Consider the following 144,179-nt stretch of genomic DNA (forward strand, 5'->3'; position numbering starts at 1 on the left):
CTTGTTTATTCCTACACCTTTTTCTTTAACTAACTTAAATCCCTTGTCCAAAAATTGCATCGTAAAATTTAAAAACTTGAACATTCCTAAACCAGTGCATTGACCTTTACTTAACCTTACATGACAACTGACTTTAAACTTAAAGAACATTGAATTCCCTTCTTAAAAGAGTGCTTATTGTGTATTAATTGCCTTCATTTTGTGTTTTACTTTCAGAATAGTTCTTCAAAGTGTGACAATCGTGTGTGTGAACTCGTAAATTTCAAACCTCTTAAGCCACGTTTGCATATACCTACTGTTAACTTTATTTCTGCTTAAAACGCCTATCGGGGCTTTCTTAATTACATAAACTACTGTGAAGTGCTATTATACATTTCCAATTTTAAAGACGTACTTTTTGTAAAACCAGTGAGATTGCATGTGCATCTTTTTATTTCGTGAAGAAAACGTTTTGACCACGCATTTACACTCAATTCTTTCGCCATAAGGACCCACACGTGTGTTTTTAAAATTTCACTTAAATTGTAACCCAATACTTTCGCCAACCTAATCAGTTTTCTTTCTAACTTCACCCTGCTTGCATCTTGTTGTGTTCGCATATGCACATATTCGTTTGCACGATTTCAGTGGACAAACCTGTCGAAGTGCGTGCCGCGTGCCACGAATATACCGTGCCACGCACATTCTATCACCACGGGAAAGTTATCCAGTGTCAAAGCCGCATGCTGCTGCTACACACCAAGTGCACCTCTGCGTAGCTGTTGAAGTCAAAATAAGGGGCGTAAGCTGTTTTGCCAATTTTTATTTTCTTACGTGGATGACTTTAAACTTTGATTTAAAATAAAATTTTATTGTTAGACGTGCGCTCAGCTAAAAAACATAATTCAACATGGCTGAAGCTGCAAAAAGGGAAGCTCTTCTGGCAGAACTACGTGTTAAACGTGGCTCAATAAAGGGTCAGGTTTCTAAATTCCGTGGTTACTTAAGTACAATCAAAGATGATGAAGTGTTAACCCGTGTTTAAAGTCAATGAGCTGACCTTAAGATTAAATAAAGTTATAGAGTTATCCACGCGCCTTGACGAGCTGCAAACTTCGATAGAAGTAACTAACTCTGATAATCTTGAAAGTGAACTTTCAGAACGGGACATCAATGAGACCCATATTAACTCGGCTATAGCTACAGCTCAGAGTATACTTGAACGCTCTCAGGCTCTAAAAACATCACCAGAAGCTTCTGTCAAAACCTGTATCTCAGGTGGCTGTAACTCGGAGCATCTCGGCTTCAAGCTTCCTCAAATTAAAATCTCAAAATTTGATGGCTCTTATTATAAATGGATGGAATTCAAAGACCTTTATGAATCTTTAATTCATAATAATGAACATATTAAGCCCATCCATAAATTCCATTATTTGAGTTCCTATCTTGAAGGAGAGGCCTCACGAGTCATAGCAAATTTAGAAGTTTCCACTGACAACTATATGAAGCCTGGAAACTGTGTGTTGTGACAGGTCAGTAACAAAAGGCAACTAATTACTAACCACTTAAATGCTTTATTTAATTAGACCCCATACAAAGAGAATCTGATAAATCTTTAAGATTTTTGAGTGACCATGTTACTAAAAACCTCCGGGCCCTTAAAACATTGGGCCAACCAACGGAACACTGGGATACAATGCTAGTTCATTTGTTATCTGCAAAATTGGATACCAATACTAATTCAAAATGGGAAGAGCATAGAAACACTCTAAAGAATGGCCAACACTTGATGACTTTAGGGAATTTCTAAAGAATCGTGCAGACATTTTAGAAAACCTATACCGCTCAAAGCGGGACAAACAAGCTAACCACAAGCCAGAGCCTGTGGCTATTAAAACTTTATTTAAACATGATAAAAACATAAAAACTTTCATGATTTCAGAAAAACAAAGTGACCACAAGGGTCGGCCGTGCGTCGTGTGCCATGGTGATCACAGGTGTATGACTGCCCAACCTTTAGAAAGATGTCAGTCGACGAGCGCTGGTCACGGGCGTCCAGTCTGAAGCTGTGCCATGTCTGCCTCCGACCGGACCATGAGACCCGTGCATGCAAGTTAAATGGCTGTCGCGTATGTAGAAGACGACACAATACATACTTACACAACACACCAAATAACGCTTCTTCTAGTGGAGCTAGCAAGGAACAGACAGTCCAGGCAACCAATAGTGCTATGGGAGATGTCGCTTGTTCCTCCACTATGCTAACTTCTGACAGTGCAGAGGTGCCAAACACCTTCACTGCTAATACTTTGCTTACCAATAGTGAAGCACTACTTTCGACAGCTCTAATTGAAATAGTTAACCCTTTCAATATAAAAAAGAGACTGTTAAGTGTCTCTTAGATAGCTGTTCGCAATCGAACTATCTTACTGAAGCATTAAGACAACGTTTGCAACTTGATCTTCAGCCTCTAACTGCCTCAAATGTTACAGGAATAGGAAATACCCCTCTGACCTATAAGCCTGTACGTTGTGCAGCCCATATTAAATCTAAATTAAGCGATTTCAATGCTAATCTTGACTTTCTAGTTTTAGACCAAATAACTGATCGCTTCCCACAGAAATATGTTGATGTTAGTCACCTTAACTTACCTGCTTATATACAACTTGCAGATCCAACCTTTAATGTTCCAGCCCAAATTGATATGCTGTGGAGTGGAAATGTTTTGGGCAATAGTAACAGGTGCTGCAAAAACATTGCCAACGAGCAAGCGCACCTACCTAATCCCATCTAAACTTGGGTGGCTTGTAGCTGGCCGGTAGAGGGAGCTACTACGCATATAAACACATCAACCACGCGTAGTCATTTTTGTTTAGCTGATCTGTCGACCCAGATGACAAGTTTTGGGAGGCAGAGGAGCTGCCGCCAGAGGCAGACTCCATCAAAAATGGGATTGAGTTCGACTCTCATCCTATAGAAAAACATTTTGTGGACAATACCTATCGCCAATCTGACGGCAGATTTGTAGTGCGTTTACCTTTAAAAGACACACCAGACTGCTTAGGCAACACATTTAACATAGCTAAGAAGCGCTTACTTAACTTAGAAAAGCGTTTTAGTAAACAACCTGAGCTTAAATCAATGTACGTTGATTTTATAAATGAATATAGAGATTTAGGGCATCTGTCGGAGTCTAGGCAATGTTATACAGCCAACCACCTCCCTCATCACCGGTGATGAAGGAGAGTGAATCTACTCGCTTAAGAACTGTATTCAATGCTAGTTGCCCAACCTCCTCTGGATATTCTATCAATGATATCCAGCTGGTAGGACCTAATATCCAAAACTCTCTGTTCGATATATTGCTTAGATTCCGTCAATACAGGTATGTGCTCTCCGGTGACATAGAAAAACAGTACAGGCAAATTTTAATGAATGAACTAGACAGAAACCTACAAGTGATTCTATGGCGCGAAGACGAGCACTTACCTATACGCTCTCTCACTTTAAATACCGTTACGTATGGCTTTGCTTCATCGAGCTGGTTAGCGGCTCGATGTTTGTGGCAGTTAGGGGCTGAGAGCAAGGATCCTTTGGTTAGGACCATTATACAAAATGACTTTTACTGTGATGACTTATTAACAGGGGCAGACTCTGAATCAGAGCTGCTTCAAATACAAGCTGGCGTCTCCACAGTCTTTAGCCTCTGGTTGCTTTAATCTGCGTAAATACCGTTCAAATTCAAACGCGTTACTAAAGTCAGATTTCATTAATCAAGATGATCATCTAGCTTTGAGTCAAGCCTGTCAGACACTTGGACTAGGGTGGCAACCTAGCCAAGATATATTAAATTTTTCAATTAAAAATGATCACTCTGATGAAAAGGCCACAAAAAGAACAATTTTATCTAAAACCTTCCAAGTATTTGATCCCTTGGGTCTTTTAAGCCTATGTACAGTCAAACCTAAAATATTAATACAAACTTTGTGGAAAGAAGGCAAATCTTGGGACGAACCAGTTTCTCCTGAAATACAGCGAATCTGGTCTCGATTTATTCAAATTTGCATCACATTAAAGCACTCAGTATACCTAGATATGTATTGTGCGAGGCACCCTCCACAATAGAGTTGCATTGCTTTTCTGACGCTGCAGAGACTGCATATGCAGCCTGCATTTATGTAAAAACTATTTCTGACACGGTGAACAACAAGTCCACCTGTTGTGTGCGAGAGACAGAATAGCTCCTATCCGGCGCACAAGCATACCGAAATTAGAATTAGCTGGATGCTTGTTAGCGGCACAAACATATGCAGCCGTAGTAAGAGCCTGGAGGCGTCCTGTCTCTCGCACTATATTCTGGACTGACTCTAGCTGCTGCCTGGCTTGGCTAAAGACAGACAGAGCCAAACTTAAAACGTTTGTAGCAAACAGAGTGGCCGCTATAGCCAGTCTCACGTCCGGAGCCACCTGGAGACATGTGCCTACAAAAGAAAATCCAAGTGATCTTGCAACACGTGGTGTGGATCCACAGCATGTCTCTGGGAAACGCTCTGTGGTGGGGGGGCCCCGAGTTTCTATTAAAGCCTGAAAAGGAATGGCCAGAGCTAAATTCAGTAGAACCGGAGGTCTTGCCTGAACTCAAAGTAACGTCTATGCTAACAAGCATCGACAATGAACCATCTATCATAGATTTTGATAGATTTTCAAAATATAAAAGGCTACAACATACTGTGGCTTATGTGCGCCGTTTCATAAATAATTGTAAGCCTAGCCTGCCCAAACTAACTGGCTCGCTATCGTCACAAGAACTTACAGACTCTTTACATACTTTAGTTAAAATTGCACAACAGCAGTCATTTGCCTCTGAACTTGAAACGATGCGCAAAGGTCACAGGTTGAGTCCTAGATCACACGTTATAACCTTGAACCCATTTATTGACTCACAAGGCCTCTTGAGAGTCGGGGGAAGGCTAGATGCTTCAGATTGTAGTAATGAACAGAAGCATCCCATGTTGTTACATGCTAAACACACACTAACCAAACTCATTTTTACACATGAACACATACGTCTCCTACATGCAGGACCACAGCTATTGCTATGCTCAGTGCGGGACTTGATATGGCCGGTCGGAGGCAGAAACCTCGCGAGAAGCACGGCCCACAATTGTGTCACTTGTAAAAGAATCGCTGGCCAAACTTTAAAAAATATAATGGGCAATTTACCAGCGCAACGCTTAAATGCTGATTTTCCATTCACGTCAACAGCTGTAGACTTAGCCGGTCCTTATTTAATAACAGATCGCCGTGGGCGTGGATGTAAAATCACGAAATGTTATCTGTGTCTATTTATATGTTTAAGATATAAATGTGTTCACTTAGAGGCTGTGAGCGACTTGTCTAAAGATGCATTTGTGCTAGCACTCCGCAGATTTATCGCCAGGCGCGGCAAACCTGCGGAGCTGTTTTGTGATAATGGTAGAAATCTAGTAGCTGCAGCTAAAGAAATAAACGATTTCTTTAAATTGTATGAAAACGATATATCTGAATTTGCAGCTGGTCAAGGTATGAAATTTAAATTTGCACCAGCTTATGCACCTAACTTTAATGGCTACGCTGAGGCCGGCATTAAAAGCGCCAAATTTCACCTCAAACGAATTTTGGGTAACACACATCTCACATTTGAAGAGCTTTCGTCTCTTTTTAGCCAAGTGGAGGCAATTTTGAACAGTAGGCCTCTCTGCCCACTCTCCTCCTCCCCTAATGACTTTTACCCCCTTACTCCCGGGCACTTTCTCATTTGTAGGCCGCTCACGTCGCTGCCGTCGCCGCCCCTGCAGGACCGGAACCCGAACCGCCTGGACCGCTACCTGAGGCTGGAGCAGCTGCGGCAACACTTCTGGAAACGCTGGTCGGCCGAGTTCGTGTCCCTGCAGCAGCAGCGCTACAAGTGGCGCGAGAGGCAGCGCGATCTACGGCTGGGAGAACTCGTACTCATCAAGGAGGAAGGCTTGCCGCCGTTGCTATGGCGCATGGGCAGAGTCGTCAAACTATATAACGGAAAGGATGCAGGGGCGGATTAAGAAGGCGCGGGGCCCTTAGCACAATAGGTCGCGGGGCCCCTGCGGCGGTATCATGGTTCCATTTTTATCACTTGTCACTATGTCCGTCACTTTCGCGCTTACATATTTGTTAGAACGTGACAGGTATGGTGACAAATGATAAAGAGCCGACCATCTTAGCCCAGCAGGTTTGAAAAAACAGATTAAGTGCGAGTCGGACTCGCACCCCTAGGGTTCAGTACCATCACGAAATTTTTACGATGTCTTCATTTTTTTCGACTCGTTCTCGATTAATTTTTAACATGTTATGCAGTGTATTTTTTAGGGTTTCGTAGTCCTAGAAACTCTTATATAAGTAGTTTCGCCATGCCCGTCTGTCAGAGGGTTTGCTCCGTTATATTAAGTGCTAGATAGCTGTCATTTGGCATGGATACATAAATCATGCATTGCGACAGAACGAGTAAAATAAAAACTATAAAAAAAATTGTGTGTACCCTACTCCCATACAAAATGCGTTTAATTTTTTTTTTTTTGCTTTGATGATAGTGTGGCGTATGGTTGGATAAGGTCTTTCAAAACGAATAACGGTCACCAAAAACCTTTTTTTTATAAAGTTATTATTTAAACAAAAAATGTGAACCATGGACCCTAAAAATATGAAAAAAATCGTCAAACAAAAGCTTAATAAATAAATACTTTTAATAAAAACTATACCGAAAATGATCGGTTTAGTCGCTTTTGGGTTGTTGCAAAAATCTTCTCTTCTTACTAAAAAGACGTACAAAGTGCTGCAAAGGATACTCCCTTATGCTTGTAATGTAATGTAAAAAATACTTACTAATAGACCCCGTTTGGCCTTTTTTGACTGAATAGTAATAATAATAAATAAAAAAAAAAAAACCAACGGAGCCTCTACACAAGAGATGTTTTTTTTTGTCTGTAGTTCGTGTCATCTACGAAGATGCGCCCCACTCCTCCTCCCAATCGCCTATAGTACTTACAAGTGTGGGGTGCACCCTTTTACTAGTATAGTACTCTGTCTATACACATTAATTAGTAGACATAACTACTACATTGCCAAAAAGTGGCAGATTTGTACTATAAGCGATTAGGAAGAAGAGCGGGGCACGTCTATGTGGATGACAGGAATATGACGTCATTTAAAATCCGAATTATTTTCCTTATTTATTTATTTTAAGAAATTCCGATTTATTTGATTATATTTTTTTTTATTTAGCCATTTTAAAAGAGCCTAATTTTGATGAAGTTGTGTTATTTTATCACAGTTCCTTTCTTCTATATAGGTTTCCTCCTTACCTTCGGTGTTCATGATCAGATGTGGTCGATTTTGGCAAATTTTGACAAATGGTAAAAAAAATAGTTTGCAGATGGTTTGCAGATTTTGAAAACAACTTACAAGTATTGCAAGTTAAATAAAAGTATGTAGGGATACTGTTCAACAACATCAGTTTAATAAAAGCTTGTAAAAATAGGTGAAAAGTGAGTCGGACCTAAGAAGTGGGAACTAATGGCTAAGTGAGTCAAAAAACAAGCCCAAAGGCTGAGCCCCACTAGCTGAATATCCGGACCACCCGATTTCGTAGTCTTCCCGTGCGAAGCTGAAGGCCAAGCTGCAGGAAAGCAGAGCCTAGAATGAAACCAATGCCATAGTGTGAACGAGGCCGTAGGCCGAGCTCCGTATAAGGGCGGAGGCCCAGAGCGTTCTATCGCGGCGCGCCACCATGCAAAGGCTGAAATTGACTGAATTGTAGGAGAACAGAGTTTGGAATTGAACCATGTGGTCTCGGCTCGCCTGATGCTCGGAATTACTTCTTGCTCGAAAGTGCGACTTGCTGGTATGCTTTGGGTATCGGGCCCTATGTAGGACTTTACATCCGGCCTATGCGAATGCAAAGCCCTGCATAGGGGCCCCGCTGTTTTCTTTTTATAACATTTTGACAACTAGATCATATGTATCAGGGCTTTGCAGCAACTCTGCATATTTTGGGCGCCCGGCATGCCGTAGAGGAGCGCGTCCTTTGGCCTACTAAGTACGGGCTCAAAGTTGATCATATTAGGCATTAGCTGTAAGGTGCAATTTGTTATTTGAAATAATAATTAATAAATAAATCATCCTTCCCTGCTTTTCACTAATATCTTTTTAAACACAGTATCTTCTTTTGTTCGTTTCCGAGCTCTGTTTCCTGCAGCTTAGCCATGCATAAAAGTTTTGAGACACTACACCTACGGTTTAATGCTAATAAACTCTGTTCTTGGTCTTTGCGTAAGCCTAAAAATTCTTTAAATTTGGTATCGTCATAAATAAAAACAGACAGGAATTGATCGATTGATTGTTACTGACATACTAAAAAAATACATTGTAAATAAAATGTGGTAGTACAGGATCCGTGGAGTGCGAGTTCTACTTGAACTTGGCCGGTTCCGTGTGCCGAAATCGCATGGTCAGGGTCGGAGCGCGGGGCCCCCCTAGGCGCGGGGCCCTTAGCATATGCTTTTTCTGCTGTTCGGTTAATCCGCCACTGAAAGGATGGCGTGCCACGCGTTGCAGACATCAATACCGCTAGAGGGATAGTCAAGCGAGCGCTCAACCGAATGTGCCCGCTGCCTGTACAACAGAGAGAGTCCTGAAAGATGGATCTTTCAGCGCCCCGGAGTATGTTAGCGCTGTGGCAACACCGCTAGTTTTTCTACAACCAATGATTGATGGAGATGCGGCTCCAATCTGCCAACATAGACGACAGAACGGCGGCCAACCAGAGAGCGCGATGCCAGCGCCGAAGTTTCGCATATGAGACGCATCGACGTGCACCGCGACCCGAGCATCGACCTCTTGCATCTTAACCACTGAACTGAACGCGCGTGTCCTAGACAAAGAACCTGTAGTAACTTCTTGTAATACACCATTAAAATAATGGTACTTCTTTAAACACTTGTCTTTTATTTAAATAGCGTAATAACGCGCTAACATTTGGCGACCGCGGACAGGACACGCGTGGAATATTATAAGCATTTTTTCCAGTGCCTGAGCAAAAGCCGCCATATTGGGACGCTGTGGGCCTGGAGCCGACGCCGACGCCGACGCAAATCGCCAACGACCATCACCGCCAGCCATCGCCGCCAGAAGTACAGCCCGAAGACCAAAGAGGGACGGCAGCGGCGACTGGGACCGGATCGGAATAACGACGAACGACGGCGCCTAGCAACAAGGCGGCAGCGCGTGGCGGCCGGCGAAACGAGGGAAGTGCCGTGAGGGGTGCCCGTTCCTTTCCTGTTTCTTTCCTTGTTTATTCCTACACCTTTTTCTTTAACTTAACTTAAATCCCTTGTCCAAAAATTGCATCGTAAATTTAAAAACTTGAACATTCCTAAACTCAGTGCATTGACCTTTACTTAACCTTACATGACAACTGACTTTAAACTTAAAGAACATTGAATTCCCTTCTTAAAAGAGTGCTTATTGTGTATTAATTGCCTTCATTTGTGTTTTACTTTCAGAATAGTTCTTCAAAGTGTGACAATCGTGTGTGAACTCGTAAATTTCTAACCTCTTAAGCCACGTTTGCATATACCTACTGTTAACTTTATTTCTGCTTAAAACGCCTATCGGGGCTTTCTTAATTACATAAACTGCTGTGAAGTGCTATTATACATTCCAATTTTAAAGACGTACTTTTTTGTAAAACCAGTGAGATTGCATGTGCATCTTTTTATTTCGTGAAGAAAACGTTTTGACCACGCATTTACGCTCAATTCTTTTGCACTTAAGGACCCACACGTGTGTTCTTTTAAAATTTCACTTAAATTGTAACCCAATTACTTTCGCCAACCTAATCAGTTTTCTTTCTAACTTCACCCCTGCTTGCATCTTGGTTGTGTTCGCATATGCACATATTCGTTTGCACGATTTCAGTGGACAACCTGTCGAAGTGCGTGCCGCGTGCCACGAATATACCGTGCCACGCACACTTCTATCACCACGTGGCAAGTTATCCAGTGTCAAAGCCGCATGCTGCTGCTACACACCAAGTGCACCTCTGCGTAGCTGTTGAAGTCAAATAAGGGGCGTAAGCTGTTTTGCCAATTTTTATTTTCTTACGTGGATGACTTTAAACTTTGATTTAAAATAAAATTTTATTGTTAGACGTGCTAGCTCAGCTAAAAACATAATTCAACATGGCTGAAGCTGCAAAAAGGGAAGCTCTTCTGGCAGAACTACGTGTTAAACGTGGCTCAATAAAGGGTCAGGTTTCTAAATTCCGTGGTTACTTAAGTACAATCAAAGATGATGAAGTGTTAACCGGTGTTAAAGTCAATGAGCTGACCTTAAGATTAAATAAAGTTATAGAGTTATCCACGCGCCTTGACGAGCTGCAAACTTCGATAGAAGTAACTAACTCTGATAATCTTGAAAGTGAACTTTCAGAACGGGACATCAATGAGACCCATATTAACTCGGCTATAGCTACAGCTCAGAGTATACTTGAACGCTCTCAGGCTCTAAAAACATCACCAGAAGCTTCTGTCAAAACCTGTATCTCAGGTGGCTGTAACTCGGAGCATCTCGGCTTCAAGCTTCCTCAAATTAAAATCTCAAAATTTGATGGCTCTTATTATAAATGGATGGAATTCAAAGACCTTTATGAATCTTTAATTCATAATAATGAACATATTAAGCCCATCCATAAATTCCATTATTTGAGTTCCTATCTTGAAGGAGAGGCCTCACGAGTCATAGCAAATTTAGAAGTTTCCACTGACAACTATAATGAAGCTTGGAAACTGTTGTGTGACAGGTTCAGTAACAAAAGGCAACTAATTACTAACCACTTAAATGCTTTATTTAATTTAGACCCCATACAAAGAGAATCTGATAAATCTTTAAGATTTTTGAGTGACCAGGTTACTAAAAACCTCCGGGCCCTTAAAACATTGGGCCAACCAACTGAACACTGGGATACAATGCTAGTTCATTTGTTATCTGCAAAATTGGATACCAATACTAATTCAAAATGGGAAGAGCATAGAAACACTCTTAAAGAATGGCCAACACTTGATGATTTTAGGGAATTTCTAAAGAATCGTGCAGACATTTTAGAAAACCTATACCGCTCAAAGCGGGACAAACAAGCTAACCACAAGCCAGAGCCTGTGGCTATTAAAACTTTATTTAAACATGATAAAAACATAAAAACTTTCATGATTTCAGAAAAACAAAGTGACCACAAGGGTCGGCCGTGCGTCGTGTGCCATGGTGATCACAGGGTGTATGACTGCCCAACCTTTAGAAAGATGTCAGTCGACGAGCGCTGGTCACGGGCGTCCAGTCTGAAGCTGTGCCATGTCTGCCTCCGACCGGACCATGAGACCCGTGCATGCAAGTTAAATGGCTGTCGCGTATGTAGAAGACGACACAATACATACTTACACAACACACCAAATAACACTTCTTCTAGTGGAGCTAGCAAGGAACAGACAGTTCAGGCAACCAATAGTGCTATGGGAGATGTCGCTTGCTCCTCCACTATGCTAACTTCTGACAGTGCAGAGGTGCCAAACACCTTCACTGCTAATACTTTGCTTACCAATAGTGAAGCACTACTTTCGACAGCTCTAATTGAAATAGTTAACCCTTTCAATAATAAAAAAGAGACTGTTAAGTGTCTCTTAGATAGCTGTTCGCAATCGAACTATCTTACTGAAGCATTAAGACAACGTTTGCAACTTGATCTTCAGCCTCTAACTGCTTCAAATGTTACAGGAATAGGAAATACCCCTCTGACCTATAAGCCTGTACGTTGTGCAGCCCATATTAAATCTAAATTAAGCGATTTCAATGCTAATCTTGACTTTCTAGTTTTAGACCAAATAACTGATCGCTTCCCACAGAAATATGTTGATGTTAGTCACCTTAACTTACCTGCTCATATACAACTTGCAGATCCAACCTTTAATGTTCCAGCCCAAATTGATATGCTGTTGGGAGTGGAAATGTTTTGGGCAATAGTAACAGGTGCTGCAAAAACATTGCCAACGAGCAAGCGCACCTACCTAATCCCATCTAAACTTGGGTGGCTTGTAGCTGGCCCGGTAGAGGGAGCTACTACGCATATAAACACATCAACCACGCGTAGTCATTTTTGTTTAGCTGATCTGTCGACCCAGATGACAAAGTTTTGGGAGACAGAGGAGCTGCCGCCAGAGGCAGACTCCATCAAAAATGGGATTGAGTTCGACTCTCATCCTATAGAAAAACATTTTGTGGACAATACCTATCGCCAATCTGACGGCAGATTTGTAGTGCGTTTACCTTTAAAAGACACACCAGACTGCTTAGGCAACACATTTAACATAGCTAAGAAGCGCTTACTTAACTTAGAAAAGCGTTTTAGTAAACAACCTGAGCTTAAATCAATGTACGTTGATTTTATAAATGAATATAGAGATTTAGGGCATCTGTCGGAGTCTAGGCAATGTTATACAGCCAACCACCTCCCTCATCACCCGGTGATGAAGGAGAGTGAATCTACTCGCTTAAGAACTGTATTCAATGCTAGTTGCCCAACCTCCTCTGGATATTCTATCAATGATATCCAGCTGGTAGGACCTAATATCCAAAACTCTCTGTTCGATATATTGCTTAGATTCCGTCAATACAGGTATGTGCTCTCCGGTGACATAGAAAAACAGTACAGGCAAATTTTAATGAATGAACTAGACAGAAACCTACAAGTGATTCTATGGCGCGAAGACGAGCACTTACCTATACGCTCTCTCACTTTAAATACCGTTACGTATGGCTTTGCTTCATCGAGCTGGTTAGCGGCTCGATGTTTGTGGCAGTTAGGGGCTGAGAGCAAGGATCCTTTGGTTAGGACCATTATACAAAATGACTTTTACTGTGATGACTTATTAACAGGGGCAGACTCTGAATCAGAGCTGCTTCAAATACAAGCTGGCGTCTCACAGTCTTTAGCCTCTGGTTGCTTTAATCTGCGTAAATACCGTTCAAATTCAAACGCGTTACTAAAGTCAGATTTCATTAATCAAGATGATCATCTAGCTTTGAGTCAAGCCTGTCAGACACTTGGACTAGGGTGGCAACCTAGCCAAGATATATTAAATTTTTCAATTAAAAATGATCACTCAGATGAAAAGGCCACAAAAAGAACAATTTTATCTAAAACCTTCCAAGTATTTGATCCCTTGGGTCTTTTAAGCCTATGTACAGTCAAACCTAAAATATTAATACAAACTTTGTGGAAAGAAGGCAAATCTTGGGACGAACCAGTTTCTCCTGAAATACAGCGAATCTGGTCTCGATTTATTAAAAATTTGCATCACATTAAAGCACTCAGTATACCTAGATATGTATTGTGCGAGACACCCTCCACAATAGAGTTGCATTGCTTTTCTGACGCTGCAGAGACTGCATATGCAGCCTGCATTTATGTAAAAACTATTTCTGACACGGGTGAACAACAAGTCCACCTGTTGTGTGCGAGAGACAGAATAGCTCCTATCCGGCGCACAAGCATACCGAAATTAGAATTAGCTGGATGCTTGTTAGCGGCACAAACATATGCAGCCGTAGTAAGAGCCTGGAGGCGTCCTGTCTCTCGCACTATATTCTGGACTGACTCTAGCTGCTGCCTGGCTTGGCTAAAGACTTAAAACTTAAAACGTTTGTAGCAAACAGAGTGGCCGCTATAGCCAGTCTCACGTCCGGAGCCACCTGGAGACATGTGCCTACAAAAGAAAATCCAAGTGATCTTGCAACACGTGGTGTGTTGCACACAGCATGTCTCTGGGAACGCTCTGTGGTGGGGGGGGCCCGAGTTTCTATTAAAGCCTGAAAAGGAATGGCCAGAGCTAAATTCAGTAGAACCGGAGGTCTTGCCTGACAATGAACCATCTATCATAGATTTTGATAGATTTTCAAAATATAAAAGGCTACAACATGCTGTGGCTTATGTGCGCCGTTTCATAAATAATTGTAAGCCTAGCCTGCCCAAACTAACTGGCTCGCTATCGTCACAAGAACTTACAGACTCTTTACATACTTTAGTTAAAATTGCACAACCATTTGCCTCTGAACTTGAAACGATGCGCAAAGGTCACAGGTTGAATCCTAGATCACACGTTATAACCTTGAACCCATTTATTGACTCACAAGGCCTCTTGAGAGTCGGGGGAAGGCTAGATGCTTCAGATTGTAGTTATGAACAGAAGCATCCCATGTTGTTACATGCTAAACACACACTAACCAAACTCATTTTTACACATGAACACATACGTCTCCTACATGCAGGACCACAGCTATTGCTATGCTCAGTGCGGGACTTGATATGGCCGGTCGGAGGCAGAAACCTCGCGAGAAGCACGGCCCACAATTGTGTCACTTGTAAAAGAATCGCTGGCCAAACTTTAAAAAATATAATGGGCAATTTACCAGCGCAACGCTTAAATGCTGATTTTCCATTCACGTCAACAGCTGTAGACTTAGCCGGTCCTTATTTAATAACAGATCGCCGGGGGCGTGGATGTAAAATCACGAAATGTTATCTGTGTCTATTTATATGTTTAAGATATAAATGTGTTCACTTAGAGGCTGTGAGCGACTTGTCTAAAGATGCATTTGTGCTAGCACTCCGCAGATTTATCGCCAGGCGCGGCAAACCTGCGGAGCTGTTTTGTGATAATGGTAGAAATCTAGTAGCTGCAGCTAAAGAAATAAACGATTTCATACAATTTAAAGAATTGTATGAAAACGATATATCTGAATTTGCAGCTGGTCAAGGTATGAAATTTAAATTTGCACCAGCTTATGCACCTAACTTTAATGGCTACGCTGAGGCCGGCATTAAAAGCGCCAAATTTCACCTCAAACGAATTTTGGGTAACACACATCTCACATTTGAAGAGCTTTCGTCTCTTTTTAGCCAAGTGGAGGCAATTTTGAACAGTAGGCCTCTCTGCCCACTCTCCTCCTCCCCTAATGACTTTTACCCCCTTACTCCCGGGCACTTTCTCATTTGTAGGCCGCTCACGTCGCTGCCGTCGCCGCCCCTGCAGGACCGGAACCCGAACCGCCTGGACCGCTACCTGAGGCTGGAGCAGCTGCGGCAACACTTCTGGAAACCCTGGTCGGCCGAGTTCGTGTCCCTGCAGCAGCAGCGCTACAAGTGGCGCGAGAGGCAGCGCGATCTACGGCTGGGAGAACTCGTACTCATCAAGGAGGAAGGCTTGCCGCCGTTGCTATGGCGCATGGGCAGAGTCGTCAAACTATATAACGGAAAGGATGGCGTGCCACGCGTTGCAGACATCAATACCGCTAGAGGGATAGTCAAGCGAGCGCTCAACCGAATGTGCCCGCTGCCTGTACAACAGAGAGAGTCCTGAAAGATGGATCTTTCAGCGCCCCGGAGTATGTTAGCGCTGTGGCAACACCGCTAGTTTTTCTACAACCAATGATTGATGGAGATGCGGCTCCAATCTGCCAACATAGACGACAGAACGGCGGCCAACCAGAGAGCGCGATGCCAGCGCCGAAGTTTCGCATATGAGACGCATCGACGTGCACCGCGACCCGAGCATCGACCTCTTGCATCTTAACCACTGAACTGAACGCGCGTGTCCTAGACAAAGAACCTGTAGTAACTTCTTGTAATACACCATTAAAATAATGGTACTTCTTTAAACACTTGTCTTTTATTTAAATAGCGTAATAACGCGCTAACACTTAGTTTTACCCTCTGGGTTGGAAGGTCAGATGGCAATGGCAGTGGCTTTCGTAAAAACTAGTGCCTACGCCCAATCTTGGGATTAGTTGTCAAAGCGGACCCCAAGCTCCATTGAGCCGTGGCAATATGCTGGGACAACGCTAGGAAGAAAGAAAGAAATCGAGTAACAGAACTTAGTAACCAACTAGGTATAATAGTTATGATGTAAATGTCCATGTCATGTTGGAGTCATATATGTATTAGCCAACTAATTATTCAAGATCAATACACTTAGCTCCCTTAGGTATTCGCCTAAGTACAATCTCGGGCAAAATTGAGTTTTATAAAAGTGAACTAGTTTCTAGGTCATATTTTCTATGAATTGGTCATTTAGTACGGTCAAATTAACTCAAATTTCACTAAAGTCAGGAACTAATTCTAAGGACTAATAAAATCACTACGGATTGTTTTGTATGGGCTAAAAATCGAACTTTATACAATCGTTACTAAATTCACCCCCCCGGAACGGGGTGAAATCGGCTGAAAATAATGTAATGGTTATAACTAAGAAGAGAAAAAAGGTGTACTCGGTGTAATTTGGCGTACGTTTTACAACACTTATATCTAAATTCGCACGTGTTATTTATGTTAATTTAAGCTACGGAACAGGTAAAAAAAAAACAACATTAAAAAAAATCTATTTTGGTCATTGCGGGTCTGGGGAAAGTAGGTAATGTACTCGGTGCAAATTTAGTACGGTCGCCAAATCTCAAAAGCCCTCTAAAAACACGATTTAATTGACTCGGCTCGGCCTTACCCACAACCGGTATCAATGTGTTCGGACAGTTCTCCTGATCACCGTACATGCGGTAGTAAAGCGGAAAAATGGTGGAGGGGATAGTAATGACGTCACAAAGATGGCGGCCGGACCTATTCTTTTTGGCGGTGTATCTCGAAAACCACTTAATCGATTGTATTCATCAAGGTGTCAACTAATAGCTTATATTATTGAGATTATTTCCCTTTTACAAACATTTACGTGAAACCTATAGGAAAATAATAATCACAAAAAACATTTCTTTTTATATATTTGGTTGGTAGGTTTGTCTTATGTTTTAAAGCAGTAAAATCTTTCAAGTCGAAACACAGTATAAATATATATTTTGTTGTCTAATCTAAAAGTATGATGTTCATTGTTTAAGACTGATTAGTGATTCCTGAATTAAATAACATGCTATTTGTTATTTTTGTTTTATTTTTTAAATCAGGTATTAATTTATTCACTATGTATCACTATACAGGCAAAATGTGTATCATAGTTGGTCTGTAAGTACTTACTACTTGTGTCGAATATAGGTATAAGATGAAATTTTAACCACCAGCCATACTCTGCGCAGTGACTTTACAGGTCATACTGAACAACTTTTATTATGGGACCAATGCCGAATCACGCAAGAAAATTTGGATCTGGAATGACACCCACTGGCTGTGCCCTACCACACAAAGCGAGATGACATTCACAATGCCCATACCTCTCTTTTGGACGTAGTTTAAGGACGTACCCGGGTCCATGACGCATGCTCGCCACACCGCTGCTTAAAATAAGCTGACGCACCGTAAATTGAACTGCGTAAAAATCGCAAAAAATATTACACGGAGATCTTATGGCAGACACCGTACCGGTGACGTAAAAGACGCAACTGTTTTGCGAAAAAAAAGATTCGCGTGAAGCACGTCACTGCGATTCCGTACCGTCACCGTTTTTTAAACAGCGGTGTGGGGAGCATGCGTTAAAAACGGTACGCATACGACGCGTCACTGCGATTCCGTATCGTGACCGTTTTTTTAAGCTGCGGTCTGGTCGCACCTTGTATTGTATTGTATTGTATTGTATTCGGGCGATTTTTCCGCAACTCGACGACTTGCGCCTATTTTGCGTGATATGTTGGGGGTGGGCTAGTCCTGCCAGCCCAGCTCCTCGAGGAATCTTATCAAACCTTTGATGTTGAGTAGGACCTCGGGGAGGTCTCTCGGAGATCCGAGATGTTTAGCCCTGTATGGAGTCACTCCGCTGCATTCCAGCACCACGTGAGAGGCTGTTTCTTCTGTCTCCATGCAACCTCGGCACAGGGGACTGTCTGTGACACCTGTTGTGAAAAGATGTTTGTTAAATAGTCCATGACCTGTTATGACACTGGTTACCATACTCAGTCGGACCTTCCCTAGTTGCAGGAGCGCCCTTGTGAGTTTTCCGTTGATGCCAGGCATGGCTTCTTTTGCCTGTCTGCATCCAGTCTGGTTCAGCCAGTGTTCTGTGTGTAGTTTCCCTGTACGTGCCAGCAGCATTGAGCGTACCTTGCTAAATGGTATCGGAAGAATCGGTTCCGGACCAATCGCCCCCGCATTCGATCCTTGCCTGGCAAGCTCGTCCGCAGCATCGTTACCTCGGGATCCACTGTGTCCCTTGATCCATTGTAGGGTGATCTTGTTATTATGACATACCTCCATTAGTCGTTCGTGGCATTCGTGTATAAGTTTGGATGTAACTATATGGCTATTTAGAGCCATTAAGACTGCTCTACTGTCGAAGAGTATGCGGATGGAGGATCCTACTACCTTCCTTGCAGTGATGGCAGCCGCCGCGTTTATGATGCCCATGCACTCAGCTTGGAATACCGAGTTATGGGCTCCTAGCGGAGTGGTGATCGACATGTTCAGGTCTTCTGAGAAGGTTCCAGAGCCCGATCCGCTGTCTGTTTTGGACCCATCAGTGAAGATTCTCAGCTCCCGGGGATTGAGTCCTTCATGATTGTCGTCCTCATATAACTGTATTTTGTACCTTTTATCGAAGATAGCTTGTTTGTGAATCCGGTCCGTGCCTGACCTAAGCACTGGAAATTCGTCATACACCTTTTCCAGGCATTTTGTGTGAAGAGCTCCTGTGATGTTAGACCATATCTTGAGGGTTCGCAACCTTACCGCTGAGAGACTGGCCTCTTGCTGTATGTGTAGGTGCAGCGGTGGAAGGTTTAGCATGACCTCCATGGCTGCAGTCGGGGTAGACCTCGTGCAGCCAGTGGTGGCCGCGCATGCGAGCCTTTGAAGTCTTTGTAGTTTGTCTCGTACGTTGCCTAGGTTTGTTCTTGGCCACCAAACCAGAGCACCGTAACAGAGTAAGGGGTGGATTATCGTCTTATAGAGCCAGAGGGTAATTTTCGGGTTGAGTCCCCACCTCTTACCAATCATCCTTCTGCACTGCCAGAAGACAACTCCCGCCTTGTCTATCCGTTTGTTGATGTGGTTGTTCCAATTGAGTTTATTGTCGAGAGTTAGTCCTAAGTACTTAACTTCATCGGACAGCTGTAGCTCAGTTTGGAAAAGTGTTGGTCTGGTAAAGTTGGTCGCACCTTTATATGGGACAGTCAAAATTTTTTTTCGCGATTTCGGAATTGGTCCCATAGTAAAAGTTGTTAAGTATGACCTATAAAGTCGCTGCGCAGAGTATGACTGGTGGTTAAAAGTTCACCCTGTATAAAATTTTTAAGTAAAAAGAAATATGTACCTACCTATGATTAAGACGAAAAAAGAGACTAAACGTCGAAGTAAGGTAACATTATTGTGTCTGGTTTTTATAATTTTAATTATAATTTCAGTAATTAAAACCGATACTCTATAAATTCCATTCAATACGTATCGTAACAGTCACCACAGTTTCGACCGGTAAAAGCCAGTTATCGTTACCCATGCGCAAAATAAATGAGTGTAGCTTCATTGTTTATTACTCGATCTGTATGTTTTAAGGCTCATTATATTCCTTGATAATGAAGCAATATGTTTTATATTAAATAAAATTTGCGAAATGCTAATATTTACGGAGATTTTTACAAAATAAAAAATAATAATTTTATAAAAAAACTGTTTTTTGTGATTATTTTTTTTCCTATAGGTTTCACGTAAATGTTTGTAGAAAAGGAAATAATCTCCATAATATAAGCTATTATTTGACACCTCGATGATTAAAATCGGTTAAGTGGTTTTCGAGATACACCGCCAAAAAGAATAGGTCCGGCCGCCATCTTTGTGACGTCATTACTATCCCCTCCACCATTTTTCCGCTTTACTACCGCATGTACGGTGATCAGGAGAACTGTCCGAACACATTGATACCGGTTGTGGGTAAGGCCGAGCTGAGTCAATTAAATCTGGCCTCGGAGCGGCTTGGCGACCGTACTAATTGAGTAAATAATTAGAAAAAATATCTAAATCCAATGTCAAATTCGCACCATGGTGCGACACCCGGAAAGTAGTTTTTCATGTTTTACTGTCGTTGTACTTCGGGGGAAATTTTAATACTATTGGAAATTGATGCAATCATATTCATTTGATTTTGTTTACATTCGCACCCCATAAAAAATTGGCATTTTTATACGGAACATGCAGTTTTGTAATCAAGTACCAAAAACGTAGAGCAATAAATACACAGAAGCGACAAGCGCGTGATTAGTGGCAAGAGAAGGAACGCGCGTAGATGCACCGACGAAGCACGGCTCTTGAGGCACGAGTAGTGGCATGTACTGCAAAAATAGTAGGTTTTCTGAGTATGCAGACAGACAGTCAACAAATTAAATACAGGTACGCTCAATGTTTGTTAAATTCGAAAAATCGCGTTTTTCCATATACTTACGAAAACGCTAGACTACTTAGTTCGCTCAATGATTGTTTAAAACAATAGTTCCGTTTTAATGCCAGAAGAAAGATTTGTGCTCGTTGCCCGTCAAAGTGTCAAACAAACTGTCTCGGAACAATCGCTGCGCGTAGGGTTTGAGATCCGGATATCCGGATATCGGGTCATAAGATCCGGATATACGGATCCGTTAAATATGGTTATTGACCTATAACCGGAACAATTTTCTAATGAAATTTATGAATAATTTCATACCATTTTGTCATTTAAATATAGTTTTTTCATATATTTAATCAATTCAAATACTAACAGCACATCAATTTTGATAGGTACATCATGTCACGCAGTAACTTTATACAATGAATGCGAATGTTGCTTAATGCAAACATTAGATCATTGGATATCCTGATGACTTGGGGCTATAGGCTCAAAACAAAAGCAACCTGAAGGCCAAGGCTAGGATAGTAGAGTAGGAAGGAGAGAAAATTGGTCTGATAATCAACCACTAGAATATCACCAAATGAATAGGGCTAAGATGGTCGGCTCTTTATCATTTGTCATGAAGGGCATAGTGACAAGTGATAAAAATAGAACCATGCTGCCACCGCAGATCGAAAAGAAAAGACCTACCTAAAGTAATCGGGAAGAGGAGATAGATGTTCGAATCCAAAATGCCCTAAGATGCTCAGCAGCGCTTCGCCGAGTTCTAGTGTCCAAGCTGATCAGTAGACTGCCCATGATTCAAGTCTATAAGACAATAATTAGATTTTGATGAATGACATCGGTAAGTATTACACTTGGACTCTGAATCAGAAAAAAAAGAACAAGTTCTTAGTGAAGTAGACGAAATTCTGGCGGAATATTCTGGGACCTATCAGAGATGAAGATAGAGAAGATGAAAGCGTAGGAAAAATAGGGAGCTAGAGTAGCTAGTTGCGGCACCCAATATAATTAGCGAGATTATAGCCGCACGACTTCGCAGGCTTGGTCACTTGGAGTGGACGGGAGAGAATCGGGCTGTGATAAGATATACCGCAGGAGCGATGTAGCCCTAAAACGCCCTCGGAGTATCCAACTAGCGTGGAGTGGTGCAGAATAGAGCAGAGTGACGTTGTTCTTGTGTCAAAGGCCAAGATTCTTTTTGGGTCACTTCATAGTTAGTATTTCATGACGAATGAACACGAGGTGAGGCATTGGATGTATTTCCAACTATGCACCAGCTAATCCAGATATACCCTCCTTATTAAGTACGGTTTTTGAGATAACATTATGTTAGCTATTATAGTAATCAAGTAATCATTTAAAATTAGTTGGGGTGATATCATTGTATTAAAACATAGTTAAAAACGTTATTTCTGTGTTATCTAAATCAGTTTATTCGGATATTTATTTTGGTGGATATTCGAATAATTAGAATATCACAATATTCTAATTGCAAACCCTACATATAACTTCCCAGTAGGGACACAAATAGGTAATGTAAATACTGCGAGGAGGATCTTGTTTAGGAAAAACCAGAGCGATCGAGTATATTCCTTCAACAGGATGCTCTCCTACAGCATATAAAAAGGGCTTAACAGACCCACATTGGGACCAATTTACCTGAATAGCGACCCACAAATGCTAGATTCTTGCTACTAGGCTTGGCGAAAGAAAAATGATGGACCAGCGTACACCTCTGCAAGGAGCTATTGTCTTGCAAGTGCAAAGAACGCTGTACAGGGTGTGGGTGAGTAAAACACGGATTTAAATACACTATGTTTTGCGCATGCGAAGGTGCATGCTCTGGGACAAAATAATACGTAAAAAAATAAATATTTTTGTTTAATTAGTGTGTAACTTTAATTAGCTAGATCCGGAGTAAACTACAATAAAACGATCTCGGTATTCTTAATTTTGATAATAATACTTTTATCGAAAATATTACTTTACTATAAATATCGTTCAGCAAGTTACCTTTACTTAAACATCATTTGCCTTGCAAATTGTATTGAAACAGCCATCCGACTCTTGGTGGTGTCATCCGGTATGGAACAAAAATAGTGTAATTTGCTTGTTTATAAACCGATTTTCAAAAGTTTAATGGAATTTTATAGCTTATTAATGTAGCATTAATATCTTGATACAATGTCTTCCTGTAAAGTTACTAGTAAAGTTGATGAAAACAAAAAACGGATTTTTTTTCGGGAAAATTTAAATAAAACTTAAAATTTCTCACAAATTATGGTATTTACAAGGTTAAATGTATAAACGATATTGTAGCGCATTTAATTTTGCTTTTTATGACACCCCACACAAGCTAGCATGTGATATACTTGCTGTGTTATACGCAATATTCTGAACACGGCACCGGCCATTTTGATGACGTCATAACTGGTGACTTAACCACGTTAGAAACTGTCTCCCGATGGTTTTTTAGTCAGAATAACATGCTTAACAGCATACTAAAATATGATGCTGGTTTCATCAAAGGCACCTTTTGGGCCCTATATGACCATAAGGGAAGCGCCTTCATACCTACTCGTATAACATTTTTTTATACAATCAAACACATTTGAATAAGTAGTCGATAAAGCAGTCAAACACCGATAGATTATTAATATGTTGTAACATGACATCACTATTTTTGATCTCACATAGACAATTTACGCACAAACTTGCATTTCATTTTTGGTCGCACTTTTGAAGTTTGACAGTCGTTCTTGATATCCTATTTCTATGTATCCGGATCCGAAAAATTGTCGGATATTGCAAACCCTAGCTGCGCGCTGCGCTATCTCCCCGCCCCGCGCGCCCCGCGCCGCGTGCTGCCAACCACCTTCGCTTGCAGTTCGTTGCGATTAATTCTATTTACTTTTTGACAAACTTCCGGTAATAAAAATCTATTTTTTATTTAGTGCAAATGTAGTGTCTTTAGATAAGTACCGTTTTTAAAATTTTCACGTCTCTCTTAATTTCTCCCGAAGCACAATGTACAAAATAATTAAAAATACATGTTCCATAATTTGCCCAGGCGTGCAAAGTTAACTGAATGTTTATAATGCTTTAAAAAGCTTAACTTGAGATTGCACCAACCGACTGACTTATCCTCGAGCCGCAATCGAAAAAAAAAATTTTTTTAGGGTATCATACATTGCACATCTATTTAATTAAGATATACTATGCACCAAGGTATTCTCTATACACTACTTAGCTTGAACCTAATAGCTTTTAATTTACTCCAAAATTACGGCACTTTATAGTTTATACCTAAAATTTAACGGTCTTCCATACATAATAGAAACGGTGCAACTCGGGGGAAACAATCTAGTTGCGCCATCTAACAAATCCAAAAAAAGCACGACTACACGACTTACTTCCATACTTTTTCTTAACTTGACTATACTAATTTTTGTAGACTCCAATTACAGTTACACTTATCCTGGTTTTTCGCGGACCAGAATATCGATGATTGTTGTAACTTGATTTAGACGTTGCTATCATTTTCAATCCAAAAACACATAAAATCACAATTCAGAACATGCGGCGGCGTTGTTTTCTATCAAGTACCTGAAGCACCAGGGCGGCTATCGGGAAAATCGAAATTCGTCAATTTCGGGCATTTTTCTCTGTCACTCTAATTACGTCTTAGTGAGAGTAAAAGAGAAAGATCCCCGCAATTTGCGAATTTAGGTTTTCGCGGTAGGCCCAGGTCCTGTCAAGTTTCAGCAGTGTTGCCAGGTGAGCGGAAGAGAATTATCGTACTTGAGTGTCAATATTATTGTACCGTTGAAAAAAATATCGTACGCCAATCAAAAAGGCAGCCCCTAAAATGTCTAGCAAAATAAGCTTAAATTTCCAATTAATAATAAAAAAAGACAATTTTCGTCTAAATTGCGCAAAAAATCGGTTTATGTTTGTGTATTTTTGGGATAGACTCAAACGGTATACAGGAAATTGTGACATTTTAAACTTTAAACTTACACCAAGGAGCCGAACACCCAAAAGATACTAATTTTAGCCTATTTCTGAGAGAAAGTGTCATATTTTGCTTCAAATTACTAGACTTTTAAGGTGGCATCATCCAAGGGTTGAAATTATAGTACTTTAGTGTACGATAATGCTCTTTGGAACATTTCGTCATACCGGGGCCCAAATTATCGTACATGTACGACAATTATCGTACGCCTGGTCACACTGAGTGTCAGTGTCGACAGAGTCAGCTAAAAACGCGTCAAACATCGCAACGTCGCGCCGATGGCCGTCCGAGGCGGGGTGGCAACGCCGCAATGTATTTGTACACGACATTTGTCACACACACATGAGTAAAATTTATAAAAATATAACGTTGATTATTGCATGATTTCTGTATGAAACAAAGTTTTTCTATTAATTTAGCGCAAATGAATATTCGAAAGTAGATAGATGCGCAACTATTTATGTAATAATATTGTGTAATGAATTAATAAATAGCGATTGTTTTTTGTATGAAAATCGAACCACCTTAAAAAAAAATATTTTTATGGCTTTGTGACATGTGCTTTTATTCCATACATGAATACTTTGATTATGAAATTGAACAGTTATAGAAATTTAAAATTGTAATAAATCGCTGCATGATTTTTCTAATGTTAATAATTAATCTGACATGTTATTTTTAATATTTTCATGTTATTTTATGTTATAGTGCGACTATATCTACCTTAAATTTGCATGCTACACTAAGCAGAGTATGGTTGGACTAAAATATATTATTGTACACCTTTGTAAACCCATATTCAGCAAATAAATAAATACAAATACAAATACAAAAAATCCAAGAATTCAAAATCAATAAACAGATCTATAAAACCTTTTACTCTTTCTTTAATATTTTTTACATAGCAATCACTATTAAGAAATGCAATTGTCGTTTCTTGTATTTCTTGAAAACAAGCTATTAGGCATTCGGAAGGATAACATAGCCACTTCTTATTTGTCGTATATTCTTTAGCACGTATATATTTATACAGCCCTTTGTCAGGGTTGCCTAGTAGCTTATTTTTACATTTTTCGCAACCTTTAACAACTTTTTGTAAACTTTTAGTCAAGGCCCATCCGCAAACGTAAGTTCTTTGATCATCCCCTTCTTTTTCGTTTACAATATTCGTGTAATTTCGCATGATATTCAAAGGTTGATCAATGACTACATTTTGTGATTGAGATGAAGCAGAGGTTTTATTTTTGTTTTGAATAAAAAACGTCAATGATTGTAAACACTCATTGGAATCTTCCTCACAATTGGAGTTTATAGAGTGATTACTATTAAAATTGTTTAATAGCAACGTTTTAAATGCTGCTTCAAAACCCACGCAGTTTGGTGTCACATTTCTTGCACCTAAACTACGAACACTTCCAAAAAAATTTTCAAGTGGGTCCTGATTAAAATTACGCGTCAGCATTGCGGTAATTAAATACTTTTGAGACAACAATTTCCATATTGATTTAAATCCTTCAATTGTCCTGATTAAATTATTTATAGTTGGCACAGATTTTACAATATTATTAACCGTAAATTTAACGGTTTTTAACATTTTAAGCGCTTTTTCCCATAACTCGAAATGGGGAGAGTTTCTTTTTACGGCAACTCTATATTGTTTTCCACTGGGTGGTGAAAAGCTTGATGCGTTAAGCGAGTCAAATAATTTGTCAACTAATAAAACAAATGGTATCAGATCCCGACATTCTGAAGGTACATCTCCTCTTGCAGTAAAGCTATCAGTAGCCAACGCCATACTGTGGCTTAGCACCTGAGCTGCATTTTTTACCCGCATTTTCCTTATTTTGCCGGGATCGATGTGTTCATTAGTTAATTTGGGCAAATGTACTAATTCACCGTGCATTTTGTCTGCTGCATAAACTCTCTGAAAATGTTCCCACTTAATAACCTTTATGTTGCCTTCGTGCATATAGTGCATATCTTTATTTATTAGGTTATTCCTAATGCCTTTTAATAAGTGGGGAACATCAAACAGCGGGAATACTTCCGTGTTGTCGATACATATTATCTCATCCCTCCATTCTTTCCCCGCTCGTATAAAGTTTGCTCTGGTGTCGGAAATTAAACTCTTTATTGCGCTCACGTTTGTCGAGCTTTGGTCGCAAACTGTCGCCACTATACGCAAACCAGTAGCTTGCAAATGACGTATAACATCAATTAAAATTTGTTTGAGTTGCAACGTTTTTAAAGAATTCGTAAAATAATATGCCACTGGTTGCTTAAATTTTTTTATAATACCTTTAACCATAAAAACTAATGCGTGATTTGCAAACTCAGGTTTTTTTTCATTACCGTAGTTTACAAAACCAACAAGATCGTCTGTATAAACATTGTATTGTACTTGTGGAGAAATGGACATTTCATCAAATACTAACGTACACAGACGATCTTGCGGCAACATCTTTGAAACTGTCTCTTTTAATTGATCAAAAATTACACTATTGATTCCTGTTGTTAGTTTGATTTGTGCTAGCAATGATTTCAAAACCTTCTTAGATGGTAAAGTAAAATGCTTACACATTAGTTTGTATTCTTTAGGGCTTTTCTTAAAAATTGACAGAGATAATATTTTTTCCTCCATGGAGAATCTACGCCCATGTTTTTTTTTTCCCCCTTCAAAAATCTGCATTCTTGTGAATAATTTTGATGACTCCGACATGTGCTGAGCAAATTTCTCAAATTCTCTGCTAGCGGCAGCTTTCCGTATTTGTAAAAGATGTAACTTCGTTTTTAGAACCTTTTGCCGCAATCGTCTTATTTCGTTTTCTTTCTGCCGTAGTTTTCGAGAGCACCTTGCTTCAGTTTTAGATTGTAAATACTCGAAGGTTTGGTCTGAAAAAAAAAATAGGTTAGAATATTTTGTTATACTTAAACAGGGTTTCAACACTGTCAGCTGGTCATATATATTGTCAATATGGATTTGAAAGTCTGAAATAAAAAAAAAAATCGAGTGAGCCAACTTCTGGCTGAAGGGAGTTTCGGAGGTTCCTGGTCAAACTGCCGAATGCCACACAAGAGCACACGATTCAACGGAGCCACGCCGTTCTATAGCCAAAATAGTGTTTAGTTAGTACATATATGAAACTTATATGTATGTTAGTCTGTATTTGTATGTTGTTGTCTGAATCAAATTTCAAAATATATATACAAATACAGTACCGAACCCGGGAATTCCCGGTTCTCGCTGTTCATACTCAGTTCCGGGAGCAATCCCTAGTAGGTAGGTAGAAATCGCAAAAGTAACAACTTGTAAGTATTATAAAACATTTATTACCTGCATCAAATTTTGTGTGTGATCTTCGAGTATACTTTTCGCTTGACACTGTTATGCAAGTAGTTGAAGTAGATCCAGAAGGTATTGGATGTATGGCAGAGTCAACTGATGGCCCAGGCAAGTTTGTTATATCAACCAAAGGTCTTGACTGCAATGGTCCTCTTCGTGGTTGGCAGTAACTGTGATCATTCTCCACAAAAGTAGCAATAGTTTGCCGGAGCCCTGTAATTGATTAAAACAGTATTCTTAGAAAAGCAAACTAGAGAATTGCAGAAATAGTATTGTCTACCACAACGCAGAGTTTAATACCATCTCAAACCTTCGAGCAACACAGGGAAGGGAGATGGCTTTCATACTATTTCCCCTCTGCCAAAGCATAGGCACAACTGTGCCTATGGCGGTGCATGTTGTGACTCGTCCGTACACAAAAAGAGATTGAGGTGTGCAAGATTTGTCTTTGACGTGTGTCATTTTCTATGTATTTGTGTCGTCATTACAGATTGGATTTTGTATTTAGTGAGTGAGAAGTGCGACTGTGTACAGTGTGCACGTTTCCCCCCGCAAAAAATGGCAGAATTATTTGTTCTGTAAGATATCGCTTAGGCTCCTTCCTTCTGACGTGCCGAAAGCCGGTGTTGCTCTAAGTCTCAAACTGAAAGTCCCCACAGTATGAGATTAGAAAAAATATCAGAGCAAATAGATACATAATTACCCAGCCCAGGCGAGATCCGCCTTTGCCAAGTTACTATTAATAGTTACAAATCACAAACAGAACTGCATATATGTATGCGCTGTTCGAGCTGATCTGCCGAACTAGCTCAAATCAAAATGCTTGAGTAATTAAATACAAATTTTAAGTTGTTTTCTTATGTTTTCTGGTAGGTACCTATAGCTTGAACAAATAAAGTAGCGATCTTTATACGCCGGAAGATCGCACATGGACTGTACTTCGTAATTTGATGATTACCACCCAGGTCTGCCAACATGCGAAAAGAATTTAACTATGAAAGTAGTGAGCTAACTTTCAGAATTGTCAAGTGTCACGTCGCGCAATACACTCGCATATTAACGTAAAACGTATCGTCAGTAGTTTGCTCGATTAACTTTTTACATGACAAGTGTCAAACTGAATGTCATCCGAGTCTGGTTACTTTGGAATAATCGTATCTCACCCAATTGTGACATTTTTTTCTTCATAATCAACGTTCTTAAAGAGGTTTTATCTTCATCGTCTTTGGTGATGTTTTGATTCGATGTTCATTTGAATATCAACCTTAATACTTTATCAGTTAGGTCAATATTAATTTGTGTTGTATTTCTATCATTTTTAATGCGAGGGCTTGTAAACATTTTAACATGTTTATGATACTACTGCTTACTGCTGATGATGGCTCCACAACGAGTAGTAGATAGGAAAAATCAATGATAGGGTAAAGGCACCAGTAGTCAGCCTTATAACGCATTTTTAAAGTTTGTACTCTCGACGTTTCTACAGGATTAGTCGGATAAATAAACGCATGACATGGTTAGATCAAGTGTTTATTATAGTTTTGAAATAAAGTATGTCAAAAAATAACAATCCTCTTTATAATATCTATAATTAAGATTAAACAAAAAATGGCACTTTTCTCCAGTAGTCAGCCTCTAAAATCCAGTAAGCAGCCTTTGTGTACCCAGTACTCAGCCTTTATAAACTATTAATAACAATGAAATAAAAAACACTATTATTTGTATTAAAGTTAACGATATTATAATATTTATCATTCCTAGGTAGGAAGCTAGAGTATAGGTAGGTCTAAGTACCTATACTCTTATAAGTACAATTCTCATGCCACGAAATTTGTAAGCCATAGGTACTTCAAATTCTTCTTGCAAACTAATAAACACTGTATTTATCTTCTTATTTTTTATTAATGAATCTGTTTATTGAATATAATTCATTATTTTTAAATGCTGGTTGTAGGTGACGGTCGCCTACAGGAACATCTACGATAGCTCAAAAATAAAAAAGGGTCTGATTTTACAAATGGATCTTATTAATAGGTTCTCACAAGTTATAGTTTTACGATCAACTTAAGCACTTAGGTTTACGTTCACTTATTTCGGGTCCGGAATGGCGACTGACTGGCTTGCATGAGTGATCTGTCGATACCCCCCGTCAGGGGGGTATGAGGGGCCGCTACCGCACAATGGCTGCGGCGGCTGTCGCGGGTCGCTTCCCCACCGACTGGTGGGGTGGTCTGTTGGCCGTCATTTTGGGGACGGTGTGGGCAGCTGACTGACTGGCTTTTTCCAGTCCACCCATATTTGTATGTTTTAGCGGCATAAATTTGGGCCAATCACAGGCAAGGATTAGCGGCTCTCATGATGGTAATGCCGCTCGAACGGAATTGTTATAACTTTGTCACATTAACTAACGCGAGCGGTTTAGCGTCTGTGATTGGTCCACGTTGCTGCGTAAAAATGCACAAGTTTAGACGTATTTTCCTACATTTTGTCTTTCCATTTGGTAATTATCTAGGCTTCCTACTTCGAGCTAAATCGTGGGGTTATATAACTATATGTTTTTAGACGAGTCTAATTAAGTTCTATAAGCTTGCAATAGTTTAAACGAGCGCATGATTACGGTTTAGCTACAAAGTCCAGATTTAATGAGCCAAATCTGTCAGTTCGGCACGTGTTATGCATATTATCTCATCCTACGGTTCAAGGAGAGAGGTGAAAGTCTAGATTTTACCTAGATCATAACCGTTACCTTTTTCCACAATGATACCCATACGTACTTTTACCCGCAGGTTCAGGCTTGAAGTAGGTATGAGTACCAAAGATTTTCCCCAATTATTTTGGGGAAATTTACCATTCCTATGTATTACCTGTTTAGCTCACATTCTCTCGCTCTAACCACGTAATATAAAGTATAGGCATAATCGGGCTCATTATTTCATGACTGGGATCAAGAAAGGTTCTAGGGCTTATTCTGAATTAACGGTTCAGTTTAGGTCTTAATTTACATTACAACTTAGACATAATACATAGTCTACCTAGGTCTTAGGCTACCTACGTTGATAAAGATCTTTATTTTTGCTATTACAACTTAAGTAAGGAATTTATAACTTAGGGTTATATACGGAATAATAACATACATTCGATTGCGTGTCGGCTGTCGCCCACACTCCCCTCGTCGACTTGCTACGTCGACTCTGGATCGACCGGCAAGACAGCCAGCCTGGTCGTGGGTCTTTTGAAGGTGCCGCCCTTGGTCCGCACCTCCGCGCTGCGAATGCCACCGTCTGGGCCCGGGTAAACTCGTTCAACCACGCCTCGTGGCCATACGTTGCGTGGGTAATGAGGGGTCGACGACGATGACTAGGTCGCCGCCCGCCAGTGGTCGCTCGCCCGTCGCTGAAGATCGTCGCGGGGCGAGGGTAGGTAAGATCTCGCGCACCCAGCGACGCCAAAAGGAGTCGGCGAGTGCCTGGCTGACTTTCCAGGCTCGTCGGTTGACCTCGCCACAGGGGCCAGTGAGAGGAGTCCCCGTGGGGCCGTTGAGCAGGAAATGGTTCGGTGTCAGTGCCTCGGGATCGCGTGGATCGACCGAGACATGTGTGAGAGGCCGAGCGTTAACGCACGCCTCGGCCTCGGCCAGTAGAGTCGCAAGCACCTCTTCCTTGGGCGCTCGCGAGTGTAGCGTCGCCATGAGAGCAGTCTTCACAGAGCGGACCATCCGCTCCCAGGCGCCGCCTTGGTTCGGGGCTCCGGGGGGAATGAATCGCCAGTCCAAGCGATACTGCAGGCCGTACTGCTGCAGTGCGGGCAGCCATTCTTCATAGGCAGCCCGTAGCTCAGCCGTAGCGCCACGGAAATTGGTTCCGTTGTCGCTCCACATAGTGCGGGGCCAGCCCCGTCGCGCGGCCATGCGACGAAGTGACATGATGGCGGAGTCAGTGCTGAGGGAATGCACCAGCTCCAGATGCACCGCCCGGGTCGTCAGGCAGGTGTAGAGCGCCACCCAGCGCTTCTCGTGTCTCCTCCCGATGGTAACTGTAATATGACCGAATAGATCTACACCAGTGTTTGTAAAGGGTCTACAAAATGGCTCTATGCGCGACAGCGGCAAATCTCCCATAGGCGGGGCGCGTGGAGTCGCTTTTCTAATGCGGCAGAGTTGACAAGTGCTTGCGATTGCACGCACAGTCGGTCTTAGGCGCAATATCCAATATTCTTGTCTAACATCGTTTACAACGCGTTCATTATTAGCGTGCGCCGCTCTTCTATGCATTCTAAATATAATAAGTCTGGCCAACCGGTTGCGTCCATGTAGAATGGCCGGACTCTTGTTGATAGGCACGGGTGCGGCGTCGATGCGCCCCCGCATGCGGAGCACGTTGTCAGCTGCGAGCTCGGGGTCCAGTTCGAAGAGCGCGCTGCCTTTGGTTAGAGGCTCGCCGCGGCGGAGGCTCCGTAGCTCGTCAGCGAAGTCCTCCTTCTGCGCTCTCTGCAATAATAAACGTTCAGCGGCCAGAATATGTTTGGTTTGTAAATTCATCGTAGCTTTGGATTTTATAATGTCTATAAATTGCAACATTCTTGCAGTGGTACCCAGTAGACGGTCGTAGCTTGAAAATCGGCTCACATCAGGCAACGGTGGCGAGGCAACCTCGCGACTCACAAAGCACTGCTTGACCTCCAGTACTTGTAGCTCTGGTTCTGGCTGGTTCAATGGTTCTTGTGGCCATTCTGTTGTCGGTAGCCGTAGGAAAGCGGGTCCTTGGAACCATCTGTGTGTTATGTCAAACTCACGTGTGCTGTCCGCTCGGGTGGCGTCGTCTGCGACGTTCTGGCGTGTCGGCACCCATCGCCACTGTTCTGGTTCCGTGAGCTCAGCGATCTCGCCCAGGCGGTGCGAGACATAGGCGCTGTAACGGCGTGCATTTTCCCGTACCCAATGGAGTGTTGTTCGGCTGTCGGACCATATTACGACTTCCGCTACCTCGTACCTGTGTTGCTCTAGGATAGTTTTCTTCAGTCGAGCTCCGATCAAGGCCGACTGTAGCTTCGCTCGTGGAATCGAAATAGAGCGCGTTGGTCCCACTTTAGCCTTTGCCACGATCAGGCTGACGTAGACCTCCCCTCGTCTTTCGATACGCCAATAAGCGACCGCTGCATATGCTTGTGAGGAGGCATCAACGAAAATATGGAGGGTTCGTCTCACCATTTCCATAGGTCCGTAGTGGCGGGGAATGCGCAGTCTACCGACGTGTTCTAGCGCTCGCAGCCATGTCTGGAACTCCTCACACTCGTCTGGTGGCAGCGGAGCGTTCCAATCCAAACCCAGGCTCCAGAGTCGCTGAAGCTGGATCTTTACTGTAATTGAGAAATAAGAGATTATTCCTAACGGATCATATATACTCATTACTGCGCTGAGAGTCTCTCTTTTCGTTGGAGCCCTTTTACGTTCCTTAACTTCGCTTGGGACTCGGATCATGGTAGTGTTGAAGCCGAGATGGTCTGTCCTCGCATCCCAGGTTAGACCCAATACCTTTTGTTCCTTATCGCCAATCGGTGCGGGTGTGTCGGCTCGTAGTTCCTCTGGAATCCGTTCTATGAGAAGTGGCGAGTTACTAGACCACCCGCGGAGATGAAATCCAGCGTGCGCATGGCAAGCGGATACCTCTTCGGCGTACGCGATAGCGTCTGCTTCGTTTTCATAGCTTGAAACGTAGTCGTCCATATAGTGGTTTCTAACTATGTCTTCAAGGGCCCTCGGGTAGCGGTTCTCATAAGCATAAGCATTATAATTTCTTACCGAATGTGCAAGGAATGGGGAGCTCGCGATTCCAAACACCATTGACCTCATCCGGTACACGTCAGGGACGCCGCTTCTACGCGCCGCTCGCCACAGGAACATCTGCGAGTTTCTGTCCTCTTCACGGATCTGGATTCTCAAGAACATCTCTTCTACGTCTGCAGTCACAGCAAACGCACCATCTCGTTCGCTTGCTTGTGAGAGATGCAGCACTCGTTCAGCTCGTCGCGGGGTCTGCGGCGCGCGTCCATATATTAACCAGCCAAGATCTATCCTAACTGCAGCGGGTTCTCTCCTTGTTCCGATACGAGCCTCAAGTGGAAATATCATATGCCAGTTGTCTGACCCGATGAGTACCCGAGGCGTGGCGGTGTCATATGTGGCCTCCTGCAGGCCTCTCAGGTGCTCGTACTGCTTAACTAATGTTCTTGGCACTTGTTGAGAGTTAATGCCTAGGTTCTTTACCGTTCTAAGTCTGACGAGATGGGTATGTCCTCCGGTCAGCCCGCGTATTTGTACCGTCACGCGTCGGCTGGGCTCGATTGTTGACATGGGACCAATCCCATTGATGTGTAGTGGCGCTTCCACGCCCACAGCACCCACGGCGTCGGCTATCGAATCCTCGCACAGACTAATAGTCGAGCCATCGTCACAGAGCGCGTAGCATTTGATCTCGCCTGTCGGTCCAGATAAAAGTATAGGTATTACCTTAAGCAAAACGTCTGACGGCTCTTGGTGCTCTGTGTTCAGCACGAAGTGGTGAGCCGGTAGTGCCCCCTCTCTTTCCGCCGTCGTCAACGTGTGCTCTCTCTGTGCGCGCTCGGGCTCGATGGGCGCGCTGGCAGGCGTAGCTGAGGCCGCTTCGTCACGCCGTGAAGATTGTAGTTCCCTTCGTAGGAGTATAGATTCATCATGCAGCAGCGGGTGATGCGGGTGCTGGCATCCTCGCTCTCCGCATACACCCGCCTTGCAGTTGCCACGCCTGTGTCTCCTGTTAAGACATTTAAAACAAATCTTATTATCTTTCGCCCATTCCCATCGAGCCGCAACACTCATATCTAATACACGTTTACAATTTGTAGCAGTGTGCACGCCACCACAGCAAAGGCAAGGTTCTAATTTGTCAGTGGTATACGTTTGCACACGACTTGAGTTATACTTGCGGATCGCTCCACCATTTGACGGCTGAGGGTTTGACGCTGAGGTTCTCCGGCCTACGCGTATGTCCTCACGCATAGGCGCTGGCGCGCTGCGACGATTGACGCTTCCGCGCGCATGGCTGTACTGCAATTCCTTGTCGCTGATGTCGAGCAGAAAGTTGACCATGAGCGTGAGCTCGCTCTCAGCCTGCTCGAGCTTTTCTTCTGCATACTGGCACCAGCGCGATCGGACGTGGGGTGACAGGCGTTCTGTAATTTCACGTATAAGAAACGGATTACCTGCATACGCACGTCGGTCTAAACTTGCAAGTGTCGTCACAATGTTCACTACTTTAATGGCAAAATCATTCAAATCCACTGCACTAGGCCCTAGGTTAGGCAATTTACGTAGTTCGTTTAGGGCTTTATCTATCTTTAGGTAATGCGTGTTTTGGTATCGAGGGAAATACTCCTTAAAGATAGATCTTGATCGTCGAAGATTATTTTATTCGTGAAAGCTTAACTAGACTAGAGGCAACACTATTTTGCTCTACTAGCGTAACGATACTCAGGAGGTTGACGTTTACCGAACGAGTGCGTGCGAGGGAATGACGCGTATAACCGTATCCTTGGTCCTTTTGAGGTAACATTACTATCTCCTGATAACGGTGTAACGGTACCGAAAGTTTCCCACGCAACTAAAACTACGCTTAATTATACACAATAAAATGGACAATACTTCTTTGACTCTGCCGAAATTCTGCGGAGGTGAACCCTAATAAACAAATATAATACAATAACGTTACGGAACTTAATGAGTGAACATTGAACAATAGTCGACCGTAACGGTTTCAGGTTATACAATAACATAGTGCAACCTTACGGGGTCCGGCTTACGAGAACTAACTGTTATTTTATTACGTTGCTACGAAAATGGATTTACGTATTCTATTTTCTAGTTATAAAACTATTTCTATTTCTAATTATTAATAAGCTATTCTATATCTACATGCTAAACGATGTTGTAGTGGACGGACACGTCGGCTACATGGCTCCCTCCTCAGCGAAGCGTACGGGTAGACGAACGATGCGTCCGCTGCGGGTCATCCGTGATTGTCGTGAATCCGTAGGAATCAATACTGAGTTCTTATTTGTAGAAGATGTTGCAGGGCCTCTCCTTGCACAGGCCGGTGGTGTCGGTGTCGGCAGCATCGGCGTCGGCGGCGTCGGTGTCAGCGTCGGCGGCGTCGGTGTCAGCGTCGGCGGCGATTGTGTGGACGGCGGCGATAAAAGCGTCGTCGCTGGACTTGGTGTGTAGGTGATCACAGGTCCTTGTCTCTGCACCGAATTGGGCTCTGCATTTTCTGTTATGGTGTATGCAGGCTTAAGACGATCGATTGAAATTTTTGCCTCTCGTGTAGGTAACTGAATAGTGAAAACCTTGTCGGTTCGATTCAGTACTTTGTAGGGACCGTCGTATGGCGCCTGCAGTGGCTTTCTAACTGCGTCGACTCGAATAAACACGTAATCGCACGTAGTTAGATCGCGGTGAATGAAGATAGATCTTTTGTTGCTATGCGGTTGACTCGGTACTGGTTTCAGTTGTCGGATGGTTTCTCTCAGTTGTTCGACGTAGGAGCTGTCCATTATGACGTTGTTGCTTGTTGCGTTTGTTAGAAACTCCCCGGGTAGACGAATGTTGCATCCGTATGTAAGTTGCGCTGCACTTACGTTTGTGTCGGCGCGGAGCGCCGCACGGACACCTAGAAGCACTGTAGGTAGCTCGTTAATCCAACTTTTAGCGGATAAGAGTCTAGCTTTTAGTGCTGTCTTAATCGTTCGATGCCATCGTTCAAGGACACCGTTGCATATCGGATGGTACGGCGTTGTGCGCGTTTTTGCGATACCAAGCAGCTGTGTTAGGTGCGCAAATATTCGACTTTCGAACTGTCGACCTTGATCCGTTGTTATTGTAGCTGGGCATCCGAATCTTGACATCCATCCTTCGTAGACAGCTTTGGCGACTTCTTCAGCGGCGACTTCTTTTAGCGGGATCGCTTCGGGCCATCGAGTTGCGCGGTCAATGATTGTTAGGCAGTAACGGTAACCGTCGGACGTTGTTGGCATTGGACCGATGATGTCACAATGTACGTGTTCGAAACGGGCTGTAGGTTGGAACGTTGATAAAGTACTTGTAGTATGTTGCTGTATCTTTGTTCGTTGGCATGCGATGCATGCTTTTGCCCATGTTCCGATGTCCTTATTCATTGAAGGCCAGAAGTATTTGCTTGCAATCATCTTGCGCGTGGTGCGAGTGCCAGGATGACTAATGTTGTGCATATAGTCAAATACAGTGCGTCGGTAATCCGCAGGTAGGTACGGACGATCGTTGCCTGTAGTAGTTTCGCAGTATATGTTAAAGTCAGTTCCGGGAATCTTGATTTTTTTCAGTGATATATTTTCTTGTTGCTGCAGGCATTGAATGTCGCTATCCCTTTCTTGCGCTGCGGCTAACTCTTTGAAGTCGATCGGCGTTGGGCAGGTAATCGCGTCGATGCGCGAAAGTGCGTCCGCTACAGCGTTTTCCTTCCCACTTACATAGCGAATATCGGTCGTGAATTCGCTTATGAAAAGTAGGTGTCGAGTGCGTCGCGGTGATTCGCCGTCGTTTGATGATTTCGTAAATGCGAATGTGAGCGGCTTGTGGTCTGTGAATATTGTTAGCGGTCTTCCTTCAAACATTTTTCTAAAATGTTTTAACGATAAATATATTGACAGGAGTTCTCGATCGAACGTGCTGTATTTTTTTTGAGCTTCTGTGAACTTGCGCGAGAAATATCCGAGTGGCTGCCATTTTTTGTTAGTGAACTGTTGTAAAACAGCGCCAGCCACGGTGTTTGAGGCGTCACAAAATATCGCGAGTCGAGCTTCGTGCTGAGGGTGTGCGAGTAGGGCGGCGTTTTGTATGCTCGTTTTACACGCTTCGTAGGCTTGCGTAGCTTCTTCAGTCCATTCGATTTGCGACTTGTCTCTTTTCTTCGCGTTGTGTAGATACTTGCAGAGTGGAGATTGAATTATTGCGGCGTCTTTGATATTTTCTCGATAAAAGTTTATCATACCGAGAAAACGTCGTAATTCTTCGATTGTTTTAGGTTTTGGGTAATCGGCGATTGCTTGTACTTTTTCTCTCGGTGGTTGGATACCGTCTTTGTTCACTTCGTAGCCGAGAAACTTCACCGTAGGTTGACCAAAAACACATTTTGCGGGGTTTATTGTGATTCCGTATTCATCGAGACGTTGTAAGATAACGCGTAAATGTGCTCGGTGTTCCTCCTCGGTGGTTGAAGCTACTAGTAGGTCGTCGACGAACGGGAAAACGTAATCCAGCCCTCTGAGTACTTCGTGTATGAACCTTTGAAATGTTTGACCGCAGTTCCTTAAGCCTGGGCACATACGCGGGAATTCAAACAATCCGAACGGCGTAATGATCGCCGATTTTTCAATATCTCGCTCGCTGATCGGAAGTTGCTGGTAGGCACGATTGAGGTCGATCGTAGAAAAAATTGTTTTCCCGGCGAGTTGATACGTAAAGTCGCGTATGCGTGGTATAGGGTAGCGATCGGGTATCGTGATGGCGTTGAGTCTTCGGTAGTCACCACATACACGTAGATCTCCATTTTTCTTAGGCACTACGTGCAACGGTGAGGACCATTGGCTCTTACTAGGACGACATAAGCCTTGTTCTATCATGTTTTGAAATTCTTTTTTGACCTGTTCGTAGCGATGAGGTGCGATTGGTCTCGCTCGGCAGTGAACAGGTTGACCAATTGTTTCAATGACATGCTCGACTGTGTGCTTCGGACTGAGTTTCATTGATGTAAGTCTTGTAATTCCAGGGAACTCAGCAAGTATGTCGTGATAGGTTTGTCCTACGCGGATGCTCCGAACTGTAGGTATGTTCGTTTTACAAATTTGTGCGTTTGTAGTGAGCAATGTCTTTCCGTCGATCAATCTTCGGTTCGTCACGTCGACTATTAACTCGTGATGATTCAGAAAATCTGCTCCGAGGATTGGTTTCGACACGGCGGCAACAATAAACTTCCATTTGAACGGACGGCGCAGGTTAAGGTCGAGTTCGTATGTTTTTTCGCCATACGTAGGTATAGTCGTGTTGTTGGCAGCGTATAGTTGAAACGATAGAGGAGATTCAGGTGCGCCTTTCGCTCTCGGTATTTATGGCATATGTCGTCGGTAGTTGGGATTTATACCCCTACCCTCAGGCTGTCTGTAATTATAGATTAAACTGTTAACGTGAGCTCCGTGTTTCAATATCGTTTCCTAGCCTAAATACCACAAATTGGCGACGATTTAGTAATTCACGCGTGTGTTTAGTGTTTAGTGGATATAGGTAAATGAAATCAAGCGATAAGAAGCAATTATGGCGAGTCACGGGAACATGTTTGGTGGCAGTCTCACTTTCGACCATCGAACACAGGAATGGGCGATATTTAAGAGTCGTTTAGGCCAGTTTTGCACGGCAAACGATATTACCGATGATTCGGATAAATCTGGAGCCAAACGAAAGGCAATCCTGTTGACGGCGTTGGTGGAAGACACGTACCGTGTTGCAAGGAGTTTGTTGTTTCCGACGGAGCTCGATAATGTCGAATATAAGACGCTTATACAGCATTTTGACGCTCATTTCGAATCAAAGAAAAGTTCTTTTGCCGAGCGTTATAAGTTTTATAAGGCGGAGCAGCGCATCGGGGAAGATTTAGCCGAATGGGCAACGCGAGTGCGTAATTTAGCAGAGCATTGTGGGTTTAAAACGGAACTCGACACTATGCTTCGTGATCGGTTCGTCCTCGGATTGGAGGATATTAAGGAGAAGGAGAAGTTATTCGCGCAAAACTTGGAGAGTTTGACGTTCAACCGGGCGCTGGAATTAGCGCAAAGTGTCCGCTGTGCGCGCCAGGCGCTACGCGCCGCCGGGCCCGCGCCCGCGCCCGCCGCGGCGGCGCCGGCGCCCGTGTACGCCGTGCGGACCGGCAGCGGAGCGGCGCGATCTGCCGTCATGCTAGACTCTCGTTGTGAAGTGTGTGGTTATAAAAGTCATTCGAAAGATCAGTGTCGTTTTATAAATTTCACGTGCACTAAATGTAAGGTCAAAGGTCATTTGAAGCGTATGTGTACGGGTAAGGCGAAATACAGGAGCAACCATTTCCTGACTGCGGATGACGACGACACCATCACAGGTAGTTTCGATCTTTTTAATATAAAATGCACTAATGAGAAACCTATGCTCGAGACGGTGTCTTTAGCGGGCGAAAACATTTTATGTGAGATAGATACCGGTAGTGCAATTTCAATTCTTCCTTACTCATTGTACATGAATGTTTTCGCCGCGTACGAGTTGCAGCCGTCGTTAGAAGTTTTTAATTGCTATAATGAAAGTAAGCTTATTCCAAAAGGATGCGTTACGTTGCCGGTGATTTACGAAGGTCGCACAAAACAGATTAAAATGTTCGTCTCGGAAAATAAATCCAAGAAACCCGTTTTATTAGGACGAAATTTCATATGTGCGTTTGACTTGCAACTAAGTACCAATTACTGTAATAATTTACAAAATCTCGATTTGGGAGATCAATTTAAAAACAAATATGCCAAATTATTTTCAGACGAATTAGGTGAATTTAACAAATATAAAATAACCTTAAAAATTAAACCCGATAGTACATTGAAATTTTTTAAACCACGTCCGGTGCCCTTAGCTCTTAAACCAAAAGTGGAGGCAGAGTTGCAGCGATTAGTCGAGTTAGGTATACTGGAGAAAATAGATCATTCCGATGTAGCTACTCCTATCGTCCCCGTATTGCGACCCGATGGAAATATACGCATTTGTGGCGATTTTTCGGTCACGCTTAATAAAGTTTTGTACTTAGATAATTATCCATTACCGAGAATAGAGGATTTATTTGCGAGGCTACACGGGGGAGTGGAATTCTCTAAACTGGACTTATCGCGCGCATACTCTCAGTTGGTTCTGGACGAGTCAAAACGCTTAACGTGTATAAACACTCATAAAGGATTATTTTGTTACAATAGGTTAGTTTTTGGTTTGTCAAATGCCCCGTTTATATTTCAACGAACAATGGAACAACTATTATCGGGAATAGAGGGAACGTGTATTTTTCTTGATGATATTTTAATTACGGGTCCTAACCGAGAAACGCATTTACAACGTTTAGAGCAAGTTCTGAGTAGGTTACAGGATGCGGGGTTGCGACTCAAACAGAGTAAGTGCGAACTATTTAAAGATTCCGTCGAATATTTAGGGTTCCGTATCGATAAAAATGGGTTGCATAAATCAGATAAAAAAGTGAAAGCCATTCTTAATTGTGAGTGTCCTAAGAATGTGAGCGAACTCAAGTCTTTTTTGGGCATGATTGGATTTTATAGATGTTTTGTTCCAAATACGTCCAGTATACTTGACCCCTTACACTTATTACTACAAAAAGGTGAAAAGTGGAAATGGGGCCAAGAGCAACAGGAAGCTTTTAACAAAATCAAGTGCGAATTAGCGTCCGATCGGGTGCTGGCGCACTATGACCCCGACCTGCCGACCGTGGTCACCGCAGACGCGGGCCCGCGCGGGTTGGCCGGCGTGCTAGCACAACGGCAGCGCGACGGCACAGAGCGTGTAGTGGCGTACGCTTCGCGATCACTTTCTAAGGCAGAACGTAACTATGCTCAAGTTCAGAAAGAGGCCGCAGCTCTCGTTTTTTCAATCAAGAAATTTCATCATTATTTATATGGTCGATCGGTTCCATTTACCTTGCGCACGGATCACAAACCGCTTTTGTCAATCTTCGGCAGCAAAAAGGGCGTACCTGAACTAGCGGCTAACCGTTTGCAACGGTATGCGTTGTTCTTATCGGCATATAACTTTAATATAGAATATGTTAAGGGAGAACACAACGTAGCCGATTTTTTGTCGCGTTCAGTCAATTCTGATCAGCGGGATAACCTAGAATCACAAAACGAACATGATAAAGCCATGTACATAAATTTTATATCGGATTCGATTTTAATGCCGCTTAGTGTTGTTGATATTCAAAAAGAAACCGCGAACGATGCAATTCTTAATAAGGTAAAAGATTACATAATTAACGGTTGGCCGGCTAAAATGCCATATGTTGATTTAAAACCATATTTCGCTTGTCGTTTAGAGCTGTCATTGGAAAATGGATGCATTTTAAGAGGCCATAAGGTCGTAATTCCCTCGGTATACAGAGAACAATTGCTGACAGAATTGCATAGCTCCCATTTCGGAATCGTAAAAACTAAAGCGGAAGCCCGAGCGCGAATGTGGTGGCCACATATAGATAGGGATATTGAGGACAAAATAGGTACATGCAATATTTGTCTTGCATTACGCACTACGCAGTGACCCTCCCCGCGCGCCGCTAGCACCGTGGCCCTACCCGGCCCATCCTTGGGAGCGCGTGCATTTAGATTTGTTTTCGTGGCAAGCGAAACAGTTTTTAGTTGCGGTTGACGCTCACTCAAAATGGGTGGAATGTTTTTTGTTAACGGTGACAAATACTAGCGCCATTATAGACAAATTATGCGAAATTTTTAGTAGATATGGTTTGGTGCGAACTTTAGTTACCGATAACGCTAGCAATTTTTGTTCCAGTCAATTTGAAGAATATTGTAAGATAAACGGTATGCAACATGTTACTATCGCGCCATACCATCCAGCATCAAATGGGCAGGCGGAAAATACGGTAAAAACTGTAAAACGGGCCGTTAAAATAATAATGCAGCAGAATAAAAGCCAGCAAGAAATAACACGGAAACTCAACAAATTTTTATTCGACTACAGAAACGCAGTACATTGTACGACCGGTTACGCGCCCGCCCAACTGATGCTGGGTCGCATGCTGCGCTGCCGGCTCGACCTGCTGCGCACGTCGCCGCCCGCAGCCAGCGCCAGCGCCGCTGCCGCCACCGCCGCGGTGTCGTCCTCATCCGCAGCGCCTAATCCGCTGACTAATGTGCGTGCGAAACAGATCTTACACAGTAAACAATATGGTGGATTACGTAAATGTAATTTTAATATGAATGATACTGTATTAGTGAAACACATATTTTCAAATGGGAATAAACATGAGTGGAGAAAAGGGATTATTATTAAGAAACTGGGGTCAAGAATATATGAAGTATTTGTGCCCGACTTGAACGTAACAGTTAAAAAACACATCGATCAGCTGTTGGCATACAAAGGAGCACAGCTTGAAATTGACGTGGAGGATTTGAGCCTATACGGAGATGAAGATGACGGTGACTCAGAGCTCGAAGGAGTCAACGATAATGATTCGTTCTGTTCACTCCCAGATGATGGGCAACCTGCATCATCACAGACCTCAGCAGAAATGCAGGACAGTGCTCAATCTAACAATGAGGTCATTGATGGCCGCCCTGAGGGCCAGTTGACCCGGCCAGAACGGGGCCAGGAGGCCAGCGCGGCCGCGGGAAGCGCCGCGAGCGGGCCGGTACCCGACTCCCCCAAGCCTGCTTCTGGTGGACGGCTTGTGCGATCCACTAGAAATAAGAACGCTATTTATAAGATTTAGTTTATTTTCTTTTTTCTTTATTTTCTTTTTTACTGTTATTTTTGGTAACTATTGGTGGAGGGATTATGGCATATGTCGTCGGTAGTTGGGATTTATACCCCTACCCTCAGGCTGTCTGTAATTATAGATTAAACTGTTAACGTGAGCTCCGTGTTTCAATATCGTTTCCTAGCCTAAATACCACAGTATTACACTGATGTCTGCTCCGGTATCTACCAAGAACGATACTTTCGTCTTCCTGTCGGTTACGAAAAGGCGGTGTGAATGTTCTAGTACGCTGGATTCCGCCGCGGCCAGCGTCTTCTTTAGTTTTCCGAAGGCAAAGTAACGGGTCGGAAAGCACACGGCGGTCTGCATTTTGTTGCTTCCATACCGAAACGTCGGTGGTAGTAGCACCATGGTGATGGCGATTTGCTTCTGTCCTCGGACCTCGAGTTGTTTCGTGAACGGAGATCCGAACGACGTCGACTGTGGGAACGGCTTTGGCGTCGCCTGGCTTGCGGGCATCTGCTTAGCTCCTCGACTCTAATGTTTAATTTTCTGATTTCACTCAGAATGAACTGAGTGTCGGTGGCCGCGTAACTCTGTGCTAGCGGCGGTTGCTGATGTTGATCGTGCGATAACGCAATCGACACTGGCCTCGATATCGCTGAAATCTGTGGTACGTTCGGCGATTCCTCCATCATCTTGTCGGCAAGTCGCGCCATTTCATCGAGCGTTGCCTTCTCACTGAAGGTTTCGCTTACGCAAAGCACCGAGCGTATATATGGTGGCAGTGAGTTCGTCCATATGATTTTTAACATGTTGTCATTAAACTTATTCCTGGCCAGCTCACGCATTCGCCTTAGCAACTGACTGGGCTTTTGCTCGCCGAGCTCCATTTGGGATAGGAGCTTTTTCACTTGCCGGCTGTCAGACTCTTCGTAAACGGCAATGAGACGCTCCTTTACGGTCTTGTAGTACTCAGTTTTAGGAGGGTTGAATAGGATGTCTGTTATTTGCTGGACATCTTGCTTGTCTAACTGAGCTATTACCATGCTTGCTAGCTGGCTGTCACTTCTGTTTAAGTCCCTCGTAGCGTGCTCGAAGCTGGCAAACCAGATGCGCGGCGAGTCACGCCAAAAATCAGGTATCTTCAACGGTGCGCTGACTGTGCTGGCCGATGCAGGTGCGGGTGCAGGCTGTTGTTGAATGAGCGGGTTAGCTGCGTTGTTGCCTGCATCGACGACTTGATTGCTGCTTTCGCTGTTCATGTTGACTCCGTTGCCTTTGTCTGGGTTTGGGCTCATTTTTCTTATCACGTCGGGGTCACCACTTTAGGTAATGCGTGTTTTGGTATCGAGGGAAATACTCCTTAAAGATAGATCTTGATCGTCGAAGATTATTTTATTCGTGAAAGCTTAACTAGACTAGAGGCAACACTATTTTGCTCTACTAGCGTAACGATACTCAGGAGGTTGACGTTTACCGAACGAGTGCGTGCGAGGGAATGACGCGTATAACCGTATCCTTGGTCCTTTTGAGGTAACATTACTATCTCCTGATAACGGTGTAACGGTACCGAAAGTTTCCCACGCAACTAAAACTACGCTTAATTATACACAATAAAATGGACAATACTTCTTTGACTCTGCCGAAATTCTGCGGAGGTGAACCCTAATAAACAAATATAATACAATAACGTTACGGAACTTAATGAGTGAACATTGAACAATAGTCGACCGTAACGGTTTCAGGTTATACAATAACATAGTGCAACCTTACGGGGTCCGGCTTACGAGAACTAACTGTTATTTTATTACGTTGCTACGAAAATGGATTTACGTATTCTATTTTCTAGTTATAAAACTATTTCTATTTCTAATTATTAATAAGCTATTCTATATCTACATGCTAAACGATGTTGTAGTGGACGGACACGTCGGCTACATATCAAAAGGTCCGATCTGCCAAAGTTTTTCTTCAAGACTCTTATTATTAGCTCTGGATCAGCGGATGATGCCAACATATGTAGCACACAGTCTCTAGCTTCGCCTTTAAGACAGTGTCGCAACCGGGATAGGTTCTCCCAGTTAGTAAACTTATATCGAGCAGTGGATTCTATATAAGCAGTGTGAAATGTCGTCCATTCACTCGTGAGTCCAGAAAATCCTGGTAAATCCCATACCTGTTTCGATGACGTTGGTCTACTGTTCAGAGCCACTAACTGTGACATAACTTGCTCCAGACCTGCTGTCACACTCGATGACTGCTCCCGCGAACCACATCTGCAATAATCGGCGCATTGCATTCTATTGTTGCATACTTCGTACTGACGACGTTCGGACGTACGCGCGCGCACAGCTGGCGGGCTCACGGGCGGCGTGTGAACGCGTCGACTGCGCGGGACTGACTGGAGCGGGCAGTGTTGCCAGGGCTCTGGAGTCATAAGTTACGTTTCGTTTCCCTAAAAGTCACATTTTTGCTGCTTAAGTCACATTTTTAGGATTCCGTACCCAAAGGGTAAAAACGTACCGTAAACGTAAAAACTATTACTAATACTCCACTGTCCGTCTATCTGTCTGTCACCAGGCTGCCCACCCTTCGTGGGCGAGTCTGACTTGCACTTAAGCGCCAATTACATTCCTGTTCCCGATTTCGGGTCCGAAATCAGTCCCGATTTCGGGCATGATAATCGTTTTCGTTTCACGGAATATCAGCACATCGTTAACAATATTTGAAATGTTAAAAATAATTTGTCTCTAATTGCCAAAAATGTTCAATGTTTGATATTTTTGCATATGAACCATTTTTTTACATTTCAAATATTGTAAATGATGTGCTGATATTTAGTGAAACGGAAAAATATTTTTTTTCGGGCCCGAAATCGGGTCCTGATAAAGTTTGGATGTAATTGGCACTTTAACCGGTTTTTATAGTATAGTAAACACCCATATAATGGAGGCACCCAGACGGGATGATCAAATCGACCGATTCGATCAGAAAATAACCTGGCATCATACTCCAATGTTAGTTTTATGGTGATATTTGAGCGCTGTAAAACGATACGTGGTGATATTTGAAAAAAAAGCGGCCAAGTGCGAGTCGGACTCGTCCATGAAGGGTTCCCTACCATTTATGATGTATTAAAAAAAACTACTTACTAGATCTCATTTAAACCAATTTGCGGTGGAAGTTTGCATGGTAATGTACATCATATATTTTTTTTAGTTTTATCATTCTCTTATTTTAGAAGTTACAGGGGGGAGACACACATTTTACCAGTTTGGAAGTCTCCCGCGCAAACTATTCAGTTTAGAAAAAAAATGATATTTGAAACTTCAATATCATTTTTGAAGACCTATCCATAGATATCCCCCCCCCCCATGTTTGTTTTGTTTAAATTTTATGACGTTTTTGCCATTTGGCTACGGAACCCTAAAAAGCGCTGGTGGCCTAGCGGCATTAATGTAAGTAAAAGGGGTAGATATGTGACGTTAATAGTTGACAAAACTAAAATCTGGTCCAGCACCCATCATTTGCAAATACTACACACCATTATAATGTACATGTGCACAACGAGCAACAGGGATAACCAAATATAGTTAACAGTGCTGCGCAAGCGAGACCCCTATATTTTGCGTATTCCTCGAGGTGCAACAGAGAAAAACTAATAACATTATACAAATGTGTAGGCGAGACGTACATACTTCTTACATTGTCGTCTTAAAGTGATATTAAGTCATTTCGATTTTTAAAAAATACAATGATTTGATATTACCTAATCTTAGACCGTCTCTCACTTCAAGCAAATATCTGAGCGAGCGAGTTACACTGAGATTAATATCAAATGATTGACTATCATATTTTTAAAGCATGAAATTGACCCTCGTTTTTTACTTCTGAAACCCTGGTCGACTATTCACTATGTTCAACTAACGTGTCGCCTCGAGAAAACCAGTATAACGATATGATCTCAGTTGATAGGGATCTCCTCGAGGTTTCACTTCTGATGGTTTTTCGGAAAAGACAAGTACGCTTGACAAGAGATAATGTAATCACTGGTAATTCGTAGTTACTCCTGGTATTTATATATTCCAATCGTTCACCGAGCGCACGACTCAAGATAACCAATATAAAAGTGTGAACCTTGTTTATTCATAGTTACGATACGTATACGGATTCACTTATATTGGACAAGTTGTAAGTCATGAGAATAAGCGCCTCCAACGGCGGTCTTTATTAGGTAGCGTCAGGAAACAAATATTTAAAAAGGAAAATTATAATGTATGGAGAAAAAAAAATTGTATCAAAAACGAAACCGAGCATCATTTTTAATTTTCACAATTCAATCGCTAGGCATTTCCACAGCTGCAGCTCGTTTTAAAATAGAAATAAGTGAAAGTTTTTTCTCTAAACATCATAGTTTTCATTTTTTTAACGTTAATACTGATTTTGAAGTTATATTTTTTTTTAATCATTCCCTATCGAAGGCGAAATTAGCAATGTCCCACTTTTCTCGATTTGAGACGGCAGCGTGCCCTTACATTAGAATGTTCAATTTAAAGTATTCGTTCTGATTTTCATCGTTTTCATTTTCATCACCTTAGTTGCTCTACAAAGAGGACAAATTAAAACAAATACTCAAACGGTAAATACGTAGTTAGGGAGTTTCGTTCTGTTTATAATCAGCAGTTCCACTACACTAATTGCCAGTTTTTGGATGAAAATGCTTAATTTGTAAACAAAAACCACAAAAATCACTATATGTGTACCCATAAGACTTTAAGTGTTCCCTCAATTCTTCATGGATTCCATCATTAGAACTTTGAACCCGGGACGGGACCATCGGCTTTATAGGCAGGGTCACTGCCCACTAGGCCAGACCAGTCATCATACATTTTACTTGACAAATAGAGATGATTATTATTTATTTCTTTTGTTTATGATTGTTAAGGGGCTATCTTGAATGCCTTAATATGAACTCCAATGTAGTTACTATGATTTTAATATTTAAAAATGTACAAAAATGTAACGGAGCCGAGCCATTGCCGCGGTGGCTAGGAAGTAACGTCCTCACTTCGGCTGCCCCCCGCTGGCACCTCTCCCCGCGGTCGCCCTGCTGGAGTGGTACGCGACATGCCGGCGGACCTTGAAGTGTCGTCTTCAACTGCAGTGTCCACAGGTAAGGGGCAGATCTTGGTGAAGTCTCTGCGTAGCTGCCCAGTGGCAGTTTGAATTTCTGCGACTCGGGTAACACCGTCGCGCCCTGGGAAGACTCGTTGTATTCTCCCTAGGAGCCATTTAATTGGAGGCTTTTGCTTATCTTTAATTACGACGAGGGTTCCAATCTTTAGTTGCCCGTTCGTCGATTGCCTCCATTTAGTTCGGATCTGAAGCTCGCTTATGTACTCCTGTTGCCAACGTGCCCAGAAGTGCTGGCGTAGCTGCTGGGTCTTCTGGTATCTGTCCACTAATCTGGTACGTGAAGTCAGATCTTCCTCTGGGATCGCTGTCATACTTCGCCCGATTATGAAGTGCCCAGGTGTGAGTGGCAATAAGTCATTCTGGTCCGAGCTAAGTGGGGTCAAGGGTCGAGAATTTAAAAGGGCCTCTATATAAGTTAGTGTAGAATACAAATCCTCATAAGTTAGGTTAGCTGAACCTAGTACGCGGCGCAAATGATGTTTTATAGATCGTACACCGGCTTCATGCAGGCCACCGAAGTGTGGCGCGTGTGGAGGCAAAAAATGGAAATTTATTGATTCCGAGGTTATGGTCTCTGAAATATCAGAAGCGTTTTGTGCAACAAAAGATTTGAGCTCGTTAGCCGCGCCCACAAAATTCGAGCCATTGTCGCAAAATATGTCTAAAGGTTTTCCTCTGCGAGCAATAAACCTCTTGAGAGCGGCAATAAAGTTAGCTGTGCTCAGATCACCCACCAGCTCGATATGTATGGCCTTGGTTTTGCAGCACACAAAGATACAAATGTAGGCCTTTATAAGACGACAACCACGCCCCCTACGGTTAGCCATGATTATGGGCCCAGCGTAGTCAACATTGACTTCCAAAAACGGAGAGCCTGGTTGCAGTCTTTGTTTGGGTAGATTGCCCATGATTGGAGTGACGGTACGACCACCAAAACGACGACAAGTTACACATTGGTGTGAAACGGATCTCGCTATACCGCGTCCCCCAATAGGCCAATACCGTTCCCTTATTGAATAAAGCAAGTGCTGAGGACCGGCGTGCATGAGAGTTTTGTGTTGACATTCGAATAACAATTTAGTTATACGATGATTTTTGCTTAATAGAATCGGATGAACCTTGTCATATTCATAATCCGAATTCGACAATCTGCCACCTACCCTAATTAAATTTAAGTCATTAGTGTCTATGTACGGGTTCAGTGACGAAATCGTAGATTTTTTGATGGACGTTCCCGATTTCAACTTAGTATATTCTGTGGGAAACGATTCCTTTTGTGAAATTAATATTAAATGTTTCAATGCATTGTCTAATTCCTCAGCACTAAGTGGGCCACTTCTTTTGTTGGCTCTGAAGCGCGTGTTGTGAATGAATCGTGCAATGTAGGCAAAGGTGCGTTGCATGCGCTTCAGATCTGAGAATTTGTTAAACGGAAATGTCTCATCAGTACTGGAATTGACTGCCAGGCATGTATTTTGAGTTTTAACTTCAGGTAAGTTATTAGTATTTAGTTTAGATTTTAATTGAGGCCATGAGTGCTCTGGCTGGGATAAAAATTGTGGACCGTTCCACCATAACTTGTTGTGCACTATTTCGTTGGCTGTCAATCCACGTGAAATGTGGTCTGCGGGATTTTCGTTGGTTGGAACATGTCTCCAAGTATGGTTAGCACAAGTGGACTGTATTTCGGCAATTCTGTTACGAATGAATGTTTGCAACTTACTTGGATGCATGCTCAACCAACCCAATACAATAGTTGAGTCAGACCACAGAAAGCAACTGTCAAATTGCAGTCTCATGGATGTCAAAATCTTGTCCAGCAACTGAGAACCTAGTAGGGCTGCGCATAATTCCAAACGGGGCGTGGTCAATGGTTTAAGTGGGGCCACTTTCCCCTTTGAGCACAGCAAATTGACAGTCACTTCATTATTTTCGTTTGTTGAACGCACGTATGCACAAGCACCATAGGCTACTTCGGATGCGTCCACGAAGATATGTAATTGTAAATTGACAGGACTGTGACATATTGCGTGTCTAGGGATTTGTACTTCGTTGAGATTGTGCAACGTCAGCACAAACGCTTGCCAAACATCTTTTATGTCATCAGGGACAGCTGAGTCCCACGATAACTGGTGTAACCACAACTTCTGCATCATGACCTTGGCTTCTAAAACAGTTGGTGCGACTAAACCCAAGGGGTCAAATATCTTAGAGATAGTTGAAAGTATGTTTCGTTTAGTGACAGGGCCTTTAAGGTCTATATTGGTTGTGATACACAAGCTATCGGAGATACTGTTCCAGGTAATGCCTAAAACCTTGGAACTATGCTCAGGGCATAGGTCCAGGTTTCCTTCGGCACCTACAACAGTCTTGTCATTGGCTATATTTTGGAGTACTCTAGTGTCGTTTGATCTCCATTTTCTCAGTGGAAAACAAGCACTATTCAAGACTTCTGTAAGTTTGGTGTAGATCCTAGTGGCGCCCTCTGTAGAGGAGCACCCGGAGATAAGGTCATCGACATAGAAGTCCTTAGCTATTATTTCTTTATAATAGGATCATCACACTCAATTGATAGTTGTCGTAAACAGCGGATGGCCAGAAAAGCCGCCGACGACGTACCATAAGTCAAGGTATTTAATTGAAATATTTTTATAGGTTGGGAGGGGTCATCCCTCCACAATATTTGTTGAAAAGGTCGTTGCGGTTCAACGACGCCGCACTGGCGATACATTTTTGCTACATCTGCAGTCAAGGTCACGTCATGTTGTCTAAAACTCATTAAAATTGAAAACAAATCGTCTTGTATAGTCGGGCCGACTTGCTGCAAATCATTGAACGAGTAGCCAGATGAGGATTTAGCTGAACAGTCAAAAACGACCCTTAATTTGCTAGTAATACTGTCACTTAACACAGCATGATGTGGCGCAAAATAGGTAATTTGCGACCTATCGTTATGTGATTCACTCATGTGACCTAATTGTATATATTCATGAATGAACTTCGTATAGGATTCTTTTAAGCTAGGGTTTTTTTGTAGTTTATTTTCTAAGGAAAGAAACCTTTGTTTTGCTAAGCGATAGCTATCACCTAATAAGCTAGGCGATTCTTTGAGTGGAATGGTGAGTAAAAATCGACCGTCAGGTAAACGTGTCGTGTTTCGTACAAAGCTTTGTTCACATTCCATCTCCTCTACACTCAAAGACGTAGAATCATTTGTTATAGAATCTAGTTCCCAAAACCTTGCTAATTGTTTTTGTATTGTGCAATTTTCTAAGTTATTTTTATTTTGTATTTGTGCATTTGTGATATTTTGTGCATGGGCGAACCCGCATATGTCCGTCATGCCTGGTACCGAGCCTCCTAGAACCCAACCGAATTTTGTTTCATGCAAAATTAAATTTGTACTATCTAAGTCGACTTGCTCTGAGCCCAATAAACCCCAAAATACCTTGTTCCCTAGTAGGATGTCAATATTGGACCTTTCATAAAAAGTTGGATCAGCCAATTTGACGTTTTTGGGTATATTGAATGCTTCAATATTCATTGGCTCACATGGCCACGGCCTAGTTATGACAGGTATGACAGTACAGCTTATTTCAATGGAATAATCACTGTATTTTGATTTTAAATTAACCGAACAAGTTTTATTTAGGATTGATTCGTGTTCGTTTATTCCCGTTATCGAAATTAAAACTTCTTTAGTTTCCAGATTTAACTCTGTGCACAACCGCTCAGTTATAAAATTTGTAGTACTACCACAGTCAAGCATAATACGCACAGGATATGCGTTAGTGTTTGCAGCGCGCACGTCAACTATAGCGGTTGACAATACCCCTTCTCGCGGCTCGGCGCAAACCAGGCCAACAGGCGCAGGTGCGGTGGTCGCGCAGTCCGCCCGGCCAGCAGGCGCAGACGCGGCCGGTGCGGCCGGCACGGGCGCAGGCGGCGCGACCGCAACGGGCAGCGCGAGACCGCTGGTGCTAGGTACCGCGGTACTCGGCGCGTTGTTATCACGCGCAGTCGGCTTAGTCGAGTGCAAAATAGTGTTATGTTTTTTCCTGCAAACTCTGCACGGGCTTAAACGACACTTATTGGTAGGATGCCCGTGGCGGAGACAATTAAGACACAGATTTAAACCTAGGGCCCTGTTTTCCCTATCCTTTGCATTCAAATCTAGAAATGTTTTGCAATTGTAAATATTGTGAACGCTCGAATTGCATACAGGACACGATTTGGTATTATTATTAGTACTATTCGTTTTAGTAGGTGAATCGTAAGTGACCAAGGCTCGCGGCTTCTCTTGCCTAACATTTCTTTGCTCGAGAGTTTCTAGTAAATCGGCCCGCATCCTAACAAATTTGACCAAATCGTCAAATGTGTTAGAATCACCTTCTAACGTTAATTTGTATTTTTCCCACTCAAATAATGTTTGGGTGTCGAGCTTGGTACACACAATATATGTCAACAATGTATCCCATTTGTCGACTGGTTCCTTTAATATTTCCAAGGACTTTAGGTTTTTTATAAAAGTATCAATTAACCTACGTAACTGAAAAGCTGTATCTTTTTGTACTGCAAATACGTTAAATAAGGCTTTAACGTGATTAGATATAAGCAAGCGTTTATTATTGTATCTGTCACACACAAGCTCCCATGCAATTTGGTAGTTCGATGCACTAAATTCGATTGATTTAATCACGAGCGATGCACTGCCTTCTAAGTAAGATCGTAAGTAATGAAACTTCGTAATATCGGATAAGCTAGTATCATTATGAATCATAGATTCATACATGTCACGAAACTCCAACCATTGACTGTACGTACCATCAAACTTACTAAGATTTATTTCAGGCAATTTTACCTTTGTGTGCTTCACATCCGCCACCTTCATATCGGCTGGTGATGATTTAGCATTACTGACAGCAGGTCCCTCCGCCTCGCTCAGCAGGAGCTGGGCGCGAGCGATGCTGCTGTAGTACGTTGCCTCGAAAGTGTTCCGCTGGTTGTATTGCTCGGCAGCGTCCTCATGGGCACATTCTATCTGTAATTGTACGTCATGGAAGTCATTAAACACTAATTCCAACCTCGAAATGCGCAGCTCGAGCTCAAATCTTTGATGAGGAGTTAATTTTTCTGGTAATTCACTCAAATAGGTATTGAAATTAGTTAACTGAGCCTTACAAGTACCACGACGTTTAATATTTTCTTTTAAAATGGCTTCAGTCATTTTTCACCTCCAAAACGACACTGCAATGCAAAACAATTAAAAGGAAACGAATGTAAACAACACTTACTCGTAATTAGTAATTTTAGGTTAAGATTATTTGCACTATATTCTTTGTACGTTCTAATTATCTTTGAACACTAGTTGTATTAATTGAAAATATATGTTATATTCTTGTTTTATGCACTAAAAGTTAGGATAACTGCACTTTGATTACAATAGGCAAGAAATTTAGTTAATTTAGTTGTTATTACGATATGCCAGCGACTTAGTACTCACGGCGTAACCATGTGATTTTTTACCGTTAGCTGCAACAAGATAACGATGCTTAAGTAGATATCTATAGTTGCACTTTATGAGGATTTATACTTAATGCACTGTTATGTACGTAAATAAGGTATGATTTACGTTGTAATCTAGTTTTTAGTAATATTTGTGACACTAGTAATTTTGAAATGATACCTAAGTAGGCACTTATAAGAAAGGGAGTGGATTGGGAACTTAGCTGGTTTCTAGTAATCCTGGGCTTCTGGTTCCTTAAATCCGTCCATGTAGGCTTGTAGATCCCTTCTTGAAGTATTTTTGGTGGACTTAGCTTGTTTCTTGCGGCGAACTCGACGTAACTTAGCTTGTAATTTCGAATAGTTAACTGCGCTGTGACAATGGCGGTGCACGGACACGTTGGCTGGACAGTTAATTCGTAGTTACTCGCTGGTTCTTTATTTGTAGGCTCGAAGACCAATGTTAAGGGGCTATCTTGAATGCCTTAATATGAACTCCAATGTAGTTACTATGATTTTAATATTTAAAAATGTACAAAAATGTAACGGAGCCGAGCCATTGCCGCGGTGGCTAGGAAGTAACGTCCTCACTTCGGCTGCCCCCCGCTGGCACCTCTCCCCGCGGTCGCCCTGCTGGAGTGGTACGCGACAATGATAAAAGGTTAAATTTGATTGATCTAATATCTGTTCTAAATATTTTTACACAGTTTTCAACATACATAAATACATCTTAAAACTACACTATAACTCGCATATTAAAATTGTAAATCGAGCTCTCGTTAAAAATGTTGTCCATAGTTTTCCTATTGTTGTACAAGTACTATTTAGTAATTTTTGATGGACTATTCCCGATATTTGGATTTCAAGTTAATGCAAGATATTGTTTTAACAATACTATCAGAAAAACTGAATTTTTGGTTAACAACCGGTTATTCGTATATTAAAATAAAAACCGGTTATTCGTATAAAAAAATAAAAATAGTTTCAAGGAATAGGAGCACATGATTTAAAAAGTTGCATTATTTATAAAAAAAATTGCTGACTCTACAATGCATGAAGTGGGCAGGCCTACTTGACACTCGGATAAACGTGTTACTCACATGGGTAATGCATTATTTAGCTGTCGCGCTCACTCAATAACAAGGAAATTTTTAATTTTATTTAGAAAATGTTATGTTTTCAAATGTTATAACAGTACTTACGAATGAAAAGTGATACCGTGAGCTTTGTTTTTGTGCTTGGAGCTATTGAAGCACTGGAAAAAGGCGCAACACGGCATTCTTTGGCAATATTTTATCGAATTTGATGACAATGTTGACACTTCAGCGTCACCCGTACGACTAATTCAATATAGGTCCCGGAACCTATATTTTGTGGCTCACGATCGAGCGCCTGGTACCTCATCTACCCCTATTACGTACATCAATGCCTAGCGGTAAGAGCGTGCGACTTGCAATCCGGAGGTCGCGGGTTCAAACCCCGGCTCGTACCAATGAGTTTTTCGGAACTTATGTACGAAATATCATTTAATATTTACCAGTCGCTTTTCGGTGACGGAAAACATCGTGAGGAAACCGGACTAATCCTACCAAGGCCTAGTTTACCTTCTGGGTTGAAAGATCAGATGGCAGTCGCTTTCGTAAAAACTAGTGCCTACGCCAAACCTTGAGATTAGTTGTCCCCAGCTCCCCAAGCGGGCCCCAGGCTCCCATGAGCCGTGGCAAAATGCCGGGACAATGCGAGGAAGATTTGAGCGTTGTAAAATAAAAAAAAACAACAACAACAACAAGTGCCGGCAGAAGTGAAAACTTGAATAATAACGTTGTGCATTTTTGATATTTTGGAATGGTTAGGGAATAATTTTGCACGAATTGCTTTAATTATCAGTATAAAAGTACAATCATTTATGTGGTAAAAAACAATATTCATTTATTGCGCTGTCGTACACAAACATGACAATTTATATTCCATTAAAAATTTAACACTTCAGAACTATTACAATTATTTAACTTAAAAATGCACAACGTTAATATTTAAGTTGCGCCGGCGGTCTACTGGCTTCAATGACATTGTAACAGTTTTTCGATCAGGTCACGTGTCCGTCTTACGAATTTTCAATCTGACGAATCTGTCGGTCACGTGACCTGTCGCGAGTTTAACATTTTTTCCCCATCACAAATAGTGCACAGCGCCGCTAAAGAAGTTTTCACTTCAAAAATGCTCAAAAACTAGCGTCTCCAATTTGTATTCTTGCGTCCACACCTCCATATTATCGGTAATAATCGGTGGTTGAATTTGGCAGCCAAATTGGCATTTGCGTCCGCACGGCCTGGGGCCTGCCGCGACAACCAAAATCATTAAGACTTAATTAGAGTGACAGACAAAAATGGCTGCAATTAACGAACTTCGATTTTCGCGGTTATAGCCCTGATTAGATCGGACAATTTCATCAGATTGGCGAAAAATTGTCTTGTCTGGACACGGGTTCAAGGGCTAGTAAACTTGGGTGCGATCTTAAATAATACGAATTGCAAAACGAAACTTATCCAAAAATCGGCTAGCTTAAAAAGTCACAAAAATTGCCTCAAAATCGTAAGTCACGCACATGTCACACAAGAAGGCGAAAAGTCACGAACAATGTGACTTTTGTGACCATCTGGCAACGCTGGGAGCGGGAGCGTCGCCGGCGTCGGCAACTCCATATCGGCTGGCGCAGGCGCGGTGTAGCGCGGCGGGAGCGGGGCGGACGCGCGGGGCCCCCCGCCGTCCGGGCTAGGTTTTTCATCGTTATCACTTAGATTCATTTGATTTTCTTCTAACCAATCATTAATTTTTTCTATCGATTTGTTAGACGAAGTCGATCCATTCTCGTTTTTTTCAATTTCGAGCCTATTTAACTCGATTCGATGGTCGAGCTCTATAAGCTCGCGCTCAATTTGTAGTTCTCGTCGAGAAATCTTGTCTACGTAGCTCCACCATAGACGCTCGCGATGCTACAGATGCTCGTGAGGATCGACGGCGTTCGTGCTGCACTGAAGCGGAGATCGAAGGCGCTGCGCGGGGTTCGGGGGTCAGGATCGCATCCGCACTCGCGGGTAAACCGGGGAGCGAGGCCGCTCCAGGATCAGGGAGCGGTGCCGACGGGCCGGGTTCGTGTTCTCGGGCTAACCTTTTTGGAGCCCCCCTCGGGTTTTTCGGGTTCAGCAATATCGATTGGGGCGTGTCCTCTCGTTCATCGACTGGGTAGGCCTGCTCGGAGCGCGCGGCGCCTCCGCTGGCCGGGACGCGTGCCGCCGCGGCCGCGGCTTGGGCCTCGCGGTATCGCTCAAGCTGCTGGCGTTCCATCCTTCCATCTCAGCTCGTCTGTCGCCGCTCGGAGACCGGATCGTCACGCCCATCTTAACATTGTTAGTCGTACACTGAATTTAAAAAATGGATCACAAAATACACTGCACTACTGACTGTTCGTGAAATAATTTTAACCGGCGATTCAGTTCGCGATAGATCACAACTTTATATCCGGCTTCGCGAAGGACCACAACTGTAGGTGACGGTCGCCTACAGGAACATCTACGATAGCTCAAAAATAAAAAAGGGTCTGATTTTACAAATGGATCTTATTAATAGGTTCTCACAAGTTATAGTTTTACGATCAACTTAAGCACTTAGGTTTACGTTCACTTATTTTGGGTCCGGAATGGCGACTGACTGGCTTTTTCCAGTCCACCCATATTTGTATGTTTTAGCGGCATAAATTTGGGCCAATCACAGGCAAGGATTAGCGGCTCTCATGATGGTAATGCCGCTCGAACGGAATTGTTATAACTTTGTCACATTAACTAACGCGAGCGGTTTAGCGTCTGTGATTGGTCCACGTTGCTGCGTAAAAATGCACAAGTTTAGACGTATTTTCCTACATTTTGTCTTTCCATTTGGTAGTTATCTAGGCTTCCTACTTCGAGCTAAATCGTGGGGTTATATAACTATATGTTTTTAGACGAGTCTAATTAAGTTCTATAAGCTTGCAATAGTTTAAACGAGCGCATGATTACGGTTTAGCTACAAAGTACAGATTTAATGAGCCAAATCTGTCGGTTCGGCACGTGTTATGCATATTATCTCATCCTACGGTTCAAGGAGAGAGGTAAAAGTCTAGATTTTACCTAGATCATAACCGTTACCTTTTTCCACAATGATACCCATACGTACTTTTACCCGCAGGTTCAGGCTTGAAGTAGGTATGAGTACCAAAGATTTTCCCCAATTATTTTGGGGAAATTTACCATTCCTATGTATTACCTGTCTAGCTCACATTCTCTCGCTCTAACCACGTAATATAAAGTATAGGCATAATCGGGCTCATTATTTCATGACTGGGATAAAGAAAGGTTCTAGGGCTTATTCTGAATTAACGGTTCAGTTTAGGTCTTAATTTACATTACAACTTAGACATAATACATAGTCTACCTAGGTCTTAGGCTACCTACGTTGATAAAGATCTTTATTTTTGCTATTACAACTTAAGTAAGGAATTTATAACTTAGGGTTATCTACGGAATAATAACATACATTCGATTGCGTGTCGGCTGTCGCCCACATTAAGTATATTAAGAAAAAACCGGCCAAGAGCATCTCGGGCCACGCTCAGTGTAGGGTTCCGTAGTTACTCTTCCGTCACAATAAGCTAAACTGGAGCTTAAAGTATAGTAAATTAACCAAGGGATGAAACGGTACCTTTCACGCGAGTGAAACAAATAGGCAAATTTGCATAATCAGTACCTAATTAGGTAAAGTAAGTCTTTTTACTATGAAGGGGGAACTTTTTGCGATAACTCAAAAACAGCTAAACTGATCATGTCCGCTATAGTTTTCATTTAATGTCTTTCTTAAGCTCTACTTCCACGATTTTTTTCATAATTTTTGGACCTATGGTTCAAAAGTTAGAGGGGGGGGGGGACACAATTTTTTTTTCTTTCGGAGGGATTATCTCCGAACATATTCACTTTATCAAAAAATGTTTGTTGAAGACCCCCATTAGTTTTGATAGACCTTTCCAACGATACCCCACACTGTAGGGTTCAAGCAAAAAAAAAAAAATCACCCCCACTTTACGTGTAGGGGAGGTACCCTCAAAAAAATTAAATTTTTAGATTTTATTGTACGACTTTGTCTTTGGCTTTATTAATTTATATATCCATGCCGAATTTCAGCTTTCTACCACTAACGACCACGGAGCAAAGCCTCGGACAGACAGACAGACAGACAGACAGACGGACATGGCGAAACTATAAGGGTTCCTAGTTGACTACGGAACCCTAAAAAAGACCCTAACTAGAGTAACTAATAGGGTCGATATTTGCATATTTAATGAGCTCATGGCAACTAATGAATGAACCGGTCCCGATATTCGTAATACCTACCGTCTACGGCGTCTACCTACGCGGTATATTGACCAGTACAAGGATGATCCCCGCCGACCTCCGCCGACGCTTGGATATTACGAATCTCGGAAACAAGTTGCGCTGGCCTTAGCTTACTAATAATTACAAAATGTGTTTACCATTTACCATCCATGCACTACTAAACACCTTGTTTTGTTTAAGTGTATCGGCAGATTTTATTTTACTGTATGTTTAAATACCCTCTATATTTTTAGTTCTTTCGCTAATTTCATGCAAAATAAATGTATTTGTATACTTAGCTTTAAGTTCTCATGTAAGTGAATTGTCAAATTCTTAGTGAGAAATAAAGAATCTTAAACCTAAAAAAGGTTAAAACTAGTATAAGTAACACTAAACTACTTGTAAGGATGTATAGTATGTATTTATTATTATGTAACCAAGTACAGTCAGTCTCAGCAATGCCTATACGGGCGAGGTGTCCAAAATCATATAAAATCACCATCAGATATATCGGAGCGGCCGGGGTGCTCGAAAATATCTGAACACGCACTCAAACGCCTTGACAATAGAGGCGTGTTCAGATATTTGTGAGCGCCTTGGCCGCTCCGAGATATCTGATGGCGACTGTACATACGCTCTTATTCTCAAATAAAAGGTATTCCCACTAGTTACCAGTGGTAACAACTGAGAATTGTATCCTAATCAATCCATTCCATTGGTAACAACTAAGAAAAATAATTCCCAGTATTTACGTTCAACTCGCTTTATTGGTAAAGTAAGGACGCTAAGTACGAAGAATGTTCTATATGGACCGGCCTGGGCGGCCTGTCCCTATCGCACGCGCGTAATTATACGTCCTGTTTTTTTATTTCCGTTAATTTCAAGGGAGCATTTCTTAACTTAAATTAAGTAACTTTCTCAAAGACACCGGTATTCTAATTAACCCCATTTCGGAGATAATCAATAATTTATTTTTATCTTATAAGGCCCTCACGAGCGTATACACTGGCCTGGCTTAGGCTTAGGGCCTGTTTACATATTGATTAGTGTTTAGTACGAGTGTATACATTTGCTACTATACGTAAATACTATCTCGGATGATTGATGTTCGAAATGACATTGATATGTCACAGTTTTCAATTGTTTGGTTGAATTAAATGTAGGGTAGACCGGGGACAATAGAAACACGTCATGATTGAAACAAGTCAAATTTCTCGAAAACTATAATACCTACGCGTCTGACGTAACACTCGGAACACGCGGTCGGCCATGTTTGAATCCTTGGCCAGTAGCGCTCGAGCGCCGGTGCGAGACGGGAGTGTCCATCCACGAGCCAAACCAGTTTTTCGCGGTAAAAAGTAAGTATTTGTGCTCTCGTATATTTTCTTATAACTTCTTTTACTCTTGTATTTTGACTAATCAAATTATTTTGGTGTTATAGTTAGGAATAAACGAATGTTTTTAATGGTCGTTGATCAGCGTTCGAGTCTTTTTTATACATAATATTTGACATTGAAGTGAAAAACGTGGTGTGGGGACGATAGAAACAACTTGCTTGTGGACGATTGAAACATTTCAATCGTCCTCGTGTTTTAATCGTCCCCAAAAGTAACCGACTTCAATATATAAGGTTCTGTATTCGATGCACATGTTTATTCTATTAATGTTGACATTTATTTGAAGATATACGAAGATACACGAAGTTTTTTTTTAATCTGCAGTTTTTTTATTCGAGATAATGTAAACATTTGTTTTTAACCGACTTCATAAAAAAGGAGGTTCTCAGTTTGACCCGTATGTTTGTATGTATGTTTGTCCACGATTATCTCGCGTTCATCTTAACCGATTTTGATGCGGTTTTCAGAAAAGTTATTGTCATATTCTGGAGAAAATTTTTGTGTATAGACCAAATGATTATTAACAGGTTTAAAAAAAAGAAGGATCTCTGTTTGACCCGTATGTTTATAGGTATACAATTTAGTGAAAAAAAAATTTAGTGATTGTGACGATAAGCTGATGATAAAAGCAAAAGATTAAATTTTTTAACTAAAAAAAAAGAATGAAACTTAGATAAAATCAAAAATAAATGAACGGGTTCATGTAGATACAGATTACATTTGAATCACCTTTTAAAGTCAGTGACAACCCCTTACCAGGGGCGGCGCCTCCATACAACTCGATTCCCACCGGCTTGCCTAAAATTTATTGCTACATATACCAAACTTATAAATCATCATTAAAATTAAAAATATATCCACATTGAAAACACTACGTATCAGTAGCGGCGCGTGGAAATTTTGGCTAGGCAACTCGGACCAAAAAAAAAACACTTACCTTGACATTATGTACTTATTTTTCCGTGATAAAAGTGAAGCGTGCGCTATGTGTGTCCTTGGGCGCGACCTTTTGCAGTTAGTGCATAAACCACCTTTGCCATACTAGTCATCACTGACTTCACGTAAACAGTGTATATCGAGTATGACAAAAGCGGCTTTGAAAAAAGCCTTTTGAACAGCATTCACATCCCAGCACGTAACACACGTTAGTTTAAAAAAAACACAAGCATTACAAATGTTAATTAAATAAAAAAACACCAAACCAGTGAAACTTAAAATACCGAGTAAAAATCATTACTTAAAAAGCTATCATGCGCATCATTAAACCGAAACCAACTACCTGCTCTAATAGACAACACCTCTTGCAAACGCAACTTGCTTATTTACAAAAAAAAACGGTGAATTAAGCAGCACACACGTTGGTTAAAAAATACAAACATTACACATGTAAATTAATTAAAATATGACCATATTAGTGAAACAAAATCACCAAGTTAAAACACGTCAATTAAAACCTATTATTGAATTATTAAACCGAAACCTGCCCTAATAGACTCAACACGTCTTTCAAACCCTAAACACCTATTTAGAATAACGTGCGTTTACTAAACCTGCAAATATCATCAAAACTACTTTTAGGTTTTGTTAATCCCTGCACGTTCCACGCGTTATTTAAAAAACACAAGGATTACACGTTTTAATGAAATAAGAAATGACCAAATCAGTAAAGCAAAGCTTAAATCACCAGCTAAAAAACACCAATTAAAAACTATCTTGCACATTATTAAACCGAAACCAGCAACCTGCCGTAAAGCTTTGCGAGCGAGACAGCGCTATGGTCATTACATAGCGATGTCTCGTTTGCACAACGCCACGCCACGGCGCGCGGATCCGCGTCCGTGTGTTCTAGCCGTAATAGACTTAACAGTCTCAACACCTCTTGCTAACGCTAAATATTTATTAAAAAAAACATGCATTTACCTAAACTGAAAATAGGTTGAAAGCTGATTGATTTTTTTAAATGATAATTTCTGAATTAGGCTTTAAATAACAGTCTATTTGTATTGTAACATAATTCTGCGGTCTTTTTTAACAAAATGAGCCAAAACACTATCGTAAAATTCGTGACGTTTTTGAATTTTTAGCAGTAAATGTTTTTCTATTGAAATTATGGCCAAATTTGACAATCTTTCTTCTTTTTGACAATTTCGCGTGTAGGTATGAATGCGCTTCAAGGCCGAAAACGATCTTTCCGCGGATACAACCGATACGGGAAAAGTCAAAAAAATGTGACACAAAGTTAAAAGTTGCGAGAATATGTCCCTCAAGGATGAATTGTGGAGGTACAAATAAAGTTCGTACGCGTCTAATGTATTTAGACTTGGCGAGGTGTACATAACATTTAATTCATTTTTTAAAGCCGTGAAATTGAAAACATTTGGAAACTCGTTCATTAAATCGGATATTTTTTCATCGGGGAATAATCTGCAATATTGGGTGTATTTGTGTTTGTTTAATAAATCCAAGAAAGTGAGTTTATTCAATGATCGATATCGGGAATCTATTTGAATTAAAACGTTAACAATATTTTTTGATATAGTAGTTTATACTGAGTTTTTAAGTCCATTTCTGTGTTTAATCGGACGTCGCGGGGGCTCACTATAAATCTTCGAATTCGGGCCTTGAATTCCTTCGAATATGGAATCAAATATTCAGAAACTCCTCTGTTAGCCAAGAGCGAAATGAGTCATTTAATAAATAATCTACTACACAACAATCGAAGTGGACTAACGCGGCCATAAGTAAAATAAAAGAAAGTACCTTTTCCTAAAAACAAGGTCAGTCCCTTGAAAACACCTGCGCTACGAACAATATCCAACACTTATACGCACAAAATTTCACTGGTTTTGGTTTAGTAACATAATATATAAAATGCACAAAACTAACTAAAATCACATAAAAACACAAGCCTTGGGAACAACCGAGACGGGAGTGTTGTCATAACATTATTCCATTTTCACCCACGAATTTTAAAACCTATTACTACAAACCTTCAAACAGAACTTTCTTTGAAGAAACGTTCGTTATCAAATTACAAAAATTGAAACTACATAAGTTAAAAATGTATCTTTTTTTAAAGGTTTTTACAAACCTTGGTATTAATTATAGCAAAATACAATACAATTTTACCCGTTTATTCAATTCAATGTTTTTGTATGGCAATATTAAGCATACGCGCGGCAAACGCCACTCGATTCAAAATTGTGAAACATTACACTCTAATATAAATCTTACCTGTTTGTATTTAAAGTTTAAATTCAAATAAAGCAGCATGTTAATATAACGGACGTTGTTGCGGCCGTGTACTACGGGGCCTACCGCGAACGCCTTGGTTTGCAAATATTGCGAGCACCTTTCTCTGTCACTCTAGTTACACCATGATTGGAGTAAAAGAGAAAGTTGCCCGCAATTTGCGTACTTCGGGGTTCGCGGTAGGCCCCTCAGTACTCGCGTGAACTTTATGAATGTGTGTGTGCATTTTTCCAATATAAACCTTAATTATTACGTTTAAGGTTTTTATTCAAATGAATAACTCGATACAAGACCGAGTTGCTTTGAAGCTCATTCGCGCGGACTCTCTATAGCAAACTTTATGAGTGTGTGTGTGAGTTTTCGTATCCGTGTAGTGTCTTATGAATGAATAGTCAAGTTTAGGCTTAACTAGCTTGACTTTGCGCGCCCGCTCGTGAAGCTTTAGTAAATCGTGTTATCAATTCCAAGGTAATGTAAATACGTAGCAGGGGCGGCGCCTCCATACAACTCGATTCCCACCGGCTTGCCTAAAATTTATTGCTACATATACCAAACTTATAAATCATCATTAAAATTAAAAATATATCCACATTGAAAACACTACGTATTTACATTACCTTGGAATTGATAACACGATTTACTAAAGCTTCACGAGCGGGCGCGCAAAGTCAAGCTAGTTAAGCCTAAACTTGACTATTCATTCATAAGACACTACACGGATACGAAAACTCACACACACACTCATAAAGTTTGCTATAGAGAGTCCGCGCGAATGAGCTTCAAAGCAACTCGGTCTTGTATCGAGTTATTCATTTGAATAAAAACCTTAAACGTAATAATTAAGGTTTATATTGGAAAAATGCACACACACATTCATAAAGTTCACGCGAGTACTGAGGGGCCTACCGCGAACCCCGAAGTACGCAAATTGCGGGCAACTTTCTCTTTTACTCCAATCATGGTGTAACTAGAGTGACAGAGAAAGGTGCTCGCAATATTTGCAAACCAAGGCGTTCGCGGTAGGCCCCGTAGTACACGGCCGCAACAACGTCCGTTATATTAACATGCTGCTTTATTTGAATTTAAACTTTAAATACAAACAGGTAAGATTTATATTAGAGTGTAATGTTTCACAATTTTGAATCGAGTGGCGTTTGCCGCGCGTATGCTTAATATTGCCATACAAAAACATTGAATTGAATAAACGGGTAAAATTGTATTGTATTTTGCTATAATTAATACCAAGGTTTGTAAAAACCTTTAAAAAAAGATACATTTTTAACTTATGTAGTTTCAATTTTTGTAATTTGATAACGAACGTTTCTTCAAAGAAAGTTCTGTTTGAAGGTTTGTAGTAATAGGTTTTAGAATTCGTGGGTGAAAATGGAATAATGTTATGACAACACTCCCGTCTCGGTTGTTCCCAAGGCTTGTGTTTTTATGTGATTTTAGTTAGTTTTGTGCATTTTATATATTATGTTACTAAACCAAAACCAGTGAAATTTTGTGCGTATAAGTGTTGGATATTGTTCGTAGCGCAGGTGTTTTCAAGGGACTGACCTTGTTTTTAGGAAAAGGTACTTTCTTTTATTTTACTTATGGCCGCGTTAGTCCACTTCGATTGTTGTGTAGTAGATTATTTATTAAATGACTCATTTCGCTCTTGGCTAACAGAGGAGTTTCTGAATATTTGATTCCATATTCGAAGGAATTCAAGGCCCGAATTCGAAGATTTATAGTGAGCCCCCGCGACGTCCGATTAAACACAGAAATGGACTTAAAAACTCAGTATAAACTACTATATCAAAAAATATTGTTAACGTTTTAATTCAAATAGATTCCCGATATCGATCATTGAATAAACTCACTTTCTTGGATTTATTAAACAAACACAAATACACCCAATATTGCAGATTATTCCCCGATGAAAAAATATCCGATTTAATGAACGAGTTTCCAAATGTTTTCAATTTCACGGCTTTAAAAAATGAATTAAATGTTATGTACACCTCGCCAAGTCTAAATACATTAGACGCGTACGAACTTTATTTGTACCTCCACAATTCATCCTTGAGGGACATATTCTCGCAACTTTTAACTTTGTGTCACATTTTTTTGACTTTTCCCGTATCGGTTGTATCCGCGGAAAGATCGTTTTCGGCCTTGAAGCGCATTCATACCTACACGCGAAATTGTCAAAAAGAAGAAAGATTGTCAAATTTGGCCATAATTTCAATAGAAAAACATTTACTGCTAAAAATTCAAAAACGTCACGAATTTTACGATAGTGTTTTGGCTCATTTTGTTAAAAAAGACCGCAGAATTATGTTACAATACAAATAGACTGTTATTTAAAGCCTAATTCAGAAATTATCATTTAAAAAAATCAATCAGCTTTCAACCTATTTTCAGTTTAGGTAAATGCATGTTTTTTTTAATAAATATTTAGCGTTAGCAAGAGGTGTTGAGACTGTTAAGTCTATTACGGCTAGAACACACGGACGCGGATCCGCGCGCCGTGGCGTGGCGTTGTGCAAACGAGACATCGCTATGTAATGACCATAGCGCTGTCTCGCTCGCAAAGCTTTACGGCAGGTTGCTGGTTTCGGTTTAATAATGTGCAAGATAGTTTTTAATTGGTGTTTTTTAGCTGGTGATTTAAGCTTTGCTTTACTGATTTGGTCATTTCTTATTTCATTAAAACGTGTAATCCTTGTGTTTTTTAAATAACGCGTGGAACGTGCAGGGATTAACAAAACCTAAAAGTAGTTTTGATGATATTTGCAGGTTTAGTAAACGCACGTTATTCTAAATAGGTGTTTAGGGTTTGAAAGACGTGTTGAGTCTATTAGGGCAGGTTTCGGTTTAATAATTCAATAATAGGTTTTAATTGACGTGTTTTAACTTGGTGATTTTGTTTCACTAATATGGTCATATTTTAATTAATTTACATGTGTAATGTTTGTATTTTTTAACCAACGTGTGTGCTGCTTAATTCACCGTTTTTTTTGTAAATAAGCAAGTTGCGTTTGCAAGAGGTGTTGTCTATTAGAGCAGGTAGTTGGTTTCGGTTTAATGATGCGCATGATAGCTTTTTAAGTAATGATTTTTACTCGGTATTTTAAGTTTCACTGGTTTGGTGTTTTTTTATTTAATTAACATTTGTAATGCTTGTGTTTTTTTTAAACTAACGTGTGTTACGTGCTGGGATGTGAATGCTGTTCAAAAGGCTTTTTTCAAAGCCGCTTTTGTCATACTCGATATACACTGTTTACGTGAAGTCAGTGATGACTAGTATGGCAAAGGTGGTTTATGCACTAACTGCAAAAGGTCGCGCCCAAGGACACACATAGCGCACGCTTCACTTTTATCACGGAAAAATAAGTACATAATGTCAAGGTAAGTGTTTTTTTTGGTCCGAGTTGCCTAGCCAAAATTTCCACGCGCCGCTACTGAACCTTACGTAATTTTTTTTTATCCAACAAGCACCGCGATCTAAATTAAACTAAAATATTGCAAATAATGCTAATTAAAAATATAATACTATACTACTACATCCTATTTCTGTACAATACATTTATTTAACTGTTTTTTTTAGATGCCCCGAAAACGGAAGCATGTTACGGAGAGACACAAAACTTGTTACAGAATGTTTTATAATAATATGTTGATTAGGTATGTTTCATACCTATATAATAATAAAACATTTTAGCAACAACCGACTGCTGCCAACCGGCTGATTAAACAGGTCGGCCACTGCTAAAATTTATATCAGAGAGAGTTAAGGATTTTTTTTTGATAGGCATATCGCCATGTTTTTGTTTACGTAATAAAACAATTTATACTGATTATTTTATTGCGTCTATTATTTCATTTTACATCCCGAGTCTGCAACACTCGTTGTCACAGAGTGTGTGGGAATGGTTATGATTGAAACATTGTTATAGTTGAAACAAGCACTTTTGTATGAAACATAATTATGCTTGTTTTCTGCGATTCTATATCGTTATATCTTATAATTGCATTGAAACTACTTTGGTTAAGGTAAATTTAAAAGGTAGCAGCGACAAAGACAACTAAAAGTCGTATTTTCTTTTTTTTTCTCAAGTTTTTTAGTCGAGATGTTCAGATGCTCATAAATTGAGAAATTTTTATGTTATGCTTGCGGACTTTTGATGAGCTCATTGTATGCCGAGGTAGTGATGAAAAAAATTAAAACAGATATAAGTACTTTCATTGTGCCGAAGATATTTGAGTGTTTCAATTGACCTCACATAGTGTTTCAATTGACACTCATGTGAGGTCAATTGAACCATACTGCCCCATTCTCTTTATTACATTATTGTCAAAAAACTATGGATTATAGACCATCCAAATACATTTTATTTAGGAACCAGATAACTAACCTTGAAATATTTTGAGCGTAGATCTTTCTACTCATCAAAATATAACGATCACAGGCGGTTAAAGGCAAATTGTTTCAATTGTCCCCGGTCTACCCTAATGCCCGTAATACAACAACGCTATATCTATATGCAACATTTAATTACTGTTCATAAAAATCTTTTTTTTTTAAATTAACTAATTAACTATGTCATTTAGTTTCCTTAAACGTACTTATCCATACCCCGGAGTTAACGGAATTCAATAAATACACGATGTATTGCTGTCCCGCCCATGATGCCGGCGGTCAATGCCACCGTCCGAGCGGGGCAGCTATTGGGGGTCCGTCCTTTAACTACTTTTGTGTAACTATGTAAGTAGGGATTTTTGTTTTCCAGGGAAACTAGTGGGAATAAGCCAAACAGTCGAGTTCAGATGATTTTGAACCCCTAGTCCGCTGAGCTATTTTTGCTGCTGATTGTACGTGCTTTCAGATATACGAAGCGTCGTTTGTACAGTTCGTTTATGTATGGTGTGTACACACACGGACTTTTATTGATGAGCCATTTAGGGTTTACTTTACATTGGACATTTCATACCGTTAGTATAGACAACCAAATTAGCTTAAACCCTAAATGGCTCGAAAGTCCGTGACTGTACATAATTCAGGGTGTGGTAATAATTACAGCGTCTTCTTGCTTACTCATTATAGTCTATTGTATTGTATTGTATAGTTTTTCCAGCGAGTTTTATTACCAGAAATGCGATAAGGTCGCGTCGGAGCAAATTAAGTCTGCACGGCATGCAATGACTAAGTGTGGAAATGTCAGCAATATGTATTTTTTAATGAAAATATGACGTTCATAATGACTCTCCCTCACTTAGTTCTGTTCAAGTTGCTACAAAATTAGCTTATGGTGGTATTCCACCTGTCCAATTTCTTGGTCCAATGTGTATTTGCGTCTCACATTTTGCTTACTGTGAAAGTGAGACGCATACGACAGGTAGAATACTTGATCCTTAGGCAGACCCTAACTGCCTTATTCATGAAACTTTACGGGCCCTGATTTAGATAAATTATTTTTTATCCCTTTCTTACAAATATGGAAGTCAAAATGACAGATACAGACAAACGATTCATAGCTAATTCGGGCCAGTAACGCTTTTATGAAATCGCCATAAAGTTTTGACAATAGCATTACTATAAAATTAAATGACAGTAATGCATCAAGATACATGGTGTTAAATATAATTTGTACATGCTACTACTACATTATTAGTACTATATTATTAGTACATGCTACCCTGTGAGGGCATTACAATGTCTTATTTCTAAACTTGTACCTAATATGTTAAATTGTTATCATGTAAAGAACTTACAACCTTTTGAAAACCACAGTCGGCTGTGGCCGTCATCGGAAATTCTTGCCAAGGACGCCAACGACGGCATAGGAACTTACGCGGGACTCCGTTAAGTTCAATTTCGCATAAACAATTGCGATCGCCTGGCGTCCGGGGCAGGGCACATTCCTTTGCCGTCTGGCGTTCAAAAGGTTGAGACATAACTTATAACATGACTATCTGGACAGCGTCGAGCGTTCATTCCGTTCCGTGGTCCTCGACACTTTTTAATATGTGACCGCGACCAGCAAAACGTCCCACTTTGTCGCTTGCCATAAGGACACCTTGTCAGGTTATTCGTATAACAAGCAAATCTCGTCCTTATGGCAAGCGACAAAGTGGGACGTTTTGCCGGCCGCAGTCACATTATAAAACCCATTTATTTTATCAAGTTTACGTTCTCGAAAATGGCTATAATGAGGGCAAGACCAAACAAAATACTGTAAGTGTATTATATAGATATAATTACTAACTCGTCCGACGCAAGACGTCTAGTATATCTGACGCATCCTAGGAAACCTATTCAAACTATATGAATTGATTCTTGTTCGCCCCAGTATAAAACAGCCTGTCCACTGAGATAGGAGATTTGTGGGAATCTACCAATAGCATTGGTTGTAAACACTGATTGTTATTTAGTAAAACGGGACTTAATTAAGCTTAGCTAGCTATTAAGCTTAGAAACAAATACTGGTGAATGTCCAATATGACTAGGAACTCCGGTAGCCGTTTAAGAAGTGTAAAACTTTTACGGTAGATGTCGCTAGGGCCTCCCCACGGCTCATATATGGTGGAAATATTCGCTGTATTGGGTACGGTCTTGGTAGCTCAGATGGCAGGGCACTGGGCTAGCGATCCAGTGGTCGTGGGTTCAGGTCCCACCCAAGACAGTGAATTTTTCCACTTTTAATTTATTTCCAGCGTAGGGAAGGAGAACCAATGCCATTGGTTCATTCCCGCACATCTCTAATCTCTGTCTCAGTGGAAAAGCAGTCTAGAGTCAGACCAAGACAAGCCTGCAACGATTTTGATACCACACGCAGTGCAACTGTAATTTGAAACATCAAACTTCTATTAATATATGACGTCTAAATAACACTTCACTGCGTGTGCTATCAATCGTTGCAGACTTGTCTTGGTCTGACTGTAAGTACGAGCAAGATGCACTGAGTGGTGTGTTATTTAGATCATAATGAGACAATTTAGTCTAGTTTGAGGTAGGCCTTTAATGTAATTCCTAGTATCTATACAGTAAACATGTCGTATTCGTATTCGTATTCGTATTCGCGGGCTGGGTTTCCGCAACTCGACGTCGCAATTCGCGCCTATTTTGCGTGATGGTGGGTTGACGGCACTACTCCTGCCAACCCAACTCTACCAGGAAGCCTAGCAGACCCTTGATGTTGCCGACGACTTCTGGGAGAGACCCCGGGGAACCGAGGTATTGTGCCCGGTATTCTGCCACCCCTGGGCATTCAAGAATGACGTGGGCGGCTGTCTCCTCCTCCTCCATGCACGCTCTGCAGAGGGGGCTATCTGTAACACGTAGGGTTAATAGGTGTTTGTTTAGTGGGGCGTGGCCGGTTATGGCCCCAGTCAAAAGCCGGAGCTGAAACCAAACCGCAAACCGGGGTCGATTGTCGGGAGGGCCTCCTTCGCCTGCCTGCACGTGCCTAGGTTAGACCAGTACTGTTGGTGTTTTACCTTGGTGTTGCGTCTCAGCATGTTCCGGAGCCAGGCATAAGGCAGAGGTATGATTGGCTCCGGTCCTGCCACCCTCAGTTCCGAGCCACCTCTCGCCAATATGTCGGCTGCATCGTTCCCTCGCGAGTTGCTGTGTCCCTTAATCCACTGCAGAGTTACGCTGGTGGTGGTGCTTACCTCTGACAGAGCCTTGTGGCATTCGTAGATTAGCCCTGAGGTCAAAGTATAACTTTGCAGAGCTTGCAGTACTGACCGACTGTCAGAGAGTATGCGGATGGGGTAGTCCTCTACTTTCCTTGAGACGATTGCGTGTGCTGCCATTATGATGCCCATACATTCCGCCTGGAAGACTGTGTTGTGGGCGCCTAGTGGTGTTGAGATATGTATGTTTAGGTCCTCTGAGAATACTCCCGCGCCAGTGCCTGACCTTGTCTTTGATCCATCCGTGAAGATTCTCAGCTCTCTCGGGTTAAGTCCTTCACGAGGTTCTTCGTGTAACTGTATCTTGTATTTCTTGTCGAAGATGTATTGCCTGGGTATCCTGTCAGTCACCGCTTCTATTAGCGGTTCCTTACCTATCGCCTCGTAGAGGATCTCGGTGTGTGGTACCCTGGGTGGTCTCCAGAGATTCGATTTTTTGAGACGTACCGCCGAAGCTAGCGCTTCCTGTTGTATAAAGAGGTGCAGCGGCGGCAGGCCCAGTAAAGCTTCCAGGGCCGCGGTTGGTGTTGTCCTCATGCAGCCCGTAGTCGCCAAACAGGCCAACCTCTGGAGTCGTTGTAGTTTAGCTTCAACTGTGGATAGTTTGGTGCGTGGCCACCAAACTATTGCACCGTAGCTTATTATTGGTCGTATGACTGCCTGGTAAAGCCATAGAGTGATCTTGGGGGTTAGCCCCCAGGTTCTACCCACCATTCTACGACATTGCCAGAATACGACTGTGGCTTTGTCAATTTTGCCGTTTAAGTGATTACTCCAATTCAATTTGCTGTCAAGTATTAACCCTAAATACTTTACCTCTGCAGATAGTTGGAGTTCAGTGTTGAACAGTTTGGGAAGGCAGAAGTTTCCCAAGTTGCGTTTGTTGGTGAACATAACCAGCTCAGTTTTGTTGGGATTGACTGAGAGTTCGTTGTTAATACACCAGCGCTCCACGATGGCTAGTGCAGAGCGGGTAACATCGCATACCGTACCTGAATGATTGCCGCTCGTCAGTATCACTATATCGTCAGCATAGCCGATTGTGTAATAGTGATTGTTGTTTAGTGTGGTGATCAGGTCATTCACCACCAGGTTCCATAGTAGTGGTGATAGGACTCCTCCTTGGAGTAAACATGTCAAATAGATAATAATGTTATTATTTTTATTCAGGCATTTATCTTAAGCGGTTATTTTTGTACTGGACAAAAATGTCTCTTATAATTCTTGTATTTTGCTCTGTTTGCTTTCATTCTCAAAAACTAACATACTTTTTTTGTAACATACTTTTGTATTAGTTTCTGCCTATTAGACAAAATAACGTATCGTATTGCTTTAATATCAATGTAATCAAAAGGTGCGTTTAAGGAAATTCAAATTGACAATGATGTAGTTCGTGTCGTTCACGATGACGCGCAGATTTGTCAAATCTGACCTTTAATAATATGACAATACGAATCAAGGCACGCGTCTTCATGAATGACACGATCTATAAACATATATTGTACATTTCTTACTTTCCATGTTAAAATTACGTTAATTGTACATTGATTAAATGCAAGTGTTTAGTTTCGTATCCACATAAACTGTCATTAGATACTTTAATTTACAACTTTGCCCATACTGAATGATCCGGGCAAAGTTGTAGGAAAGTGAAAGTATTTTTTTGATGTGGTGACTGTATACTTATTAGAAATATTGAATCTAAGAGTATGTATCTGTTAAAGTTTTAATTTAATAAAAGAATACGTGTTTAAACTGTTTTTTTTTTTATTCAATTACAAATTCCTTAACCCTTTGACAACCAGTAGTCCATAGACAACAACGTTTACAGTATAAAAAGAACCTTAATGCATTCTAATATAGTTTACAGTACATATGGCGCTACTTTATCGCACTAGTGCTATAATTAGCACATTACGTAACTATGTCGAAAATTTATGTACTGTAAAACGTACGATATATGTGCGAATAGATAATTCGCAACTCGTGTCGATTTAAAACACTCCCATCGGTCATGTTTTAATTTATCCCCACTTGTTGCAATTTCCTATTTTTCGCACTTGTATCTGTTGCGTGTTATGGCTCCTCTTCACGATGGCCCAGCGCTGACCCAGTGAGATGGCCATGCGATGGCTGACACGCCACTACACGATGGCGACATTCAGTTGCGATCTATTCGTTTTACAAGATGGACGTGGAAGCATTAGCCGCTGCAGCAATTTATTTATACGCCACGTACCAACCGTTTTTAATCTGCACAATAATACAGTAATTAAAAAGAAATGACGTAGAAGATTATGGTGGATGTTATCTATCCATCGCAATAAATAAATAAATAAACTACTTATTATGGGACAGTATTACACAAATTGACTAAGTCCCACGGAAAGCTCAATAAGGCTTGGGTTGTGGGTACTTAGCAACGATATACATATGTATAAATACTTAAATACATAGAAGACATCCATGACTTCGGAACGAATATCCATGCTCATCACACGAATAAATGCCCTTACCAGGATTTGAACCCGGGACCATCGGCTTCATAGGTAGGGTCACTACCCAATAGGCCAGACAGGTTGTCACCTAAGTCAATTTAAATTTGTGCAATAAACTCTACAAACCTTTGAAACCCTACTAAAAATCATTACTTGTCTCTTCCTTAATGTGCCGCTGTGTAGGTATATATTGTGCATATACTTATATAATTTATGTATGCACATATATTTAGATATGTAGGTATCTAATATTAATTTCTTTTATTATTGGTATATTTATTTATTTAAATTATGAATGTATTGTATATTGGGACCGTGCGAAGTGCATGGTGGGGGTAAGTAAAGCGATCCCAGCTCGTAAGGTGGTAAAAATTTGAACTAACTGCGGATAGCGTCTTTAACATTTCGTACAATTATATGGCTCGAAATGAAACTTTGATTTACGATTACTCCTGAAATATTCATTTAAATTGTATGGTGTAAGGGACCATTGTAATCTGTATGAAATGCTTAATATAACTAACGTATTTATTTTGATAATTGTTAATAATGTATCCATGTAAATAGGTAGCTTTGCAAATGCCACATATTACGTGATCTTTTTCTAGAAGTTAAGAATGGATATAGTAAGTTATCCTTAAAAGATAGACATTTAACATCGCGGACTTTTTTGTAGACCTATGAATGAGAAACAACCCCACCATACATTGTGTTGTTATAGCTCAAACGGATTAGGCAGCGTTTTCGATTAAAGCTCCTAGCCAGCGTGATTTTTTCCGAAAACATCGTTATATTTAAAACAATTTACACAAAACCTTGTAGGGACACATGTGTACACAGTTGCAGGAATGCTGACTTGGCATTCCACGTGCAAGCCGCGAGGCGCGGGCCCCGGCAGTTGTCCCCCGCCTTTCGACTAGCCCGGTTCTCTCCCAACTATACATAGGTATAGTGTTCGTAGAAGCAATTAAGTTTTAACCTTGATCTTTGTAGTGTAACAGTGAAGTAATAAACTTTTATATTTTCCGTGCTAAGTGACTTTCCCTTCTCACCAATTAGTTAAACCCTTGGAGTCAGATAAATAGACAGTAGATAGAAACCTACAAGTGGTGACCCCGACAAAAACGCGATAGTGACTATAAACGATTTAGTGCGGAAAGTTGTTTTCTGTTTATCGGGGGCAACTCATTTTGCGGGAGTGAACCGGGGCAAGTACACAAAGACATTCTAATATGTCAGACGGTGAAGGCGAGGCGCCCGGCGTCAGGGAGCGCGGCCAGCGCCCCCCGCCGGCGGACGCGTCGTCTGCAGCGAGAGAGGAACGGACCAACAGGCAGTTGGACCTGGCAGCTGTCACGGTGGCATCAAGGTTGCCAGAGTTCTGGGCGGACCAGCCCAGGCATTGGTTCCTGCAGGTGGAGGCCATCCTAAATCCACAGCACCTCAAGGACCAGGCGAGGTATGACCTAGTGCTGGGGAAGCTGACGAAGAGTGCGATAGGGCAGATCACAGACCTTCTGCTTCAGCCGCCAGCAACAGGGAAGTACGTTGCCCTTAAGGAAAAGCTCTTGGAGATTTATGAGGACTGTGCAAAAGCTCAGCTGCAGAAGCTCCTCAGCGATATGGAGCTGGGCGACCAAAAACCATCACACCTGTTGAGGAAGATGAGGGATCTAGCGAGAGGCAACGTCCCTGACCAGACGCTGTGTATTCTGTGGCAGAATCACCTACCTCAAGCGGCTAGAGCAGCAGTTGCAGTCGCCGACACGCAGAATTTGGACAGTCTGGCCGCCATCGCAGACAAGGTGCTAGAGGCGGTGAGGCCGACTTCCCACGTGGCCGAGGTAAAAACATCGTCCTCGCGAGGAGGAGCAACGCCCATCCCGGACATGACAGCGGTGTTAGCTGCTTTGGAGAAACTCGACGCTAGGATGTGCAGTCTGGAGGGGCAATCAAAGCGGTCGGATCGGTGCCGTTGTCAAACGCGAGGAAGATCCGCATCACGAGGGAACATGCGTCGCCGTTCAGCATCGCGCGGAAGGAGCACCACCAGAAGAACGCCTGAAAGCCCTGACTGGCTATGTTCTTACCACTACAGGTATAGAGAGAAGGCGCAACGATGCGTACCACCTTGCGCTTGGAGAACAGAGCCGTCGGGAAACTAAAAGGAGTACAAGAGGTAGCGGAAACTTGTACAACTCCACCGTCGCACCGCTTGTCAGTGACAGACTCTAACAGTGGTTTTCGTTTTCTAATCGACACGGGTGCCGAGGTCAGTGTAATACCTACCGGTCAAAAACAAGTACTTTATTGGTGAAAGTGTGTGTAGATTATATGCCGCTAATGGTTCAGAAATTAAAACGTATGGTATAAAGACTCTAGATTTAAATTTAGGTTTGCGAAGAGCATATAAATGGTCATTTATCATTGCTAATGTCCGACAACCTATATTGGGTGCAGATTTTTTAATTAATTATGGTCTTATTGTAGATTTGAGATCCAAGAGGTTATTAGACAGTTTAACCTACTTAAGTGTAATCGGATCCATTGAGCATTGTAGTAATCCGTCAATTAGAGTTTTAGATAGAAACCACCCTTTCCATGACTTGCTACGTAATTACCCGGACATTACCAAACCCGTAAATTTCAGAGAACCACCTAGCCATAGCATCAAACATCATATCGAGACCAGAGGACCTCCAATTTTCGCTAGAGCGAGACCACTGCCTCCGGATCGCTACAAAAAGGTAAAGGAAGAATTTAGAATTATGCAGGAGTTGGGTATCTGCAGGACTTCAAAAAGTCCTTGGGCAAGTCCGTTGCATGTCGTTCCAAAAAAGAACGGCGAACTTCGCCCATGTGGAGATTATAGACGGTTAAATCAGGCCACAAAGTCCGACAGATATCCAATCCCGCGCATACAAGATTTTACGTACATTTTGACAGGAAAAAAGATTTTTTCGACAATAGATATCAACAGGGCATACCACTTCATTCCGGTGGTGGATGAAGACATAGAGAAGACAGCCATAATTACGCCTTTCGGTTTGTGGGAGTTCCCAAAAATGTCATTTGGTTTGAAAAATGCAGCGCAGACATTTCAGAGATTCATGGACACCACAGTTTTCCCAAATTTTGATTTTATTTTTGTGTACATTGACGATATTCTCATAGCTAGCGACTCGGAGCAAGAACATGAGGGACACCTTAAAGCTGTGTTCGAGAGGTTGAACCAGTTTGGAATCACCATCAACGTGTCAAAATGCTGTTTTGGTAAGTCGAAACTGGATTTTCTAGGTTTCGAGGTGTCTACAGAGGGCATACGGCCATTGCCAGAGAAAGTGCAAGCAATCACAGACTACCCGAAACCCGAGACGGTACAGGACTTACGCCGTTTTCTAGGTATGGTTAACTTTTATCGGGCTCACTTACCAAACGCAGCATCATACCAAGCAGAGCTCAACAAGTATCTGCATAACAGCAAGAAGCGGGACAAAACCAAGATCGCATGGACAGCAGAGTCGACTGAGGCGTTTGAGAAATGTAAGCAAAGCTTAAAAAACGCGGCTACATTGTCTCACCCTCACGTTGATGCTCCCATGGCGCTGATGTCAGATGCATCAGACCGAGCAGTTGGTGCAGTTCTACAGATACAGGTAGGAGACTCATGGAAACCTTTAGGATATTTCTCTAAAAAACTGACGGACGCACAGCAGAAGTACAGTACTTACGACAGAGAGCTGTTAGGAATTTTTCTCGGAGTTCGTTATTTTAGAAAAATGTTTGAAGGGCAACCTTTAATCATTTTTACAGATCACAAACCTCTCATTTATGCATTCAAAAACGGAGATAACAACAAGGAAACGCCTCGTAGGGCAAGGCAGTTGTTATTTATTAGCGAATTTACAACAGATATTCGATATGTAGAGGGTAAGAATAATATTCCGGCAGATTGTTTATCGCGAATAGAAACGGTTTCCTGTCCCACGATTCTCGACTACGGTGCAGTTGCTGACGCACAGCAACGTGACAACTTCATTTCCAACGAAGCGCTCGGCGAAAACAACAGCTCACATTTCAGAAAGGTATTTTTGCCCACTCGCGATAAGGCAATCTATTGCGAAACTTCAACTAGCAATATTAGACCTTATTTGCCTACTGACTTTAGGAAAGTAGCATTCGAGTCAGTACACAACCTTAGCCATCCAGGAATAAGGACTACAAGGAAAATGATCACTAGTAGGTTCTTCTGGCCAGGTATGAATCGTGATATAGGAATTTGGGCGAAATGCACATGCACATGTAACAAGGCACACCTTGTCAGAGTTTAATGAGTATCCACCCGTCGATAGGTTCGAACACATTAACGTGGATATAGTAGGACCTTTACCCACTACGGAGGAGGGGTATAGGTGTCTACGACAACAAGTGACCGCGCGGGGCGCGGGCGCGCGGGGTACGGACCCCACCACACTCCATTAGCTCCAGCGGCCGCCACAACGCCGCACGCGTCTTACATACCTATTACTCGCGAATACCAATTTTGTATCAGTTTCGGATATTAAATCCATATTAAGTATACATCAAGATCTTTTACTTGCACCATAATCGCCTGCAAGTTTTTGGCGACCGTGACAGGACGAGTTACCTCAACAGACCTGCGCGTACGCGACTTAGCAACAAGGAAGGCAGAACGTTCGAGAAGCGCGAACAAAGAAACTGCAGCGCGTAACCTTTGGACTGCATGCCACGCGTGTTTCCACGGCGATCTACTTCCAGGGGAGTGCCCAATTCTTATACTTTACCTCTTTACCTTACCTAGTTTTGATTTTTGTGCTTAGTGTACTTTATTCTAAAAGAAAATAAAATCGTCATTTATTAATTTCTTAAAATTCCGGTAATCATCTTTCTTATCTTTTGTGCATTCTTCGCCTATGTTGCTACGCGCCTTTACATAATACAACATTAAAAATTACTCGGAAAAGTAAAACATTTTAAGCCTAAAAGCAATTTATCCGTTGGCCTGCTGGAGCTAATCAACCTTAATCTATAAGTCATAAAGTGCTAATTGCATCGCATCTTGAGTTTGCACTGCTTAAAAATAAAATTTATCTTAAGTTGTTTACGTAAAAATAATAAGTGCTTGTGCACCGAACACGCCTTTGTTCACGCTTTCTTTATACAAAGCATTCCTTAATCATTATTTCGCTTAGCTATTTCATAAAGGCAATTCCTTTAAGTAACTCTAAATTAGTAAAATTAATTTGTTACAATTTTATAATTATTTTCTCACATTATTAAACATAGTGTTTATTCCTCAAAGGTCCAAACAATTAGATACCTTATATATTTGCATTATAGCTCATTTCGATTCGGGCCGACATTTCCAGGATAAATCCTTCGGACTGACTGCGCTCGCGTCGGCTGTGCCTAGCAACTCTCTGCAGTGCCGACCTACTTCGCGTCAGCTGTTCGAGCGAGACTTGACCTACTTTCGCGCGGCGTCCCCGCGCACCTGGAACTCCTGCCTGGTTTGATGCACAGTTTTCTTATCTTGTTTATTGATTGCCCTTCACTAGATCTCGTTTATTACCGTTTTTGTTGGGTCATTATTTATCCATTTCAACTTCAGTGTCTCGCGTAAGAAATAAATTAATATAAATTTACATAATGTCTCCAACCGGAACCCCTCAAGGCGGTGTAGATATTGAAAATGAATTAAAGCTTAAAGATTTAATTAAACAACGCGGTTCAATTAGAGGTAGATTGACACATTTTGAACAATTTATTGAAGAGTTGAAAGGGATAAAAACTGACCAAATTTCCGAAGCGCAATTTAATGAATTGAATTTGCGAAGCGTAAAAATTGAAGCATTATTCTGTGATTTTGAAAATTGTCAAAGTCAAATAGAACTATTTCATCCTAACGTGGATGAACAAATTCAAGAAAGAGAGAAAACTGAAAGCCGGTTTTACAGTGGTATTGCCTGTGCTCAAACATTATTAAAATTACGACCCATAAATAATGAGGATAAGCAAAGTTCGCACAGTAGTTGCTCGCGTCAGGATAATGTAAACGTAAAGTTACCAGTTATCAAATTACCGATATTTGATGGTAATTATTTTTTATGGCTGGAATTCCGCGATACGTTCGAGTCATTAATAAATAATAATGAAACTATCCCTGACATAAACAAATTCCATTATTTACGATCGTCCTTAGAAGGGAGCGCGGCACTTGTAATCAAGTCCATTGAATTTTCGTCACAAAATTACAAGGTTGCATGGGATTTGTTATGTCAGAGGTATAATAATAAGAAAATTCTTATTAATAACCACCTGAAGGCTCTCTTTAAAATAGAACCCTTAACCAGAGAATCTCATAAATCTTTAAGATACTTAATTGACCTTGTGACAAAAAACTTGAGGGCACTGACTACACTTGGTCAGCCAGTTGACCAATGGGATACGCTGATTATATTTATGGTGTCCAGTAAACTGGACTCGACCACCAGTGGTAAGTGGGAGGAGCATAGAAATAATCTCTCCGATTTGCCACTGTTGGATGAATTTATCGAGTTTCTCCGCAATCGAGCGGACATTTTAGAAACTACATTAGCTAATAGACATGAAAAAAGCGTCTCTCATATTCATAAAGATAGTCAACCGAAAAGTGAACATAAGGGCTCATTCACGCTGAATGAACATAAAGGCTCATTTACACATAGTAAATTTTCAAAAAGTTTCCTCACGTCCAGTGCTTCTAAACCAGCAGGTTTCTCGTGTCCAATGTGTAGTCAGGGTCACAGAATCATAGACTGCGAATCATTCAAATCTTTACCGATCGAAAACAAGTGGAGCGAAGCCTTAAAGTTAAAACTTTGCACCAACTGTTTACGACGCGGACATGAAGCACGTAATTGTAAATTAGGAGAATGTAGATTATGTCATAAGAAGCATAATACATTACTACATAAAGAAAATAACGTAACTCAACCCTTGCCTGTGACGACACCCACGGTTGGATCATCAAATGACCTTGAAGTAGTCAACCAACCGCATAGGGCTTTATCAGTCCGTTCAGGTAGGCAGGTTATGCTTGGTACCGCTTTAGTTAAGGTATCCAATCCCAATACAAATGTAGATTATGTAGCTCGCGCTGTCCTTGATGCAGGCAGCCAATCTTGCTTTATTACTGAAGACCTAAAAAACAAACTTGGATTAGGGAATCCTGAACCCGATTCTTTAGACATATCGGGCATAAAAAATATTAAACTCTCAGTATCCGATCAATGCGACGTAAATGTCAGTTCCCTGTCCAATCAGTTCCAAGTGACGTTAAACTGCTTAGTCATATCTGAAATTACAGATCAGCTGCCTAACTTGCCAGTAGACCTTACTCAACTAAACTTACCAAAAAATATTCAGCTCGCTGATCCTGAATTTCATCAAGTTTCTGATGTTGATATGTTGCTAGGTGCTGAAATATTTTACGAAATATTAGGTTCTGAGAAAATATCTCTGGGCACAAATATGCCCATTCTTGTAAATACAGAGTTCGGCTGGATCGTAGCAGGTCGTTTAAGTCCAACTCATTGCCCTAAGCTTAAAGCCCCACAGAAGATTAATTGCTTTTTTACAAAGGAAATCAGTGAAAAATTAACCAGGTTCTGGAACCTTGAAGAACTTCCTGAAGCCAAAGCTCCCTTGTCAGCTGACGAGGAGTTTTGTGAAGAGCACTTTAAAGCTCATACTTACCGTTTACCAGACGGCAGGTTTACATTTCAGATGCCACTGAAAGGGACACCTGAAATGTTACTAGGCGACTCTTACCGAGGAGCTGCCAAACGATTTTATACCTTAGAGAAAAAGTTAAATAACAATCCTAATTTGAAAAAACAATATAGTGATTTTATACATGAATATGAGTCTTTAGGTCATCTCACACGAATCGATAAGCCGAAATTCGGTTATTACCTAGCACATTTCTGCGTTTTAAGAGAAAATAGTGAAAGTACCAAATTAAGGGTAGTCTTTGATGGTAGCATGAAAAGCGCCTCTTTAAAGAGCCTAAACGACATACAATATGTAGGCCCTGTGGTGCAAGACGATCTTTTCAATATTTTGATCAGGTTCCGTCAACATAGATATGTTTTTACGGCAGATATAGAAAAATGTTATCGCCAAATCCTAATTCATGATTCGCAACGAAATTTACAGTTAATATTATGGCGCGAAGATGACACAAAGCCTTTGCAAGTGCTTCAATTAAATACTGTCTCCTACGGCACGGCCTCAGCACCGTTCTTAAGCACGCGGTGCCTTTTACAGCTCGCCTTAGAATGCCCGGATCCTTTAGTATCTGAAGTCATTAAAAGTGATTGCTATATGGATGATATCTTAACAGGTGCAGATAGTAAAGAAACTTTGTTTCACATACTCAACGGAGTAGTAGGCACACTTAATTCGGCATGTTTTCCAGTGCATAAATTCCGTAGCAACTGTCCTGAAATATTTAAGGATTCAGCAGTATCTGATAATCTAAACCTAAGTAAACAGTCCAGTGTGTTAGGTGTACAGTGGACACCAAATATTGACAATCTTACCTTTGCGATAGAACCAATTCCTAAAGATGAAATAGTTACAAAGAGAACCATCTTATCTAACACTTGTAAGATATTTGATCCTCTTGGGCTCCTAAGTGCTTGCACTATAACACTTAAAATCTTACTTCAAAGACTGTGGTCTATCAAGTTGACTTGGGATGAGGAGGTACCCGCGGACATTAAGAAAACGTGGCTAAAATTACATAACGACTTGCATGCTTTACTCTCAGTTTCTGTACCTAGACATGTACGATGCTCGTCTCCTGTCGCTTGTGCGATCCATTGTTTTGTAGACGCGTCTAAAGACGCTTACGCGGCGTGCGTATACGTACGCACCACGGATAGTTCAAACGTCATAACTGTCAGATTGCTTTGCGCCAAAACACGAGTCTGTCCCCTTAAGTTCAGACTATACCGAAACTTGAATTGGCAGCAGCCTTACTGGGCGCGCGACTCGTTTCCAAGGTCAGCGGAGCTCTCCGTTGCTCCATACAGGAAAAGGTTTTCTGGTCCGACTCAACTGTAGCACTTGGCTGGATAAAAACAAGCCCTAAAATACTTAAAACATTCGTGTGTAACAGAGTGAATGAGATTCGTGAGCTTACCTCTAGAGACTCGTGGCGTCATGTGCCTACTGATAAAAATCCCGCTGACCTGGCCTCGAGAGGAGTAGCTCCAAGTTAGGGAATGCTAACCGGTTAACCGGTTAACCGGTTACCCGGTTACCCGGTAATTTGACCAATATGACGGAGACTAGACGCACTCAAAATAAGCGCGGGTCCCTCGCAAGTGGACGCCGTGCAGCTCCGTGGCGGCAGGGCTGGCCGCGGGGCCCGAGGCGGCGGGCGCTGGAGGCCGAGCCGCGGCGCCTGGGGCGCCCGGCCCGGGGGCAGCGGCGCGGCGCCGCCGGCTCGCCAGCGCGCCCCGTGTCCGGGGTGCGGCCAGACCTGTGACCCCGGCAAGTGTCCGGCTAATGGAGTGCAGTGTTTCATGTGTCAGGGCTATGGGCATTTTGCGCGAATGTGTGTGAGTAAATCGGTAAATAATAAAAAGGTGTATGACATTGCGGTTTGTGACGATGAATCGGGTAATGAGTACGAGTCGTTTTATGTACCGGTGATTGCTAATGTTTCGTCAGTGAGTTCGTCATCAAAGGACTGGTATGAGACACTAAGAAGTGAGTATGGCAAGGAAAATTTTAAACTTGACAGTGGTGCCGATATAAATATGTTATCTTATCACAGGTATTTGCAATTAGGTTGTGACCCAAAACTGATTGTAGACGAACCGAGCACGAGATTGTTTTCTTATTCTCGCGATGTTATTCCTATTAAAGGTGTTTCTATTATGGATTGGTATTATAAAAACCGGGTTTATAAACTAAAATTTGCAATAGCTGATGACGAGCATTCTGAAAGCGTACTGGGGCGTGACAGTTGTACCGAGTTAGGGTTAATTAAACGTGTCCATTCTGTAGATTTATCTAAATATAGTAATTTATTTGAAGGGCTAGGCTGTCTTCCAGGGCTGTACCACATAGTGGTGGATGAGACTGTTCAGCCGGTTATTAGTGCCACTCGGAAGGTACCGATAGGTCTACATGATAAATTGCGACAAGAGCTAGATAGAATGGTACAGTTAGGAGTTATTCGTAAAGTGAGTCATCCCACGCGATGGGTAAATGCGTTAGTTATCGTGGCTAAGAAAAATGGGTCACTTCGTATCTGCCTTGATCCCCGCCCGCTCAACTGCGCCGTGCAACGCGCTCACTTCCAACTGCCGACTATCAATGAAATAGCTGCTAAACTTCACGGGGCCCGGTACTTTTCAGTTTTAGATGCTAGTTCGGGGTTTTGGGCTATACAATTGGATGAAGAGAGTGCCGACTTATGCACGTTTGGCACGCCATTTGGCAGATACCAGTATCTTCGCTTGCCATATGGAATTAATTGTGCTTCGGAAGTATTTCATGCTAAGATTAAACAGCTGTTAGAAAATTTAGATGGAGTCGACTCGTTCATTGACGATATTATTTGTTGGGGCCGCACGAAGGAAGAACATGACGAAAGGTTAAATAAATTATTAAAAAGGGCAATGGAAATACATTTGAAATTTAATAAGGATAAATGTAAGTTACGTGTAGAGGAAGTAACGTACTTAGGACACGTATTCAATAAAAACGGTATGAGACCCGATCCCGAAAAGATTAGGGCCATAAAAGATATGCCCACGCCTGAGGATAAAAAATCGCTTGAGCGATTTTTAGGTGCAATTAATTTTTTGTCTAAATTTATCCCCAATTATTCGGAACATACTTTTCCATTAACTAGATTGCTTAAAAAAGAATCCGTATGGTGTTGGGATTCCGTGCACGACGCGGCATTTGCTAAATTAAAAGATTTGGTGTGTAATGCGCCAGTGTTGACGCTGTTTGACGCGTCGCAGCCTGTAGTGATTTCGGTAGACGCGAGCTCGGTGGCGCTGGGCGCCACGGTCCTCCAGGGCGGGCGGCCTGTCGAGTACGCGTCGCGCACGCTCACCGACACACAAATGAGGTATGCGCAAATAGAAAAAGAGATGCTGGCGATTGTGTTCGCGTGTGAGAAGTACCATCAGTACATTTATGGTCAAAAGAATGTTATTGTAGAAACTGACCATAAACCATTAGAAAGTATTTTCAAAAAAGCATTAGACACTATCCCAGTACGCTTACAGAGAATGTTGTTACGTTTGCAGGGTTATGACTTAAAAGTTAGCTATAAACCTGGTAAATATATGTATATACCCGATACCTTATCGCGCGCGCCTCTTCCAGATTTATATGATGACTCAATAAGTAGATGTGTTGTGTACCAAGTGAATCAATTACTGGACAGCGTACAGATGTCACAATCTAAACTCAAACTCATAAGGGAGGAAACTGTAAAAGATGAAGCCTTGTGTCAGTTAAAAGAATATATAAATAAGGGTTGGCCACAGTACAAACGTGATGTTACTGAAAAATTGAAATGTTATTGGTCATATAAAGACGAGTTACAAATAATTACAGACATAATTTTTAAAAATAAGCTTATTCTAATCCCTGCTGCGTTAAGAGAACAAATGCTAAAAATCATTCATGACGGTCATCAGGGCATTGACCGCTGCAAGAGCCGCGCGCGAGAGGTATTGTTCTGGCCAGGCATCACACGCGACATTGAGTTGTATGTGCGGCGCTGTGAGGCCTGCCAAGAGTGCCAGAATGCTCCCGCTAGGGAACCTATGTTGCCAGTACCTATTCCAGAATTGCCGTGGTGTAAAGTAGGAATGGATATATTTGAGTATCGAAAGCAGTACTTTCTGATTATGGTTGATTATTTCTCGGGATATGTTGAGGTGGCTCAGTTGAAAAACATGACATCATTATCTGTAATTAGTGTTATGAAAGAGAATTTTGCTAGATACGGGATACCGCAAACAATAATCACAGATAACGCTACCACATTTACAAGTCGGGATTTTAATCGGTTCAAAAGTCAATGGGGATTTGAGCACATAACATCTTCCCCCCACTACGCTCAATCTAACGGAAAGAGCGAAAGAGCCGTTCAAAGTATAAAAAAGATTTTAACAAAATCAATAAATAGTGGTACGGATTTCTATTTAGATTTGTTAAGTTACAGAAATACGCCACGTGGAAACATAGGTTCCCCCGCGCAATTGTTAATGGGTCGAAGGTTGAATTGCAGGTTGCCTGTTCATCATAGTTTGTTAGAACCGGTTAATATGAATTTGCGTTGTCATAAGGCACTAACTAAGCAACAAAATAAAACAAAAACAAACTATGACAAACGTTGTAGGCATCTTGCAAAATTAAATGTTGGCGATGACGTAATAATAATGGACCACACTAGTATGACTAATAAAATGAGAGGGAAAATTGTAAAAACGTGTAGTACTCCCCGGTCATACATAATAAAAAATCGGAGAGGTATGGAATACCGTCGTAATCGCAGACATTTAATTAAGTGCGAGCCGGTTGCGCCACCGCCACCGACCACGCAACCCCCGGGACAGGGTTCGAGTCCGCTCGATGTAAAGTGTGCGCCTGTTGTCGAGCAGGCTCCAAACCCGTGTACGAGCCTTACTACCCAAACTACTCAGCCCAACGAGCCCACACTGACTCGTAACAGAGCTCGCAAAATGGGTATTGATATCAATGCTTTGTTTTAAGTATACCAATTTACTTGTACTCATTTCAAAAACTTATTATTATTCTCTCATCTCTTTTGTTCGTTTTTCTTTTCTTTTCTCTTTTGAAACAAAGAGGAGAGGAATGATTAGGTATAAATGAGTTATTCTTCTCAAGTTTACTTTAGTTTTATATACGTAAGTTTAGTATGCATGCTTATTATTTTTAAGGGAAAGATGTTGTAGGTAGTTCTATAACAAGGTATATCTACCCGTTATTATAATAATAAACCAGTTGTCATCTGAGCTCGGTGTTTGATTTACTACAATACAGGAAAAGGTTTTCTGGTCCGACTCAACTGTAGCACTTGGCTGGATAAAAACAAGCCCTAAAATACTTAAAACATTCGTGTGTAACAGAGTGAATGAGATTCGTGAGCTTACCTCTAGAGACTCGTGGCGTCATGTGCCTACTGATAAAAATCCCGCTGACCTGGCCTCGAGAGGAGTAGCTCCAAGTTAGGGAATGCTAACCGGTTAACCGGTTAACCGGTTACCCGGTTACCCGGTAATTTGACCAATATTACAGTCGGTAAAATACCGGTAATATCCAGCCGTAACCGGGAATTTACCGAACGTTGTATAGGCAAATAAAAATGTAAAAACCTGTTGAATTAGCCCATCTATGTCTTCGTACTTACAAAAAAAAAACAATTACTACGGTTTACGATTACGAAGAGACACTTAAAATACTTACTTTTCTGCATCTTATGATTTCGTCGGAGTAGGAACTATTTAGGAAGCAATGTTTTTGAGTGGTCGCTAATCCCTCGCCCTTTCCCTTCTCGCCACCCCTACCCGACCCGCCTTACTATGTTCAGTGTCCTTTGTTTTAGTCTGTAGTGTCCGACAAGTGTAGAATGCGAAAGAACATTTTCTACCGCTGGTTACTTGTGTTCAAGATATCGTTCACGAATGTCTAAGCAACATTCTAATTAATCGCCTAGATATTAAACAAACGCAATTATTTTATATATGTATAATTAACAGAATGATCTGATGATGACATGTTCCTGATTCCAACTCCTATCTTAAGAGCCCGATTTTAGAGCAAACATTTTAAATTGATAGATTTAGTCGTTGGAATTGTACACCGTCCGTGCGTCCCCGGTAATAGGTAACGAGAAGGGATAGTTTTTAAAATTCATATAAATTATGGTAGTAAATTATACAAAATGATGTATAAGAACAGTTTCAGCAAATGTTGTAGATTGTTTAAGTATCAAAATTACGTTGAAATTAAGTCAATTTTCAGAGAAATTGTCACTTGTTTTGAAGTTATTTCTGGAGAAAATTGATTTCGTCTAACTTTCATTTACACTACTTCAAATTTATAGTAACAAAAATGTAGTTTATTAAAGTTGAAGTACAGGATATGTGTAATACAAAATTACCATTTTTAGCAGTCCAAACTTAACGAAATTTACAAATAAGATCGACAAAATCACTGCTTTTCGCGCGTTTACCTAAACGTTCATCAGAAAAAAAAAACATTACTAATTACGTGAGTCTGTTTAAAAAAATATATTTATTATAATGAAAGATAACAAGACGTGCTAAAAGAAACCAATACTTGTCATTTTTAATAGTTAACAAAAGGTGTACAATTTCATGCGCTTAATCTATCAATTTGACATTTTTGCGACTAAAATCGATAACGGCCTCTTAAAGTGCAATTTTAAAGTAAATTCTTGCTGTTAAATTTTTTTTTCTTATATTTACTAGATTTTAATGAATGTTGATTACGGTTTCAGTTACTTTAATAACAATATTATATTGATAGATGTGTAAATGCAAACTTGTATGACATTTAAATGACGACTGTCACTCTTTAGTTATAATTTTTGTTACCCTTTGATTACTGCGATTTTTAAAGAATTAAAAAAGTTTGATGTTGCTTATTTAATGTACAAGTTCATTTCGCTTTGAAATGATACATGTTTGATTTTTTATTTAATATGATTAGTAAATATATCTTGTTTAATGTTTATGGTTTATTTTCATTATTTTGTTTTCTCGATGTTTCTATAACGTGCTGTTGATTACTTTTAAAGGTTACTGACGAAAATAATGCAAAATCAATGTTTTTTATTTCATAAACGTATAACCGGTAATTTACCGATTAACCGGTTAGTGGGACCTCGCATCGGTAAATTACCGGTAATGAAAAACGCCCGGTTATTGCATTCCCTACTCCAAGTCTCCTTGTTGAGTCATCTTTGTGGTGGGAAGGTCCAGTTTTCCTGAAACATGACGAATCTCAATGGCCGCAAAACACCACCACTGAGACGGTTTTACCTGAAATAAAAGTGTTACAATCAAAATCAAATATAAATCAAAACAATGAAACTAATAATTTGATTGACATAAAAAAGTATTCAAGTTTATTACGCTTAAAAAGAATAATTGCCTATGTACAAAGATTTATAAGTAATTGTAAAATCATAGAAAAACATAATCGATCAGTTGGACCCCTTAAAGAAAACGAACTTAGTTCAGCCTTAACTTACCTTATAAAAATAGCCCAGTCAGAATCATTTAAAAACGAACTTAAATTAATAAAAAACAATAAAAAACTTACCTCGTCCCATATGTTACAGCTGTGTCCGTTCCTTGATGACGTCGGCTTGCTGAGAGTAGGTGGTCGGCTCAATAATAGTGAATATAGCTATGATAAAAAACATCCAGTTTTACTACATGCTAAACATTACTTAACGAAATTGTTGATGCGGGCCGAGCATCTACGCTTACTGCATGCTGGCCTTCAGCTACTCCTGGCAAGCTTCAAGGACCAGTTTTGGCCCCTGGGAGGTAGAACGTTGGCACGAAGCATATATCACCGCTGCGTAATATGCACTCGTCTTAGAGCCGAAGCCATGAAGCCGCTAATGGGCCAACTACCAACTAGTCGAATCACACCTAGCTATCCTTTTGCTATAACGGGAACAGATTTCTGTGGTCCATTTCCAATTTCAAGCAAAATAGGACGCGGATATCGAATTAGCAAATGCTATATTTGTATATTTATTTGTTTTTGGACTAAGGCAGTTCATTTAGAAACCGTTAGTGACCTTAGTGCTAAAGCATTCATTTCTTGCCTTCGCAGATTCATTTCGCGTAGAGGAAGACCCAGTCAAATTTATTGCGATAACGGTACTAATTTTGTTGGTGCAAACAATGAATTGGGACAAGCATTACAGGCAGGCATGAGGTCCATATATAATTACACAGCCGAAGAGCGCATTCAGTTCATTTTTAATCCCCCTTATTCCCCCACTTTCGGCGGACTGTGGGAGGCCAACGTGAAATGCTTAAAATATCATTTAAAAAGAACAATAGGTAACTCTTGCTTAACGTTTCAGGAGTTAAGTACCCTTTGCACGGAAGTTGAAGCGGTCCTTAACTCCCGACCCCTTACCTCTCTTACATGTAACCCCAGCGACCTTTCTCCATTCTCTCCAGGGCACTTCCTCATCGGGCGTCCTTTGACTTCGCTGGCGTCCCCTCCTGCTGCATCCGGAAAGGGCATAAAGACGCGCTATCAGCTGCTCGAGTCGCTGCGTGACAGTTTTGCTAAGAGGTGGAAAAACGAGTACCTCTCAGAGCTACAAAAACGAACAAAATGGAGGCATCCCTACAGAGATCTTAAGGAAGGCGCTATGGTAGTGTTCAAAGAGGATAACCTACCTCCCATGAGATGGAAACTAGCACGAGTCCATCGACTATACTACGGCAAGGACGGAATCGCCAGGGTTGGCGATTTTAGAACCATTAGAGGGATCGAACGACGGGCACTGAACAAGGTGTGCCCCCTCCCTGATGACAATGATGAGATGTTGGAAGAAGCTTCAGCGCCAGCCAGTACTAACGACCCTTCAGCTTCCTCCAACGGCCCCCCAGCATGTCTACGACAACAAGTGACCGCGCGGGGCGCGGGCGCGCGGGGTACGGACCCCACCACACTCCATTAGCTCCAGCGGCCGCCACAACGCCGCACGCGTCTTACATACCTATTACTCGCGAATACCAATTTTGTATCAGTTTCGGATATTAAATCCATATTAAGTATACATCAAGATCTTTTACTTGCACCATAATCGCCTGCAATAGGTATTGTGTTACCGTCATAGACAGGAAAACGCGTTGGCCGGAAGCTTTTCCCGTCAAAGAGATCACCGCAGAGAGTGTTGCGAAAGCCATTTACGACGGTTGGATAACTCGTTATGGGTGCCCACTCAAGCTGACCAGCGATCAGGGTAGACAATTTGAGAGCAATTTATTCAATAATTTACTCAAAATTTTAGGTATCAAAAGATTAAGAACAACGCCCTACCACCCGCAGAGCAACGGATTGGTGGAGAGGTTTCACAGGTCCATGAAAAGCTCGCTTAAGGCAAGCTTAGACTGTAAGTCATGGGTAGACCAGTTACCGTCAGTCTTATTTGGTCTCCGTGCAGCACTAAGAAGCGACAATAGCGTTAGCGCTGCCGAGATGACATTCGGGAGGAATCTACGATTACCAGGTGATTTTTATGATACGAATCAAGCAGAGTCAGGCGACGACGATAGTCTCGTGAAACGGATACGTCAAACAATAGGTAAGTTAAAGCCCACTCTGAAATCTCATAGTAGTTCAAAATCATTCTTTGTCCATCCCGATTTGAAAACATGTACTAAAGTTTTTGTGCGCGATGATACAGTTAGACGCCCACTTAAATCACCCTATGACGGACCTTTTAAAGTTGTGAAACGTTATGATAAAGTTTTTAAAATTAAGCTCCCTGACCGTGTAGTAAATATTTCAATTGATCGACTCAAGCCAGCATATCTATTAAATGATTCGAGCGACTTAGAGTCGGATCAAACTACTACCGACATAACTGACAGACAGACTAACTTGAGACCTGAGGCTACGGATTTACGGCCTAGCCTTAGGACAACTAAGAGTGGACGAGTCGTCCGCAGCCCTATTCGTTTTGATATAGAATATCAGTAGGTCAAGTTATACTGGTTATGTAGCTACAACTAGCTAACCTGTGAGTAATTACATTTTGCATCATTACAACACATGTTATCGTATGAGGTTAAACTCATTATTAGTTTTATTCATTTATTGTTGTAATTGTCAATTAGTTGATTCTATATCATTGCCTATAGTGCCCCAGTGTATAAATACAAGTATAAAAACTCCGACTAAATTATTCATACGTGTTCCGGTCAAGGAAAAAATGCGAAGAAGTGGTTAAAACTGGCAAGGAGGAAAGATGCTCATTGTTTATCAACAACATCGAGAATTTATTTTTGTGAAGATCATTTCGATGTATTATTAAAAAAAGTAGTGACTACATATTCAACTCGTAAATCTTAAGAAAAACGAAAGCTTTTTTTGTTGCCCTGGGAGCAAACAAACAATTATTTTCTAATTCTTACTTTCGAAATAGGCAATTAAAAACCCACTATTCCACAAACTTGCGATAGGGCTTAAGACACTAAGACAAAGTAGTGTCTTTACAATATCATCTCTCTATATTTTACATTGTAATTCTAACCTCAAAATCAATTAATTTGCAATTGGTATACATACCTTCAAATAATAATTGACTGCGTGCTAAAGTGAAATATACGTGAAAATGATAATAAGCAGTATTTTAGTATTGTTTATACTTACATAGAAGTTTTAACATTACGAAATTCCGATGAACAAAAGTCAGTGTTCGACGCGAAAAATCGGCCTAGCATAACAGCGTCAATTTTGGGTAAATTATTGCTGTTCGCTTTGATAAATCCAGGTTCCATGGCAGTTTATGCTAGTATTATCCGATATGGGTGGAAATAACACTCTCAACTTGTCGAAAAAATGATAATAATAGAAAAAAACGAAGTGACTTGTGCTGTTGTATGAAAATCATAACCAAACGTCAACAACAACAATGGCGCATATCACCATGTGACGTAATACGTTCTAATTGGCGTTCACGGCGGAGGGGCCAGGGGGGTATTTTTTTTTATTTTAATTTGTAAAAATAACAATAATCTTATTTTTTTATGAGGAATTATTTCGGTTTTCCTTGATTAAATATTACAATTTACGCCTAGAAACATTCATCCATTGGTTTCATTGTTAGTTGACACAAGCCTATTGCACAAAGCCGTCTATTAGGAACTACTTTAATTATCAGACAGTTATACAAGAGGTTGAAGCAACTGTTAAATGGTGGTATCTACTATAGCAGTTGCCTAAACTTACAGGAGAGCGATTTTGTAAAGACATTGTTAGTAAGCGATTTTGCTAAGTATAAAACTTTAATCGTCTTTGTCAAGACTAAGATATATTAATAAGGTATAAAAGTAGACCGGTATAATTTTAAAATCTGAAAAAAAAAGAAATTCTTCTTCCTCGCGTTGTCCCGGCATTTTGCCACGGCTCATGAGAGCCTGGGGTCCGCTTGACAACTAATCCCAAGATGTGGCGTAGGCACTAGTTTTTACGAAAGCGACTGCCATCTGACCTTCCAACCCAGAGGATAAACTAGGCCTTGTTGGGATTAGTCCGGTTTCCTCACGATGTTTTCCTTCACCGAAAAGCGACTGGTAAATATCAAATGATATTTCGTACATAAATTCCGAAAAACTCAAAAGAAATTAAAAACAGTTTAAGTTCTAAGATGTACATTATCAAAAACCATCCTGTATATGTTAACATTTATAGTATTTTTCAAACTTGATGGGTAGGGTGACAGGTGTTATCTCTATATAATTTTAACCTAAAAACGCCAAATCTCGCAAAATCGTATTGAAACAACAGCTGTCAGCATACCCATATAAAAAAAAAACTATAGATAGCACCACACACGAGCTGAATTTTCTTTGAATGGCAATTTTAAGAAAAGGACGATTCAGTACGTTTTTCTTATTGCTCCTTGTCAAGTAAAATCAAACTGAAAAGCATACTTACTTTACTCTTTGCTGAAAAGTCATATTAGTCATTGACGTTTTGACAGTATCCTGTGAAATAAATTATGTGAATTATGTTCTTAAGGCATGCGGATTACAAATCAGAGGTCGCTGGTTCAAACCCCGGCCCGTGCAAACGAGTTTTTTTTTTCTAATAAATGTGTTGATTTTTTCGTTTTTTTATATAATAAGTAGGTATATTTGTTTTACATAAAGATTACCTAGGCTATACAAAAATTGGTACCTATGAATAAAATAAAATTATTCGTGTCATTAAAATATGTTTTTTATACACATATTTAAAAGAATAACTTTATTTCTGTATAAGACAGACAAGATTTACTTTTACAATAAAATAGAAAATAAGGAATAAAGATATTATATAGGAAAACAAAAAGTTGCGATTAGATTGGTTATAGATGTCTCGCATTTTTTCTTTGGTGTCTACACGACCACACAGCTACCGATACATTACAGAAGCTGTCGAAATTTCCTTACCCGTTGTAATTGTTCAAAGAGTATTAGACTTTGACGTAGCTAAGCAAACACGCAGACATGCGTAACGTATAGGCCTGTAAAGATAGCTCCATTCGTAGTAGACCTCCGATTCCGTTACTAGTTAATAAAGCTACGACTCAACGTTTATTGGATATGTCGATTTTACGTAATTTGGAGCGCTGCGCGATTTGACATAGGTCTTACCTCTTTGAGGCACCACGGCCATCTAACATTACTGGCATAAAGGACGCATTTATGACTTTGACGCATGACAGAAAGAGAAACCGAACTGCGTAAAATGGGCGTTTTCTGTTGAATTCATAAAATCAAAAACGAGAATAAATCCGTTTGTATAAGATAATAAGTTAATATTTAGTTGAATGATGTTTAAGACGAGATGAAAACCTTTACTTTAAAGTGGATTATGCTGGATGAAGATGTGTTTTCTAGTTGCACTGAGGTAAACACTAAACATGTAGATGTAACTTTGGATTTATATTCTATCGAGAAAATTTTAAGCCTTTTTGTTTCGACTAGTATCATACCTCTTATCATATAGTCAAGATACATATATCCGAAAATCACGCCAGTTTGTTTCCGGGGCTAGCCCCTGCCACGCTTCAAAGATCCCGTTATTTTTCGATGCAGGGCCTTAACAAGTTCAGCATAATCTTCATGTAACGCGATAACGAATTCTACGTGAACGAAACCGCGGGCAATACCTATTATAGTAACAACAAAATAACAATTTTCTATTGCTATTAATTTAAAACACGCTTTAGGAATTTTTTTGATGGACCGTAGACGCAGTCAAGGGCACCCCGCTCCCCACTACCGTTGTTCGCTGCCTCCTGCCACAGCGCGCGGCGCGCGCAAACTTGCCGCGCGTTTGAAACGTAACGTATTTATATAAGCAAGGAATGCATACTTATCAGTAATGAGTGTCGCCGTGATTTTATATTTCTAAATTTTTGTTTAGTAACTGAGATCATTGTTGATGATCGATTATTATTAACTCTACAAACTTTAATTCAATATTAGCTATACTGCTTAACCTGAAATCAATATCTAGACAAGCACATTGTCTACATGTCTAACTTTTTACTAGAATACTAAGTTGATCGATAATATCGTAATTTTGCAATATCAGCAACTCTAATTCTATATTTACAAAATAACTCGTGTTTTTACGTTTACCAGAAAGCAGCTGTTCCAGATTTCTAAAAACTGAAAATTGTACATAAATTGAAGTGTTATTCGATATGCTAAAGTTTTCTGTAACTTTAATTCTATATTTACTTAGTTATTAGCAAAAATTAAAATATTTAAATATAACCGAAAGCTCAACCTTAAAATTTCTAACTTTTTACCAAAGTATTATTTAACATACTCCCAATGACATATCAAAAAAGAAAAAACTTTAATATTATCGAAACCCATTTTTGTTCAACCGCTGGTCTACTCTTAACACACAATATTGCAGTCTCGGTAGACAATCCCTGACGGAAGCCGAATTGTGCATCATGCAGCTTCACGTATCTACAAAGTTGCTCATTAATAAGGCTATCAAGTACTTTGGCGAGAACAGTTGCCAGAGAGATGGGCCTGTAGTTTCCTATGTCCGACAAATCCCCCGTTCTGTTCTTTATCAGCGGCACTACAACTGTCCTAGTGAGCTTCCTAGGGAGATAAGCGTGTCTTAAGCACATCGTGTAGAACATGGCCAGCACCCGTGGCAGGTGTATGCCCGCATACTTGAGATGCTCTATGCTGAGCCCGTCATGCCCCGGCGATTTACCCCTTTGCATGTTTTTAATCACATTTTGAACTTGCTTAGCTGAGAAACTAAGGGTACTTTCACCCATAACGGACTCAGCACATAGCACCGCTTTTACAGGTTTATGGAGGATTGGGTCTATAGAAAACACTCGCTTGAAGTTATTCGCGATGCCCTTCTTGTCGCTAACTCCCCCTACACTCCCAGGGACACTAGGTCTCACATTAAGCTTATTAGTGCTTTTTCAGAAGGCTTTGAAGTCATTTGTTGCTCGTTTAGTGGCAAGGATGTCGGCTTTAATTTGGTCCTGCCTATCTTGACACCATTTTAATTTTGACTTGAAAACCCTCCTGGAATCACACATATCATCATACACTCGTCCCTGTTTAGGTTTATTTAACGACATCCACACCATAAACTTTTCTCTAGCGAGTCTATGGGCGCCCGCGACGTACTTGTTCCACCCCGCTACGACATTTCGCTTGGCGTGCCCTTTCCTGCTAGACTTTCTCGCCGCATCCGTCAATGTGTCAATTATGTCGTCATACATTTTATCTAAAATTACCGAGTGATTTCGTTCCATACATAATTTATCAGCACATGACGTTAGCTCGGTCGGAAAGTCTAGCATTCTCAGGCTCTCGTTGCACAGTGCTTGGTACACTTCTATTTGCGAAGGTTGCCTGTCACCCCACATTACCCCGTAGTAGTGTAAATATGTATGTTCCATCTCAAAACTATTCCGCCAGAGGGCGCCACTTGGTAGTTCGGCAAAGATCCGTTAGATGGCGCCACTTGGTAGTTCGGCAAAGATCCGTTAGATGGCGCCACTTGGTAGTTCGGCAAAGATCCGCCAGAGGGCGCCACTTGGTAGTTCGGCAAAGATCCGTTAGATGGCGCCACTTGGTAGTTGTTCATTGGTCCCCGTCAGATGGCGTTACTTTGTACGTGTAAGTTAGTTATCGATGAATTTAAAAAGTTCGGCAAAGATCCGTTAGAGGGCGCCACTTGGTAGTTGTTCATTGATCGCCGTCAGATGGCGTTACTTTGTACGTGTAAGTAAGTTAGTTATCGATGAATTTAAAAAGTTCGGCAAAGATCCGTTAGATGGCGTCACTTGTTCCTTCCGCAATGATCCGTCTTTGTAAGTAAGTTAGCTATGGATCTGTTTAAAAAATATATAGAGGGCGCCACTTGCCCCCTTCCCGCCGCCTCCCCGCCCTCCCCCGCCCCCTCCCCGCCGCTGCCCCTGGCCCTGCGCCCCTTGGTAGTTGTGCATATATCCTCGCCAGTTGGCGCTACTTTCTATGTTTAAGGTATTTATCTCCCGAGGGAAAACTTCGCTAAAATAGATGGCACCACTTTGTACGTGTACGACAAACAAAAAGTGACGAGGTGGCCTCCAGTGGCGAAGGTCGGATTCGAACCAGCGTCTTTAGCTAACCGGGGCGTCTTTAGCCAGTTAACGTCATGAACCCCTAGGCCACCCCGTCACGGTGAAACTGGTCCTAATTTCTCGTTTTTGGCTCAATTTAGGTATTTATCTCCCGACGTGTTGCATCAGCCGCCACCGTGGCGCCGACGGCCACCTGCAAATTCCTACGTGGGCGTCGAGGTCGATCGAGATAAGAGAGAGAATAAGTTAGATTTAAAATATGCATATATATATTTATATATTGGCGCTACTTTGTATGTATCTGACGCCACAGAGCACGTGTACGCGTCAAGGTCGAGGTCGATGGCATCGGCTTGCTCCAGGTGCGGTTGGTTTTGGAGCTTGTGGTCAACAAATATATGGACTTTGTACTTTTCCAACTGCCCAATAAGTTTGTTTTAAAATATGCATACGGGCATATTTGCAAGAGCACATAATATAGAGTGGTTAAAACCGGATAGAAAAATATATATTTTCTTGAATACCTGGGTATTCGATATTTATCCAGGTACTAGTCGTAATGTTAAACATACATGTTTTTACTTACAGTACGGGATGTTTCATGTTAATCTAAAAGTTGTAACTATTTCTAGTTACATCTGGTAATATTTATGTAAGGGCAAAGTCGATTATTAGGTCGAACCATAGTAGTCTCATTCGATATTTAATAACACCGTTAGAGTAACAAGAATAGAGATATGTATAAACAGTAAGGTAAGAGTGAGACAGCGCTTTACAAATAAAAGACACTTCCAATATGTCGTTGTTTCAATAATCAAGTCCTTACATGGCGCTCGGCCAAATTAATTAAAAATAATTAGTTAAACGTAATGTGAAGTGAAAAATAAACATGAATTTAAAGAAATCATAGCGTAAATAATGTAAAAAAAGATAAAATCAAGTTTAAAACGTTTGTTAAAACACGGATGTAGCCGGATTGCGAGGATAGTCCTACGTTGAAGGAAATAAGCACGCGATACGATTAATTGCGAGTACCAAGTTTCGGTACGCCGGCAAGTTTTCTCTTTTTTCAGCTTTCAGGTTAAACGTAATTAACTGAAATGGAAGGAACAGAAGAAGAAAATTTTCAAAGTTTCACGGTAACACAATTACGAGAAGAATTGTCAATACGTTATTTGCCAACAAGTGGCCTAAAACATGATTTAATCAGAAGAATTATCGAGGACAACAAAGCTAAATTACAGGATGGTACAATGGAAGCATTGAAACAAGAAAAGGTACGTCGTACATCTCAAATTTTGGAAATGGAGTCCATGAGACAGCAAATTCGGGAACTACAAGCAAGTCGAGCACCGGTATTAGACCAAGGTACGTCAGCGGAAGGTACAAATGCGACCTTAACCGAAGTTTTAACTCAATTGGCACAGACCCAAGAAATAATTGCACATAAAATGTCTCCTACTTTCCAAGTCTTCTCAACTAGTGATACAAGTAACGCTATCCCTCTTTTTGGAGGTAACCGCACTGAAAATGCAACTGAATGGGTTAGGCAAGTAGAACGTATAGCTGCATTAGCAAGTTGGTCAGATAACCTGACAATGGTAAATGCATCCATGCGATTAAGAGGTCCAGCTTATAATTGGAATACTGTTTGTGGAAAAAAAATTGAATCATGGTCAGAATGGAAAAAACAACTGATAGATAGATTTAAAATAAGAATGTCATTTGCCGAATTCATACAATACCAAAGTAAAAGGATACTTCGCTCTAATGAAACCATTACTGAGTACATTTATGTTAAAAATGCGATGCTTGAAAAATCCCCAAGTTTAATTCCAGAGCCAGATCGAGTATCTCTGATACTAGAAGGAATCCAAGACATGCGGTGGTCAACGCCCTTAGCAACACATTGCTGTAAGAACGTGGAGGAACTCATCAATCATGCGACAGCAATTGACAACATCAGGAAGGTACAGCGTAAGATGACCGAGCAGCATGAATCAGTAAGTAAACCAACATTTGACAAATCAAAAAGCAATTTCATACCGAAATACAACCCCAGTGTAGACAAAATAGAAGAAGTTACTTGTTTCCGATGCAAGCGAAAAGGCCATGTTTCATACAATTGTGAAATACAGTCACAACACTCCAATGTACAGTCACCTAAAGAAAAACAAGCAACAAAACCATACTCTAATCAATTAAATAACCCAAGCACATCAACAGGTATCAAACATAATCAGCATAAGGAAAAGCAAGTAAATTGCATTCAATTTGATGAACCAAGTGTAACATTAATACCAATTATACTCAACAGCAATATAAAACTGTCAGCACTCCCAGATTCAGGATCAGTGGTAACCATGGTGGATAAGAAGCTACTCCCAAGTGACCTGCAAGTACACCCATGGCAAAAAGGCTCATACAAGGTAGCAGGAAGCATGATCACACCCGTTGGATGGTTTACAGCAAGATTACAGGTGGGAAAAATTGACTATATTATGCCTCAGATAGCAATCAGTGAAAACTTACCAGTAGATATGATATTAGGAAAAGATTGGCAATATTCAGTATATGCAAGAATTATACATGAACCAGATGGCAAAATATGTATTATTACGCCTACACATACAGAGTATTTTGACAATTTGTCACAAGAAAACACTTTAACTGCATGTTGTATGAAAACCATTAGCACTAGCAACCAGGAAATTTTAATTACACAGGATGACAAAGAAAAAGTTGCTAATTTAGTTGACAAGTATTCTGAAATTTTTAAAAGTGACATAAATGATATAGGAGAATTTCAGGATGTAGAACTAGAAATAAAGTTAAAACATAATGTTCCTATTAAATGTAAACCATACAGACTTCCACAACCAGAACGAGAATTTTTAAGAAAAACGATAGATGAATGGATTGAGCAAAAGATATGTAGACATTCAGATTCCCCATATGCTGCACCAATGTTTGTTGTAGAACAGCCGTTTCATAGTACAACTCCTTTCAGACCGGTTGTAGATTATTCAAAAACCATAAACCCGATTACAGAAAACAATGTTCAACCTATAGACCGAATGGAAGATATAATAAATGTAATATCACAGTTTGTATACAAATTTAAACTTGACATTTACCATGCATATCACAATATTAAAATTAAAGAAGAAGATATTTATAAGACAGCGGTAATAACACAGGATCATCATGTAGAATTCATGCGAGTCATGTTTGGAATGGTCGGAGGGCCATCGATTATGTCAAAAGTAATTAATTTAACATATGGACACTTATATGACCAAGGAGTACGTTTGTATTACGATGACATTTCAGGAGGTGCACATACAATTGAACAATTATTGACAATTTTGGAGCAGGTATTTATTGCAACACAGACAAAAAAGTTGAAATTAAACAAGGAAAAGTGTGTATTTTTAGCTACAGAACTACCATTATTTGGAAGAATAATTGGTCACAATGAAGAAAAACCAGATCCGCAAAGAACAGCTGCAGTGAATAAATACGAAACTTTGACATCAATATCTGAAATTCGATCATTTTTAGGTTTCACCAATACATTTAGAAAATACATACAAAATTATGCATCAATTGTTAAACCACTGACAGATATGTTGAAACGAAACGCAAATTTGTCTATAGATAAAAAACAGGAGTTGAAGAAAAAACAAGTGACATTGACAGAAGCACAACAAAAAGCATTTCAATCAGTTAAAACCTTAATCACGTCATCACCAATATTAGCATATTTTCGCCAAGATGCAGAAGAAACCATAGTGGAAACAGATAGCTCATATAGTGGAATAGGATCATGTTTGCTTCAAGTTCAAAATGGACAGAAAAAAGTGATTGAGTACGCGAGTAGATCATTGAAAGATACAGAAACAAGATATCACATAAATGAACTCGAGGTTACGGCAGTGCATTGGGCTATTACGCAAAAATTCAGAGTTTATTTGCTAAGCACAAAATTTACACTTATCACGGACAGTTACACGACAGCATATGTTATAAATAAATCAAAAATGAACAGAAAATTCGCCAGATACGTTGTGGATTTGGCCCCATTTGATTTCACACCCATGCACAGACCTGGAAAACAAAACTGTATTGCAGATCATTTGTCAAGATATCCATTAGAAGATTTATGTATGATGATAGTAACAAGTAATGAAGAAAAATTAAAACAAGCTCAAAATAAAGACAATTTCATTAAGTCAATATGCACAAAATTAAGTCAAGAACCAACAACACACCATTTGCAACAAATTAGACAACAATATAAAATAGAAAATGGAGTTCTCATACATGTCAACGAACAAGAGCTGTTCAATAAAGAGAAAATCGTAGTACCCCAAAGCTTGAGATCTTCAATATTAAAGCTAGCCCACGATGACAGTGGACACATGGATATGAAATCAACGTTGGCACGCATCAAACAAAAATATTGGTGGAAATCAATGCACAAGGATGTTAAAGCTTACACAAATGCTTGTATTATTTGTGCAAGTACCAATCGAAGAACAAAATTGGCTTATGGATTAATGGGCACAAGACCCATACCACACACACCTATGGAAGTAATATCAGCTGACCACATAGTAGCATTACCACAGACCACTTCAGGAAACATATACATGCTAGTACATATAGACCATGCTACTAGGTACATAATGGCAAAGCCCACAAGTTCGTTATCTGCTAGTGATGTTATAGACACAATAGAAAAGGATATTATTTATGTATATGGTCCACCCTTGACATATATTTCAGACAAAGCCCCATGTTTTATGAGTCAATCAACTCAACGTTTCTTTACAAAATATGGAATACAACATCTGCCTACAACACCATACACGGCTCAGAGCAACGGATTAATTGAAAGAGCAAATGCCACAATTATTGCAACTCTGACTAAAATGGCATTGGAAAATAGTACAGAGTGGGATAAGTTGTTGCCTAATACTTTATTAGCAATAAACACATCCAGACAGAAGACAACAAAATATTCGCCATTTTATTTACTACATGGATATCATCCTAGAATACCACCAAATGAAATTCACATAGGCACTATTCAAGACAATATGGACCGGACACATCAGTTAGATTTATTATCAGAAGCAAGAACCATAGCTAACAAAAAAATAGAAGAGCAACATTGTAGAAATAAAGTAAGATTTGACCTCAGAAAACTAGAACACAACTTCAAGGAGGATGAATATGTTTTATATGCATGGCCCCAACCACAAGATCACAAGTTGACACCAAAATACAAGGGACCATACAAAATAGTAAAAAAAATAGGATCAGTATGCTATGAGATACAGAATGTCAAACAACCCACACAGAAGAAGATAGTCCATGTACAATTTTTGAAACCTTTAACACCACCTCCCCCTTTAGATTCTTTTTCAGCTTTTTCAGGCACACAAAACGATGACCATATCAATAGTGACCAGTACAACAATAATGACAGTGATGATGCAAACTACCATAGTGACCAGATACAGGAGGATCATCAGACCACGGACTTGACAAACACACTGGATTATGATGGGACCAGTCATACAGGAGGACGAAGGCAGTATGTAACCAATAGAGGACGCATCACTGAGAGACCATACAAGTATGATATTTAACCGGATTTGACAATATAAATATATGTATTTCTCTTATATTCCCTGTTAGTATATAATCTATGTACCAAAGAGTCTTAGATATCAAATTTTTTATCACAATTTAAAGTTTTTCAGTATAAAATTGCATAGTAAAGTAAAACAGTCTAGTAATTCTATAAGTTTTTTTTTAAGAGTAACTCAGTTTCAAGTATGTAAAAAAAAAAAGAAAGGAAAGAAAAGTCAGATTGCGAAGCGCCAGAAAGTGTAAATAGATAGAATTTGCTATAAATGTGTACATACCTAGATTTAAGTGTAAAAAGGTCTGTATAGTAGGATAATATTGTGAGAAGAAAAAGTAGAAAAAAAGAAACGAACACATTTGTATATCAATAATGAACTTAAACTAGTGCCGAATTGAAAAAGGAAAATTTGTACATAATGACTGAGATGTAGTTTTTTTTTTAATAAGAAAAAGGATATCACTTTAAATAAATTTTGTATATAAAATGTAAGACATTAACTACAATTGCTGTATATATGTTGCTTGATAAAAAAAAAGATCAAAAAAATATTAAAAGTTAGAAAATGTATCAAAAAAATGTGCTGTATAATTTTGCTTATAGTTTAAGGTCATTAAGGACATTAAGGTCAGATGTAAATAAAATTAGCTTGGAAATGTGTGAAACAAAATTAATATGTAAATAATGTTGATTTGATCAAAGAAGTGTAAGAGTAGAGTATACTAACATATTTCTCATTTATATAAAGTTGCAATTTCAAGTTTGTTTTGTCAAGTAAAGTTTCAGTAATTTAGAGTTGTATAACGTTGTTAATGTAAAAGTAGTTTCAGCTTCAGGCCCGCCCAAATAAAATGGAAGTAACTTAACGTAGTAAATTTGTTTTCTTAATTTAATTATATAGTTTGTTTAATTGTTGAAATAATGGCATGTAAGGGTAAGAGAGATGTGAAATTTAAAATTAAAATAATATATTCTTTTCAATTTAAATTTCAAAGGGCATGTAAGGGCAAAGTCGATTATTAGGTCGAACCATAGTAGTCTCATTCGATATTTAATAACACCGTTAGAGTAACAAGAATAGAGATATGTATAAACAGTAAGGTAAGAGTGAGACAGCGCTTTACAAATAAAAGACACTTCCAATATGTCGTTGTTTCAATAATCAAGTCCTTACATTTACATCACACTTTTTAGAAAAAGGGGGTTTTTAAACCTAATTATGTCGTTAACTAGCAAAGTCGAGTATATCTGTATGTGAATAATAAATAAATATCGAATACCCAGGTATTCAAGAAAAAATACATTTTTCTACCATGTTGTAACATCTCTATATTATGTAATAGGTATTTTTTAGCTGACCTAATTCAGATTCCTGGTACTGGTGAACTTATTTATACCACGTCGGTGGCAAACACGAATACTGTCCGCCTGATGATAAACTGTCACCGTAGCCTATGGATGCCTGCAACTTTTTTTTATACCACGTCAGTGGCAAACACGAATACTGCCCGCCTGATGATAAGCTGTCACCGTAGCCTATGGATGCCTGCAACTTTTTTTTTTATACCATGTCGGTGGCAAACACGAATACTGCCCGCCTGATGATAAGCTGTCACCGTAGCCTATGGATGCCTGCAACTTCTAAGTTGTTACATGTGCGTTGTCGATCACTGGTATTGGTGAACATTTTTATACCACGTTGGTGGCAAACAAGAATACGACCCATCTGATGCTAAGCAATCACTGTAGCCTATGGATCATGCGCGTTGTTGATCATTAAAGTATGCGAAATGTTGTGAAATTGCATACGGCGCGACCTGCCTGATTGTAAGTGTAGTCAGTGTAGCCTTTGGACGCCTGCAACTTCAAAGTTGTCACATGCGCGTTGCCTCGCCCCAGTTTGCGTGTTTGAGGACTACTAACGTATTCTAATCTAGAAGAACTTGTGTTATACAACTATTTCTACAAGTCATGGAATTGAATAAATATAACATCACCCAATTTCTCGATCCTGCATTTTATATGTACTGAGACGTCGGTGGCAAACAACCATACAGTCCGCTCAAGTAAGCACCCTAGCCTATGGATGCTTGCAAGTACTATTGTATGTACTGGTGAATGTTTATTTTCGGTTGGTTTTGGTCAGATAAACGCCAGTCCATACAATAAGTATGACCATTGGGCGAGGTTTTCGACAGAGGGGTAAGCTCTTAAAGGCGACTCCGGTTTAAATGCTCTAAGGATTGTAGGCATTTAACGGAAAATTTGAGGAAATATTCAACCTTAAACGCTTTGAAATAAGCTTCATTAATAATTCACGAGAGCTGATATTTGCTTGTAATTTCATACAAAATATTAAGGACAGTAGACCTTATTAACCTTAAATACGGCTTACCATATTACCATACCGTATTAAACCTTAAGCACTTTGAAATAATACAATACTTAATTCACGAAGACTGATATTTGCTTGTAACTTCATACAAAATATTAAGGACGGTAGATCTTATTAACCGTAAAACTCTATCTGTCAAAATCAAATATATTCTAGATTAACATAAAGAATAATGACAAACAACGATCAACTCTAAGTACTAGAAATAAAGTAGAATTTTACTCAAATCGGCCGGCTGTAATGCGACATGCATAATTGAGGCGATGGAATAAAAGTTTCACTTTAAGGAGCTCCCTAGTGCCAATGACCTTCGATCTGAATCCCCTTAGTTACCTTACCATAGCTAGTAGCCAGCTTACCATATTTACTTCAAGTTTATTGTCTTCGAGATATTTGGCATCAAAGTTGAACAATTTTAGGCCAAAAAACTGGTTTTCTGGACATAACTTTTGTGTTAGTTAACTAGTTAGTTTAAAATTAAAATCTCTGACGAGTTTTTAGAGACGACAGACGAACCCAAATGTGTAGATTTCGTATATGTAAAACCCTTCACAGCAATCGAGTAACGAAAAAAGTGTTTTTATAGACAATATTTAAAAAAATCATAAATAAATAAGTGTTCATGTTTCTTTTAAAATCGGCAGACCAGAATGGAGATAAAATATTGAAGACCCGATAGCCGTTCGTCATAAAATTCTATCTATAGTGCAAATGTAGGAGTAACGACTCAAAACTTGTCAAAAATCTGGACTGGGGACTGTGACAAGAACAAACAATAGCAACGCCTTCTCTGCTACTCCTACTGAAAGATAAATAAGACTATCCCGTTCGGTCATTTCCCCCACCGCTCATGCCATGGTTCAGAGAAATGTTATCATAAATGAGACCACATTACCGGCAACCTGCCACTAGCGCATACGCATTCTAAAATTAATTAAAAATCAGAAAATAACAATGGAGTACGTAATTGAGCTCGTTGTGAGGCTGTGGTTCAGTAACAAGGGGTTGGGGTATAATTATAAATGCGGAGATAGCGACGAAACAAATATTGCTTTCATCTCATCAATCGAGGCGCTAGCACCTGACGTGGACATCTACAAGTGGGAGGCAGCCCGGAGCGATCTGAAGAAGCTGATCAAAGAGATTTTGGAGGAGAGGTCCGTCCTCCAGTTACACTCGGGATACCATGCGGAGGGGCTACTGCTGGAGGTGCTAAGGAAACACAACATTAGATCATTGCTCTCCGTGCCTGTTAAACAGAAAACTTTAATCTGGAAAGACGCGGGGTTGTGGTTCGTGGAGGTGATTAACCCGAAAATCATAAAAAATATATATGTGTTTGCGGACTAAGAATAATTGTATTTGTATGCATTCCGAAAATAAAAAAGTTTAAAAGTGAATGACTAATTATTTATTTATTTACCAATCATTTAGGTATTTTATAACGTCCCCATGCAAAGGTTTTAATACCATCGTCTAAAATTAACCCTTTACCGCATACGAAGCTATGTATGGCGGATATGATATTCAACTATATTGACAACTGTTAAAGTTCAAATTTCAACAAATATCTTTATAACATGTGTAAAGGGGTTAATCTCTTTTTTCATTTTTTTAATTTGTACATATTGTGCTTCATCATCATCATCTCAGCCAAAAGACGTCTACTACTGGACAAAGGCCAAATTATACATGTTATCATAAAGAGGTTTACGTAAGTCTAAACAGCAAGAGTATTTATTCAAATTTAATCGTTGTCGTACAGGAGCGGCATTAATACCTTTCGTTTTTTACACATTTAATTTTGTTTATGTCGTCTGAGGCCAATATACACGCATACATTTTTGGTCTTAACGCAACCAATTCTCGCACTATTCTCCATTTGTTTTCATCCTTCATCATGCCTAAAACTTTTTATTGACTTGTGGTAAATTATATACATTGTTATGAGAGGTCACATTAGAGTAAATTGTCTATTTATAAGGGGGATTCTACGTGTTTGCTTCGGCTCCACGCACGCATACCAAATTTCAGGTCCTGAGATTATGTAAAGATAAAGATAAAGATAAAAAATATATAAGTAAATGACAGAGATAATAATTAAGTAAGTAAATAATCTTTATTGCACCACAAACAAAACAAATTTAAAAACAGATTTACAATGTAGAGAAAGGTAGCAACAGGCGGTCTTATCGCTGTAAGCGATCTCTTCCAGACAACCTTAGGGTATCAGGATAAAAAGAACAGTAAGTTTTTATAACAGGTAGTGCACGAATATATTAGAGGAATAGGAAAATTACACAAACATTAAGCAGACAGTACATAGAGTACATTTACAATTTAAATAAACAAATAAATATTACAATACATACCAATATTAAAATAAATAAATATTAGTTACATATCTAAATATACATACATAATACATACATACCTAATATAACACAGTGACACATTAAGAGAGACAAGTAATGATTTTTCAGTAGGGTTTTAAAGCTAATTAATCCCTTGCTTTTAGATTAAATTGTCTTAAAGGACCTCTGCGCTGTTGGCTTCGGCCCCAAGCATGCCTCCCAAAGGTCCCGAGATATGGAAAGGACAAACAAACAAAATAACTAACTAACTAATAACTGGAACTGGAAGAGATCCCTGAAAGGGATAAGTTCGCCTATGTACACATGATGTGTTTTTTTTTTTCTGTTTTATGTTTCTTTTTGTACAATAAAGTGTTTTACTACTACTACAATAATAATAACTCTAGACCCTAGCTAATTACGAGCGTGAGCTCTAATATGCCCTCGTAAAGCCGAAACTCTGTCGCAGGTGGGGTAGTAAAGTTGACGAGAATCATTGTAGGTATAATTATAGGAGGGTTTCGGTAGGGATTTACCTATCTGACGTTTCGCATCAAGTTCAATGAGACTCGTGCCTTCAAAGTTCTTTACACTTGTTTTAAAACGAGAACGTCATTCTGACCGCAGAGATGCATAAGTACTCCTCCCATTTGTCAGGTGGTATAGCGTAGGTGGCGCGTAAGCACGTCCTTATTACGTAGGTGCTGCCCACATTGCTTCCGATTACCAGTTGATAGCTGGGAATAGAAAACGGCTTTCCAGTCCAGTCTGCAATCCGCCATACGCCAAACATGCCTACACCACCTTAGCTGACCCTTCATTAAGAGCGCCTCCATGTCAGGCATCTTGCATCGACTAAGAACTTCAGTGGTGGGCACGCGATCTTACCATCTTAATCGCAGAATGGAACGTGGCTTGCAAGCGAATGTCGCCTTTGTACAAATACCAAGAATCGAAAGAACCATGGCTCTGTACATCGACAACTTCGTCTGCAGCTTTAGATTATGCGATCCCCAGATACGATGTGTTAACCGACTGAAAGTGGACGCAGCAATCCTAGTTGGGATCTCGGAGGCTAGTCTGTTATCCTTTCTGATTTGGCTCCCAAGACACTTGTAAGAAGACACTTCTGTTAGGAGTTTCCCTTCTATAGTAATAATATCAAGGACCGAGGCACTAGCAACCTAGTCTCCAGGGGTTTGATTGGATTTCACCCACTTTGACCTCTTAGATCGGACAACACCGGCCTGTGCAATCGCCGCAGCAATATCCTCCGAGGACACTGAATCATCCAGGTCAGACACACGTAACTCCACGCATTTTGTGGGGCGAGACACCCTAACCTCCTCGGGGTTAAACAATTGACCCAGTTTTTCTGCCAGTTTGTCTGCCTTAGGCCCGCTGTCGGCCCCCGGAATTTCTAGCAATCTCGCGCCGGTAGCCGCAACTTTAAAGCGGATTGACTGAATATCGAGTTTAGACAAATTCACTTTGATTTAGCCGCAGCTAACACACTTTGGTACGTCATGCCCTTCTCTGCGGCCTCCGGCTGCAAGGACAACACCACGGCAGTAGAGCGGGGTGGCCGCAGTTTGCGGACCTTTTGCTTTTGCGACCGTTGTGTTGCCTGTCCCTGAGATTTGGCGCCTCCCGCTTCGATTCTTTGCTGCGGTTGAGAGGCCGAGCGAGGATTTGCCGCCTTACCATTCTTCTTTCCTCCAGCCGCCGTGTTCCAGGCTTTATTCATGGCAACTGGGGCCGGAGGCAGAGACTTAGAAGCAGGCGATGCGGCAGTGCGAGCCGCGGCGGCTTCGACTGCCGCAAGGGTCGCCTTTTTCTTCTTCGTCCTTTTCCCCTTCTTAGGTTCCTCCGTCAGATTTGGAGGGCCTCGTTTTGGAGCTGGCCTAGGAGCGGGTTCAAACTCCTGAGTATGGGGAGTGTCCCGTTCAGCTTGACGCCTCAAGTCGGCAGCCAGTGGGGGCCGCATTGGTTGGGCTGGCAACAGCCTGCCCTCCAACTCTAAAGCTCCCAACCTCGCGTCTAGCATTAGCCCTATCTTAGCCGTCATTGAGCGCATCATATCTTCCATGTTGGGAGACCCTGCCGTATCCTTTCGGGAGCTGCTAGATGGCTGCAAATGTTCTGTGGGCAGAGGTGGAACCGGGACCGAGGACGGCTTCTTGAACTGGTCCCGGAAGTCTGCCCTCAGCTGTGCCATCTCAGCTTTCAGTTCAGTAAGTTGCGCTCGCAGGCTATCGTTTTGAGCCTGCAGACGTCTCGTCTCCTCTGAGGTAGTGCGCTCTAAGAGACACTCAAATGTCTCTTTAATAGATTTTGCCGCGTCCTTCAGTGCCTTTACAAAGGTGCCTTTCAGATTTCCAGACTTTTTGGCAACCAGTGTAATTGTATCCAGGCTTGTCTGCACGCGCTGGGAGAGCGCAGCCGCAGAGAGGTTGTCCTCTTCACAGGGTAGGACGGAGCCAGAGCTTAAGCCGCCTGTCTGACTGCGAGTTAAAAATGGCAGCTGTATGCCAGCCACTTCTTCTTCTGCCCGTAACCTTAACTCTTCTCGCTTGGCGCGGTTGTAATCTTCTTTGGTTTTGGCAAGGCCTACGTAATGTCCCGTGGTTGGAGGCCGACCGCGGCCTCGCTTTGAAGCGGACCGAGACCTCTTCTCGGTGTCTTCCTCTGAGTCTGACCCCGAGCCGCTGAGACCGCGCTTCCGCCAGAACCGCCTGTCGTTATCACCGAGCGAGTAACAACTCATGGCAGAATCTGACTCAGCCTCGTTACCATGCTTGTCATTCGGAGCTAACTCCGAACAAACACTGAGCATGCTCTCTGCATTGGATTCACTATCCACCTCTTTGTCGCCCGTGTGGGCTTCCACCTCTTTTCTTTTTGTGCTGCTGGTCGGAGCTGGAGATTGGGACTCATGCTCCTGATCGCAGCGAGTGAGAGTCACTCTTAAGTCCGAAAGCGAACTCTGGCTCCCCGGTCGACTCTGTGACCCTGCCCCATTTGAGGCTTCCGGTACCTCGCTCTGTGAGGGAGACACTGTCCTTGTCGGAACCACCGTGGTTTTCTCGGATTCTTTGGAGTTCTTAGAAGCCGGTCCACTCTTACGGACGAACCGACCCTTAGAGTCCCTCTGGGGCGAACCTCCACCCCTCAATCTCAAAGTGCCCGACTCTGAGCACTCCTCCACGTTTAAGTCCAGGTCGTTAGCGTTGGAGTGCGACATCGGGTCGCAGTCCTTCACCTCTCGATCAACAAAAACCTTATTCCTGATTGCATCGATGTCCGTATTCGTTGCGCCATGGTTGTGTTCACGAAGACCGGCACCGTGCCGGCCTACGAGGCGATTGTTGCCCACCCCTGCATACGGAGGGCAGCCGCCCACCGAAGTGAGCGGGCGGGCTTCCTCCTTTCGGAGACCCGCCAGGGGAATTTTTTCGCAATCGTCTTTCATTTTTTCCTGTCATCGATCTCTTTTTTCGGGGGTGAGCTCCCCCGCACGCTAGGCACTGGACTCCCTCCAGCCATGCATCCCATCGGCACGATCCGCTCACCTTGGGATTAGGGATTTATTATAGTGGTTTTCTCCACCCAGCGCTACTCTCAATGAGCAGCGCTCCCGGCCCGCTCAGTGCGGGTTACGGGTTGCCCGACGGGAGGCCGAAACCCACCCAGCAGCCACCTGACGGTGACCGCCAGACCCGCCGCGCCGCAGGCCTTGAAGGCCCGCCATCCCACGCCGCCAAGCGGCCGCTGGCCCCACAGAAGGGGCCCCCCCAAACAAACTGGGCATACGCACCACCTCCACCCAATGGTTACTGCTCTCTGACACCTCAGATTAGCTGAGGCAAGACGAGAGCAGCCAACCACAGGAACACCCCTCCCCTCCTGACAGGACATTGGCAGCACCGGTAAGCAATAACTTGGAACCCAAGAGATTACTTACCGTTGCCCCCGGGGCACACCGTCCAAGATCCCTTCCCTTACCCCCAGATCACTCGGATCAAGAGGAATGAGAAGGGACTCGGCACACTGGGAGGTTTCCTGTCCGTAGCACCCCAAGCCCAGTGACCCAGGTCAGGTGACTGTAACCTGGGTAACCATCGAATGACAAGAAAGCAGGGCAAGCGTTTGCGCGGTTCGCAAGATTGACAGTTAAACTCTGTCTCTCTCTTCTATATCTCAACATTTTTGACTCACGACTTTTTTAGGAACCTATTAAGCGTTTCGAGAGTTTTCGCACATCAATGTTCTTTTTTTGTGCTGGACTCCACAACAGTTTAAGACGGAAGCAAATAAGCAAGGATGATGGACACAACATTAGCCAGTTAATTTTCCTTTCTGTTCCGCCTTGAGGTCCCATTGTACATAGACCCTGTATTTTTGTTGCTTATTTAATTGTCTTATTCACAATTAACAGGAAAAAATCCTACTTCATATATCGCTCTCTCATCTCTCTTGACGGTGAATACTGAGGATTACTCAGATACTTTAATCGGTGTGTCAAATAGTTTGTGCAACTGGCTATTCTGTTGCATTGAATTAACAATTGATGTATATTTGACAACTGTAACATATATAATACAAAAAAAAAACATATTGTAATTCAAGTACCAATTTGGAATAGCTAATTAACAACACTCAATGTCACGCCGATTTCACGCCGATCATTTATCGGCAGCGGCGACGTGGCAAAAAAGCCCGGCGGCGGCGGCACGCCGGCGCGGCGCACACGTCTAACACAGATACGTCAACTCACGACGCACACTCTCATACATTTTGCTATAGAGAGTCCGTGCGAATTAGCTTCAAAGCAACTCGGTCTTGCATCGAGTTATATTCATTTAAATAAAAACCTTAAGTGGAACCATATAAGGTTTATATTGGAAAAATGCACGCACATATTCATAAAGTCCGCGAGTACTAAGGGGCCTACCACGAACACCGAAGTACGCAAATTGCGGGCAACTTTCTCTTTTACTCCAATCATGACTTAATTAGGGTGACAGAGAAAGATGCTCGTATTTTGCGAACTTCGGCGTTCGTGGTACAGAGGCACACGGCAACATGCTGCTTCATTTGAATTTAAACCTTAAATACAAAAGGGTAAGATTTATATTGGAGTGTAATGTTTCACAATTTTGAATCGAGTGGCGTTTGCCGCGCGTATGGTTAATATTGCTATATAAAAACATTGAATTGAATAAATGGGTAAAATTATATTGTATTTTGTTATTGTTAGTACCAAATTTAGTAAAAACCTTTTAAAAAAATATATAAATTTTAATACAAAATCCAAGATTATTATGTAATTTCAAGCTTAATAATTTGATAACGTGCGTTTAAAAAAAGTACTATTTGTAGATTTGTAGTAATAGGTTCTAGAATTCGTGGGTGAAAATGGAATAATGTTATGATAACTCTCCCGTCCTGGTTGTTACCAAGGCGTTAATGTTGTTATTATTAGAGTTAGACATAGACATAGATTTTTTTTATTTAACACCACATTGAAAAATGTTTACAGGCAATGCTACAAAACATTACAAGCCTTAAAATGAAACTTAATTAGGCACAAATTTATGTTTACATGTAGATATAAAAAAACTTTTAAAATTATGATGCTAAAAAGGAGCGAACCTCAGCATGTGTTGCAGCAGGCTTACCTACTACAACGCTGGTTTTCAGGCCGAAATAAATAACATGAATGTAATAATTTTACTATAAGTAGGTACCGAGATTAACAAAGTTGAACGGCGCATAAGAACGATTTCGACTACTACAGATACGACGGTTTTACTCTAGTACCAGGAGGTAACATGCTTCGATATTGTTGTAGGTAGTTCTATAACAAGGTATATCTACCCGTTATTATAATAATAAACCAGTTGTCATCTGAGCTCGGTGTTTGATTTACTACATGGTGGCAGCGGTGAAAAATAAATAGTTTTTGTGCAGTTATTGGAGTTTATTGGTGTAAGAATTATAAGTTATTGTGTTTGTGCTAAAGTGTACTGCAAATGGAACATGCGAGACCGCCTCCCGAGCTCAACACCGACGGGAGCCCCGTCAGCCGGGCTGACGCGTGGCAATGTTGGAAGATGCAATTCAATTTATTTCTTAAGGCATCTGGAGTGGTTAAAGAAGACTCCGCGACTCAGGCCAGTTTGCTTATCAACTTAATTGGACCCGAGGGGTTCAATGCATATCAAACATTCGAGTTCAACAAAGAAAGTGATCGCGATGATATAAAAATCCTTCAAGAAAAGTTCGATGGATATTTTGGTCTGAAACCGAACATAACTTTAGCGAGATACAAATTTTTTACTCGCAGCCAGGAAAATGGAGAAACTATAAGCCAATACGTAACGGCACTTAGGTTATTAACAAAAAACTGTGCATTTTCCTCATTGGAACAGGATTTGATTCGCGACCGTATCGTCTGCGGCATAAGTAGCACTATCGTGAGAGACCGACTGCTTCGTACGGAGGATTTGACACTCGATAAGGCGATAAAAATTTGCCAAGCGGATGAGATATCGAGTGACGGTTCCCGGAGACTAGACGCACTCAAAATAAGCGCGGGTCCCTCGCAAGTGGACGCCGTGCAGCTCCGTGGCGGCAGGGCTGGCCGCGGGGCCCGAGGCGGCGGGCGCTGGAGGCCGAGCCGCGGCGCCTGGGGCGCCCGGCCCGGGGGCAGCGGCGCGGCGCCGCCGGCTCGCCAGCGCGCCCCGTGTCCGGGGTGCGGCCAGACCTGTGACCCCGGCAAGTGTCCGGCTAATGGAGTGCAGTGTTTCATGTGTCAGGGCTATGGGCATTTTGCGCGAATGTGTGTGAGTAAATCGGTAAATAATAAAAAGGTGTATGACATTGCGGTTTGTGACGATGAATCGGGTAATGAGTACGAGTCGTTTTATGTACCGGTGATTGCTAATGTTTCGTCAGTGAGTTCGTCATCAAAGGACTGGTATGAGACACTAAGAAGTGAGTATGGCAAGGAAAATTTTAAACTTGACAGTGGTGCCGATATAAATATGTTATCTTATCACAGGTATTTGCAATTAGGTTGTGACCCAAAACTGATTGTAGACGAACCGAGCACGAGATTGTTTTCTTATTCTCGCGATGTTATTCCTATTAAAGGTGTTTCTATTATGGATTGGTATTATAAAAACCGGGTTTATAAACTAAAATTTGCAATAGCTGATGACAAGCATTCTGAAAGCGTACTGGGGCGTGACAGTTGTACCGAGTTAGGGTTAATTAAACGTGTCCATTCTGTAGATTTATCTAAATATAGTAATTTATTTGAAGGGCTAGGCTGTCTTCCAGGGCTGTACCACATAGTGGTGGATGAGACTGTTCAGCCGGTTATTAGTGCCACTCGGAAGGTACCGATAGGTCTACATGATAAATTGCGACAAGAGCTAGATAGAATGGTACAGTTAGGAGTTATTCGTAAAGTGAGTCATCCCACGCGATGGGTAAATGCGTTAGTTATCGTGGCTAAGAAAAATGGGTCACTTCGTATCTGCCTTGATCCCCGCCCGCTCAACTGCGCCGTGCAACGCGCTCACTTCCAACTGCCGACTATCAATGAAATAGCTGCTAAACTTCACGGGGCCCGGTACTTTTCAGTTTTAGATGCTAGTTCGGGGTTTTGGGCTATACAATTGGATGAAGAGAGTGCCGACTTATGCACGTTTGGCACGCCATTTGGCAGATACCAGTATCTTCGCTTGCCATATGGAATTAATTGTGCTTCGGAAGTATTTCATGCTAAGATTAAACAGCTGTTAGAAAATTTAGATGGAGTCGACTCGTTCATTGACGATATTATTTGTTGGGGCCGCACGAAGGAAGAACATGACGAAAGGTTAAATAAATTATTAAAAAGGGCAATGGAAATACATTTGAAATTTAATAAGGATAAATGTAAGTTACGTGTAGAGGAAGTAACGTACTTAGGACACGTATTCAATAAAAACGGTATGAGACCCGATCCCGAAAAGATTAGGGCCATAAAAGATATGCCCACGCCTGAGGATAAAAAATCGCTTGAGCGATTTTTAGGTGCAATTAATTTTTTGTCTAAATTTATCCCCAATTATTCGGAACATACTTTTCCATTAACTAGATTGCTTAAAAAAGAATCCGTATGGTGTTGGGATTCCGTGCACGACGCGGCATTTGCTAAATTAAAAGATTTGGTGTGTAATGCGCCAGTGTTGACGCTGTTTGACGCGTCGCAGCCTGTAGTGATTTCGGTAGACGCGAGCTCGGTGGCGCTGGGCGCCACGGTCCTCCAGGGCGGGCGGCCTGTCGAGTACGCGTCGCGCACGCTCACCGACACACAAATGAGGTATGCGCAAATAGAAAAAGAGATGCTGGCGATTGTGTTCGCGTGTGAGAAGTACCATCAGTACATTTATGGTCAAAAGAATGTTATTGTAGAAACTGACCATAAACCATTAGAAAGTATTTTCAAAAAAGCATTAGACACTATCCCAGTACGCTTACAGAGAATGTTGTTACGTTTGCAGGGTTATGACTTAAAAGTTAGCTATAAACCTGGTAAATATATGTATATACCCGATACCTTATCGCGCGCGCCTCTTCCAGATTTATATGATGACTCAATAAGTAGATGTGTTGTGTACCAAGTGAATCAATTACTGGACAGCGTACAGATGTCACAATCTAAACTCAAACTCATAAGGGAGGAAACTGTAAAAGATGAAGCCTTGTGTCAGTTAAAAGAATATATAAATAAGGGTTGGCCACAGTACAAACGTGATGTTACTGAAAAATTGAAATGTTATTGGTCATATAAAGACGAGTTACAAATAATTACAGACATAATTTTTAAAAATAAGCTTATTCTAATCCCTGCTGCGTTAAGAGAACAAATGCTAAAAATCATTCATGACGGTCATCAGGGCATTGACCGCTGCAAGAGCCGCGCGCGAGAGGTATTGTTCTGGCCAGGCATCACACGCGACATTGAGTTGTATGTGCGGCGCTGTGAGGCCTGCCAAGAGTGCCAGAATGCTCCCGCTAGGGAACCTATGTTGCCAGTACCTATTCCAGAATTGCCGTGGTGTAAAGTAGGAATGGATATATTTGAGTATCGAAAGCAGTACTTTCTGATTATGGTTGATTATTTCTCGGGATATGTTGAGGTGGCTCAGTTGAAAAACATGACATCATTATCTGTAATTAGTGTTATGAAAGAGAATTTTGCTAGATACGGGATACCGCAAACAATAATCACAGATAACGCTACCACATTTACAAGTCGGGATTTTAATCGGTTCAAAAGTCAATGGGGATTTGAGCACATAACATCTTCCCCCCACTACGCTCAATCTAACGGAAAGAGCGAAAGAGCCGTTCAAAGTATAAAAAAGATTTTAACAAAATCAATAAATAGTGGTACGGATTTCTATTTAGATTTGTTAAGTTACAGAAATACGCCACGTGGAAACATAGGTTCCCCCGCGCAATTGTTAATGGGTCGAAGGTTGAATTGCAGGTTGCCTGTTCATCATAGTTTGTTAGAACCGGTTAATATGAATTTGCGTTGTCATAAGGCACTAACTAAGCAACAAAATAAAACAAAAACAAACTATGACAAACGTTGTAGGCATCTTGCAAAATTAAATGTTGGCGATGACGTAATAATAATGGACCACACTAGTATGACTAATAAAATGAGAGGGAAAATTGTAAAAACGTGTAGTACTCCCCGGTCATACATAATAAAAAATCGGAGAGGTATGGAATACCGTCGTAATCGCAGACATTTAATTAAGTGCGAGCCGGTTGCGCCACCGCCACCGACCACGCAACCCCCGGGACAGGGTTCGAGTCCGCTCGATGTAAAGTGTGCGCCTGTTGTCGAGCAGGCTCCAAACCCGTGTACGAGCCTTACTACCCAAACTACTCAGCCCAACGAGCCCACACTGACTCGTAACAGAGCTCGCAAAATGGGTATTGATATCAATGCTTTGTTTTAAGTATACCAATTTACTTGTACTCATTTCAAAAACTTATTATTATTCTCTCATCTCTTTTGTTCGTTTTTCTTTTCTTTTCTCTTTTGAAACAAAGAGGAGAGGAATGATTAGGTATAAATGAGTTATTCTTCTCAAGTTTACTTTAGTTTTATATACGTAAGTTTAGTATGCATGCTTATTATTTTTAAGGGAAAGATGTTGTAGGTAGTTCTATAACAAGGTATATCTACCCGTTATTATAATAATAAACCAGTTGTCATCTGAGCTCGGTGTTTGATTTACTACAATACAGGAAAAGGTTTTCTGGTCCGACTCAACTGTAGCACTTGGCTGGATAAAAACAAGCCCTAAAATACTTAAAACATTCGTGTGTAACAGAGTGAATGAGATTCGTGAGCTTACCTCTAGAGACTCGTGGCGTCATGTGCCTACTGATAAAAATCCCGCTGACCTGGCCTCGAGAGGAGTAGCTCCAAGTTAGGGAATGCTAACCGGTTAACCGGTTAACCGGTTACCCGGTTACCCGGTAATTTGACCAATATTACAGTCGGTAAAATACCGGTAATATCCAGCCGTAACCGGGAATTTACCGAACGTTGTATAGGCAAATAAAAATGTAAAAACCTGTTGAATTAGCCCATCTATGTCTTCGTACTTACAAAAAAAAAACAATTACTACGGTTTACGATTACGAAGAGACACTTAAAATACTTACTTTTCTGCATCTTATGATTTCGTCGGAGTAGGAACTATTTAGGAAGCAATGTTTTTGAGTGGTCGCTAATCCCTCGCCCTTTCCCTTCTCGCCACCCCTACCCGACCCGCCTTACTATGTTCAGTGTCCTTTGTTTTAGTCTGTAGTGTCCGACAAGTGTAGAATGCGAAAGAACATTTTCTACCGCTGGTTACTTGTGTTCAAGATATCGTTCACGAATGTCTAAGCAACATTCTAATTAATCGCCTAGATATTAAACAAACGCAATTATTTTATATATGTATAATTAACAGAATGATCTGATGATGACATGTTCCTGATTCCAACTCCTATCTTAAGAGCCCGATTTTAGAGCAAACATTTTAAATTGATAGATTTAGTCGTTGGAATTGTACACCGTCCGTGCGTCCCCGGTAATAGGTAACGAGAAGGGATAGTTTTTAAAAATTCATATAAATTATGGTAGTAAATTATACAAAATGATGTATAAGAACAGTTTCAGCAAATGTTGTAGATTGTTTAAGTATCAAAATTACGTTGAAATTAAGTCAATTTTCAGAGAAATTGTCACTTGTTTTGAAGTTATTTCTGGAGAAAATTGATTTCGTCTAACTTTCATTTACACTACTTCAAATTTATAGTAACAAAAATGTAGTTTATTAAAGTTGAAGTACAGGATATGTGTAATACAAAATTACCATTTTTAGCAGTCCAAACTTAACGAAATTTACAAATAAGATCGACAAAATCACTGCTTTTCGCGCGTTTACCTAAACGTTCATCAGAAAAAAAAAACATTACTAATTACGTGAGTCTGTTTAAAAAAATATATTTATTATAATGAAAGATAACAAGACGTGCTAAAAGAAACCAATACTTGTCATTTTTAATAGTTAACAAAAGGTGTACAATTTCATGCGCTTAATCTATCAATTTGACATTTTTGCGACTAAAATCGATAACGGCCTCTTAAAGTGCAATTTTAAAGTAAATTCTTGCTGTTAAATTTTTTTTTCTTATATTTACTAGATTTTAATGAATGTTGATTACGGTTTCAGTTACTTTAATAACAATATTATATTGATAGATGTGTAAATGCAAACTTGTATGACATTTAAATGACGACTGTCACTCTTTAGTTATAATTTTTGTTACCCTTTGATTACTGCGATTTTTAAAGAATTAAAAAAGTTTGATGTTGCTTATTTAATGTACAAGTTCATTTCGCTTTGAAATGATACATGTTTGATTTTTTATTTAATATGATTAGTAAATATATCTTGTTTAATGTTTATGGTTTATTTTCATTATTTTGTTTTCTCGATGTTTCTATAACGTGCTGTTGATTACTTTTAAAGGTTACTGACGAAAATAATGCAAAATCAATGTTTTTTATTTCATAAACGTATAACCGGTAATTTACCGATTAACCGGTTAGTGGGACCTCGCATCGGTAAATTACCGGTAATGAAAAACGCCCGGTTATTGCATTCCCTACTCCAAGTCTCCTTGTTGAGTCATCTTTGTGGTGGGAAGGTCCAGTTTTCCTGAAACATGACGAATCTCAATGGCCGCAAAACACCACCACTGAGACGGTTTTACCTGAAATAAAAGTGTTACAATCAAAATCAAATATAAATCAAAACAATGAAACTAATAATTTGATTGACATAAAAAAGTATTCAAGTTTATTACGCTTAAAAAGAATAATTGCCTATGTACAAAGATTTATAAGTAATTGTAAAATCATAGAAAAACATAATCGATCAGTTGGACCCCTTAAAGAAAACGAACTTAGTTCAGCCTTAACTTACCTTATAAAAATAGCCCAGTCAGAATCATTTAAAAACGAACTTAAATTAATAAAAAACAATAAAAAACTTACCTCGTCCCATATGTTACAGCTGTGTCCGTTCCTTGATGACGTCGGCTTGCTGAGAGTAGGTGGTCGGCTCAATAATAGTGAATATAGCTATGATAAAAAACATCCAGTTTTACTACATGCTAAACATTACTTAACGAAATTGTTGATGCGGGCCGAGCATCTACGCTTACTGCATGCTGGCCTTCAGCTACTCCTGGCAAGCTTCAAGGACCAGTTTTGGCCCCTGGGAGGTAGAACGTTGGCACGAAGCATATATCACCGCTGCGTAATATGCACTCGTCTTAGAGCCGAAGCCATGAAGCCGCTAATGGGCCAACTACCAACTAGTCGAATCACACCTAGCTATCCTTTTGCTATAACGGGAACAGATTTCTGTGGTCCATTTCCAATTTCAAGCAAAATAGGACGCGGATATCGAATTAGCAAATGCTATATTTGTATATTTATTTGTTTTTGGACTAAGGCAGTTCATTTAGAAACCGTTAGTGACCTTAGTGCTAAAGCATTCATTTCTTGCCTTCGCAGATTCATTTCGCGTAGAGGAAGACCCAGTCAAATTTATTGCGATAACGGTACTAATTTTGTTGGTGCAAACAATGAATTGGGACAAGCATTACAGGCAGGCATGAGGTCCATATATAATTACACAGCCGAAGAGCGCATTCAGTTCATTTTTAATCCCCCTTATTCCCCCACTTTCGGCGGACTGTGGGAGGCCAACGTGAAATGCTTAAAATATCATTTAAAAAGAACAATAGGTAACTCTTGCTTAACGTTTCAGGAGTTAAGTACCCTTTGCACGGAAGTTGAAGCGGTCCTTAACTCCCGACCCCTTACCTCTCTTACATGTAACCCCAGCGATCTTTCTCCATTCTCTCCAGGGCACTTCCTCATCGGGCGTCCTTTGACTTCGCTGGCGTCCCCTCCTGCTGCATCCGGAAAGGGCATAAAGACGCGCTATCAGCTGCTCGAGTCGCTGCGTGACAGTTTTGCTAAGAGGTGGAAAAACGAGTACCTCTCAGAGCTACAAAAACGAACAAAATGGAGGCATCCCTACAGAGATCTTAAGGAAGGCGCTATGGTAGTGTTCAAAGAGGATAACCTACCTCCCATGAGATGGAAACTAGCACGAGTCCATCGACTATACTACGGCAAGGACGGAATCGCCAGGGTTGGCGATTTTAGAACCATTAGAGGGATCGAACGACGGGCACTGAACAAGGTGTGCCCCCTCCCTGATGACAATGATGAGATGTTGGAAGAAGCTTCAGCGCCAGCCAGTACTAACGACCCTTCAGCTTCCTCCAACGGCCCCCCAGCATGTCTACGACAACAAGTGACCGCGCGGGGCGCGGGCGCGCGGGGTACGGACCCCACCACACTCCATTAGCTCCAGCGGCCGCCACAACGCCGCACGCGTCTTACATACCTATTACTCGCGAATACCAATTTTGTATCAGTTTCGGATATTAAATCCATATTAAGTATACATCAAGATCTTTTACTTGCACCATAATCGCCTGCAATAGGTATTGTGTTACCGTCATAGACAGGAAAAACGCGTTGGCCGGAAGCTTTTCCCGTCAAAGAGATCACCGCAGAGAGTGTTGCGAAAGCCATTTACGACGGTTGGATAACTCGTTATGGGTGCCCACTCAAGCTGACCAGCGATCAGGGTAGACAATTTGAGAGCAATTTATTCAATAATTTACTCAAAATTTTAGGTATCAAAAGATTAAGAACAACGCCCTACCACCCGCAGAGCAACGGATTGGTGGAGAGGTTTCACAGGTCCATGAAAAGCTCGCTTAAGGCAAGCTTAGACTGTAAGTCATGGGTAGACCAGTTACCGTCAGTCTTATTTGGTCTCCGTGCAGCACTAAGAAGCGACAATAGCGTTAGCGCTGCCGAGATGACATTCGGGAGGAATCTACGATTACCAGGTGATTTTTATGATACGAATCAAGCAGAGTCAGGCGACGACGATAGTCTCGTGAAACGGATACGTCAAACAATAGGTAAGTTAAAGCCCACTCTGAAATCTCATAGTAGTTCAAAATCATTCTTTGTCCATCCCGATTTGAAAACATGTACTAAAGTTTTTGTGCGCGATGATACAGTTAGACGCCCACTTAAATCACCCTATGACGGACCTTTTAAAGTTGTGAAACGTTATGATAAAGTTTTTAAAATTAAGCTCCCTGACCGTGTAGTAAATATTTCAATTGATCGACTCAAGCCAGCATATCTATTAAATGATTCGAGCGACTTAGAGTCGGATCAAACTACTACCGACATAACTGACAGACAGACTAACTTGAGACCTGAGGCTACGGATTTACGGCCTAGCCTTAGGACAACTAAGAGTGGACGAGTCGTCCGCAGCCCTATTCGTTTTGATATAGAATATCAGTAGGTCAAGTTATACTGGTTATGTAGCTACAACTAGCTAACCTGTGAGTAATTACATTTTGCATCATTACAACACATGTTATCGTATGAGGTTAAACTCATTATTAGTTTTATTCATTTATTGTTGTAATTGTCAATTAGTTGATTCTATATCATTGCCTATAGTGCCCCAGTGTATAAATACAAGTATAAAAACTCCGACTAAATTATTCATACGTGTTCCGGTCAAGGAAAAAATGCGAAGAAGTGGTTAAAACTGGCAAGGAGGAAAGATGCTCATTGTTTATCAACAACATCGAGAATTTATTTTTGTGAAGATCATTTCGATGTATTATTAAAAAAAGTAGTGACTACATATTCAACTCGTAAATCTTAAGAAAAACGAAAGCTTTTTTTGTTGCCCTGGGAGCAAACAAACAATTATTTTCTAATTCTTACTTTCGAAATAGGCAATTAAAAACCCACTATTCCACAAACTTGCGATAGGGCTTAAGACACTAAGACAAAGTAGTGTCTTTACAATATCATCTCTCTATATTTTACATTGTAATTCTAACCTCAAAATCAATTAATTTGCAATTGGTATACATACCTTCAAATAATAATTGACTGCGTGCTAAAGTGAAATATACGTGAAAATGATAATAAGCAGTATTTTAGTATTGTTTATACTTACATAGAAGTTTTAACATTACGAAATTCCGATGAACAAAAGTCAGTGTTCGACGCGAAAAATCGGCCTAGCATAACAGCGTCAATTTTGGGTAAATTATTGCTGTTCGCTTTGATAAATCCAGGTTCCATGGCAGTTTATGCTAGTATTATCCGATATGGGTGGAAATAACACTCTCAACTTGTCGAAAAATGATAATAATAGAAAAAAACGAAGTGACTTGTGCTGTTGTATGAAAATCATAACCAAACGTCAACAACAACAATGGCGCATATCACCATGTGACGTAATACGTTCTAATTGGCGTTCACGGCGGAGGGGTCAGGGGGGTATTTTTTTTTATTTTAATTTGTAAAAATAACAATAATCTTATTTTTTTATGAGGAATTATTTCGGTTTTCCTTGATTAAATATTACAATTTACGCCTAGAAACATTCATCCATTGGTTTCATTGTTAGTTGACACAAGCCTATTGCACAAAGCCGTCTATTAGGAACTACTTTAATTATCAGACAGTTATACAAGAGGTTGAAGCAACTGTTAAATGGTGGTATCTACTATAGCAGTTGCCTAAACTTACAGGAGAGCGATTTTGTAAAGACATTGTTAGTAAGCGATTTTGCTAAGTATAAAACTTTAATCGTCTTTGTCAAGACTAAGATATATTAATAAGGTATAAAAGTAGACCGGTATAATTTTAAAATCTGAAAAAAAAAAGAAATTCTTCTTCCTCGCGTTGTCCCGGCATTTTGCCACGGCTCATGAGAGCCTGGGGTCCGCTTGACAACTAATCCCAAGATGTGGCGTAGGCACTAGTTTTTACGAAAGCGACTGCCATCTGACCTTCCAACCCAGAGGATAAACTAGGCCTTGTTGGGATTAGTCCGGTTTCCTCACGATGTTTTCCTTCACCGAAAAGCGACTGGTAAATATCAAATGATATTTCGTACATAAATTCCGAAAAACTCAAAAGAAATTAAAAACAGTTTAAGTTCTAAGATGTACATTATCAAAAACCATCCTGTATATGTTAACATTTATAGTATTTTTCAAACTTGATGGGTAGGGTGACAGGTGTTATCTCTATATAATTTTAACCTAAAAACGCCAAATCTCGCAAAATCGTATTGAAACAACAGCTGTCAGCATACCCATATAAAAAAAAAACTATAGATAGCACCACACACGAGCTGAATTTTCTTTGAATGGCAATTTTAAGAAAAGGACGATTCAGTACGTTTTTCTTATTGCTCCTTGTCAAGTAAAATCAAACTGAAAAGCATACTTACTTTACTCTTTGCTGAAAAGTCATATTAGTCATTGACGTTTTGACAGTATCCTGTGAAATAAATTATGTGAATTATGTTCTTAAGGCATGCGGATTACAAATCAGAGGTCGCTGGTTCAAACCCCGGCCCGTGCAAACGAGTTTTTTTTTTCTAATAAATGTGTTGATTTTTTCGTTTTTTTATATAATAAGTAGGTATATTTGTTTTACATAAAGATTACCTAGGCTATACAAAAATTGGTACCTATGAATAAAATAAAATTATTCGTGTCATTAAAATATGTTTTTTATACACATATTTAAAAGAATAACTTTATTTCTGTATAAGACAGACAAGATTTACTTTTACAATAAAATAGAAAATAAGGAATAAGATATTATATAGGAAAACAAAAAGTTGCGATTAGATTGGTTATAGATGTCTCGCATTTTTTCTTTGGTGTCTACACGACCACACAGCTACCGATACATTACAGAAGCTGTCGAAATTTCCTTACCCGTTGTAATTGTTCAAAGAGTATTAGACTTTGACGTAGCTAAGCAAACACGCAGACATGCGTAACGTATAGGCCTGTAAAGATAGCTCCATTCGTAGTAGACCTCCGATTCCGTTACTAGTTAATAAAGCTACGACTCAACGTTTATTGGATATGTCGATTTTACGTAATTTGGAGCGCTGCGCGATTTGACATAGGTCTTACCTCTTTGAGGCACCACGGCCATCTAACATTACTGGCATAAAGGACGCATTTATGACTTTGACGCATGACAGAAAGAGAAACCGAACTGCGTAAAATGGGCGTTTTCTGTTGAATTCATAAAATCAAAAACGAGAATAAATCCGTTTGTATAAGATAATAAGTTAATATTTAGTTGAATGATGTTTAAGACGAGATGAAAACCTTTACTTTAAAGTGGATTATGCTGGATGAAGATGTGTTTTCTAGTTGCACTGAGGTAAACACTAAACATGTAGATGTAACTTTGGATTTATATTCTATCGAGAAAATTTTAAGCCTTTTTGTTTCGACTAGTATCATACCTCTTATCATATAGTCAAGATACATATATCCGAAAATCACGCCAGTTTGTTTCCGGGGCTAGCCCCTGCCACGCTTCAAAGATCCCGTTATTTTTCGATGCAGGGCCTTAACAAGTTCAGCATAATCTTCATGTAACGCGATAACGAATTCTACGTGAACGAAACCGCGGGCAATACCTATTATAGTAACAACAAAATAACAATTTTCTATTGCTATTAATTTAAAACACGCTTTAGGAATTTTTTTGATGGACCGTAGACGCAGTCAAGGGCACCCCGCTCCCCACTACCGTTGTTCGCTGCCTCCTGCCACAGCGCGCGGCGCGCGCAAACTTGCCGCGCGTTTGAAACGTAACGTATTTATATAAGCAAGGAATGCATACTTATCAGTAATGAGTGTCGCCGTGATTTTATATTTCTAAATTTTTGTTTAGTAACTGAGATCATTGTTGATGATCGATTATTATTAACTCTACAAACTTTAATTCAATATTAGCTATACTGCTTAACCTGAAATCAATATCTAGACAAGCACATTGTCTACATGTCTAACTTTTTACTAGAATACTAAGTTGATCGATAATATCGTAATTTTGCAATATCAGCAACTCTAATTCTATATTTACAAAATAACTCGTGTTTTTACGTTTACCAGAAAGCAGCTGTTCCAGATTTCTAAAAACTGAAAATTGTACATAAATTGAAGTGTTATTCGATATGCTAAAGTTTTCTGTAACTTTAATTCTATATTTACTTAGTTATTAGCAAAAATTAAAATATTTAAATATAACCGAAAGCTCAACCTTAAAATTTCTAACTTTTTACCAAAGTATTATTTAACATACTCCCAATGACATATCAAAAAAGAAAAAACTTTAATATTATCGAAACCCATTTTTGTTCAACCGCTGGTCTACTCTTAACACACAATATTGCAGTCTCGGTAGACAATCCCTGACGGAAGCCGAATTGTGCATCATGCAGCTTCACGTATCTACAAAGTTGCTCATTAATAAGGCTATCAAGTACTTTGGCGAGAACAGTTGCCAGAGAGATGGGCCTGTAGTTTCCTATGTCCGACAAATCCCCCGTTCTGTTCTTTATCAGCGGCACTACAACTGTCCTAGTGAGCTTCCTAGGGAGATAAGCGTGTCTTAAGCACATCGTGTAGAACATGGCCAGCACCCGTGGCAGGTGTATGCCCGCATACTTGAGATGCTCTATGCTGAGCCCGTCATGCCCCGGCGATTTACCCCTTTGCATGTTTTTAATCACATTTTGAACTTGCTTAGCTGAGAAACTAAGGGTACTTTCACCCATAACGGACTCAGCACATAGCACCGCTTTTACAGGTTTATGGAGGATTGGGTCTATAGAAAACACTCGCTTGAAGTTATTCGCGATGCCCTTCTTGTCGCTAACTCCCCCTACACTCCCAGGGACACTAGGTCTCACATTAAGCTTATTAGTGCTTTTCCAGAAGGCTTTGAAGTCATTTGTTGCTCGTTTAGTGGCAAGGATGTCGGCTTTAATTTGGTCCTGCCTATCTTGACACCATTTTAATTTTGACTTGAAAACCCTCCTGGAATCACACATATCATCATACACTCGTCCCTGTTTAGGTTTATTTAACGACATCCACACCATAAACTTTTCTCTAGCGAGTCTATGGGCGCCCGCGACGTACTTGTTCCACCCCGCTACGACATTTCGCTTGGCGTGCCCTTTCCTGCTAGACTTTCTCGCCGCATCCGTCAATGTGTCAATTATGTCGTCATACATTTTATCTAAAATTACCGAGTGATTTCGTTCCATACATAATTTATCAGCACATGACGTTAGCTCGGTCGGAAAGTCTAGCATTCTCAGGCTCTCGTTGCACAGTGCTTGGTACACTTCTATTTGCGAAGGTTGCCTGTCACCCCACATTACCCCGTAGTAGTGTAAATATGTATGTTCCATCTCAAAACTATTCCGCCAGAGGGCGCCACTTGGTAGTTCGGCAAAGATCCGTTAGATGGCGCCACTTGGTAGTTCGGCAAAGATCCGTTAGATGGCGCCACTTGGTAGTTCGGCAAAGATCCGCCAGAGGGCGCCACTTGGTAGTTCGGCAAAGATCCGTTAGATGGCGCCACTTGGTAGTTGTTCATTGGTCCCCGTCAGATGGCGTTACTTTGTACGTGTAAGTTAGTTATCGATGAATTTAAAAAGTTCGGCAAAGATCCGTTAGAGGGCGCCACTTGGTAGTTGTTCATTGATCGCCGTCAGATGGCGTTACTTTGTACGTGTAAGTAAGTTAGTTATCGATGAATTTAAAAAGTTCGGCAAAGATCCGTTAGATGGCGTCACTTGTTCCTTCCGCAATGATCCGTCTTTGTAAGTAAGTTAGCTATGGATCTGTTTAAAAAATATATAGAGGGCGCCACTTGCCCCCTTCCCGCCGCCTCCCCGCCCTCCCCCGCCCCCTCCCCGCCGCTGCCCCTGGCCCTGCGCCCCTTGGTAGTTGTGCATATATCCTCGCCAGTTGGCGCTACTTTCTATGTTTAAGGTATTTATCTCCCGAGGGAAAACTTCGCTAAAATAGATGGCACCACTTTGTACGTGTACGACAAACAAAAAGTGACGAGGTGGCCTCCAGTGGCGAAGGTCGGATTCGAACCAGCGTCTTTAGCTAACCGGGGCGTCTTTAGCCAGTTAACGTCATGAACCCCTAGGCCACCCCGTCACGGTGAAACTGGTCCTAATTTCTCGTTTTTGGCTCAATTTAGGTATTTATCTCCCGACGTGTTGCATCAGCCGCCACCGTGGCGCCGACGGCCACCTGCAAATTCCTACGTGGGCGTCGAGGTCGATCGAGATAAGAGAGAGAATAAGTTAGATTTAAAATATGCATATATATATTTATATATTGGCGCTACTTTGTATGTATCTGACGCCACAGAGCACGTGTACGCGTCAAGGTCGAGGTCGATGGCATCGGCTTGCTCCAGGTGCGGTTGGTTTTGGAGCTTGTGGTCAACAAATATATGGACTTTGTACTTTTCCAACTGCCCAATAAGTTTGTTTTAAAATATGCATACGGGCATATTTGCAAGAGCACATAATATAGAGTGGTTAAAACCGGATAGAAAAATATATATTTTCTTGAATACCTGGGTATTCGATATTTATCCAGGTACTAGTCGTAATGTTAAACATACATGTTTTTACTTACAGTACGGGATGTTTCATGTTAATCTAAAAGTTGTAACTATTTCTAGTTACATCTGGTAATATTTACATCACACTTTTTAGAAAAAGGGGGTTTTTAAACCTAATTATGTCGTTAACTAGCAAAGTCGAGTATATCTGTATGTGAATAATAAATAAATATCGAATACCCAGGTATTCAAGAAAAAATACATTTTTCTACCATGTTGTAACATCTCTATATTATGTAATAGGTATTTTTTAGCTGACCTAATTCAGATTCCTGGTACTGGTGAACTTATTTATACCACGTCGGTGGCAAACACGAATACTGTCCGCCTGATGATAAACTGTCACCGTAGCCTATGGATGCCTGCAACTTTTTTTTATACCACGTCAGTGGCAAACACGAATACTGCCCGCCTGATGATAAGCTGTCACCGTAGCCTATGGATGCCTGCAACTTTTTTTTTTATACCATGTCGGTGGCAAACACGAATACTGCCCGCCTGATGATAAGCTGTCACCGTAGCCTATGGATGCCTGCAACTTCTAAGTTGTTACATGTGCGTTGTCGATCACTGGTATTGGTGAACATTTTTATACCACGTTGGTGGCAAACAAGAATACGACCCATCTGATGCTAAGCAATCACTGTAGCCTATGGATCATGCGCGTTGTTGATCATTAAAGTATGCGAAATGTTGTGAAATTGCATACGGCGCGACCTGCCTGATTGTAAGTGTAGTCAGTGTAGCCTTTGGACGCCTGCAACTTCAAAGTTGTCACATGCGCGTTGCCTCGCCCCAGTTTGCGTGTTTGAGGACTACTAACGTATTCTAATCTAGAAGAACTTGTGTTATACAACTATTTCTACAAGTCATGGAATTGAATAAATATAACATCACCCAATTTCTCGATCCTGCATTTTATATGTACTGAGACGTCGGTGGCAAACAACCATACAGTCCGCTCAAGTAAGCACCCTAGCCTATGGATGCTTGCAAGTACTATTGTATGTACTGGTGAATGTTTATTTTCGGTTGGTTTTGGTCAGATAAACGCCAGTCCATACAATAAGTATGACCATTGGGCGAGGTTTTCGACAGAGGGGTAAGCTCTTAAAGGCGACTCCGGTTTAAATGCTCTAAGGATTGTAGGCATTTAACGGAAAATTTGAGGAAATATTCAACCTTAAACGCTTTGAAATAAGCTTCATTAATAATTCACGAGAGCTGATATTTGCTTGTAATTTCATACAAAATATTAAGGACAGTAGACCTTATTAACCTTAAATACGGCTTACCATATTACCATACCGTATTAAACCTTAAGCACTTTGAAATAATACAATACTTAATTCACGAAGACTGATATTTGCTTGTAACTTCATACAAAATATTAAGGACGGTAGATCTTATTAACCGTAAAACTCTATCTGTCAAAATCAAATATATTCTAGATTAACATAAAGAATAATGACAAACAACGATCAACTCTAAGTACTAGAAATAAAGTAGAATTTTACTCAAATCGGCCGGCTGTAATGCGACATGCATAATTGAGGCGATGGAATAAAAGTTTCACTTTAAGGAGCTCCCTAGTGCCAATGACCTTCGATCTGAATCCCCTTAGTTACCTTACCATAGCTAGTAGCCAGCTTACCATATTTACTTCAAGTTTATTGTCTTCGAGATATTTGGCATCAAAGTTGAACAATTTTAGGCCAAAAAACTGGTTTTCTGGACATAACTTTTGTGTTAGTTAACTAGTTAGTTTAAAATTAAAATCTCTGACGAGTTTTTAGAGACGACAGACGAACCCAAATGTGTAGATTTCGTATATGTAAAACCCTTCACAGCAATCGAGTAACGAAAAAAGTGTTTTTATAGACAATATTTAAAAAAATCATAAATAAATAAGTGTTCATGTTTCTTTTAAAATCGGCAGACCAGAATGGAGATAAAATATTGAAGACCCGATAGCCGTTCGTCATAAAATTCTATCTATAGTGCAAATGTAGGAGTAACGACTCAAAACTTGTCAAAAATCTGGACTGGGGACTGTGACAAGAACAAACAATAGCAACGCCTTCTCTGCTACTCCTACTGAAAGATAAATAAGACTATCCCGTTCGGTCATTTCCCCCACCGCTCATGCCATGGTTCAGAGAAATGTTATCATAAATGAGACCACATTACCGGCAACCTGCCACTAGCGCATACGCATTCTAAAATTAATTAAAAATCAGAAAATAACAATGGAGTACGTAATTGAGCTCGTTGTGAGGCTGTGGTTCAGTAACAAGGGGTTGGGGTATAATTATAAATGCGGAGATAGCGACGAAACAAATATTGCTTTCATCTCATCAATCGAGGCGCTAGCACCTGACGTGGACATCTACAAGTGGGAGGCAGCCCGGAGCGATCTGAAGAAGCTGATCAAAGAGATTTTGGAGGAGAGGTCCGTCCTCCAGTTACACTCGGGATACCATGCGGAGGGGCTACTGCTGGAGGTGCTAAGGAAACACAACATTAGATCATTGCTCTCCGTGCCTGTTAAACAGAAAACTTTAATCTGGAAAGACGCGGGGTTGTGGTTCGTGGAGGTGATTAACCCGAAAATCATAAAAAATATATATGTGTTTGCGGACTAAGAATAATTGTATTTGTATGCATTCCGAAAATAAAAAAGTTTAAAAGTGAATGACTAATTATTTATTTATTTACCAATCATTTAGGTATTTTATAACGTCCCCATGCAAAGGTTTTAATACCATCGTCTAAAATTAACCCTTTACCGCATACGAAGCTATGTATGGCGGATATGATATTCAACTATATTGACAACTGTTAAAGTTCAAATTTCAACAAATATCTTTATAACATGTGTAAAGGGGTTAATCTCTTTTTTCATTTTTTTAATTTGTACATATTGTGCTTCATCATCATCATCTCAGCCAAAAGACGTCTACTACTGGACAAAGGCCAAATTATACATGTTATCATAAAGAGGTTTACGTAAGTCTAAACAGCAAGAGTATTTATTCAAATTTAATCGTTGTCGTACAGGAGCGGCATTAATACCTTTCGTTTTTTACACATTTAATTTTGTTTATGTCGTCTGAGGCCAATATACACGCATACATTTTTGGTCTTAACGCAACCAATTCTCGCACTATTCTCCATTTGTTTTCATCCTTCATCATGCCTAAAACTTTTTATTGACTTGTGGTAAATTATATACATTGTTATGAGAGGTCACATTAGAGTAAATTGTCTATTTATAAGGGGGATTCTACGTGTTTGCTTCGGCTCCACGCACGCATACCAAATTTCAGGTCCTGAGATTATGTAAAGATAAAGATAAAGATAAAAAATATATAAGTAAATGACAGAGATAATAATTAAGTAAGTAAATAATCTTTATTGCACCACAAACAAAACAAATTTAAAAACAGATTTACAATGTAGAGAAAGGTAGCAACAGGCGGTCTTATCGCTGTAAGCGATCTCTTCCAGACAACCTTAGGGTATCAGGATAAAAAGAACAGTAAGTTTTTATAACAGGTAGTGCACGAATATATTAGAGGAATAGGAAAATTACACAAACATTAAGCAGACAGTACATACAGTACATTTACAATTTAAATAAACAAATAAATATTACAATACATACCAATATTAAAATAAATAAATATTAGTTACATATCTAAATATACATACATAATACATACATACCTAATATAACACAGTGACACATTAAGAGAGACAAGTAATGATTTTTCAGTAGGGTTTTAAAGCTAATTAATCCCTTGCTTTTAGATTAAATTGTCTTAAAGGACCTCTGCGCTGTTGGCTTCGGCCCCAAGCATGCCTCCCAAAGGTCCCGAGATATGGAAAGGACAAACAAACAAAATAACTAACTAACTAATAACTGGAACTGGAAGAGATCCCTGAAAGGGATAAGTTCGCCTTTGTACACATGATGTGTTTTTTTTTTTCTGTTTTATGTTTCTTTTTGTACAATAAAGTGTTTTACTACTACTACAATAATAATAACTCTAGACCCTAGCTAATTACGAGCGTGAGCTCTAATATGCCCTCGTAAAGCCGAAACTCTGTCGCAGGTGGGGTAGTAAAGTTGACGAGAATCATTGTAGGTATAATTATAGGAGGGTTTCGGTAGGGATTTACCTATCTGACGTTTCGCATCAAGTTCAATGAGACTCGTGCCTTCAAAGTTCTTTACACTTGTTTTAAAACGAGAACGTCATTCTGACCGCAGAGATGCATAAGTACTCCTCCCATTTGTCAGGTGGTATAGCGTAGGTGGCGCGTAAGCACGTCCTTATTACGTAGGTGCTGCCCACATTGCTTCCGATTACCAGTTGATAGCTGGGAATAGAAAACGGCTTTCCAGTCCAGTCTGCAATCCGCCATACGCCAAACATGCCTACACCACCTTAGCTGACCCTTCATTAAGAGCGCCTCCATGTCAGGCATCTTGCATCGACTAAGAACTTCAGTGGTGGGCACGCGATCTTACCATCTTAATCGCAGAATGGAACGTGGCTTGCAAGCGAATGTCGCCTTTGTACAAATACCAAGAATCGAAAGAACCATGGCTCTGTACATCGACAACTTCGTCTGCAGCTTTAGATTATGCGATCCCCAGATACGATGTGTTAACCGACTGAAAGTGGACGCAGCAATCCTAGTTGGGATCTCGGAGGCTAGTCTGTTATCCTTTCTGATTTGGCTCCCAAGACACTTGTAAGAAGACACTTCTGTTAGGAGTTTCCCTTCTATAGTAATAATATCAAGGACCGAGGCACTTTAAGAACCAATTCCAAAACAGGTCACAACAGAACAGGCAAACCAGAATAGGTTAGAACAGGTTGACGCGTGACATACCCCATTCTATTAACTATTAAAACAGACCAATTCCAAAACCTGTTCTAACCTATTCTGGTTTGCCTGTTCTGTTGTGACCTGTTTTGGAATTGGTCTGTTTTAATAGTTAATAGAATGGGGTATGTTCTATAAGGGCCATGAACACAACGGCTCAGATAGACTGGGACAACTACTATGAAGCCAAGGCCAGGTACATACTGCGGTACTGGAGATCATGGAGGAACGTCTGCAGCAGCATCGAAAAACAAGCCCCCAGCACAACTGGGCAGCCCGATGGTACATACACATCTTCCCCTACAGAGACCCAACGCGTTCTCTCCCTAGTAACCCACTTTCTAGGACGCGTAAGTCTCAACAATGAAGATCAGCAGGACAAGGAATACAGTACAACTGACAAATGGCGTACAGAATCTCGTCACCGCTGAAAAACTCAGGCGTGGGCCCATTGACAGCTTTCATCCCTACAAGACGGCTGGTTCGGATGGGATCTTCCCTGCTCTCCTACAGTGGGGTCAAGGGCTCATTTAGGAAACCCTGACTGCATTAAAAACATTTATGCCCACTAGATTTTACTCAAATCATGGTGAGAGAGCACATATTTCATTACAAGACCTTTCAACATTACTTGTTCTTTATTTCTTAAAGTGCCTCGGTCCTTGATATTATTACTATAGAAGGGAAACTCCTAACAGAAGTGTCTTCTTACAAGTGTCTTGGGAGCCAAATCAGAAAGGATAACAGACTAGCCTCCGAGATCCCAACTAGGATTGCTGCGTCCACTTTCAGTCGGTTAACACATCGTATCTGGGGATCGCATAATCTAAAGCTGCAGACGAAGTTGTCGATGTACAGAGCCATGGTTCTTTCGATTCTTGGTATTTGTACAAAGGCGACATTCGCTTGCAAGCCACGTTCCATTCTGCGATTAAGATGGTAAGATCGCGTGCCCACCACTGAAGTTCTTAGTCGATGCAAGATGCCTGACATGGAGGCGCTCTTAATGAAGGGTCAGCTAAGGTGGTGTAGGCATGTTTGGCGTATGGCGGATTGCAGACTGGACTGGAAAGCCGTTTTCTATTCCCAGCTATCAACTGGTAATCGGAAGCAATGTGGGCAGCACCTACGTAATAAGGACGTGCTTACGCGCCACCTACGCTATACCACCTGACAAATGGGAGGAGTACTTATGCATCTCTGCGGTCAGAATGACGTTCTCGTTTTAAAACAAGTGTAAAGAACTTTGAAGGCACGAGTCTCATTGAACTTGATGCGAAACGTCAGATAGGTAAATCCCTACCGAAACCCTCCTATAATTATACCTACAATGATTCTCGTCAACTTTACTACCCCACCTGCGACAGAGTTTCGGCTTTACGAGGGCATATTAGAGCTCACGCTCGTAATTAGCTAGGGTCTAGAGTTATTATTATTGTAGTAGTAGTAAAACACTTTATTGTACAAAAAGAAACATAAAACAGAAAAAAAAAACACATCATGTGTACAAAGGCGAACTTATCCCTTTCAGGGATCTCTTCCAGTTCCAGTTATTAGTTAGTTAGTTATTTTGTTTGTTTGTCCTTTCCATATCTCGGGACCTTTGGGAGGCATGCTTGGGGCCGAAGCCAACAGCGCAGAGGTCCTTTAAGACAATTTAATCTAAAAGCAAGGGATTAATTAGCTTTAAAACCCTACTGAAAAATCATTACTTGTCTCTCTTAATGTGTCACTGTGTTATATTAGGTATGTATGTATTATGTATGTATATTTAGATATGTAACTAATATTTATTTATTTTAATATTGGTATGTATTGTAATATTTATTTGTTTATTTAAATTGTAAATGTACTGTATGTACTGTCTGCTTAATGTTTGTGTAATTTTCCTATTCCTCTAATATATTCGTGCACTACCTGTTATAAAAACTTACTGTTCTTTTTATCCTGATACCCTAAGGTTGTCTGGAAGAGATCGCTTACAGCGATAAGACCGCCTGTTGCTACCTTTCTCTACATTGTAAATCTGTTTTTAAATTTGTTTTGTTTGTGGTGCAATAAAGATTATTTACTTACTTAATTATTATCTCTGTCATTTACTTATATATTTTTTATCTTTATCTTTACATAATCTCAGGACCTGAAATTTGGTATGCGTGCGTGGAGCCGAAGCAAACACGTAGAATCCCCCTTATAAATAGACAATTTACTCTAATGTGACCTCTCATAACAATGTATATAATTTACCACAAGTCAATAAAAAGTTTTAGGCATGATGAAGGATGAAAACAAATGGAGAATAGTGCGAGAATTGGTTGCGTTAAGACCAAAAATGTATGCGTGTATATTGGCCTCAGACGACATAAACAAAATTAAATGTGTAAAAAACGAAAGGTATTAATGCCGCTCCTGTACGACAACGATTAAATTTGAATAAATACTCTTGCTGTTTAGACTTACGTAAACCTCTTTATGATAACATGTATAATTTGGCCTTTGTCCAGTAGTAGACGTCTTTTGGCTGAGATGATGATGATGAAGCACAATATGTACAAATTAAAAAAATGAAAAAAGAGATTAACCCCTTTACACATGTTATAAAGATATTTGTTGAAATTTGAACTTTAACAGTTGTCAATATAGTTGAATATCATATCCGCCATACATAGCTTCGTATGCGGTAAAGGGTTAATTTTAGACGATGGTATTAAAACCTTTGCATGGGGACGTTATAAAATACCTAAATGATTGGTAAATAAATAAATAATTAGTCATTCACTTTTAAACTTTTTTATTTTCGGAATGCATACAAATACAATTATTCTTAGTCCGCAAACACATATATATTTTTTATGATTTTCGGGTTAATCACCTCCACGAACCACAACCCCGCGTCTTTCCAGATTAAAGTTTTCTGTTTAACAGGCACGGAGAGCAATGATCTAATGTTGTGTTTCCTTAGCACCTCCAGCAGTAGCCCCTCCGCATGGTATCCCGAGTGTAACTGGAGGACGGACCTCTCCTCCAAAATCTCTTTGATCAGCTTCTTCAGATCGCTCCGGGCTGCCTCCCACTTGTAGATGTCCACGTCAGGTGCTAGCGCCTCGATTGATGAGATGAAAGCAATATTTGTTTCGTCGCTATCTCCGCATTTATAATTATACCCCAACCCCTTGTTACTGAACCACAGCCTCACAACGAGCTCAATTACGTACTCCATTGTTATTTTCTGATTTTTAATTAATTTTAGAATGCGTATGCGCTAGTGGCAGGTTGCCGGTAATGTGGTCTCATTTATGATAACATTTCTCTGAACCATGGCATGAGCGGTGGGGGAAATGACCGAACGGGATAGTCTTATTTATCTTTCAGTAGGAGTAGCAGAGAAGGCGTTGCTATTGTTTGTTCTTGTCACAGTCCCCAGTCCAGATTTTTGACAAGTTTTGAGTCGTTACTCCTACATTTGCACTATAGATAGAATTTTATGACGAACGGCTATCGGGTCTTCAATATTTTATCTCCATTCTGGTCTGCCGATTTTAAAAGAAACATGAACACTTATTTATTTATGATTTTTTTAAATATTGTCTATAAAAACACTTTTTTCGTTACTCGATTGCTGTGAAGGGTTTTACATATACGAAATCTACACATTTGGGTTCGTCTGTCGTCTCTAAAAACTCGTCAGAGATTTTAATTTTAAACTAACTAGTTAACTAACACAAAAGTTATGTCCAGAAAACCAGTTTTTTGGCCTAAAATTGTTCAACTTTGATGCCAAATATCTCGAAGACAATAAACTTGAAGTAAATATGGTAAGCTGGCTACTAGCTATGGTAAGGTAACTAAGGGGATTCAGATCGAAGGTCATTGGCACTAGGGAGCTCCTTAAAGTGAAACTTTTATTCCATCGCCTCAATTATGCATGTCGCATTACAGCCGGCCGATTTGAGTAAAATTCTACTTTATTTCTAGTACTTAGAGTTGATCGTTGTTTGTCATTATTCTTTATGTTAATCTAGAATATATTTGATTTTGACAGATAGAGTTTTACGGTTAATAAGATCTACCGTCCTTAATATTTTGTATGAAGTTACAAGCAAATATCAGTCTTCGTGAATTAAGTATTGTATTATTTCAAAGTGCTTAAGGTTTAATACGGTATGGTAATATGGTAAGCCGTATTTAAGGTTAATAAGGTCTACTGTCCTTAATATTTTGTATGAAATTACAAGCAAATATCAGCTCTCGTGAATTATTAATGAAGCTTATTTCAAAGCGTTTAAGGTTGAATATTTCCTCAAATTTTCCGTTAAATGCCTACAATCCTTAGAGCATTTAAACCGGAGTCGCCTTTAAGAGCTTACCCCTCTGTCGAAAACCTCGCCCAATGGTCATACTTATTGTATGGACTGGCGTTTATCTGACCAAAACCAACCGAAAATAAACATTCACCAGTACATACAATAGTACTTGCAAGCATCCATAGGCTAGGGTGCTTACTTGAGCGGACTGTATGGTTGTTTGCCACCGACGTCTCAGTACATATAAAATGCAGGATCGAGAAATTGGGTGATGTTATATTTATTCAATTCCATGACTTGTAGAAATAGTTGTATAACACAAGTTCTTCTAGATTAGAATACGTTAGTAGTCCTCAAACACGCAAACTGGGGCGAGGCAACGCGCATGTGACAACTTTGAAGTTGCAGGCGTCCAAAGGCTACACTGACTACACTTACAATCAGGCAGGTCGCGCCGTATGCAATTTCACAACATTTCGCATACTTTAATGATCAACAACGCGCATGATCCATAGGCTACAGTGATTGCTTAGCATCAGATGGGTCGTATTCTTGTTTGCCACCAACGTGGTATAAAAATGTTCACCAATACCAGTGATCGACAACGCACATGTAACAACTTAGAAGTTGCAGGCATCCATAGGCTACGGTGACAGCTTATCATCAGGCGCGCAGTATTCGTGTTTGCCACCGACATGGTATAAAAAAAAAGTTGCAGGCATCCATAGGCTACGGTGACAGCTTATCACCAGGCGGGCAGTATTCGTGTTTGCCACTGACGTGGTATAAAAAAAAGTTGCAGGCATCCATATGCTACGATGACAGTTTATCATCAGGCGGACAGTATTCGTGTTTGCCACCGACGTGGTATAAATAAGTTCACCAGTACCAGGAATCGGAGTTAGGTCAGCTAAAAAATACCTATTACATAATATAGAGATGTTACAACATGGTAGAAAAATGTATTTTTTCTTGAATACCTGGGTATTCGATATTTATTTATTATTCACATACAGATATACTCGACTTTGCTAGTTAACGACATAATTAGGTTTAAAAACCCCCTTTTTCTAAAAAGTGTGATGTAAATATTACCAGATGTAACTAGAAATAGTTACAACTTTTAGATTAACATGAAACATCCCGTACTGTAAGTAAAAACATGTATGTTTAACATTACGACTAGTACCTGGATAAATATCGAATACCCAGGTATTCAAGAAAATATATATTTTTCTATCCGGTTGTAACCACTCTATATTATGTGCTCTTGCAAATATGCCCGTATGCATATTTTAAAACAAACTTATTGGGCAGTTGGAAAAGTACAAAGTCCATATATTTGTTGACCACAAGCTCCAAAACCAACCGCACCTGGAGCAAGCCGATGCCATCGACCTCGACCTTGACGCGTACACGTGCTCTGTGGCGTCAGATACATACAAAGTAGCGCCAATATATAAATATATATATGCATATTTTAAATCTAACTTATTCTCTCTCTTATCTCGATCGACCTCGACGCCCACGTAGGAATTTGCAGGTGGCCGTCGGCGCCACGGTGGCGGCTGATGCAACACGTCGGGAGATAAATACCTAAATTGAGCCAAAAACGAGAAATTAGGACCAGTTTCACCGTGACGGGGTGGCCTAGGGGTTCATGACGTTAACTGGCTAAAGACGCCCCGGTTAGCTAAAGACGCTGGTTCGAATCCGACCTTCGCCACTGGAGGCCACCTCGTCACTTTTTGTTTGTCGTACACGTACAAAGTGGTGCCATCTATTTTAGCGAAGTTTTCCCTCGGGAGATAAATACCTTAAACATAGAAAGTAGCGCCAACTGGCGAGGATATATGCACAACTACCAAGGGGCGCAGGGCCAGGGGCAGCGGCGGGGAGGGGGCGGGGGAGGGCGGGGAGGCGGCGGGAAGGGGGCAAGTGGCGCCCTCTATATATTTTTTAAACAGATCCATAGCTAACTTACTTACAAAGACGGATCATTGCGGAAGGAACAAGTGACGCCATCTAACGGATCTTTGCCGAACTTTTTAAATTCATCGATAACTAACTTACTTACACGTACAAAGTAACGCCATCTGACGGGGATCAATGAACAACTACCAAGTGGCGCCCTCTAACGGATCTTTGCCGAACTTTTTAAATTCATCGATAACTAACTTACACGTACAAAGTAACGCCATCTGACGGGGACCAATGAACAACTACCAAGTGGCGCCATCTAACGGATCTTTGCCGAACTACCAAGTGGCGCCCTCTGGCGGATCTTTGCCGAACTACCAAGTGGCGCCATCTAACGGATCTTTGCCGAACTACCAAGTGGCGCCATCTAACGGATCTTTGCCGAACTACCAAGTGGCGCCCTCTGGCGGAATAGTTTTGAGATGGAACATACATATTTACACTACTCCCCGTCGTTACGTACCCTGCCAGTAGTACATTTAATCTGTAGCTTATTTAATTTACAATCAATTATGAGCGGCAGGTGGTCCGACCAATATGCGTCATATTTCACACTCACGTTGCAAACCGTTTGTCTCGCTGCCTCCGTGACAACACAGTGGTCCAACCACCTGTTACATCCGTGCGCTTCACTCGTAAATGTAAATGTCCCCGAATCAGAGCCCAGCATTTCCAAATCCACGCAACTCCACATCTGCGTTTCGCAGAACTGCAGCAATTCATGGTAAAAAAGTTCCTTAGGGTGCGCATTAAAGTCCCCTAAAACATATATCGCCTCAACGTCCGTGCTGTCCTCGCTGATAGCACTAATCTCGCCTAAGCATTCAGTGAACAGCGGCACATTTTCAAGCTCATTTACCGGCACACACACACTAAACACACTACTACTTCATATACACTAAATACTAGGAATGTGGACTCCCGCACTTTCACCTTTATTGCCACTAACCGCACATTTTTACACTCGACTACGGTGACTTCCGAAAACGCAGACTTTCTCCATAGCAGCCCGACTCCCCCGTCTGGCCGCCCTATAAGTATACCGGCCCCTGTGTCGACTGCAGATGATCCCGTATATGCGAAGTTTTCATGTATTGTCCCGAGAAGCGGCAAGTCGTGCGGCAATAGCCAGGTCTCCTGCAATGCCACAATGTCTCCTTCCTTGCACAGATCCCTTACACCCTCTATCGACCTCTTCAGACTTTTACAGTTAAAACTTATTAAGCGACTAATGGGTGTATCTGTCATATTGTTCGTTCTGTATAATATTTCCATTCTCACCGCTTTCCTTAAGTGCCTCCTCTCCGCGATCCCTCAGAGAGATGAACCGCCTGTAGTAAACCCCCTCCGGCCACAGTGCGTCATCCATGAAAATATTTAATTTGTCTGACGCCACGAATAGTTTATAGGAGTGATAGGCCTTCTGTTTTCTCATTTTTATTTTTACTAAGGCTACATTTTCACCGGTTTTCTGCAATATATAATCCCTTATGTCGTCCTCTGACACATCTTTATGTACATTATAAATAAATAATGGCACTTTGACCTCCGCGGCTTTAAATCTCATGTTTGAGCTCGACTCGGCCTTGCCTTTATTTCCGATATACTTATATTTTGGTTTTTTACGTTGCACCGTCTCCCAACCATTATCGTTATTCGGTTGTTTCCATTCAACCCCATTTTGTAGCATATTCGCAAAAGATAACCTGTTTCCATCCGCACCGCTAGCTAATGTGTTTACCTCTTGTCTTGACTCGTTAACAACCTTGTCATCCGGCTGCACCGAACGAGTTTCAACCTTATTGCCACTAATGACGGTCGTCTGTACCCGCTCCAAGCAACGTTGTTGTGACGTAGAATCGTCCGTAGCGCCCGGTGAACCTGCATTCTGTCTAGTTAACTCGTATGAGGGAGATAGTACTCGTTCGCTACTCCCGCGCGAACGGGACGGCGTATCTCGCTGCGGCCAGTTAATTTGCGCGGGCGCCTCCGCTTGCGCTTTCAAGAACGACGAGTCACCGCGGTCATTGCCATCTTGCCCGATCATTGACCCGCCGCCCGGCGATAAGAATCCCATCGGCCCGCTATTTAAAACGCACGCACCTCTTCTTTTATTAACGTTCGCCTGCCCGTACAAAAAAGATGCATATTTATCCTGTGACCATTTGTTTTCTAGTTCTTCCACTTGCTTATTAGTCGCATATGTATTTTTTATATCCTGTACTTCCTGTTTCAACCTAACTATATCTTTTAATAATGACGATGCATCCAAAAAATCAAAAGTAACCGCTGGTAGCCTATTCAGGTCTCTGGCTACAAAGATTGGCAACAGCTCACGTTCCACTTCATTAAATACCAGCATAATGTCCTCCAGCTCCCTAAGCGTTTTACCCTCCATTCTTCTCGCAATATTTCTTCTTGTTTTATCACTCATGGATTCGAAAAGCATTTTTTTCGCCTCACTTATTTCTTTTTCGTTGAAGGCAGATAAACAGATCCTCAACATACTATCGTTGTCCATCACACCCGCTTTATTTTGAACATACGCTAATAGTTCACATGTTACAATATTGCAATTCGCGCACTTAACCGTCTGAGATGACGACATTTTTAATCGCGCTTCGAGTGCACCTCACACGCACGCCCGTACGTAACCGCGGTCGCGCGCACACTCAATTACCCTATCATTAATTTTAGGAGATAATTTAGGCTTGCATAGTGTATTAGGATTTGTTGAAAGTTTTTCATGCAATTTTCCTTGCAGAACATGTAAAGTAGAGAAAAAAGTCATGGCAAATCAGGTTTATGAAGATGAGTCTCTCTTAAGGACCGAGTCAAATTACCAGGATGATTTAAAAACGAATGATTCTTCTCTGACAGGCGTCAAAGAAAAATGTATATGGCTCATAGAAATAGGATAGTATAGAACGACTGTCAAACTTGGAAAGTGTGACCAAAAATGAAATGCAAGTGTGTGCGTAAATTGTCTATGTGCGAACAAAAATAGTGATGTCATGTTACAACATATTAATAATCTATCGATGTTTAACTGCTTTATCGACTACTTTTTCAAATGTGTTTGAAAAAGTTGAAAATGATAAAGTGGAAGTTGTTTGAAAATGTGTTCGCAAAGAGTTGACTTACCAAATAAAATTTGAATTTCGCGCCTTTTCCTGCTGACAACTTGGGTTGGATGTGTATACGCTGTGTACAAGTATACGCCGTCTTGTTGTTTCCTTGTGTTGGCGGCAAAGCCGTGGAAAAGTGGTTAAAATGTAAGTACTGTGTTGGAAAGTGAAGTTTAAATTTATCACTAAACATGTACACGTTCAAAAAAGGTATTATAACAATCGTTATTATTTTAAGTCGGTTATAAAGGTAATATCTTAATGATGTCTTGTGAACAACTAATTCCATACCTACTAATATACCGACAAGTTATCGATACAGTCATATGAACATTTTGTCAAGCCCTAGCGTAAAGTAACAGTTTAGGTTTTTACACAAAATATTCTAAATTATTGACTAATATGATGAAATATTAACACACAATTGAAGAAAAATTTATAATGAACTGTTAGAATTGGTTTTTTACACTTTTTATGCTGT

General features: G+C 40.8%; 3 protein-coding genes and 1 non-coding gene across 5 annotated transcripts; 1 reads left to right on the forward strand and 3 right to left on the reverse strand.

Annotated features, from left to right (window-relative positions):
- Positions 1-17,342: 17,342 nt before the first annotated feature.
- LOC133534154 (uncharacterized) lies at positions 17,343-62,300 on the reverse strand. Its single transcript, XM_061873240.1, has 2 exons — positions 61,586-62,300; positions 17,343-19,344 (listed from the first exon to the last, which is right to left on the reverse strand). Exon 2 carries the CDS (start codon positions 19,235-19,237, stop codon positions 17,735-17,737), a length of 1,503 nt encoding a protein of 500 aa, XP_061729224.1. The 5' UTR covers positions 19,238-19,344; positions 61,586-62,300; the 3' UTR covers positions 17,343-17,734.
- LOC133534153 (uncharacterized) lies at positions 29,770-48,246 on the reverse strand. 2 transcript variants are annotated; one of them, XM_061873238.1, is made up of 2 exons: positions 45,268-48,246; positions 29,770-35,128 (listed from the first exon to the last, which is right to left on the reverse strand). In XM_061873238.1, exons 1-2 carry the CDS (start codon positions 45,764-45,766, stop codon positions 31,065-31,067), a joined length of 4,563 nt encoding a protein of 1,520 aa, XP_061729222.1. In that variant the 5' UTR covers positions 45,767-48,246; the 3' UTR covers positions 29,770-31,064. The 2 variants fall into 2 exon arrangements, with proteins under 2 accessions (XP_061729222.1, XP_061729223.1); XM_061873239.1 differs by having other exon boundaries at positions 29,770-34,969; positions 45,506-45,635.
- LOC133534156 (uncharacterized) lies at positions 51,865-56,834 on the reverse strand. The gene is made up of 5 exons (XM_061873241.1): positions 56,684-56,834; positions 54,029-54,057; positions 53,387-53,566; positions 52,358-52,549; positions 51,865-51,885 (listed from the first exon to the last, which is right to left on the reverse strand). Exons 1-5 carry the CDS (start codon positions 56,832-56,834, stop codon positions 51,865-51,867), a joined length of 573 nt encoding a protein of 190 aa, XP_061729225.1.
- Positions 62,301-70,682: 8,382 nt separating the features above from the next.
- Positions 70,683-70,755, forward strand: Trnaa-agc (transfer RNA alanine (anticodon AGC)). Its single transcript has one exon. It is a non-coding gene; the product is annotated as a tRNA-Ala (tRNA).
- The last annotated feature ends 73,424 nt before the right edge of the window (positions 70,756-144,179 follow it).

The sequence above is a fragment of the Cydia pomonella genome, unplaced genomic scaffold, assembly GCF_033807575.1.
Source record: "Cydia pomonella isolate Wapato2018A unplaced genomic scaffold, ilCydPomo1 PGA_scaffold_62, whole genome shotgun sequence".
Classification (NCBI taxonomy): Eukaryota; Metazoa; Arthropoda; class Insecta; order Lepidoptera; family Tortricidae; genus Cydia; species Cydia pomonella.

Bases quoted from the DNA above. Each gene is read 5' to 3' on its own strand.
- LOC133534154 (XM_061873240.1), bottom strand. From the start codon at position 19,237: ATGGGACCAATTCCGAAATCGCGAAAAAAAATTTTGACTGTCCCATAT.
- LOC133534156 (XM_061873241.1), bottom strand. From the start codon at position 56,834: ATGAATCTAAGTGATAACGATGAAAAACCTAGCCCGGACGGCGGGGGG. The intron at 53,567-54,028 runs GTGAGTACTAAG...GTACAATTACAG, and splicing joins AAAAATCACATGGTTACGCC to ATAGAATGTGCCCATGAGGA. The intron at 52,550-53,386 runs GTAAAATTGCCT...CACTCGACTAAG, and splicing joins CGGATGTGAAGCACACAAAG to CCGACTGCGCGTGATAACAA.
- LOC133534153 (XM_061873238.1), bottom strand. From the start codon at position 45,766: ATGACTCCAGAGCCCTGGCAACACTGCCCGCTCCAGTCAGTCCCGCGC. The intron at 35,129-45,267 runs GTAGCCGACGTG...ACCTAAAGATAG, and splicing joins CAGATCGGACCTTTTGATAT to ATAAAGCCCTAAACGAACTA.